This window comes from Schistocerca serialis, chromosome 5 (genome assembly GCF_023864345.2).
Source record: "Schistocerca serialis cubense isolate TAMUIC-IGC-003099 chromosome 5, iqSchSeri2.2, whole genome shotgun sequence".
NCBI classification, from domain to species: Eukaryota; Metazoa; Arthropoda; class Insecta; order Orthoptera; family Acrididae; genus Schistocerca; species Schistocerca serialis.
In genome coordinates this window covers 254,438,335-254,582,513 of record NC_064642.1, presented here as the reverse complement: position 1 = coordinate 254,582,513, position 144,179 = coordinate 254,438,335, and positions in this window count along the sequence as shown.

The window sequence follows — 144,179 nt, the reverse complement described above, 5'->3', positions numbered from 1 at the left end:
TCTCATTTAGGATCTATTTGTTGGGTTTAAATTTAATTCTCGATTGCTATTTTTTTGTTAATCATGTTTTCCTGTTTGCTTTTCCACGAGCACAGCAGTTCTGTCTACTTTGTGAGAAAGCGCGCTACTGGACGAAGATATCTACACTACTGGCCATTAAAGCTGCTGCACCACGAAGATGACGTGCTACAGACGCGAAATTTAACCCACAGGAAGAAGATGCTGTGATACGCAAATGATCAGCATTTCAGAGCATTCACACAAGGTTGGCGCCGGTGGCGGCACCAACAACGTGCTGACATGAGGAAAGTTTCCAACCGATTTCTCATACACAAACAGCAGTTGACCGGCGTTGCCTGGTGAATCGTTATTGTGATGCCTCGTGTAAGGAGGAGAAATGCGTACCATCACGTTTCCGACTTTGATAAAGGTCGGATTGTAGTCTATCGCGATTGCGGTTTATCGTATCGCGACATTGCTGCGCGTTGATCGAGATCCAGTGACTGTTAGCAGAATATGGAATCGGTGGGTTCAGAAGAGTAATACGGAACGCCGTGCTGGATCCCAACGGCCTCGTATCACTAGCAGTCGAGATAACAGGCATCTTATCCGCATGGCTGTAACGGATCGTGCAGCCACGTCTCGATCCCTGAGTCAACAGATGGGGACGTGTGCAAGACAACAACCATCTGCACGAGCAGTTCGACGACGTTTGCAGCAGCATGGACTATCAGCTCGGAGACCATGGCTGCGGTTACCCTTGACGCTGCATCACAGACAGGAGCGCCTCTGATGGTGTACTCAACGACGAACCTGGGTGCACGAATGGCAAAACGTCATTTTTTCGGATGAATCCAGGTTCTGTTTACAGCATCATGATAGTCGCATCCGTGTTTGGCGACATCGCGGAGAACCCACATTGGAAGCGCGTATTCCTCATCGCCATACTGGCGTATCACCCGGCGTGATGGTATGGGGTGCCATAGGTTACACGTCTCGGTCAGCTCTTGTTCGCATTGACGGCACTTTGAACAGTGGACGTTACATTTCATATGTGTTACGACCAGTGGCTCTACCCTTCATTCGATCCCTGCGAAACCCTACATTTCAGCAGTATAATGCACGACCGCATGTTGCAGGTCCTGTACGGGCCTATCTGGATACAGAAAATGTTCGACTGCTGCCCTGGCCAGCACATTCTCCAGATCTCTCACCAACTGCAAACGTCTGGTCAATGGTGGCCGAGCAAGTGGCTCGTCACAATACGCCAGTTACTACTCTTGATGAACCGTGGTATCGTGTTGAAGCTGCATAGGCAGCTGTACCTGTACACTCCATCCAAGCTCTGTTTCACTCAATGCCCAGGCGTATCAAGGCCGTTATTACGGCCAGAGGTTGATTTCTCAGGATCTATGCAACCACGCAAAGTGCGTGAAAATGTAATCACATGTCAGTTTTAGTCTAATATATTTGTCCAATGAATACCCGTTTATCATCTGCATTTCTTCTTGGTGTAGCTGTTTTAATGGCCAGTAGTGTACTTTAACTGCCCGTGACACAACACCGAGAATAATGAGGAAGACATCTGAAGTCTCTCTCAAGTGCTCTTTGATGGAGGATTGTGTGGTCAAGAATGTTCTCCCACAGGCTGCTAGGCCGCCTACTGCTTGTGCTTTACCGGAGACCCTCAAGGATGAGGCGCCATTCTGACTCGTCGTATCCGCCATTGGTTCGCCAGTATACAAGATGACGAAGTACTTGGTCAGTCTCCTCACTCTACATGTGGGAAACTGCAAACATCATATTAAATATTTGGCAGATTTTATCAGCAAACTGAACCGTCTTCGACTTAATCAGGATAACTTTACGGTCAGGTTTGATGTGGTGACGCTGTTTACAAATGTGCTTATCAAAGACTCTTTGGAACTTTGTTTGTAAGTGACGTGGTCAAGCTTGAGCTATTCAGACATACTCTTACGTCTTCTTATTTTCTGTACAACGGCCGGTGTTACACGGATGGCATGTAGCCCGTTAGCTCCAGATGTTGCAAACATCTTCACGTGGAATTTTGAGGATATTGTCTTAGACACGACGACATAAATCCTAGTTATTAGTTTCGATACGTTGACGACAGGTTCGTCATTTGGCCCCACAGACGCGAGGAGGTTGACGAGTTCACGGAACACATCAACAGCATTAACGGTTATGTCCAGTTCACTATGGATGTAGAAAAAGGCAATACATTGCCCTTCCCCGATGTCTTCGCTCGCCGCAAACGAACTGGATGCCTTGACCACAGTGTCTATATAGGGTGTCCGGAAACTCCCTTTACAAACTCCTTGTAGATGGGAGTGAGTACATAATATTTTGAATAGGAACCCTTGTACGGAATAGAAACCTATGTACCGTTTCCGTTCTTCAACGGTTTCAATTCAGATGTCTAACGCGTCTACGTCTGCTGAGGAAAAGAGAAACGTGTCAGAGTAGCTTGTCCTGGTATGCAATAGGATAGACAGGACGACGTGTAATACCTCAGATGTCACTTGATGTTGTAATGCATCATTACTGTCCTGTATTACAGTATGTTGGATTCTTTTTTACTTTGGAATAAAGGAAGCACGTAACGTTTAAGTGTTATTACAAGCAAATGTGCGTAAGTGATAAAGGGGTATTTCGTTATGTTAACTTCATAATTGTTGTCTAATAACTGTACTGCGTCACGCCTAATTCAGTTCCTCAAGCAGATGTGGAAGAGTTAAAAATCTGAATTGAAACTGTCGTAGAACGGAAATGCTACGTTTCCGGGCATGGGTTCCTATTCAAAACATTATATACTCACGCCCCTCTACAAGTCCTAGAAGGTTGTAACGAGAATTTCTGAACACCCTGAATTAAACCCACCCACACCGATCTGTACTTGCACGCTATCAGCCATCATCATCTGGCGCAGAAGCGCACTATCTTACAAACATTGTGCATCGTCCAAGAATGGTGTTGGACGCTGATAACCTGCCCCATGATGGAACTATTTACGCGACGTTTTTAGGATCAACAGCCATAACGTTCATTAAATAAATCAAGTGATTTCAAGCAAGAATCACAATAAGACGAGGAACAAAGTCTTGCTTTCTTAGCGTTCTGTGGCTCCATGACGGGCAAGATAAGCTGTTTGCTGAAAAGATATAAGATCAAATCGATCTTCAGGTCTCCGATAAATATCTGCCAATTACTGAGACCAGTGAAAGACAAAGCAAGTCTCAGAACACCTGGGATCTACAAGATACTTCGGAAGAGTGTGGCCACTCTTACGTCGGACAAGCAGTACGCACTTGGAACAACACAGGAAGGAATATAAGAGTTTTATCTGCTGCGATAATCCGAGAAATCTGCTTTAGCTGAGCATGCTTTAGATAACGGACACCAGATAAAATCTGACGAAAGGTCCATCGTCGTTCGCACTACATTGAGTAATTAACCTTCCGGTGGGCGCACCTGTGAAACTCGCACGAGCGAGCGCGTGAAACGCTGACTGCTGCCTCCAGAAAATTGGCTTCTCCGCTCATGTAGCTGCCCTGTTTTCGATGTAATGTAGGGATAATCATTAGAAACAAATCGCGACATCGAACGGAATTATACAGTATATTTGGTTCTTGAGCATGATTCAAACACCTTCACTACCACTCATCACATAGAAATCAACGTGGCAGCACGGAGTGCTCCCATGCGCCCACAGGAGGGTTAAAGAAACCGTTTAAATAAAAATCACAGATAAAACCCTAAATAGAGACGGCGGCCTGCAGCTCAGCACGGAGTGGGATCCAGTGATCGCGCGGACACATACAACGCCGAGTCAACGTCCACTCACATATGGCGAGGCCACGAACACCCAGTCACAGGCTGTAGCACGTGTCTATAAGAGGCGTACTAGCAGCCCACTGGCAGTCATACCACTTGACAATGGCCAGGGAGAACTTGGCCGAAAACACGTGAATTTTATTCACTTGGCGCTGCTGGAAATACGAGAACTGTTTATTCTCTGTGTACTTCGGTCTGAACTTACATTTCTTTATTGTTTCCTTTATTGGTTTTGTTGTTGGCATATCTCTGTTATCTTTCTGTTTATTTTAACGAGTTTTCTGTTTTGTTAGAAAGCAAATGACTTATTTCGCTAATTTTCTAATCAGCTTTGAATTTATTTCCCACTCTAGGTTCTGTTTCTTTTTATGCTACATCATCATTTCATCAATGTTTCTATCGGATAATCTGTCTATGTTAATGTGGTATACAGTAATTTTATGTCTTGTGCACCCACTGAACAAATCAAATCAAGTATTATAGCACGAAACTAAAATTAACCTGCAAACCATAGTAATATTTATTCTAACGTATGTGATGCGAAACAGAGGAGTAGTTATTCTTACCAACGCGATAAATACTAGTTTATAATGGTTTGTATGTGTAATGTAGGATGTTTGGAAATGATATAAAAATTTGAGGTATTATACACTCCTGGAAATTGAAATAAGAACACCGTGAATTCATTGTCCCAGGAAGGGGAAACTTTATTGACACATTCCTGGGGTCAGATACATCACATGATCACACTGACAGAACCACAGGCACATAGACACAGGCAACAGAGCATGCACAATGTCGGCACTAGTACAGTGTATATCCACCTTTCGCAGCAATGCAGGCTGCTATTCTCCCATGGAGACGATCGTAGAGATGCTGGATGTAGTCCTGTGGAACGGCTTGCCATGCCATTTCCACCTGGCGCCTCAGTTGGACCAGCGTTCGTGCTGGACGTGCAGACCGCGTGAGACGACGCTTCATCCAGTCCCAAACATGCTCAATGGGGGACAGATCCGGAGATCTTGCTGGTCAGGGTAGTTGACTTACACCTTCTAGAGCACGTTGGGTGGCACGGGTTACATGCGGACGTGCATTGTCCTGTTGGAACAGCAAGTTCCCTTGCCGGTCTAGGAATGGTAGAACGATGGGTTCGATGACGGTTTGGATGTACCGTGCACTATTCAGTGTCCCGTCGACGATCACCAGTGGTGTACGGCCAGTGTAGGACATTGCTCCCCACACCATGATGCCGGGTGTTGGCCCTGTGTGCCTCGGTCGTATGCAGTCCTGATTGTGGCGCTCACCTGCACGGCGCCAAACACGCATACGACCATCATTGGCACCAAGGCAGAAGCGACTCTCATCGCTGAAGACGACACGTCTCCATTCGTCCCTCCATTCACGCCTGTCGCGACACCACTGGAGGCGGGTTGCACGATGTTGGGGCGTGAGCGGAAGACGGCCTAACGGTGTGCGGGACCGTAGCCCAGCTTCATGGAGACGGTTGCGAATGGTCCTCGCCGATACCCCAGGAGCAGCAGTGTCCCTAATTTGCTGGGAAGTGGCGGTGCGGTCCCCTACGGCACTGCGTAGGATCCTACGGTCTTGGCGTGCATCCGTGCGTCGCTGCGGTCCGGTCCCAGGTCGACGGGCACGTGCACCTTCCGCCGACCACTGGCGACAACATCGATGTATTGTGGAGACCTCACGCCCCACATTTTGAGCAATTCGGCGGTACGTCCACCCGGCCTCCCGCATGCCCACTATACGCCCTCGCTCAAAGTCCGTCAGCTGCACATACAGTTCACGTCCACGCTGTCGCGGCATGCTACCAGTGTTAAAGACTGCGATGGAGCTCCGTATGCCACGGCAAACTGGCTGACACTGACGGCGGCGGTGCACAAATGCTGCGCAGCTAGCGCCATTCGACGGCCAACACCGCGGTTCCTGGTGTGTCCGCTGTGCCGTGCGTGTGATCATTGCTTGTACAGCCCTCTCGCAGTGTCCGGAGCAAGTATGGTGGATCTGACACACCGGTGTCAATGTGTTCTTTTTTCCATTTCCAGGAGTGTAAATGGTAATAGATGTGGGAAACCAAATATGCTGGCGCTTTATCTCTTACTAGTTAATCCACTAGATTGTGCTTACTAGACTCACAGAAGAGTGCCATTTTCCGAAACGCGGTGGACTCAGATGAAGACATACCTCCCAACATGCATGTAGCTTGTGAAGCAAGATGTTACCGTGTCAGACAATCTTGAGCGACTTCCTCAGTTGATGGTATGCTGCAGGCGGGCGCTTGAGTATAGCTTGGGACACCAAGCTATGCTCTCCAAAAACATACGTTTTTCATATTAAGTGCATTGTGCTGACACCTACTGCCAGGTATTCCGTATCGTCGACCTCAGTAGTCACTAGACATCGTGAGGGAGCAGAATGGAGCGCTTCGCGGGACACACGAACTTCGCAAGTGGTCAGGTGATTGGGTGTCACTTGTGTCATACGTCTGTCCGCGAGATTTCCACCCAAGGTCCACTGTTAACGATATGATAGTCAAGTGGAAACGTGAAGCGACAAGTACAGCACAAAAGCGTACTGGCCGACCTCGTCTATTGCCTGATAGAGACCGCTAACAGTTGAAGAGGGTCTTAATGTGTAATAGGCAGACATCTATCCAGGCCGTGACACAGAAATTCCAAACTGCATCAAGGATCCAGTGCAAGTACTATGACAGTTTGGCGGGGGGTCAGAAAGCCTGAATTTCATGATCGAGCGGCTGCTCATAAGCCACATATCACGCCGGTAAATGCCAAACGACGCCTCGCTTGGCGTGAGGAGCTTAAGCATTGGACGGTTGAACAGTGGAAAAACGTTGTGTGGAGTGAGGAATCACGGTACACAATGTGGCGATGCGATGGCAGGGTGTTGGTATGGCGAATGCCCGATGAACGTCATCTGCCAGCGTGTGTAGTGCCAGCAGTAAAGTTCGGAGGCGGTGGTGTTATGGTGTGGTCGTGTTTTTCATGGAGGGAGCTTGCACCCCTTGTTGTTTTGCGTGACAATATCACAGAACAGGCCTGCATTGATGTTTTAAGCACCTTCTTGTTTCCCACTGCTGAAGAGCAATTGGGGGATGGCGACTGCATCTATCAACACGATCGAGCACCTGTTCATTAATGCACGGCCTGTGGCGGATTGGTTACGCGACATTAACATCCCTGTAATGGACTGGCCTGCACGGAGTCCTGATCAGAATGCTATAGAATACCTTTGCGATGTTTTCGAACGCCGACTTCGTGCCACGTTTCACCGAGTGACATCGATGCCTCACCTCAGTGGAGCACTCCGTGAAGATTGGGCTGCCATTCCCCAAGAAACCTTACAGCACCTGATTGAACGTATGCCTGAGAGAGTGGAAGTTGTCATCTAGGCTAAGGGTGGGCCAACAACATGCTGAATTCCAGCTTTACCGATGGAGGGTCCCAAAAAACTTGTAAGTAATTTTCAGCCAGGTGTCCGGATACTTTTGATCACATAGTTTATTTTCTTTCTGGCACTGTCTACAATACAAAATATTTCAGTAATTTGTTGAAAGACTGAGTGGTGAACAAAAGTTCTTAACAGTACCAGCAGTTGTGGTTTAATAGTAATGCGAACGTTTCAGTATCTTCAGAGAAAGAGATGGCTAAGCTTCATGGACATGTAATAAACACACAGGATACAAAACTAGTCATCCCCTGGAGACATGACGCAAATGTCATGGAACACAACGTCCGGCGTTGATAATGACCTCAGTTTGGCGAGGGAGAGAAGCCACAGGTTTATTCAGGTATGTCACATCCAGATAAAGACATTCAACGACTAGAGCCCAGAGAGCCACCAAATTGCCAGGATGTTATTTGCTACATTTCACCCGCTGTTGCAAGTAGTTTCAGATATTTACTACGAATCTGAGATCGGCTGTGTAGTATCCCATCCTCATCACCACTGTAGGCTGCTCGTCGCCACTGTAGAGTCTTTTATCAAGGAAGCAAGGAAGAGTATGTTATGGGTGGCCGGTATCTTCTTTCTACAACACAAATGCGCACGTGGATAAACACGGTTCTTTATTTACATGAACATTTACTTGACTGAAATAGAGTCCATGTTTTGTGGTACAAGCTCATCTGTAATAGTCCTCTTTCAGACATTATCGGTAATCTTGCTATTACAAAATTTAGTTTCACTGCTAGTCCCGCTTTAGGCACTAATCAGGTCACCTGAAATGTGGACTGAGCCCGCACTGCGAGTGAATGACAAACGCCAACTCGATGAGGGAATCAGTGAGGCCCTCCGGTCAGCGGCGGCGGCGACCTAAATACCTGTTGTCGAGAGGGCGTTGGCAGTGTTTCCTGTCAGTGTGTCTCTGGCCTTTCTCTTGATATGTGTGCTTGATCCAGCGCCTGATATCGATCTTCGCGCTACATCTTTGCCGACCGGTGTGCTAGCGATAGCTTATGCCAGCACAGGCTGACTTAACAGGCCCATCGACATGTGACAGGCTGCTTTAGTTCACTAGAAACATATGTGTGCAGTACTGTGAACGCCGGTGTCGACTTGTTGGAAGATGAGGGTGTCCACAGCATAGCCATCATGAAGAAAGGGCAACCCTTGGCCACCGAGGATTCTGAAATATACACTCCAGTTCGTGCCTACGCTAACCAGAAATAGTTAGCCCGAATTATGCACGAAAAACACCAGCAAAACATCACAGCAGCACCTCTGGTGTGGACTGTTCCCTCGACAAGTCACGTATTAAGCTCCTCGTCGTTGTGCTCAAAACCTGCATAATTTGAATAGAGGCAGAGTCGAGGCACATCAAAACACACCACACGCCTCCACTCAGGTACTATTCAGTGCTTGTGCTGTCTGGCCCATTGAAAAAATGCAGATTCTTGTGATACTGAAAGTGATGGTCTTTTGCAAAGTAGTTAACTGCAAATCCAGCTATCCTTTGTATGCCGTTTCTTTCGCATCGTTCACTCAGAATCTGGTGGAACTGGAGCTGCATTCATCGATATCAGCAATTTTTGTTGGGTTTCAAGAAAACTGGGCTATGTTGCATCTCGTGTTGGTGCCGTTGGTAGTTTGGCGTCGTGTAATAGGGATAGTGACGTTTCATTTTCTTCTTGTGTTTATTGGCGCCACTACGTTGTTAGCGTTCTCTGTCCGCGAGTGGCAGCAGCAGTGGTTATCGATATCTAGTACCGTGGTACTATCTTTGGAAGGACGTCAAGTGTTTTCCGGGTCGGAGTGTGTCGTGGAATTCCGATGGAAAGGAGCAGCTGTGAGGTCTGGCGGCGCGCAGGCTCTCCCAGAACGAAGGGCTGCCGTTCAAATGGTTCAAATGGCTCTAAGCACTGTGGGTCATCAGTCCCCTAGAACTCATCTAACGACATCACACACATTCATGCCCGAGGCAGGATTCGAACCTGCGACCATAGCGGTCACGCGGTTCCAGACTGAAGTGCCTAGAACCGCACGGCCACACTAGCCGGCGGCAGCAGTTGCAAGGGCCACCATACCCAGGACGTTTGAGTTGAGTGAACATTAACCCAGTAGTGAAACCTCCACTATTTTGAGATCACGCCGTTTGTTCGTGCGTTGCTGCTCGCAGGGTCGCTGAGACAAAGAGCAATGAGTGGAGTGTTTGGATGTGGCGAGATTAGTCAACTATCCTCCGCTTCTTATTATTAATCATTGAATTCCTTGTGTAATTGGTGAAGTTCAACCAGCGGTATTTTCCTGCCCAGTGGCCACTAACGCTCCACTTAGCTGCCCTGGAGGTTAGCGTATTTTTGCAGCAGTGTACCTTTCCTCACCTTGCTGCTGCTGTCCGGTAAGGCGTGTAGTTAGACAGTCTCCTTGACTGTGGTTTGGATATGTTGTTTCTGTTGGACTGCTTTGGTCATAGTGGTTCCTTCTGCTTCTGGATGTTCTAAACGCCGGATTCTGAAGACGCAGTACCGTCCACCAGTTACGCCTTGCCTGGGTTATTCCATCGTTGTGTTGGTTATCAGACGTTAGGTAGATTTTGCAAGAGTGTTGGTCTGCGTTTAAACTGTCACTAGTTTGAGTTGCCACCCGGTTAAGTGAATACTAACACTTGACTCCCTGTCTTATCGGTTACAAAGTTGAACGACTTTCCTAGGCCGATGCTTGGAGCACTGTTTGAGGCCCACTTCTCTCTTGGTTTATCAGATTATGATTGTTTTTTTTTTTAATATTTTAATTTTGAGTTATTACTATTGGGACCTTCAGCCGACTTGTAATTTGAATTTCTTGTCAATATGGCCTTCAGCCGTGAATGCAGCTCTTCAGAATGCTTAATTAGATATTGTCTCTTAATAGTGAAACTTCGATGATTTTATTTTTAAAAAAAATAGTAGTTTAGTATGTCTTGGAGAAATTTAGCTGTTATTAAGAATTTGCTATCCAGGCCTTCAGCCGTTAAATTGTTTGGGGCCTTCAGCCAGCAAATAATTTGAATTTCTGGTCAATAAGACCTTCAGCCGTGAATGCAATCTGTGTAAAGAATTTTTAATTAGGTATTGTCTCTTAATAGTGAAATTTTGACGATTGTGTTTTTTTAAGAAAAGTATTTTAGTATCTCTCCGAGAAGTTTAACTGTTCTTAAGAATTTCCTATCCAGGCCTTTAGCCGCCAACTTGCTTTTGAGTTATTACTATTGGGGCCTCCAGCCGACAAATAATTTGAATTTCTGGTCAATAAGGCCTTCAGCCGTGAGTGCAACCTGTTTAAGAATTTTTTATTCGAAATTTTGTCTTAAAAGTCAAATTTGATAATTGCTTCTTATTGTCAACCTCATTTGCAATTGGTTCCAAATAAAGTATACGTGGTTAAAAAAATAAATAAATAAAACAACTGAGCAACCAACGGTAACTGAGTAAGGCCCCGTCCACACCTTTTCCTGGCTTCCTCATGTCACATGTTTCAAATTATCATTGACAAGGGGTGACTCTCGTTGCATTCGGTGAGAATATTTTTAAAACCACTGTTCTTACCCAGTGTTACACAGCTGCGAGTGGTGCAACATTCCTCGTAGACACGATGGACAGTCCTCATTGGTACAGAAATCGGGCAACTTCATTCACAATGTGGTCGTGGTAAGGTCGAAACCTGACACCTCATTCTGCTATTCTGTCACTTTTATCTGTCGGTTCATCTTACTGTGCTGATTGCATGGTAATCGATTGACACATTCACACCTTCGCTGCCATGAATTATGCCACCTGTGGAGGTTCAACGAGTGCCTGGTACGGGTGCCAGTTCTACACCACCTACAGAATTCAGTCTAAAGCTACTGGTGTCCTCTCTTGCGGGTGTGACTGAAGCCGTTGTTACACGACGCGCCTAACGTATAAAAGTTCGGTGTAGACGGCCTGTCACCTAGCAGCAGAACATGTGAAACTACGACTTCAGCAGATGATTTATCCGCTCGGGGGAAACTTGAATCGTTAAATTCGACCGTGAATCCGTGCACGTACGTTAGAGGAGCCGTTTGCGTGCATGCGCAGAACACAGGATTCTGAGTGGCCTTTCTAGTTCTGTTTCCACCTCTGTCAGCAGACGAGTATAAGTGAGCTTTTACGGACACTTTTGGCTACTGTACGAGATATTTTACAAACTTTTCAATGAGTATTTTTTTTTGTTGTAAATACAATAATAAAATGTATGAGATTTTTCTTTTGTATTGCCTTTGAGGAAAGGTGTAAATCAGATGACAGCTTCTTGTTGTAGAAATGGATTGGAACGTAGAAAGTATTAGCGTGTTTATTGAGGCATACAGGAAGCAAATGTGTATGTGATCCTCTACATACCGTGTACCACAATAAAGGTCTGTCTACACATTTTTAACTCTGAGTTTACATGTTTTATGCAAATAGGCATGTAATTTTACTTTCTATGTGTCTACGTATCACCTCAGTTTACTTTGATTGCATCTTTTGTATTGTTTCAGAATACGAGGAAGGATAGTGTTGAGAGAGCAGCGACAAGAAACATAGCAGTTGTGTCGAACGCTACCAGTAAGGAATGAGAAACCGTTTTGCATCTTGTGCCGGCTACATGACATAGCTTCCCTCGTTACTGTGTCAATTGCTCGAATATTGTACAATCGACAGCAGCCTCAATGAACTTGTCATACGTCGCTCGCTTCACGCCTCCTTCGCAGCTATGGACGAACCCAATTCCTACTCCTGACAATACGCCGGCGTTCTGCCCTTCTCCTGACGATTACGGCAGCCAATGTCGCGATAAATGCTGCGTAGATTATTGCATCGTCCATATCCAAAGTACTGTGAAACATAATCATTTGCTCCTATCAGCTTGACATAAAACGAACACTTTAGTTCATAATTCTGTGTAATCATAAGGTAATAAGAGAACAATAAAGCACTCCATCTTCAGGCCACAACTGTACCATTAGGACCACCCGACCGCCGTGTCATCCTCAGTTGAGGATGCGGATAGGAGGGGCGTGGGGTCAGCACACCGCTCTCCCGGTCGTTATGATGGTATTCTTGACCGAAGCCGCTACTATTCGGTCGAGTAGCTCCTCAATTGGCATCACGAGGCGGAGTTCACCCCGAAAAATGGCAACAGCGCATGGCGGCCTGGATGTCACCCATCCAAGTGCCGATCACCCCCGACAGCGCTTAACTTCGGTGATCTCACGGGAACTGGTGTTTCCACTGCGGCAAGGCCGTTGGCGCAAGACAACAATAACTGCTTAATAATTACGAACCTAGACCTCTCAGAAGATTTAATATGTGTAAATAGCAGCTTAACAAAAAGATCGTCTTTCCCACTCAACAACGTTAACGACCTTACAGTTCAGAACATGCAATCCTGAGTCGCTGGTTAGAACTTGTTCAAGTTAGACTGCGTTCACAGTGGCGCCGAGAACGGCCGTCAGACGCCGTCGCCCGGGGTCGCCCGATAACATCGGCCGACAGCGTGGATGCATTATGTCTGATGTCCTTCGTCGGCGGAGTGAAGGAGGTTACGTTAGGCTGAAATCTATTCTATCTGTGAAGTAGGTTAAGTTCTAATCTCCTGGAGTGGCATGGATAGCACGAAGCCTTTTTGCTTGGAAGCGAGCACTGCTTTGCAGATTTTGCTGTTAAAAAGATGCTGAATACATGTGAATGAGTGTGTGCGTGTGGTTTGAGGTTTTCGGGCGCTAAACAGCGTGGTCATCAGCGCCCAAATGCATAGAAACAGGAACACATGCGGTGAAGGGACGAAGACGGACAGCGAACAAGGAGAACGGCTAAAAGACACAGGCCTGACGCAGCTGTATGCCTCGAAAAGAACGTGGCTAGTAGTGAACACTCTGTCCTCAGTTATCGGAATAACCAGAAAAGTTTAACGAATATGTGAGATGATGGGAAAGATGTTCTGTTTCTCGAGACAATACCGGTGACCCTAAAAATGAGCCGGCCGGAGTGGCCGAGGGGTTCTATGCGATACAGTCCAGAACCGCGAGACCGCTACGGTCGCAGGTTCGAATCCTGCCTCGGGCATGGATGTGTGATGTCCTTAGGTTAGTTAGGTTTAATTAGTTCTAAATTCTGGGGGACTGATGACCTGAGAAGTTAAGTCCCATAGTGCTCAGAGCCATTTGAACCATTTTTTGAACCTAAAAATGAAAATTACAAAAAAAAATGTTCAAATGTGTGTGAAATCTTACGGGATTTAACTGCTAAGGTCATCAGTCCCTAAGCTTACACATAACTTAACCTAAATTGTCCTAAGGACAAACACATACACCCATGCCCGAGGGAGGACTCGAACCTCTGCCGGGACCAGCCGCACAGTCCATGACTGCAACGCCTGAGACCGCTCGGCTAATCCCGCACGCCTGAAAATTACAGCATATGTCCCACGTATTTATTTAAATCTGTGTAGACATAAGTCAGTTAACCTTCAATGAATGTCAATCATCATATGTGTCAGAGACAAGCATAAAATTTGGCATAAGATACCCTGAACATTTAAAGCACTGAAAAGTGGAATACATTCTGCACACTACATTGGAAGCCCTCAAAAGCTCTATTACAGTAACTATAAACATATGATACGCCACCCTTCTCACCCGAAAAGTTATTTTTTGAGGTTATAATTTATGCTTAAAATTTCCAATAAAGATTTGGCTATTTGTTTTTTTTTTTCTAATACACCTGGAATTACAGCCCATATATTCCTAACTGTATTCCGATTGTAATTTTTTTATCTTCGGATTATCAAAAACTCACCCTTTCTTGAACTAAGCTTATCAGCTTCTCACACTCAATATTTCGTGTGCGGAACGTCGGTCGATTTGACCAAAGAAAAGGAACTGATCTGAATTTCACCGACTGTCGTCAGAAGTCAGTACGCTCGGGCAGTGCGATCGGCTACAGTGTGATCGCAATCGTAGTGACGAAATGATTTGAAAACATCGGTCGTCTTTGACCGATGTCAGTCGTCGGCGGAATCCTCTGATATCGATGCTACTGCGATCGCAGCCTTAGGTATATCGTGTTATACGGGGAACAAAAAAGTCAGCAGTTCCAGTTTTGTACGCTTGGGGCGCTAGTGTAGACTTGTATAAGGCAGGTGTACAGTGTAACAGCAACTTCATATGTCCGGTGAGCTTATTAAGTGATGCAAGTCTACGAGGACCTACTTGTAAGGCGATAAATGAAGACGAGAACAAATTCCGATACTCATTACGTTCTGAAAAGTATCCATCCATCAGTGAGGCCTACAATTTGCCGAGCGTCTCGGTGCGGGCGGTCATTATTCATTCGTCACTTAGCGATCGAAGTGCTTAGCCAAGCGGAGCTGCCGGCTGCAGGACGCGGCGTTATGCAATTCTGGTTTAGCAGTGGGCGGGGCCGGCCGGCCGGGCAGAGTAACCGCGATCGCCGCCGGCTTTTTTTTCCCCTGCAAAATTTTTTTTTGCTGCACAGCTTTCTTAAGTGGGGACGTTCATGAAACTGACCAATTTTCAATTTATTTTTTATTTATTAGTAGAACTCATGCACAATAAGTTCCCAAAGTTTCAACGAAAAATTCGCGTACGAAGCGCCTTAAAAATACAGATTAATATGTTCTTCATCATTTGTCCCAAATTATCTGGTGTAAATATCTGCCGGCCGGTGTGGCCGTGCGGTTCTAGGAGCTTCAGTCTGGAACCGCGTGACCGCTACGGTCGCAGGTTCGAATCCTGCCTCGGGCATGGATGTGTGTGATGTCCTTAGGTTAGTTAGGTTTAATTAGTTCTAAGTTCTAGGCGACTGATGACCTCAGAAGTTAATTAGCATAGTGTTCAGAGCCATTTTAACCATTTTTTTGTAAATATCTGCAGGGCCAGAGGGATAACAACCCAAACATTCGCAAGGAGAGGTTTCCATATTGTATCTTGGGTATTGTCAAGCCTTCTTACAGATTTCTGGCCGATCCTGAATATCCAAAAACATGTATTCGCGGCAAAACCCTGAATCCATATGAGACTCTAAATTCACTCATATTGAATCGATGCCCTAAAACCATGCTTTCCTCCACGATGGTTGTCAGAATTGCAAATTATGATGAAGTTCTTATATATAATGATGGGAACTTAGGGACGGTGAAGGTGTTAGACATCTACATCTACATTGTTACTCGGCAATTCACACTTAAGTGCCTGGCAGAGGGTTCATCGAACTATTTTCATACTACTTCTCTACCATTCCATTCTCGAGTGGCGCGTGGGAAAAAGGAACATCTAAATCTTTCCATACGAGCTCCGATTTCTCTTATTTTATGACGATGATCATTCCTCCCTACGTAGGTGGGTGTCAACAAGATATTTTCGCATTCGGAAGAGAAAGTTGGTGATTTAAATTTCGTAAATAGATCTCGCCGCAAGGAAAACCGCCTTTGTTTCAGTGACTACCACCCCAACTCGCGTATCATATCAGTGACATTCTCACCCCTCTTGCGCGATAACACGAAACGAGCTGCCCTTCTTTGCACTTTTTCGGTGTCCTCCATCAATTCTACCTGGTAAGGATCCCACACCGCCCAGCAATATTCCAGCAGAGGACGGACAAGTGTAATGTACGCTGTCTCTTTAGTGGGCTTGGGTTTGTCGAATCTTCTAAGTGTTCTGCCAACAAAGCGCAGTCTTTCTTTCGCCTTCCCCACAATATTATCTATGTGGTCTTTCCAATTTAAGTTGCTCGTAGTTGTAATTCCTAGGTATTTAGTCGAAGTGACAGCCCTTAGATTTGGGCGATTTATCGTATACCCAAAAATTATCAGATTTCTTTTAGTACCCATGTGAATGACCTCGCACTTTTCTATGTTTAGTGCCAATTGTCACTTGTCGCTCCGTACAGAGATTCTCTCTAGAACATGTTGTAATTGGAATTGATCGTCTGATGATTTTACTGAATAATAAATTACAGCGTCATCGGCAAACAATCTAAGGGGGCTGCTAAGATTATCACCTAGACCATTTATGTAAATCAGGAACAGCAGAGGACCTATGACACTACCTTGCGGAATGCCAGATATCACTTCTGTTCTACTCGATGATTTACCGTCTATCATTAGGAACTGTGACCTCTCTGAGAGAAAATCACGAATCCAGTCACACAACTGAGACGATACTCCATATGCACGCAATTTGATTAATAGTCGCTTGTGAGGAACGGTACCAAAAGCCTTCTGGAAATCTAGGAATATGGAATCGACCTTATATCGCTCATTACTTCATCGGAATAAAGGGCTAGCTGTGTTTCACAAGAGCGATATTTTCTGAACCCGTGTTGGTTATGTAGCAATAAGTCATTTTCTTCTTTCTTAGAGTGGAAGGACTTTTAAGACAGGAAATTTCACTCAAGATATCTTGACGAAAATAGAGCAGCTGAAAAGTCAGTTGGATGACCTCGTAAGAAAAATGTTGAGTGGATAATCGTACACAGTGGTAAGGAGAGGTGGGCTACAGAGTGCTGTGGCAAGTGTTGCCAACAGTAGGCAAGATGAATATGAGCAGAAATGATAAATGAACAAGTAATACATCAAACAGTAGATTGTGTAATGTAGGCTGTCTCTTTAGTGGGTTTGTCGAATCTCCAAACATATGAAGGACCCATTGCAAATGGTGCAACAACAAGTAGAGTCCAGCTATCACACTCGAACTGGGATGAGGCTCGCTGTACTAGCACGAACTATGGAGTCATCGCTAAGTGGCTCCGAGTGCGGATGGACTGACCGCGGCTGCCAGACAGAGGGCTCTTGAGGTACCGACTTGCTAGAGGTGACCTCGTGATGACTGGGTGTTGTGTGATGTCCTTAGGTTAGTTAGGTTTAAGTAGTTCTAAGTTCTAAGGGACTGATGACCATAGATGTTAAGTCCCATAGTGCTCAGAGCCATTTGAACCATTTTTTTGCTTGAGGTGTGTCCCAGCAGGCCTGCTCCATTGGGGCCGCTAGATCCTGGATGCCCGCTATTGGTGTTGGACGGAGACATGGAAGTCCACTGAGAACTTAACGCCCATGGTGGCGAAAGAATAAACTAGAAGATAAGCCTTGAATGGAAAGAGGACCACGAGCACAAATCTGGGGCCTTCTGAAGAGTTGATGACAATAAACGTTATGTGGAACTTCGAATTGCATTTCCTGAAAATTATGTTTTTCGAAATTTATGTACCCTTTCCTCAGAATCTATGAAGGCTGCAGTTATGAAATTTTGTACGTTTTTTTCCATAGATCTAATAAATGTTGTCTCAAGAGTGAATTTTGAAATTGTAAGCTGAAGTACAAGGCAAAGTGCTCGGTATTTTCCGTGAATTTTATGTTATACATGTGGAATTATAATAAAAAAAATTATTAAAATCGTCCTACTCAGCATATTCTCTAATCCCCCCACTATATATGTATTTTTCTGTATGAAAATTAGCCCAAATTTACCTTCCACTCTATAAATTCTACGTATTACCCGCAACACGTTATCCAACTTAAACTCATATGCTAACCTAATCTGAGTTTAACTGTAATTGGTCTGAATACAGCTTGTCTTTATATTAAATGCGCAACTGAACAGTTATCTGGCCCTAATAAAAATTTCTACTTATCTCGCATCTTGACAACATTGTTGTAGATTTGTTGCAAGCACAAGAGCAAACAGCAGGCAGGCACCGGCTAAGCTAGATTTCTTTTTTTAAATAAAATTTCCAATCAATTTTCAAACTGTTACATACATATAGTGCAATGTGGTAATGCGTAATGATAAATCTTCTTAAAGCCTGGGGAATGGGAGAGAAACAATTCCTATGAAGTGATATCCCAAGAAAACGATTTTTGAGTGAAGTGTGTATTCAAAAAGATGGAGTAAAATTTCGCGTCATCTTCACAGACATCATTAGTCTGAACAATAGCATGCTTGACAAAGTGAACAATGATTTGAAAAGGGTACAATGTTAACTGTGAATTTTTATAAAAACCAAAAACCAAACAGCTTAATCAGTTGATAACGCAAGGCCCAGGGAAGGGGGAAGGTCTTTCTCTCAGCTCTGAGCAAGTGAACAAGGTTAACTAGCTGTACAGTAATTCCGACAAACCAGCTGCACAGTGCTGCAGTCTTACCTCAAACTTCTTCTCTTCAAAAACATTAACATTATTCAAAGTTTATTTTGATTTCACCTTACAGTATGTACATCACATTCATCCTCGCTGTCCTTTACAATAAATCTTTCATCATCAAACAGATACAGTGACAAGTCAACACAGCACTGCTGAATATGTCCATCATCTACCACGCTTCAACTAAGTATGTATCTGACGTCACAGAGGCAAAGATCGTGCCACAACAAAATGAAAGATTATTTAACAGTAACATAACTTGCTCTCTCTCTGACGTGCACATGGATAACTTACAAAATCCGAAATGACACGCCCACCTTAAATATCTACTACCTTCCCCAAGTAGAATTTTGTACGAGGGACATTTCAGATAGGAATGGGACGAGAACAAAATTCTAAGCGTTATGGGTAGGAACATGTTAGAAATACAAAGAGAAAAATAGGTTTACAAGAATATGCATTAAAGAACTATAAGTAAAATATATTTACAAAATTCAAGAACATGTGAATGAATTAATCAACAGGATTCCCTGTGGATAGGTTACCATGGTGCACGATGCTCATGGGAACGTACTACACAGGGGTACTTTGAAAGTTTATGTCACATTTTGCATTGTAGTAAATAGTATTGGTAATCTACATCATTCGTGTTGCGCAAAGGAAGTAGGTTAGAGTGTCTGTATCACACAACCCCCACATTTCTGAAGCACTGTCACATATGGAAGTAGTAACTTGATGAAAGTAGGTAGGAGAGTGTCTTTGTCACAAACGATAAAATTTTCTTTAGCTTGTTGCAGTAATGTCACTGTTGTGGGAAGTTATGTGGAAGCAGACTCAGTGAGACTAAGCACAGTTCTCAGCTGACAACCTCTCACATTCACAAACAGTAAAATACATAGTAGTATCCGCTTGAAGCAGTCTGTAGATCCACTGATGACCCCAAAGTCATCTTGTAGTATCGAAGAGTTCCTTATGAGAGTCAGTTGCAGCTTGTATCCGGAGGTATTCCAACATTTGGCAAAGGATATTTCAGTATATAATCAGTAGACATATTTCTTCTGCCCTGGCAAGTCTCAGTCATTTGTGGCCAATCACTTACAATTCGTTACATTTACAATACACAATTCTCTATATTAGGATAGGCGTAATAAGATTTTACATCGTTGAACATACGGGCTGCACATGTAGTGTAATGATAACAACAGATTCCTACGCCTGTAAAAAATATTACGAAAAAATATCGTCTTGGTTTTACAGTAATGATTCACAGAAACATCAGACAGCAGTAACCTGCCGAGACACAAACAGCAACATGGAACTAACCGATTTTGTGACTTTTACGTTATATAACCAGGAGCGAATCTTATAATATCATCTGTGTGCTTTAATAGTTTATTTTCTTGAGTTTCTGCGTGTTAATTTAATATCTAATAGCCACAGTTCTCGCGTTTTCGTTTGCGTCGGAAAGTAAACCTAGTTTGTGACATCAGTGGATAATCAGCGTCTTTGATCCATAATCAAAACGTCTTCGGTCCCGGGTTCGATCCCCGCCACTGCCTAAATTTTGATAAATGATCAGCATTGGCGGCCGAAGACTTCCGGCATAAGAAGTTAGCCTCATTCTGCCAACGGCCTTGTCAAAGAGGGCGGAGGAGCGGATAGAGGTTCAGGGCACTCTCTTGTCCTAGGGGTGGGAAATTGCCCCTAAAGGCGGAAGAATCAGCAATGATCAACGACATGAGGATGCAGAAGGCAATGGAAACCACTGCATTAAAGACACGTAACATTTATCCACAGGACATGTGGCCTCTAATTGAAAAGGTTTCATGATGATCTCTCCATTGGCAAAAGATTCCGGAATAGCCCCCAATTCGGATCTCCGGGAGGGGACTGCCAAAGGGGAGGTTACCATGAGAAAAAGATTGAATAATCAACGAAAGGATAACGTTCTACGAGTCGGGGCGTGGAATGTCAGAAGCTTGAACGTGGTAGGGAAACTAGAAAATCTGAAAAGGGAAATGCAAAGGCTCAATCTAAATATAGTAGGGGTCAGTGAAGTGAAGTGGAAGGAAGACAAGGATTTCTGGTCAGATGAGTATCGGGTAATATCAATAGCAGCAGAAAATGGTATAACAGGTGTAGGATTCGTTATGAATAGGAAGGTAGGGCAGAGGGTGAGTTACTGTGAACAGTTCAGTGACCGGGTTGTTCTAGTCAGAATCGACAGCAGACCAACACCGACAACGATAGTTCAGGTATACATGCCGACGTCGCAAGTTGAAGATGAACAGATAGAGAAAGTGTATGAGGATATTGAAAGGGTAATGCAGTATGTAAAGGGGGACGAAAATCTAATAGTCATGGGCGACTGGAATGCAGTTGTAGGGGAAGGAGTAGAAGATAAGGTTACAGGAGAATATGGGCTTGGAACAAGGAATGAAAGAGGAGAAAGACTAATTGAGTTCTGTAACAAGTTTCAGCTAGTAATAGCGAATACCCTGTTCAAGAATCACAAGAGGAGGAGGTATACTTGGAAAAGGCCAGGAGATACGGGAAGATTTCAATTAGATTACATCACGGTCAAACAGAGATTCCGAAATCAGATACTGGATTGTAAGGCGTACCCAGGAGCAGATATAGACTCAAATCACAATATAGTAGTGATGAAGAGTAGGCTGAAGTTCAAGACATTAGTCAGGAAGAATCAATACGCAAAGAAGTGGGATACGGAAGTACTAAGGAATGACGAGATACGTTTGAAGTTCTCTATCGCTATAGATACAGCAATAAGGAATAGCGCAGTAGGCGGTAGAGTTGAAGAGGAATGGACATCTCTAAAAAGGGCCATCACCATCTGACTTTCGGAAAAGCATCATCCACACAATTCCGAAGACGGCAAGAGCTGACAAGTGCGAGAATTATCGCACAATCAGTTTAACAGCTCATGCATCGAAGCTGCTTACAAGAATAATATACAGAAGAATGGAAAAGAAAATTGAGAATGCGCTAGGTGACGATCAGTTTGGCTTTAGGAAAAGTAAAGGGACGAGAGAGGTAATTCTGACGTTACGGCTAATAATGAAAGCAAGGCTAAAGAAAAATCAAGACACCTTCACAGGATTTGTCGACATGGAAAGCGTTCGACAATATAAAATGGTGCAAGCTGTTCGAGATTCTGAAACAAATAGGGGTGAGCTATAGGGAGAGACGGGTCATATACAATATGTACAACAACCAAGAGGGAATAATAAGAGTGGACGATCAAGAACGAAGTGCTCGTATTAAGAAGGGTGTAAGACAAGGCTGTAGCCTTTCGCCCCTACTCTTCAATCTGTACATCGAGGAAGCAATGATGGAAATAAAAGAAAGGTTCAGGACTGGAATTAAAATACAAGGTGAAAGGATATCAATGATACGATTAGCTGATGACATTGCTGATGAAAGTGAAGAAGAATTAAATGATCTGCTGAACGGAATGAACAGTCTAATGAGTACACAGTATGGTTTGAGAGTAAATCGGAGGAAGACGAAGGTAATGAGAAGTGGCAGAAATGAGAACAGCGAGAAACTTAACATCAGGTTTGATGGTCACGAAGTCAATGAAGTTAAGGAATTCTGCTACCTAGGCAGTAAAATAACCAATGACGGACGGAGCAAGGAGGACATCAAAAGCAGACTCGCTATGGAAAAAAAGGGATTTCTGGCCAAGAGAAGTCTACTAATATCAAATACCGGCCTTAATTTGAGGAAGAAATTTCTGAGGATGTACGTCTGGAGTACAGCATTGTATGGTAGTGAAACATGGACTGTGGGAAAACCGGAACAGAAGAGAATCGAAGCATTTGAATCGTGGTGCTATAGACGAATGTTGAAAATTAGGTGGACTGATAAGGTAAGGAATGAGGAGGTTCTACGCAGAATCGGAGAGGAAAGGAATATGTGGAAAACACTGATAAGGAGAAGGGACAGGATGATAGGACATCTGCTAAGACATGAGGGAATGTCTTTCATGGTACTAGAGGGAGCTGTAGAGGGCAAAAACTGTAGAGGAAGACAGAGATTGGAATACGTCAAGCAAATAATTGTGGACGTAGGTTGCAAGTGCTGCTCTGAGATGAAGAGGTTAGCACAGGAAAGGAATTCGTGGCGGGCCGCATCAAACCAGTCAGTAGACTGACGACTAAAAAAAAATCTGGGCGAATTATTTTGTTTCACCTGAGTGCTTCGGTAGTTAGGTTTTTGTAATCTTTGAGTATAAATCTAATTTAATACACAGTTCCTGCGTTTTCGTCAGGGTCTACAGTAGAGTTGCACAGCAGGTGCCGATAGTCCGTTTATCTGCATAGTTTAGTTTTCCACGGTCTTTAGTATGGACAGGGACTATGACTGTTGTGTGCGAATGCGAGCCGAGTTGCAGTCACTTCGCTCTCACCTTCAGGCTGCGATGGCTTCTGTTACAAAGCTTGAGACTGAAGTGGATGGGCACCACTGTTACGGGCCGGCAGTGGGTATCCAAGGGACGTCCAGCACGTCCGAGTCCTCCGATCGGTCCTCACCAATGGCCAGCCCACTCGCATTGAGGTTGACCCTTCACCTGTGGTCGAGTGGGAGGTCGCCCCGGGGCATAGCACGCGACGGAAGACTTCCCAGGCGGCAGCACGTAAGGCCTGACCGGTTTGTCTGACAAACCGGTTCCAGGTGCTGTCAGTGGCTGACACTGTCGCTGAGCCAGATGCTGTCCTCTGTCCTGTTTCAGAGGAAACCTCTCAGCCTTCAAGGTCCGGACAATCACAGAGGATGGGATTATTGATAGTTGGGAGGTCCAACGTTACACGCGTTATGGGGCCCTTTAGGGACATGGCTCCCTGTGGATACTGGATGGAGTCATTCCAGATGTGGAACGGGTCCTCATGGATGCCATGAAGAGCACAGGGTGCAGCCAATTGCAGGTGGTTGCTCACGTCGGTACCTGTGACGTGTGTCACTATGGATCAGAAAGGATTCTCTCTGGTTTTGAGCGGCTAACAATCTTGCTGCCAGTCTTGCTTGCAAGATGAAAGCAGAGCTGACTATTTGCAGCTTAGTCGACAAAACCGACTGCGGACCTCTGGTACAGAGCCGGGTGGAGGGTCTGAATCAGAGGTTCTGCGACCGTGTAGGCTGCAGATTCCTCGACTTGCGTCAAAGTGTGGTTCGGTTTCGTGTTCCGCTGTATAGGTCAGGTGTCCACAATACGCAGGAGGGTGTTTGGCTTGGACTGGGCGGTTTTTTTTAGGTTAGAGGGTCTCGGGAAAACACAAGAAGAGCGTCAGTCACAAAGGGTGTAGGCCGAAAACAGGAAGAACGTACATACAGAACCCAATCGATATAACAGTTGTAAATTGTCGTAGCTGTTTTGGGAAAGTAACAGAGTTCCAAGCGCTAATAGAAAGCACAGATGCTCAAATCGTTATAGGCACCGAAAGCTGGCTAAAGTCTGAGATAGCTCAGCGGAAATTTTTTGCGAAGAACCTAACGGTGTTCCGAAAGAATAAGCTAAACATGGTAGGCGATAGCGTGTTTGTTGCTGTTAGAAGTAGTTTAACTTGACTCGAAATTGAAGTAGTTCCTGTGAGTTAGTATGGGCAGAGTTTATTGTTAGCAACCGGAATAAAATAATAACTGGATCCCTTTGCTGACCTCCCAATTCAGATAAAACAGATAGTTGGTGGTGACTTTAACTTGCCCTCGGTATGTTGGCGAAAATGTATGTATAATTCCGGAGGTGCACATAAAACATCATACGAAATTGTGGTAAACGCATTCTCGGAAAATTATTTCGAGCAGTTAGTTCATGAGCGCACACGAATAGTAAACGGTTGTGAAAACACACTTGACCTCTTAGCAACAAATAATCCTGGGTTAATAACGAGCATCAAAACGGATACAGGGATTAGAGAATACGGGGTTGTCGTAGCGAGACTGAATATTGTAACCCCCAAGTCCTCCAAAAATGAAAGAAAAATATACCTACTCGAAAAGACAGATAAAAATTCACTTGAAGCTTTCCTGAGACACAATCTCCATTCCTTTCAAATTAATCATATGGGTGTAAACCACATGTGGCTTGAATTCAGAGAAATAGTATCGGCAGCAACTGAGAGATTTATACTAAATAAAGTAACAAACGACGGTGCTGATCCTCCTTGCTACACAAAACGGGTCAGAACACTGTTGCAGAAACAACGAAACAAACATGCCAAATTTAAACAGACGAAAATCCCCAAGATTTCGATCTTTTACAGAAGCTCGAAGTTTAGCGCAGACTTCAATTCGAAATGCGTGTAACAGTTTCCACAACGCAACTTTGTCTCCAAACCTGGAAAAAATTCCGAAGAGATTCTGGCAGTATGTGAATTATGCTAGCGGCAGGACACAATCAATGCCTTCTCTGCGCGATAGCAATAGAGATACCATCGAAGACAGTGCTGCTAAAGCAGAATTACAAAACACAGCCTTCCGAAACGTCTTCACAAAAGAAGACGAGGTAAATATTCCAGAATTCGAATCAAGAACAGCTGCCAACATAAGTAACGTAGAAGCAAATATCCTCGGAGTAGTGAAGCAACTTAAATCACTTAATAAAAGCAAGTCTTCTGATCCAGACTGTATACAGTTAGGTTCCTTTCAGAGTATGCTGATGCGTTAGCTCCATACTTAACAATCATATACAACCGTTCACTCTACGAAAGATCCGTACCCAAAGACTGGAAAGTTGCACAGGTCACAACAATATTCAAGAAATTTAATAGCAGTAATCTACTTAATCACAGACCCATATCATTAACGTCGATATGCAGCAGGATTTTGGAACATATGTTGTGTTTGAACATTATGAATTACCTCGAAGAAAATGGTATATTAACACATAGTCAACATGGGTTTAGAAAACATCGTTCTTGTGAAACACAACTAGTTCTTTATTCGCATTAAGTGTTAAGTGCTATTGACAAGGGATTTCAGATCGATTCCATATTTATGGATTGCCGGAAGGCTTTTGGCACTGTGAAATTGCGTGCTTATGGAATATCGTCTCAGTTATATGACAGAATTTGTGATTTCATGTCAGAGAGGTCACAGTTCGTAGTAATTGACGGAAAGTCATAGAGTGAAAGTAATAAAGTCATCAGAAGATCAAAACAAACTGTAAAACGATTTAGAAAAGATATCTGTATGGTGCTAAAATTGGCAATTGACTGTAAATAACGAAAAGTGTGAGGTCATCCATATGAGTGCTAAAACGAATCCGTTAAACTTCGGTTACACGATAAATTAGTCAAATCTAAAGGCTGTAAATTCAACTAAATATCTAGGAATTACAAATACGAACAACTTAAATTGGAAAGAACACGTAGAAAATGGTGTGGGGAAGGCTAACCAAAGACTGTGTTTTATTGGCGGGTTACTTAGAAAATGTAACGGATCTGCTCAGGAGACTGCCTACACTATGCTTGTCCGTCCTCTTAGAATACTGTTGCGCAATGTGAAACCTTACCAGACAGGAGTGACGCAGTACATCGAAAAAGTTCAAAGAAGGGCGGCGCGTTTTGTATTATTGCGAAATATGGGAGAGAGTGTCACTGAAATGATACAGGATATGAGTTGGACATCATTAAAAGAAAGGCGTTTTCTGTTGCGACGGAATCTTTTCACGAAATTCTAATCACCAACTTTCTCCTCCGAATGCGAAAATATTTTGTTGACACCGCCCTACATAGGGAGAAACGATCACCGCGATGAAGTAAGGGAAATCAGAGCTTGTATGGAAAGATATAGGTGTTCGTTCTTTCCGCGCGCTATACGAGATTGGAATAACAGTGCATTGTGAAGGTGGTTAGATGAACCTTCTGCCGGCCACTTAGATGTGATTTGCAGATTATCCATGTAGATGTAGATGTGAAACAGAGGACGGTAATAGGCATGACAAGAGAAAATTATTATATGTGTACAGAATAACCTAAAGAAAATTCTAAATCTATTCAATTAAATATGTATGTATAAACTCAGTAAAATGCACAAAAGTGTTGAGAGTAAGGTAGAGAGAGATATGGATAGTGATCACATACAAGAAACAGACACATGAGGATATCGGTCTCTCTCTCTCTCTCTCTCTCTCTCTCTCTCTCTCTCTCTCTCTCTCTCACACACACACACACACACACAGATGAAGGCACAAATATATAATTAGGAAAAACATGAATTGGGGACGCGACCAAGGTTCCATCAAAGAATTAGGGAGTGACCAAGTTTCACATCAAAGAATATTTTATGCAGTCAGTCAAACGACAGTCTGTTATTATAGCTAATATGTTCAGTTATCAGCATGCTACCTAGTTATATTTTATCCTTTACTTTGCACATCTCTCAATCATTTTACCCAAAATTTCATCAAACTTCCAACAAATACAACTGTTTCCTTCATCTCTTTGCTTCTCTGTGTCAGGTATTTCATACTTCTTATAAATTCATATTATTTAGCTCCAGTTCCCTACCTAACCATTTGTTATATTTGCCCTACCTAACCATATTTCATCTGATATTTAACGTACCTAACCTGTTTATCTCAATTTCATCTTTGTAATCATTGTTTTGCTCATACATAAGTTGTACAACATCCTTTCTTACCTTTTCCTCTTTGCTTCCCTCTTACACATCTTTCATAATTTCTTGCACATCTTTCATGATTTATGAGAACTCATTACAGTACTCCACTTAACATATTTGTTATACTAACGGTGCCGCGTCTGCAGTAACAATTTATACAGATAGTGTGCATTATAAAGAAAGTCAGTAAATAATGGCAAGTGTAAGAGGGAAATTCAGCCTGAAAATTCGTTACTCTGAAGCAATGCACGTTATTACGTTACATTATACGTAAATGCAAGAAGACAGTTAGCCTGCAATGTCACACATGTCAATAGAAAAATACGATATATATAAAAGAATCTTATCCTATGCCATTACAAAGGAATACAGCTGAAAAGTAAAAAAAAAAAAAAAAAAAAAAAAAAAATGTCGTCAATAGTATCCCACATATTTCTTGCACCTCTTTTCTGTTATTGTTTCTTTTATTCTAAGTATATTGTCAAAAAAGTTGTAAAATCATCCTACGTTTTGGTCATTCTTGCAAGTGGCCTTCCTCAGGGCTCTGTGCTGTATTGACTGCCTATGTCACTCCTCGCGAATCATGAATTTTATCTTCACTTCGGAAATGTCTCCAACACTTAGACTGATGGACAATATTGTTATTACTACGTTTCATGCATATGTAAAGTTTATCTATTACACAAAGAAAAGACAAACTTAAGTTTGTATGCACGTAACTATATACAAATCAGAAAAAATATCATTGATCAATTTAAACAAGAACATAGACCCTACCGCAAAGACAAATCACAAAATGTTAGTGAGGTACCATATGCTAAAAGAGTGCGTCAAAGTTCAAAGTACCAACCAGTGCTGAGTCACATCTTTGTAAAACATTTTTCGCGCACAAATGGAGATAAAAACTGCAATTCTCAAATTACTGTAAAATTTGGATTACTGTTGTATGTTGGTGTTGTTCCGACGAAAACGTTTAGTAAAACATTGAACAATTTGCATCACATAAACTCCACATCAAGGAAATAATTAGTAATTTCTGAGAATATGTCTTCCTGGAGTACAGCGGGTTATTTATTACTTAAAAATGGATATGAACAGTCATAGCCGAAATAAACTTCTTTTTTATATGAGGTTACCGGTTTTGGTCTGTTTTAGACCATCTTCAGACCTACACCATGATGGTAGATGGTGTTTGTGAACGGACGCCAACTGCGGAAATAATTGTGCTGTCTCAAGTCACGTTACCTCCATTCACTATTGTCGCCTAGCCACATCTTTTCAGAAACATCCTTTTACGCTTATAAACGCGAAATGCATCCAAATGGCATAGAAATTGACTATAACAAGAAACAGTGTCCCTACGCCCTAACCATTAGTCACTTAAAAATTGTCTACATTAATCACCATAATCACTGCCTCATTCTATTACAGTATGTATCATAAATACCATCTCACGCAAATAGCCAACGTCAATCTCATTATCCTATTACAACATTATTCATATTCGCTGTCTTCGTCAAAATATATGTTTCAAAGAACAATTCTCTGCTATGTTTTCGCCCACTTATTTCCACACACTCAGCACCTCATAACTATCATTGTAAATATTTCACTTTAGTAAACACAACTTCACTACCTCACAATAGAGCCTGAAAAACTTCTTATCAAAATACCTATTACTCTTCTTTCCAGACACCACAATTACCGTCCTAACAGCCTGTACATCTCATCAAAAGAAGTAGAAAATGTTATGTGACTCTCTGTTATCATCACTGTGTATAGCCAAAAGTATTTCTCAAATGAACAACACATTGCCATTGTGTATCCTCTCGGGACTGGTTTAAAAAATACTGTAAATTTTCATTTTATTACGCGTTATTAGTTCTTCTTTGGATTCTAGACGAAATTTCGAAGTTTGTAGCAGTTTGTTTAGCGTACGTGTCGTGGCAGCAAACCGCTCAATTTGTTGTACGATAAGTAAAGTTTGTTGGATAAATGCAGTTTGTTGTGCGATGAAAGTCGCGCGATTCTTGTCAAAAATTGCCTGTCCTGCGATGGGAGTCACTCTGGCATGTGATACACTAGCATTGTTTAACGCAAACTGACGCTGTGCACTGTAATGCAAGAAATATTTTCGAAATAGGTGAGTTCTATCATCCGGGCACAACTTTAGTAAATAGAATTATTTTACATATGGTTTGATAAGCGAAGTATGATGAAGTTCCTTGCTCTTGTGTGACCGAATAATTTCAGTTTCCACAACATTGCCGTGTACATTTCTACGAATCCTGTAAGATGTTTTATACACAAGAAAGAATTTTTTACTAAGATTCTTGCATCTACAAGGTAAAGGATGAGCTTTAATCAGAATTTTCTGTCCAAACCGTTGTTTTGTGATACTTATTTGTCCTTGCTCAAATTTCTTTCTTTTTTCTGCAGCCTTCTTGATATTGTTTAGCGTTGTATCTACTACTTCCTTATGACTAATATTTTTTTAAGCTGGAAAAGGTGTTAACTCCCCGATAACGGAGCTGATGATAGAATCGTGTAGTATCTCATTGAGAATCTCTTGGCATGTGTGCATGTGTTTGTCGCAAGTCTGGTGTTGTCGGTGGCAATATATTCTGCACAGTTTGTAAATTTCTCGCATAATGCATCCTAAAGGAATAGCCTCAGGCCAAAACAGTGAAATAAAAACAGGTCTAGTTTTGTGACCTCGTAAAGTACGTAGCTAAATATTTGAACGAGATTGTGGGCCGTTGTCGAAAATGACTTTATCAACGTAACCAACTTCTCGTAGACAATTATTGACAAACGCTTTGGGTACGGTCTTGGCAGTAGCTTTACCTAAAGGAGTGAATGAAATGAGGTTTGCAGTCAGTTCAATAGCAACAAGCGATGAGAATCCACTGAATGTTCTGATTTGAGATCCTAACAGGTCTACTGCAGCCAACTCTTTTAGTGTAGAAGGAATTATAGGAAGGAATGGTGCTCGATACGTAATAGTTGATGGTTTGGATTCCTGACACAATTTTCATTTTGCTAAAACTTCCTGTATTCTTTTGTGCATATTATTAAGGTAACGAGCTGTACAAAGTTTGTGAAAGCATTTTCCCGGACCAAAGTGAGCATAGCTGAGATGTGTATAGTCCGAAAATTGTACTGGCATTGTGTCATTTCAATCTCTGTCTGCACTAGTTGATGAATTTGCCATTTTGACTGTCACATCATCAACTTTTTCTGTAATTGCGCTTGACTTTTATTTTTGTTTTGCAGAATTTAATATCAATATTTGTTCGCTAATTTTTCTCACCGTTGTGTTAAGCTGTTCGTTCTGTTCTTTCATCTGTGTAACTATCGCTCTCGGAACTACAGTGTTGACTTTAGATAACAATTCGTCGTTGTTATGAAGCTGGTTTGTTTTCGTGTTCTATTTCAAGGTCACGTGATCTAGTTGCACAACTGCTAATTGTTGGTTGAAGGTCATTTTTAATTTCTTTCCTAATCTCAACTGATAAATTTTGCATTTTCAGTTTCATTTCTTCCTCTAATTTCTCTATTTTCATTCTGTGAATTTTTTTAATTTCTTCCCTAAGTGATTTGCTATTTTCTTCCTGTGGTTTTCTATTTTGTTCCTTTGATTTGCTGATTTTCTTTCTCTTTTCATATTTTGTCTCGTCGATTTACTTACTCTTTTCATCTTGCGTTTCTTTAAGCATCTGACGAATTGATTCTAGAAAATTTGTCGGATTCGCGCAGTGTGGTTCTGTATAATTGTTCACTGAAGGTGATGTGGCTTATGTTTGTTCAAAACACATTGACGCAATACCTGATTCTGATGTTTGTTACAAGTTGTAAAATTTCACACGACTGGGGCGACTTTTGTAAGCTTTTGCCAGACTGTGGAGACTAATCGCCGACCGACTCAGTTTCAGAATTTGCTCGTTCATCACTCGTCATTTGTTCTGTTTCATTATTGTTCGCCAAATTGGTTAATAACTCTGGATCCGCGCAGTTTCCTGAAGTCTCACGTAAACTATAGGTAGCTACTAAGTCCAGTACGGACTCATTATTTTGTAACACCCTCTGTTGTCTTGCGCCACGACGCATTTTTATATTGTTTTTCGTTGTACCAAATATGATGAAATACTATTTCTTGAACTACTACAATTGCTGCAATGACCAAACGAACAAAAACAAAAATCTTACTATCATGCACGCAAATACTCAACAACGAACGAAATCCACACAGAATCTTTACTATTATGCCAACTATTTTCGCAATAAAGTAATCGATAATCATCACACGACCCACCATTGCACAAACTGAACACAAAATTTTAAATGAATTGGCTGAAAATGAAGTACAACATTAGTAAAATTAGGGCAGCGGTATTGTTTGCTTTCGAGAAATCCAACACTAACTCACTACGTATTAGGAAAAGAACCAACGAACTATCCTGGCAGAAAAGGTCAACGTATGTGCGTTCCCCCACTATATGTTTCTGTATGAAACTTAGCCCAAACTTACCTTCCACTCAACAAAAAATTTACGTATTATCAAAACTATGTATCCACAGAGTGTTATCCAACTTAAACTTGTGTGCTAACTTTTCACTAAACAGAAACTAATTTAAACCGAAATTTAAGTGATCTCAATACAACTTGTCTTCATATTAAAACGCGCAACTGAAATAAAATAATTACCAGACCCTAATCAAAATTTCCGTCTGCCTCGCTTCTTGACAACACTATTGCAGATTTCTCGGAAGCACAACAGCAAACAGCAAGCAAACAGCGGTTAACCTAGACTTCCATTTTTCAGCAAAATTTAAACAATTTTCAAACTGTTGCATATCATACGGTGCGATAACAGAGAATTTCTACAAAAACCAAACAGCTTTATCAGTTGATATCTTAATGCATGGCTATGAAAAGTGAGGTAGTCTTTCTCTCTAGCTGACAATAATCATTCCGACAAACTAGCTGTGATATACATCATATTCATCCTGCTTGTTCTAACACATAGAATCACAGAATTACTGAATACTTGTAAGTCCATCATCTACCACACTTGAACTGAGAATGCATCAGTCTGCTCAGAGGCAAAGATTGTACCACAACAAGTCAAAAGATTGTTTAACAGTAGCATAACGTGCACGTCAATAACTTACAAAAATCAAAACCTCATGCCTACCGTACAATTTCAAAAACTTCATGAGAGAAGCTTATTATATGCGAAAAGATTAAACAGAGAAAATTTTGTATAAAGCTCTTGAATAGTCTCTGAGAAAAAGGTTTTGTAAATTCCATAAAAAGTTAAATTTATATAATACAAGGAACTTAACACAAATGTGTTAATTTCATGTAAAGCATGGTTCAAAATTTCATTGCTGTGACTGCAGATCACAACAACAACAACAACAACAACATCTTCAAAATTGTGGATATGAAAGTTCCCCCATAACGAAGAAAAGTACACGCCTCAAATAATAAGTAAATAATTTTTGCCCAGTAAATTGATGAGCTGCACAAAATGACGGCCACAACAACTCTGCGCCCCCAGAATGCAATGGTGTTTAATTCAAATTGTTTCAAAGGTTATAAATTAGTACGGAATAAAATTTTGTATTATTCTTTCTTGTAAGGTACGACCCAGCGCTCCTAGTCATATGACGTCACACTGTCCACATGGATAGCTTTCGTTCCGCCAGCCAGCTAGTCTCCCTTTGTCGTTCGTACGGGCTGCTTTTGCTTTGGACAGTACCGAGTTGCCCTGCCGTCATATCGGTAAGATTTTTCCACCTGACACATTCCGCATAGTAATTTGCACAGTACCGCTACTAATTATGTTAGCAGTGACGATTTTTTATCGCCAATCCGGTGCCTTTTACAAACTTTTAGCGTGCGCTCACTATACAACATTTTTCTTTTAGCTTTTTAGATGCAGGCATATTTTAAAGAATGGAACACGTCTTTGTTACCTTTCGCTCGCTATGATGCCTGGAATATAAAATAATTTGTGATGAACTTGTTTCTCCACTCCTGTGGCGTCATTAGTGGGTTCACTAGTAGTTTCTGCATCTACATTTATACTCCGCGAGACGTCTTATGGTGTGTAGCGGAGGGTACTTTTTGTACTACTGACACTTCTCTATTTCCTGTTCCCGTCTCGATGGTGCGCAGGAAGAGCACAAAAAACACTCGTGTCAGATCTAATCTTTCTGATTTTGCCTTCATAGGCTTTTCCTGAAATATATGTAGGAGGAAGCAATACTCTGATTGACTTTTCTAGGAACGTACACTCTCGGAATCCTTAGAGTAGACCACCATTTCCTTCGTGGGAGAAAAATTGAGGAGGATTGTTTGAATGAGTTTCCATCCTTACGATTAGTTTTATGGTGCTGCTCTTTCTCTTCGAACCGTCCCGAACGCATACTCCCAAAACTTTTATGGCCGTGTTTCCAGTAACTGTTCAGCGATCGTGTATTCAGTGACGAGTGTCTCCGCCTGTTCACGCGCAACGCGTTTGTTTTTATTGCGGGTCAACTACCAATCGATGCTCCTCTGCAAGTCTCATAGCTACAATTTTAAAGCACTGTGGCTATTAACGGCGTCATTCACTAATAGCCTCATGGAATTTCCTACGCTATTCATTAGATCATTTACGCACACTGTAAACAGTAATGGTGCTATAATACTATTCTGTGACTAATTATAGTAATAGTTAGCGTTGCTGAACTTCTCTTTCATTTGTAATATGTCGAAATTGTCTTACATCTACGGCTGTAATTTCTAAGAATTTCATTACAGCATACCATATGCAACACAAAAAAATATTCAACTAAAAGTATGTGTGACAAGAACTGGAATTTTAGAATGCGTATCAGCCGTCCAGAACGTTGCTAATGCTTGACCTGTTTACCAATATCGTTGTGAAAACAAGAAGCGAAATAAGGATATGTGGGCCACCTATGACACTTTTATCGTATGTTGGACAGGCCCCGGCAGCTGAGGTATTCCGGCACCGAATCGCAATGGCCCAATGGATTAACGATGAGCGGTTGGTGTGCCGGCCAGCTTGGGTGTCGCTTTTAGGCTGTTTCGCACGTCACACTAGGCGAATACCGGGATGGTACGCAAACGTTTAGAACACGGTATCACACAGAGTATACCGTAAATGCAGATAGATTGGGTAAAATGTTTCTGCCCTGGGTGTTGGAATGGGGGGGGGGGGGGGGGGGTAAATATAAGACTGAATACCTTAGCTGTTCGGTGTCCTTAAACACTTGCTCAGCATCAGCATCATATATTAGGTGCACAACATTATACAGGGTGCTACAAAAAGGTACGGCCAAACTTTAAGGAAACATTCCTCACACACAAAGAAAGAAAATATGTTATGTGGACATGTGTCCGGAAACGCTTACTTTCCATGTTAGAGCTCATTTTATTACTTCTCTTCAAATCACATTAATCATGGAATGGAAACACACAGCAACAGAACGTACCAGCGTGACTTCAAACACTTCGTTACAGGAAATGTTCAAAATGTCCTCCGTTAGCGAGGATACATGCATCCACCCTCCGTCGCATGGAATCCCTGATGCACTGACGCAGCCCTGGAGAATGGCGTATTGTATCACAGCCGTCCACAATACGAGCACGAAGAGTCTCTACATTTGGTACCGGGGTTGCGTAGACAAGTGCTTTCAAATGCCCCCATAAATGAAAGTCAAGAGAGTTGAGGTCAAGAGAGCGTGGAGGCCATGGAATTGGTCCGCCTCTACCAATCCATCGGTCACCGAATCTGTTGTTGAGAAGCCTACGAACACTTCGACTGAAATGTGCAGGAACTCCATCGTGCATGAACCACATGTTGTGTCGTACTTGTAAAGGCACATGTTCTAGCAGCACAGGTAGAGTATCCCGTATGAAATCATGGCTCTGAGCACTATGGGACTCAACATCTTAGGTCATAAGTCCCCTAGAACTTAGAACTACTTAAACCTAACTAACCTAAGGACATCACACACACCCATGCTCGAGGCAGGATTCGAACCTGCGACCGTAGCAGTTCCGCGGTTCCGGACTGCAGCGCCTAGAACCGCACGGCCACCGCGGCCGGCTATGAAATCATGATAACGTGCTCCATTGAGCGTAGGTAGAAGAACATGGGGCCCAATCAAGACATCACCAACAATGCCTGCCCAAACGTTCACAGAAAATCTGTGTTGATGACGTGATTGCACAATTGCGTGCGGATTCTCGTCAGTCCACATATGTTGATTGTGAAAATTTGCAATTTGATCACGTTGGAATGAAGCCTCATCCGTAAAAAGAACATTTGCACTGAAATGAGGATTGACACATTGTTGGATGAACCATTCGCAGAAGTGTACCCGTGGAGGCCAATCAGCTGCTGATAGTGCCTACACACGCTGTACACGGTACGGAAACAACTGGTTCTCCCGTAGCACTCTCCATACAGTGACGTGGTCAACGTTACCTTGTACAGCAGCAACTTCTCTGACGCTGACATTAGGGTTATCGTCAACTGCACGAAGAATTGCCTCGTCCATTGCAGGTGTCCTCGTCGTTCTAGGTCTTCCCCAGTCGCGAGTCATAGGCTGGAATGTTCCGTGCACCCTAAGACGCCGATCAATTGCTTCGAACGTCTTTCTGTCAGGACACCTTCGTTCTGGAAATCTGTCTCGATACAAACGTACCGCGCCACGGCTTTTGCCCTGTGCTAATCCATACATCAAATGGGCATCTGCCAACTCCGCATTTGTAAACATTGCACTGACTGCAAAACCACGTTCGTGATGAACACTAACCTGTTGATGCTACGTACTGATGTGCTTGATGCTAGTACTGTATAGCAATGAGTCGCATGTCAACACAAGCGCCGAAGTCAACATTACCTTCTTTCAATTGGGCCAACTGGCGGTGAACCGAGGAAGTACAGTACATACTGACGAAACTAAAATGAGCTCTAACATGGAAATTAAGCGTTTGCGGACACATGTCCGCATAACATCTTTTCTTTATTTGTGTGTGAGGAATGTGGCCGTACCTTTTTGTAACATCCTGTATATCTGCGTGATGCGAGACTTTCATAATTTCCTTCTTTCCCTGTTGTTCCATTTGCGAATTGTGCGTGGGAAGAACAACTAACTATTGGTAAACCTTCCCTGTTAGCTCTAATTTCTCTGATATATTTTTTTGTTTTTTTGGATCGTGAGAATTTCGCGAGACATACACTCCTGGAAATGGAAAAAAGAACACATTGACACCGGTGTGTCAGATCCACCATACTTGCTCCGGACACTGCGAGAGGGCTGTACAAGCAATGATCACACGCACGGCACAGCGGACACACCAGGAACCGCGGTGTTGGCCGTCGAATGGCGCTAGCTGCGCAGCATTTGTGCACCGCCGCCGTCAGTGTCAGCCAGTTTGCCGTGGCATACGGAGCTCCATCGCAGTCTTTAACACTGGTAGCATGCCGCGACAGCGTGGACGTGAACCGTATGTGCAGTTGACGGACTTTGAGCGAGGGCGTATAGTGGGCATGCGGGAGGCCGGGTGGACGTACCGCCGAATTGCTCAACACGTGGGGCGTGAGGTCTCCACAGTACATCGATGTTGTCGCCAGTGGTCGGCGGAAGGTGCACGTGCCCGTCGACCTGGGACCGGACCGCAGCGACGTACGGATGTACGCCAAGACCGTAGGATCCTATGCAGTGCCGTAGGGGACCGCACCGCCACTTCCCAGCAAATTAGGGACACTGTTGCTCCTGGGGTATCGGCGAGGACCATTCGCAACCGTCTCCATGAAGCTGGGCTACGGTCCCGCACACCGTTAGGCCGTCTTCCGCTCACGCCCCAACATCGTGCAGCCCGCCTCCAGTGGTGTCGCGACAGGCGTGAATGGAGGGACGAATGGAGACGTGTCGTCTTCAGCGATGAGAGTCGCTTCTGCCTTGGTGCCAATGATGGTCGTATGCGTGTTTGGCGCCGTGCAGGTGAGCGCCACAATCAGGACTGCATACGACCGAGGCACACAGGGCCAACACCCGGCATCATGGTATGGGGAGCGATCTCCTACACTGGCCGTACACCACTGGTGATCGTCGAGGGGACACTGAATAGTGCACGGTACATCCAAACCGTCATCGAACCCATCGTTCTACCATTCCTAGACCGGCAAGGGAACTTGCTGTTCCAACAGGACAATGCACGTCCGCATGTATCCCGTGCCACCCAACGTGCTCTAGAAGGTGTAAGTCAACTACCCTGGCCAGCAAGATCTCCGGATCTGTCCCCCATTGAGCTTGTTTGGGACTGGATGAAGCGTAGTCTCACGCGGTCTGCACGCCCAGCACGAACGCTGGTCCAACTGAGGCGCCAGGTGGAAATGGCACGGCAAGCCGTTCCACAGGACTACATCCAGCATCTCTACGATCGTCTCCATGGGAGAATAGCAGCCTGCATTGCTGCGAAAGGTGGATATACACTGTACTGGTGCCGACATTGTGCATGCTCTGTTGCCTGTGTCTATGTGCCTGTGGTTCTGTCAGTGTGATCATGTGATGTATATGACCCCAGGAATGTGTCAATAAAGTTTCCCCTTCCTGGGACAATGAATTCACGGTGTTCTTATTTCAATTTCCAGGAGTGTATGTGGGAGGAAGTAATATGTTACCCGCTTGTAGCGTCTGCAATTGCAGTTTGCTGAGAATCTCTGTAAGGCTTCCGTGCCTAGTAAACGATTTGGTGAAGAAGCACATCTCTCTCCGTTGTATCTTATTTGTTAATTCAACATTTTTATATTTCCTGACTTATGAGCAAGACTCACGATTCGATCTTGCAACTGTTTTGTAGAACACTTCTTTTGTGATAGAATTACGTTTGCTTACGAATCTTCCAATGAATCTCAGCCTGGCATCTTCTTTTCCTCTAACCAGTTTTACGTGATCATTCCTCTTTGGTTCACTCTGGACTGTTGCTCTTACGCATTTAGCGGTTGTTACTGTTTCCAGTGAGTTATCGGAAATACCCTAATCGCAAAGTAACGGACCTCTTCGACTGCTTATGAACAATACATTACCCATCAATGTCAACTGCCAGTCCCTGCACCAAGTACCACCCTCTGCGTGTCTTCCTATGCTTTGCTATGGTCGGTCTTCTGCCGTTGCAACAATTCTATAGACAACAGCATCCCTTGGGACACACGAGAAATTACCCTTGTAATTGTCTATTTCGTCCAGTTCATTATTCATTAAGATATGAAACTTCCACGTACTACAGTCTGAACGTTTAGATGCTGAGGTCCTTGTGTTCCTGTGGAAACTTGCTCCATGTCAGTTCTATGCGAGTTTGGTAGTTGGAAGACTGGCCCGAATCAAATGTTCCTGCGGACCCCGGTTCTGAGTCGTATTTTATAATCATGCTTCTCGCAGCGAACAGCAGAATCCAAAAACGTCAACTAACTTCCAGAGCTTCTTAAGAGTGTATTTTTCTTGATGAGCAATAAACAAAACTAGTTACAGACACAGTAATATCTTAAGATGTACTTAATTTGAAATGACGTTGGTGAATTCGGCTGTGAGCTGAGGAATGCTTGTCACTTAGGCCATGGGCGGAATGGTACGTAGCGTGGCCATTGCGGAGTTAATACAAGTGATAGGGGCAAAGCTTTACTGTTTCTCTTCCAATGCTGAAAACTCACGAGCGTGCTCAACTAGCGCCGATCAGCTGCTACGATGTAGCAGTCAAACGGAAGTAACTCGTGGATTCGTGAAAGCGCAGTATAGAGACTGCCATATTCAAATGTAGTATATGCTTGTAGCAAGTAACATGAAATCAAATTAAGGCTGTTCTAATACAATACGATGAGCAAATGGAAAATAGTAATACAATACGATGAGCAAATGGAAAATGAATTTCAAAAAAATTAGTAAACATTTGTGATCGCGTCTCTTATTGGAATTGCTGTTATTAATTAATATAACACTAAGTTATGTACGTCACCAATTAACAGGTAGATCGACAGGGGAAGATGTGGTAAAGTGGCCATGACAAGAAAAGTGACCACTGCGTATTTATGGCCCTGAACAATAATATACTTCGCCAGTTGTCAGTGAAACCGACAGAAGAAGCTTGTTCTGTTGTTTTTTGCTAAATTTTTGTTTTTGAATGGTCTGACATAAGATAAATCTTTTATACTAATCTTGTTACCTCACCTAGATGCACAGCGATAAGTTTTTACAGCATCAATGTTTAAACACCGTCTTTTGGCCTGCGGGTGGGGTTCCTTATTATTTATTTCAGTTTGCTAGTTTATTCTGTGGAGCATTAATGTCAAAATGGCTTCCAATCGGGAAAAGTGGGCTTACTACTCGTCTGGAAAACTGGACCATCTGTTCACCCCTAGAAGAGTTAGTTACTTATAAAAAAAATAGTGCAGAAGATAGAACTGACTTCTAAATCCTTTTATATATTATAGAAACCTATCATCCGCTTACCTGTCCCCTTATGACGATTTTGAATTGATTAAGTTATGCCGCGCGTAGTGGCCGCTCGGTTAGAGGCACCGTGTCACGATTGCACGGCCCCTCCTGCCGGAGGGCATGGGTGTGTGTGTTGTTCTTAGCATAAGTTAGTTTAAGTAGTGTGTAAGTCTAGGGACCGATGACCTCAGCAGTTCGGTCCCTCAGGAATGCACACGCATTTGAACATTTGATTAAGTTGTATTATTTATAACTGGCGTTGTGTCGTTGTACTTGGTGTAGTACAAAAGCAGTCTTGTCCTGCCACTAGGTGTCGTTTCAGATACAGGGGCGTCAAGATGGCTAGAAAATGTGTCGGCTACAGCGCCCGCAAAGGTTTGGAAAACTGGACCCTATGGAAGCCTTCAGAAGAATGCATATAGCTCTAATACATAATTTTATTTTTTACTTGAAAATATGTGATGCCTTAAAATATGTAAATTCAAAATGTGTAAGGGGCAAGCTGTCAATAACCACGATTTGATGAAAACTGAATTTCTCTTTGAGTGGCCGCTTCCCCTCGCCCCCCCCCCCCCCCCCTCCCCCATTTTTATGCAGCCCAAGGTGTCGTCCTAAACTGTCAATATTGGTTCTTCACCAATAAAGTTTGACGACTATTGCCATAGACCATAATAACCCAGACATATTCGTAGGGTGACAAAGTGAGGCTAAAGTGCATGTCAGTTAAACACTTGGTACCCAATTGTTTTGCGGAAAAGGTTCGCAAATTAGTTGTCACATATGGCTGGGTATTGTCCTACGAAATTGTGCCATGAGCAGTTGCTGAAACAAGGCACGAACTCCTCCCAAGTATTGTCATAACTGTTCAGGCTGTTGTCAATACGTAGGAGTCGATACGACACGTTTTATCAATGGCACCCTGATCAGTCACACTTGCAACTGATTTCTGCGCCGCTCAACAACGCAAACTGCCAGATTGTTTTGAGTACGGTACCCTGTAACACTCATATGCCCTTGTCCGTAGTATAGTTAAAAGTGGGGCTTCATTTTCTCAGACAGCACGCCAGCGATAGCGTTTACATGGCTCTTGCAGTCTGAGGCGTTTGTAGTTTGTCGAAAATGGAAACCACGTGTATCACCAATCCAAATGGTGCGTAACTGTTGGCACGATAGATCATTAGCCATTTCAGTGCTCCAGCGTCGATCCAACAATGCAATCGAACTTGTAAGCTCCATTATGGTCATGGTGTGAACATGGCGGTTATCCTACGCTATGGTCGCATCGCATGACCCAGTACCCGACAGTATCTGTAAGTCCATTTTTATACAGGCGGTTGCAGGACCTCGGCGGCTCAATATAAAATGTCTAGGCAAAACACCTTCAGTCGTCTAAATTTCCAGTAGTTATTTTATTTGTGCAACCAATTTCGGCACTACATTACGATCTGTAGGAAGAATCCCACCTTTTGAGATGACTAGAGATGGGATTCTTCCTACACCTCGATCAGGGGGCCTGAGGATGGCATAGTGTAGTGCTGAAACTGTTTGCACAAATAAAATAACTGCTGGAAATTTAGACGGCTGAATGTGTTTTGATTCGACATTTTTTAAATTTCTTTTCATTAACCGATGGTCTCAGCGTACACTCATCACGTCATAGTAGCATGCTGTCCCATTAAAACTGACTCATATGTAATGTTTATGATGCACCATTTAACGTCGGAGAGGCAGTCACTTGATTTCGCGTTACCTCTTCGTTTGAGGATTCCTGTAGTGTGGGCTTGGTGTAACACCCTGCTTCCTGGTCGTCCATGAGAGGACAAAAAAAAAAAATGGTTCAAATGGCTGTGAGCACTATGGGACTTAACTTCTAAGGTCATCAGTCCCCTAGAACTTAGAACTACTTAAACCTAACTAACCTAAGGACATAACACACATCCATGCCCGAGGCAGGATTCAAACCTGCGACCGTAACAGTCGCGCGGTTCCAGACTGTAGCGTCTAGAACCGCTCGACCACCTCGGCCGGCATGAGAGGACATTTTTAGATGTACATGTGCGCTATATTTCTCCTGCCACGTGTTGCTCGTACACTGTTCTATGCACCCCCAGAGCTTGGATATACAGGGTGATTCTAAAGGCGCTATACACTTTGCACATAAACAAATTTTATTAACCAATATGTAATGGCACTGTAACTTGTGTTAGAATAGGACATATGTTCAGTACATTTCAATGTGACCACCTCGCATGTCTAGGCACACCCCCCAGCGCTCCACTGCAGACCGAAAAACCTGCCCAAGCATATCTGGTGTAATCTCAGCAGCTGCGGCTCGAATCCGCTGTGTAAAGTGTTCAGTGCTGCGGATCTTCACCTGGTATACCTTAGACTTGATAAACGCCCATGCAAAAAACTCTAAGGGTGTCAAGTCAGGAGAGCGGGCTGCCCACATTCGTGGAGAGGCACGACCAATCCGTCTGCCGGGAAAAGCTTGATTCAGATAAACCCGAACAACGAGGGCAAAATGGGGTGGTGCACCATCCTGTTGAAAAACAACAGTATCCGTAATCCCATCAGATATCAACTGGGGCTCCGAAAACTGTTCCGACATATCTAGAGATGTCGTTCCAGTAACGGTTTGTTCTCAGAAGAAGAAGGGCCCGTACATAGTTGACCTCGTTATGCCTAACCACACATATACTTTTGCTGTGTCCCGTTGCCACTGCTGCAGCACACTTGGTCTGCCCTGATCCTGCAGTTGTGTCTGTTCACATGTCCACATGTATGAAATGTAGCTTCATCACTGAACAAGACATTTGGCATCAAATTATCATTTTGCACAGCTTGCATAAGGTCATGACACATAGCTTGTCTGGCTTCGTAGTCCTCCACTTCAAGCTTATGTACAACCTGGATATGGTACGCACGTTTGGCAACTTGTAACGAAGAACTCCACATACAGTGGTTTGAGGAATACCAAGCTCCCTATTAAGTCTCCTGGTAGATGCGGAAGGGCTACGTGTGATCGCGTCCTGCGCACTTTGCACGGTGTCTGGCGCTATGGACGGCCTCCCTGGAACTTCTTCATCTGCAACACTACCAGTACGCTGGAATTCATGGACTAGGGTCTTGATAGCAAGCCTGGTGGGGCTTGTTTTCCGGAAGCGACGGGCTAAGTCTGTCCGCGCCTGTTCATACGTCATTCCACGAAGACGAGCGGAAACAACAGCGATTCGTTCTTCTTTGGTTAGCATTCTGCCGTAGTACCTGCACGAAACAAATACTCCGTTACTACATCACTGAAACGTACAGAGACTTACTATATCACTGAAATAGTGACTTACTATATCACTGAAATGTATAGTGACTTTAGAATCACCCTGTATTTAGAATATTATTCCTTGGCGTACAGTTTTCGTACATATGTGTGTATGTATGTGACAGTTGTCATCTTATGCAGCTGTATGAGGCTGGTGTTCCTAACACTGTGGGTCGTGGATTTGCGTCGCCCTGCTTACTCACCAGGCGCCCTCATACTGTGGGGAGTGCGGCTGTACTCTGTCAACAGGGGTCGCGCTCGAGCGGTGAGCAATCAATCTCTCTCTCACACTGGGCGGCGCAGCGGTGTGGCGGTTTACTAACCTTTGGCCTCCACAAAAACGCATCAGGATGACGCAGATGGTGACGATTCAACACAATGGCGAGATGAGAACAAAAGGAATATGGTTCGATGAGTCATTTTTCACTTCCTTTCTAAACTGTCGGCTTTTCGAATGTCCGACAGCCAACTAGCCTTTTACGTCCGTCCATTTTGTTAGTTCCTGTCACTCATCAAAGTAGCTTTGGACGTAGTAGGAGTTCGCAGATTTTCCCGGTGAATTTAGAGATAAAATTATTCTCAGGGTTACTGCCAGGTTGACGCGTTGGTTTCTCGCAAATATTCTGCAACAAAACTTGCTGCCGTCTTTAAGCAAGTGTTGAAGAAATGATCTGCTGGTTGAGCGGGGTGTCCTTTATCATACCAATCGATACTGGACGATGTTAAAACTTTGGCTTCTCATCTGTCCGTAGTATTTCTGAGGTCGGTCACTTGAACTTACGCATTCGCTGTGCTACAATGGTTTCGGGAGCAAAATTGATTTTTTTAACTGTGGAAGAGAACAAAAGCTTTTGAAATGTGATCGTACAGAGGAATGTTGAAAGATGTGTAGATTCAATAACTAACGGAGAAGTACTGGATCGAAAGTTTTTGAGACAATTTGGCTAAAAGAAGTGATCTTCAGGCATCAAGGAATCGTCAAAGTGTAAAGGGAGATCAAGGTTTGCAATAAGCAAATCCAAATGAGTGTAAGTTACTATAGTTGTGCAGAGACGAAGGACATTGGAAATTTCCAGAGAAGCATTAACATCATATAACCACAAAATGCACGTGTGGCTAAACATGCAACTGTTGGACAACTAGTCTGAGGAGGGAATAATATGCATAATTGCAGCTTATGATAGCAAGGAGAGCTGCATCAAACCAGTCTTCAGACAGAAGACCACAACAACAATAACAAGTCTTCTGTCTTCATCGGCCGGCCGCGGTGGTCTCGCGGTTAAGGCGCTCAGTCCGGAACCGCGCGACTGCTACGGTCGCAGGTTCGAATCCTGCCTCGGGCATGGATGTGTGTGATGTCCTTAGGTTAGTTAGGTTTAAGTAGTTCTAAGTTCTAGGGGACTGATGACCACAGAAGTTAAGTCCCATAGTGCTCAGAGCCATTTGAACCATTTTTTTCGTCTTCATCCTATACTGCGCCTAGCTTTTCATCTCTGCGTAACTGCTGCAGCTTTATTATGAGTTTGTACATTCTAGCTTCTCTATGCTCCTACTATTTTCTCTTCTACTGTTCCTTCCAGGGCAGAATTAACTATTCCTGGGACCCGTAGCAGACGTCCAGCTGACTTGTTCTGTAGTAAAGGTTTCCCTTAGCTTCTCTTTTTCTTTTTTTTTCTTTTTGAAGTATCCCCTTTAATATTTCTTCAGATAGTAAGTTTAGTGTTCTTCGACAGCACTCATTTCAAACGCTTTCAATTTCTTTTTCTCTGGGTTATCAATACTCCACGGTTCTCTTCCATACTACGCTGTGCTCCTGAAGTATGATTTCAGTAATTCCTTCCTCATATCAGTTTACGATGAATATGTACTACTGAAAAGTTTTCTTGTCCTGTGCCAACCTACCTCTGACATTTTCTTTAGTTCGTTTATCCTCCTTACCACGTAGGTGAATTTTTCACTCCTTCATTCCAAAGTCTGATATAAAGCAAGTAGTTATTCTCCTCTCTACTACTCTTCCTCGCCTTCGTTTTAAATTCGTTCATTTTGAACAAGCCTTGGTCTTTCTTATTTCTGGTCCGAACGTCCGAGTTGCCTGAGAACCGTAATTCAGTTATCTACACTCCTGGAAATGGAAAAAAGAACACATTGACACCGGTGTGGCAGACCCACCATACTTGCTCCGGACACTGCGAGAGGGCTGTACAAGCAATGATCACACGCACGGCACAGCGGACACACCAGGAACCGCGGTGTTGGCCGTCGAATGGCGCTAGCTGCGCAGCATTTGTGCACCGCCGCCGTCAGTGTCAGCCAGTTTGCCGTGGCATACGGAGCTCCATCGCAGTCTTTAACACTGGTAGCATGCCGCGACAGCGTGGACGTGAACCGTATGTGCAATTGACGGACTTTGAGCGAGGGCGTATAGTGGGCATGCGGGAGACCGGGTGGACGTACCGCCGAATTGCTCAACACGTGGGGCGTGAGGTCTCCACAGTACATCGATGTTGTCGCCAGTGGTCGGCGGAAGTTGCACGTGCCCGTCGACCTGGGACCGGACCGCAGCGACGCACGGATGCACGCCAAGACCGTAGGATCCTACGCAGTGCCGTAGGGGACCGCACCGCCACTTCCCAGCAAATTAGGGACACTGTTGCTCCTGGGGTATCGGCGAGGACCATTCGCAACCGTCTCCATGAAGCTGGGCTACGGTCCCGCACACCGTTAGGCCGTCTTCCGCTCACGCCCCAACATCGTGCAGCCCGCCTCCAGTGGTGTCGCGACAGGCGTGAATGGAGGGACGAATGGAGACGTGTCGTCTTCAGCGATGAGAGTCGCTTCTGCCTTGGTGCCAATGATGGTCGTATGCGTGTTTGGCGCCGTGCAGGTGAGCGCCACAATCAGGACTGCATACGACCGAGGCACACAGGGCCAACACCCGGCATCATGGTGTGGGGAGCGATCTCCTACACTGGCTGTACACCACTGGTGATCGTCGAGGGGACACTGAATAGTGCACGGTACATCCAAACCGTCATCGAACCCATCGTTCTACCATTCCTAGACCGGCAAGGGAACTTGCTGTTCCAACAGGACAATGCACGTCCGCATGTAGCCCGTGCCACCCAACGTGCTCTAGAAGGTTTAAGTCAACTACCCTGGCCAGCAAGATCTCCGGATCTGTCCCCCATTGAGCATGTTTGGGACTGGATGAAGCGTCGTCTCACGCGGTCTGCACGTCCAGCACGAACGCTGGTCCAACTGAGGCGCCAGGTGGAAATGGCATGGCAAGCCGTTCCACAAGACTACATCCAGCATCTCTACGATCGTCTCCATGGGAGAATAGCAGCCTGCATTGCTGCGAAAGGTGGATATACACTGTACTAGTGCCGACATTGTGCATGCTCTGTTGCCTGTGTCTATGTGCCTGTGGTTCTGTCAATGTGATCATGTGATTTATCTGACCCCAGGAATGTGTCAATAAAGTTTCCCCTTCCTGGGACAATGAATTCACGGTGTTCTTATTTCAATTTCCAGGAGTGTATTCTCGTGGCACTTTTATTCGTCTTATACAATTTTCCAACACGTCCTTCATAGTTTAGTGGCTTACGTACTTTCAACAACAGCTCACTTTCCACTTCTTCACGCCCACTTGCATCTTGCAGATGTTGTATAGTAATTGTTTCTAATTAGAATATCCAATTTTCTAGCTGGCCGAAGTGGCCGTGCGGTTAAAGGCGCTGCAGTCTGGAACCGCAAGACCGCTACGGTCGGAGGTTCGAATCCTGCCTCGGGCATGGATGTTTGTGATGTCCTTAGGTTAGTTAGGTTTAACTAGTTCTAAGTTCTAGGGGACTAATAACCTCAGCAGTTGAGTCCCATAGTGCTCAGAGCCATTTGAACCAATTTTCTAAGGATCGTGAAAATCTAGCTACACTTTATGTTATCCAAGCCTTTATCTACGTCTACAAATACTAGTAAAGTACCCTTACTAGAAAAGTATCCTGATTTTCTTTCACTCTCCCTCGGGAGGACGACGGTTCAAATCCACTTTCGGCCATCCATATTTCGATTTTCCGTGCTTTCCCTAAATCGCTTCAGGCATCTGGTGGGATGGCTACTTTGAAAGGGCAGGGCCGAATTCCTTTCCCATCCGTGAAACAATTCAGGCTTGTGCTCCGTCTCTAATGACCTTGATGTTAACGAGAAGTTAAACTTTAATCTAACTTCTTTAAAATTGCCTGCCATTACTAAGCGTAATGTCGAAGTTAGTTCCATAATACCTTTTCCCCTTCTGAAACCAAGTTGATCTTTGTCTAATACATGTTAAATTTTTCTTCGTATTCTTCTGCATAATATTACCGCCTGTAGTTTATAAACATAAAATATAGGGTTGATGTCTAATACATTAAACATTTACGTGCACATGCAGTGGTCACGTGATGTTAATGTTTTTCTGGAAATTTTGTGGTAAGCCTAACGTTTCACAGATTTTTGACACAGTCTCAAATAACATTCTAGTTCAATGCTGTCGATATGCAGGGTGACAGTTATTGAACTACATGAAATAAAATCGTCATAACTTCTGAGCGGTTTGCGTTAGAACGTTCAAATCACACTGTTGGCTTAGGGGTATGATAGGAATTAGTAAACACATGAGCGTATAGGAAGGCCTACTATGCGAGTAATATCAGCCCAACTGCGGCTGATAGGAAGTTTACGACCGAGTTCAAGATGAGGACGATAGGTCCAAGTGCACTAACAATTGAGAATTTGATTCGCAAGTCTGAGAGAATGGATAGTGTTCGTGATGACAGCGTTGGCAATGTCGGTCGTCCAAAATTCGTGAAACACCTGAAAACATAGAGAAGACACGCGTTGTGTTTCAAACCAGCCCCAGAAAATCGATCAGACGAGCAGCACAACAGCTGTAAATCAAGCGGAAGACACTGCGACAAATTGTTCTTGAAGAACTGCATTTCTTCCCATACAAATTCAAAACAATCAGCCACTAAGCTCCAGGGCCATGGAACAGTGGTTGTGTTCCGCCAACACTATTGTCCACAGAATCGACGAACAGGACTTTGATGTGGAAATGGTTTCGTTTAACGACGAAGCTCAATTTAATTTGGCTGGGTTTCGTCAATAAGCAAAACTGGTGTGTTTGGGAAGCTGAGAATTCGCCTTTGGCAATCGAGAAGTCTCTTCACCCTCAACGGATGACTGTGTGGTGTGTAATGCCTAGTCACAGAAAAATCGGTGCGATATTCCTTGATGGCGCAATGACTACCAAATGGTACGTGAAGATTATGGATGATGGCTTCATCCTCATTATCCAGATTGACCCTGATTTCGACAAGATGTGGTTCATGCTAGACGGAGCTCGATCCCGTCGGGGGAGGAGAGTGTTTGATGCACTTTTGGAGCACTCTGGCGACCGCATTCTGGCTCTGGGGTACCCAGAGGCCAATGGCATGGACCGTCATATTCTCCGGATCTGACCACATGCGACTGCTTTTTGTGGGGCTGTATTAAAGTCAAGGTGTAAAGCAATAAGCCAAAAACCATTGCTGAACTGAAAACAGCCTTTCAGGAGGTCATCGTCAGCATCGATGTTCAGACACTTCAGCAGGTCATGCGGAATTTCGCTATTCGTCTGCGCCACGTAATCACCAATGATGGCAGGCATATCGAACATATCATAACCTAAATCCAAATATCTGTAGTGATGTTTTTGTAACTAATTTACGCTTTTTTCATATTGTTCAATAATTGCCACCCTGTATTTAAGGCACTGTGAAGGCATAGCAGCAATTATTGTTGACGTTCTTGACCTCAGATCACTCAGTCCTTGTCGTACTTTAACCTCTCTATTGGATTACCTATTTCTGCTGCATCAACTACAGTTTTCGGACAGTTCCTTTTCATAGTACAGGCGCATTATGTGCTCCGGCCACATGACTGCCCTTTCTTTTGAATTTAATAGAGGTTTTCCAACTGCTATTCCTAGATAAACAGGTTTAAATTCAACTTCTCTGACATTACGTTAAGTTTCCCGTATATGGTGTCGATTTTTTCTCTACTGTGACTCAGCTACCCCGACCGACTCATTTTATTCAATTTGTGCTACATCTGTATCAGAACGGTATCCAGACAGGCGATAATCACGTAATCGATACAAGTTCCCTCTCAGAGCCTTGAGCGACCGCTACCAAACGGAATCAACTGAGGATTGGCCATGAGTTACACGGCATTTTCGGACCGAGATGTGCCTTACTTTTGTCATACTCTTCCAAGAGTCTCCAATCTTTCTTTATGTAATTAGTGGCGTAGCCATACATGTTTCGGATATCTCTATAAGCTTATTCCGTTTATAGTAATTAATGTTTCGTAAGTGTTTCAAAGGTTGTATAGCGGAAAGTTGTTACTTCCACGCCTCTCGCTTTTATATCTCCTGTTAATTTCTTTGGTTCCGATAGTGAAACACACTATATATGCCAAAGTTCCTGTATGGTTTACGAAAGTACGAAAGATTAAATACTATGAACGGAATGGACTTACACAGAAATCCAAAACCTGTAGGGCTACACAAAGAAATATTGAAGACTCTTGGATGAATATGGCAGAAGTAAGGTATATCTTGGTTCAAAAATGCCGTGTAACTCATGGGCAATCCGCACTTGTACTTTTTACAGTATGATTCCGCTTGCTAACTTTCACCCGAATCTCTGAGAGGGAATATATATCTATTACGTGGCTGTCGCCAGTCTGGATATCGTTCCTGATTCTTACAGAGTAAGGATTACATAAAAAGAAACTGTGGGGGCAGCTGAATCACCCTGTACCTTGTATTTCTCAATGTCTATGTATATTTTCACTCATCCACTCTGATTCAGCCTGTTTGAAATGTCTTTCAAATTTCATTCCTAGGGACTTGTTCTTAAGATTCGTATTCTCGTCCTCTGTCCACAAGCTGCAGTATTTCCTGAGTCATGCATGACATCTTCGCTTGTGATATCGATATATATACCATATACTGCGTTATTTAATAATTTATTTATTATTTCTAGCCTACTTCTACTGAACCACAGTCAGTGCTTTTACTTAGTCTATTATCACTGCTTCAGAGAATTTCTGTGTCAGCTTGTTCTATCCTAAACGGCAGTATTCTATTTTATTGTGTACCCCTTTTTCATTATATTCTTGAATTTCACTCAGCTGTCCATCACTACTAGGTTCTGGCCTAACTCTGTGTTCGCATTTGGGTATTCTTTAGTTCCAATATTCTGATTTCAACTTGATTTTTCAATTTGAAATTGAAAAATTTGAATAATTATTTCGGTAACGTTATTAATCGTGCATATTTCCACTGATGTGGAAGAGACCCTTTTTATTTCTAAAAGTCCGTCTTGATCACATAAACATAAAATTCACAGTTACTGGCTTCTGCCATTACCATCTTCAAATCTGTTACGCATAGAAAAACAGTGGTGTAACCGTCTAGGTTCAGTTGGCGGAAGCAAACTCTACAAAAGGCGTAGACAAAAAAATGTTAACACGATTGACAGCCATGCATGCCATCCATACAGACCAGAAATAGTTTCTAATGTGTGTATCGACATCAAAACGTATGTACCTAGATACATAGGAAGGCTGGTGATGACCTGGGTACCTAGGGTAAATGAGTAACCCGTAGTGTAAATTCAATAGCTAAAATGCAGTGTGCATGGTCATTGATTAAAATTACTTCATATAGTAAAAGGAGCACCTGACAATAAAACATCAACTGACATAAAAATTTGGAAATAAAATACATACTTAAAATCTAACAGTGATATTAGTATTATGGCTTTAAAACAAATGTGTGTTATTTACTTTGCCATGCAAGCAGCTTTCTGCTCTTTACGCAAGTAATGTGGGTTTTTAATACGGTTTCTATTTTTACATATTTTATGTTAATTAACTTTTTATTGTCTGACTCTCAGTTTGTCATATGAAGTAATTTCAATTAATGTCCACGCATACTGCATTTACATCACTGGTTACTCATGACCTTAACATTAGAGCCCTCTGCTGGCTTAAGCTATTTGCATAAACACTGCACGTATCCAGGTCATCGCCAGCCTTCCTATTTACCTAGATATATATAGATTTTGACGTTGATACTTACATCAAAATATATTTATGATATGTATGGCTGGTATGCATGGATGGCAATCATGTTAACATTTTTATGTTTAGACCTTTTGTTGAGCCGGCCGGGGTGGCCGAGCGGTTCTAGGCGCTGCAGTCTGGAACCGCGCCACCGCTACGGTCGCAGGTTCGAATCCTGCCCCGGGCATGGTTGTGTGTGATGTCCTTAGGTTAGTTAGGTTTAAGTAGTTCTAAGTTCTAGGGGACTTATGACCTCAGAAATTGAGTCTCATAGTGCTCACAGCCATTTTGAACCTTTTGTTGAGTTTGCTTCAGTTAATTGAACTTCGTTGGTTACACGCCTGTTTTTCTGTTTGTAACAGATCTGAAGATGACAATGGCAGAAATCAGTAATTGTGAATTTTACGTTTTATGTGATCAAGATGGGCCCGCATCTCGTGGTCGTGCGGTAGCGTTCTCGCTTCCCACGCCCGGGTTCCCGGGTTCGATTCCTGGCGGGGTCAGGGATTTTCTCTGCCTCGTGATGGCTGGGTGTTGTGTGCTGTCCTTAGGTTAGTTAGGTTTAAGTAGTTCTAAGTTCTAGGGGACTTATGACCACAGCAGTTGAGTCCCATAGTGCTCAGAGCCATTTGAACCATTTTGATCAAGATGGTCCTTTACAAATGTGGTGCCATAACATGATTGCAGTCTCATTTATAGACTTTATGTCTTCAGTTGATAGATGAAATCCACATGGTAGGTTTCACTTCTGTGACTTAGACACACGATTCAAGAAACACGCGTTAGCACAGAAGATACTTTGTGGTTTTTGTGACAGATAATTCGTAGCAGCTTGAGAACTATTTGGTGCCAAGAAAACGACGTTTAGCTCGTCCGCTTATTCTACAAATAATGTACCAATAATGTGGCAAAGAGTAAATGGCATGTGACTTCTGAAATTTTCTCGGCGTATTTCTTCTTCCAGTAATTTTCGGGTTTGCAGCCAGATTCCACCCACATTCTGCCACGATATTTCGGCCCTGGTGAGTAGACAAAGTACTGAAGAGACCTGTTTCTTCTTTTCCTTTATTGTAATTTCATTCCCCTGCCCCATATGGGCAGGGGAGGGCTGGCAGCAGCACAGTCCACCGCTCTTCAGCCAATTGGCTTTACAAAAATACAGAAGGGTGATTACATAAAAAGGGGGATAAAAAGGGGGACATAAAAACACAGTAAATGGAGATGATGGGAATAAAATATACAATAAGATGGGGACATGCACTGGGGGACAGTTACAAAGTCGACATTAAGTTAAAAGAACACAGCTGGTAAATAAAAGTCCACTTAAAAAAAACACTGTATGTGAACAAGTTAAAAGTCGGCCATAGGATAAAAAATCACACAGAGCATAGCACTTAAAAAAACACTGGAAACGACAGAGCACTCATGAAGATTAAAAGACCGCTGATAGGGATCTGCTGAGGGACTGGAGGCTGGAGAGGAGGGAAAAAGATGGGGGAAGGTGCGGTGGGGGGAGGGGGCTTGGGGGGTTGAAGGGAGAGGAAAAGGGGGACAGGAGGCGCACCAAGGGGCAGGAGACGGGCAGGGAAGGAGATGAAGAGGGAACACAAGGCAGGAGGGAGTGCAGAGACACTGAAGGGTAGTGCGGGAGAGGGAGGGGGTGTAGGAGGGGGAAAGCCACTCAGGAGAAGGAAGGGGGAGAAGACGGAGCTGTGAGGATGAGGAAGGAGGAAGGTGGGGTTAGAGTTGGTAGGAGGGGTAGACGTCAGGGCAAAGTTCATCATCCAGGAGGGGTAGGTGCTGGAAATTGTGTTGAGAAAGGAGATGGAGGCTGTGGAGATGGAGAAAGGGTGGGAAACAATAGTAAAGGTGTGGCAACAGGTTGCAGATGGAGAGGAAGGGGGACACCAGGGGGTGGGGGGGTGGATCGAGTCGGTGGGCAATATACAGGGTACAGATGTGTTCAAGGAAGTGGAGAAGGTGGGGGAAGGAGATGAGGTGGTAGAGGATGCATATGGGGGATGGTTCAAATGGCTCTAAGCACTATGGGACTTAACATCTGAGGTCATCAGTCCCCTAGAACTTAGAGCTACTTAAGCCTAACTAACCTAAGGACATCACATACATCCATGCCCAAGGCAGGATTCGAACCTGAGACCGTAGCGGCCACGCGGTTCCAGACTGAAGCGCCTAGAACCGCTCGGCCACTCCAGCCAGCCATGTGGGGGATGGAAGGTGATTACGGAAGGCGAGGCAGAGTGCTTTGGAGTGCATGGTACTCGAGGGTTTGAAGGGCTTTATAGGACCTGGGAGGGGCATGCAAGCAATGCTGTCATAACAAAGGATTGGGTGTATCAAGGATTTTGTAGGTGTAAAGGATGGTGGAAGGATGCAGTCCCCATGTTCGGCCAAACAGGAGTTTCAGAAGGCAGAGTCTGTTGTGAGCTTTGTGTTGTATTTTAAGGAGATGGGGAGTTCAGGTAAGGCGGTGGTTGAGGGCAAGGCCAAGGCATTTGACGGTAGGAGTGAGGTGGATACGATGGCCACAAATGGTTAGGTAGAAATCATGGAAGGAGTGGGTGGTGTGGCCTATGATGACTGCCTGGATCTTGGAGGGATTGATACAAAGGAACCTTTGGTTGCACCAAGTAGTGAACTGGTCAAAGTGAGTTTGAAGGGTATGTTGGGACCGTTGAAGGTTAGGATAAAGGGCTAGTAAGACGGTGTCATCAGCAAATTGGAGGAGATGAACAGGTGGGGAATGTTTGGGCATATTAGCAGTGTACAGGAGATAGAGGAGAGGGGAAAGGACGGAGCCTTGGGGCACGCCGGCGGAGGGATAGAAGGTACAGGAGTTGGAATTGTTGGTAGTGACATAGGAGGGACGACGGGCGAGGAAGGAAGTAACGAGATGGACGATATTGATAGGGAGAGCATAGGTCTGGAGTTTGAAGAGGAGTCTGGGACACCAAACATGGTCATAGGCGTTCTGGGGGTCAAGAGAAACAAAGATATCAGAGCGATGGTAGTTAAGTTGTGGGGTAAGAATATAGGTAAGGTTAAGGAGCTGTTGGAGCGCTGCATCAAACCAGTCTCAGGACTGAAGACCACAACAACAACAAGGAGCTGGTCGTCAGCTGAGAAGGAAGGCCAGAAGCCACGCTGGGTAAGTGGAAGGAGGTGGTGCTGGTTAAGGTGGCAGTGAATACAGCTGGAGAGGAGTGTCTCGAAGACCTTACTGAACATGAAGGTAAGGCAGATGGGACGATAGGAAGAGGTATCAGAGGGGCATTGTTGGGTTTAGGGAACAGCAGGACATGGGAAGTCTTCACAGGTCGGGGTAAAAGCCAGTGGAAAGGAGGACATTGTACATTGTAGCAAGGACAGCCAGGAAGGAAAGGGGGGATTCCTTGAGGTGGCGGTAGGTGACGCCATCATGACCAGGGGCGGTGTTGGGTTTGGAGCAGAGGACGAGTGTGATGTCGTGTGCGGAGACGGGAGTGTTGATATCTGAGGAGGGTAACTGATCCAAGTACCAGAAGCTAGGAGCTAGCGGTGGGACAGAGTTATCAGTGCGGTTAAGGATGGTGGTAAAGAGGGAGTTATCTAAATGGGGATCGTCAGGAATGGGAGAAGAGCTCGGAGAGGTGGGAAGCAAAATGGTTAGCTTTACTGAGGTTGTCATGGAAGGGGAGATCGTCGTGCAGGATAGAGTAATGCGGGGTGGGACGAAGAGGCCTGATGCGGTGACGGTATGTATAGCGAATTCCGCGCATGCGAGTTGTACTTGCGGTTTACGGCGCATGCGAGGAAGCCAAGTGGTGTGTGCTGCCCTCAGTGGTGAAATAAGAACAGTCTAATGGCTGAGTATCGACTGAGTATGTCGATTCCACTGTAACCGCATAATTTTAATAATTGGATTCCAATTTTTACCCAGCTGAAGGCCGTTAGCACGATTCATTAAATTATCAGCAAGACGTATTTTCACGGATTCTTTAATGACAGAGTCCCAGAAGCTGGGAACCGGGGCTAAAATTTTTTGGTGTTATTGTATTCCAATGAATGTCCCATGGAAGTGAAATGTTCTGCTACTGCTGATTTTAAAGGTTGCCGCAGACGGGTGTGTCTTTCGTGTTCTACACAGCGTTCCTGGACCGTTCGTGTCGTCTGACCTATATAAGCCGCGCCACACTCACAGGGAATTTTATAAGCACCCGCCCTCGTCAACCGTAAATCGTCTTTAACGGATCCGACTAAGGTCCTGCTCTTTGCTGGTGGACGGAAGATGACATTGATATTATTCTTCAAGCAGTCTGCCTATTTTAGAAGATTCGTTCCCGGCATATGGAAGGAACGCTGTTGATTTATAGTCATCACTCTCCTCAGAGCGTTGCTTCTTGTTATTATAATTGTGCATGGCCTTCCGTATTTGACGCGAAAACCTTCTCCAGATGCACTAAACTTTCGTGAAGGCTATCAGCATCCGATGTTACATGCACCCGATGAATTAAAGTACCGAGAACACGGGCGGTTTGTGCGTGGTGATGGCAGCTGGACACCTGAAGATATAGATCTGTACGTGGGGGTTTTCTGTACACCGTATGTCCCAAAGACCCATCATTCTTACGGCGTACTAACACGTCTAAAAATGGTTAAGGCCCATCTTTCTCAATCTCCATCATGTTTATTACTTGGCTGCCTCGCTCATATCAGCTCTTAAGGCATGCGCCGTAAACCGCCAGTACGATATGCATGCGTGGAATTCGCTATAAACACCATGACTGCATTAGGTCCCTTCAGTACTTCGTCTGCTCACCTGAGGATGGCCGGACGTCTCTGGGTGGAAATATCGTGGCAGAATGTTGATGCAATCCGGCTGCAGATCCGAAAATTGTTGAAAGAGTATATGGCATGTGAATTTAATGGTACATATGATAGGTATGGCGAAATGATAAAAAGCGAAAGTTACGATTACTTTGAATTTCATCATCAGAAACTATATTTTTAAAAAAAGCGTCCAGATTGGTTGAGCCGTTCTGAAGCTTGTATGGTAGGTTTTAGAGAAAGGCTTGTTTCAAGACGAATCTTAGTTGCGCGACAGACTAAACGGGTACCAATGTCATCTATGACACATTCGCTATACTCCTCCATATTTTGGTACTTACCTAGCCCATTACATCAGGTGCATCTAATGCAGTGCTCCATCCCCCTTAACTCGACGCCAATTGAACATCTAGTTGGCTCAAATCCGGAAGTCTGGAGTTTTTCAAATAAATTAAGAAATATTGAGAGGAACACATACTTCTTCCAGTGCTTTCGTTGTTTTTAAACATTTCTGTGAAATCAGCACTTGGCTCTTAATATGCTTCCGTAACGAATTCTTTCAAATGAACTGAGGGCCGTTAACACATTCATCACTTCTGCTTACATGTCTCTAAGTCGTTTCGTTATCGGGCACTGCTTATGTGAGGAGTATGTCTGCAATCTCCGGAAAGTTTGCGTGTTTCTCTGTTGTTTACATGGTCGTCGACACCTCCACGACGATCTTTAACGATTTTTACTTATTTATTCTGCGTCATTGATGATGCGACTTAGCTTAAATTATTTTATGTGTACTGAAGAGACCTCTAGTTATGAATGATGTACTTTGCTTATAACCCGAGCTCTAGATTACAGTTAAGAATGACATTGCGAAGTCTTGAGGTGGCAGATTTACCCAGCCGCGCAACACGTGTAACGTGTTGGCAGTTGAGGTGAGAACATAGCCTGACGTATCGCAACAGCTTGGCAGCGAGTTCACAGGTGCACGCGGAAGCTCTCCTGACAGAGCCCGTCGTCTGCATGATTTATTTCAGTGTCGGGTCTTCCTCGTTTCTTAGCCGGGAGAGGAGCTGCAGTTGAGAGAAGACGTCGTCCAGCTCCACAGAACCGATAAACAACTCGACTTCAGTGATGGGGATAGAGAGAGAGAGAGAGAGGGAGAGAGAGAGAGAGAGAGAGAGAGAGGAGGGGGGGGGGGACGGAGGGATCGAGTGAGAGAGAGAGAGAGAGAGAGTGAGAGAGGTGGAGGCACCGAGGAGCGGAGGAATATGACTATAGCTCGAGTTTTTTGCTGTCGTCTAACTGCACACGCAAGGGGGGCTTGCTTATACACTGAAGCGTCAAAGGAAACTGGCATAGGCGTGGTATTCATCTACAGAGATATGTAAACAGCCAGAATACGGCGCTGCGATCGGCAGCGCCTATGTAAGACGAGTGTCCTGTGCAGTTGTTATATCGGTTACTGCTGCTACAATGGCAGGTAATCATGATTTAAGTGAATTTGAACGTGGTGTTATACTCGGCACACGAGCGATGCAACACAGTACCTCCGAGGTAGCGATGAAGTGGGGATTTTCGCATACGACCATTTCATAAGTGTACCGTGAATATCACGATTCTGACATCGCTGCGGTCGGGAAAAGGTCCTGCAAGAATTGGACCAACGACGACTGAAGAGAACCGTCCGATGTGACAGAAGTGCAACCCTTCCGAAAATTGCTGCATATTTCAGTGCTGCGGCATCAACAAGTGTCAGCGTGCGAACCTTTCAACGAAACATCATCGATATGGGATTTTGGATCCGAAGGACCACTCGTGTACCTTTGATGTCTGCGCGACACAAAGCCGGGCCCGTAAACACCGGCATTGGACTGTCGATGACTGGAAACATATTCCCTGGTCAGACGAATCTCGTTCCAAATTGTATGGAGCGGATGGACATGTAAGGGTATGGAGACAACCTCATGAATTCATGGACACTGGATGTCAGCAGCGGACTATTCAAGCTGGTGGAGGCTCTGTAATGGTGTGGGGCGTATGCCGCTGGAATGATATGGGACCCCTGATACGTCTATGTACGATGCTGACAAGTGACACGGACGTAAGCATCCTGTCTGACCACATGAATCTATTCATGTTCATTGTGCTATCTGACGGACTTGGGTAATTACAGCAGGGCAACGCGACAGCCCACACGTCCAGAATTGCTACACAACGGCTCCAGGAACACTCTTCTCAGTTTAAACACTTCCGCTTGCCACCAACTCCCCAATCATGAACATTATTGAGCATGTCTGGGATGCCTTGCAACGTGCTGTTTAGAAGAGGTCTCCGCCCCTCGTGCTCTTACGGATTTATGGGTAGTCCTGCAGGATTCATGGTGTCAGTTCCCTCCTTCTTCAGACATTAGTTGAGTCCATACGATGTCACGTTGCGGCATCTCTGCGTGCTCGCGGGGAGGCTATACGATATTAGACAGGTGTACCAGCTCTTTGGCTCTTTAGTGTATGAGGGAAAGAATTCCTTTTTCCTCTCTTGAATGGTACGTTGGTAGACTGTGTAGATCCAACGTTTTTACACGCACCTCACCAACATAGACGTTAAACTTGTGGCAGGGTGACGATGACGACAGCTTAACGGGTTGAAGCGGCATTAAGGTCTCAGTCATACTGCCGCATTTGGGAACACTTCAGCAGATGGCGTCTTGAACGCAGCTATAAAAGCATGTTTTTCAGCAAATAATAAGGCAGCGAGAATACAGAGTACAGCATATCGTCGCTTCAGAGTCGTCTGGGGCTTGAAAAAGCTCTGTACTTCTGCAATAGAAGATGCTACAGGCGTATCTTTCTGCAGACGTATCTTTTATAAAGTTTTTATTTCAATATATTTGATAAAAGCTTACTGTTTCTACATGAAGTAAATGTCCTAAAAGTTTCGTTTTCCTTTTGTCAGTAGTTGCTATGGTGTTTCTTTCCCCAGAATCTCTTTCAAATAATCTTCATCTGACTTTTTTTATTTTCCAGCTGGTTCTCATTAGTCTTCTCCAGTGTCTCATTTCCATTGCATCCAAGAGTTTTCTGTCTGTCTACAATAGTACCCAGCTATCATGCTCTTATAGAATGAGACACATCCTGACAAACTGTTAACCTTTCTACATTTAGCAACTTTTCCACTAATAGTCTTCTTCCTTCATTAAAATTATATTTGAGTGTTGCTGCAGTGGATACTCGATTAATCTAACTGTTGCTGTAAATCATTTGGATAATCGAAAATCCGGATGTGTGACGAAAAGCGTTTTTTGTACTATTAGCTCTAGAAAGATGAGCTGCATCGCCCGCTTGTGGTTATCTTTTAGGTACGTATTCACATGGTTTGTAATATTTCTGTCTTTACAGCCGTCATATTCAGGTACAAGAAGCTCTTCTTAGAGCAGTTGAGAAGGCAGCAGTGGGAAGACGACGTAACACGGTGTAAGGTAGTGATAGACAGATAGACGAGTATCGTGAGAAAGACCGCCTAAATTGTGGTCCTTCTCCGCGATTGGCTGCTGCGTTCGGTAGTTGGGCGCCAAAATTATAATCTTCTGTTATTAAAATTAGACAAACTAAACAGCGTATTTACCTCAAACTAAAGCATCTGTCAGTAGCGTGCTACCATTCCATTATGTCACATGTATTAATAACGAGCAGAATAATAAACAACTGCTAAACGAAAAGGCAGACGAAGCACTTCGGAGATCTTCGGATTGCGCCTAACTTGGATGGCTGGCGAAGTGATTCGGCGTTCGGCTGTGAGACCAAAGCCGGTCGGCAGTCTCGGAGGACGGACATGTTTTCTGCCGGCGTCGGTATCAGTTAAGACTTTATTAGCAATCTCTAGTTTGTAAATCTGAGAGCTGGTTGGGTAGCCACAGAGGACAGTCATGTCGTCTGCCGCAGTCGGTATTAAGACGTCATTAGCACACTCAGGTTACTTGAAAATATAGTTGAGAACGGGGTGATAGTAATTACGGAAATACGTAGTCCGTTATTTTGTCAACGAATGGAAATTATTTGTCTCTAAAGCTGAATGTAATTGTGCAGCTTCTGGTATTCTGCTAATAAAAAGCGAGTGCCATCTCGTACAAACAAATTGGAAATTTAATTATTTCTAAAATATTTGTTCCTCGCTAGGAGTTTATTACAGCCTCGAGATAAGGCCTACGTGCTGTTTTCTGCGCAGGGGACAACAGCTATAGAAGACTGCAGGTTGGTGAACCTTTACTAGAACTTATGCATTCCACTCAGGGCGGTGGAAGCAAAAAGGCACCTCGCGTGTACTGCAATCTGAGTACAAATGAGATCAGTGACACGTCATCTGTGGTAACACGGAGAAAGTATAAAGGAGAGAAGAGGTTTATCATACGCAAGGCTATATCTCCCTTTCTCTCTCACACTTTGTTTTTCAACTTGCCATAGGATTTCTTTCTAGGATTAATACATAATGTTAGGTATTTATGCAAAACAACAAAAATAAATTAAACGTAATAAAATCAACAGAAGTCAATGTTTATTAAGAGATTGAAAACGTATCTTCGTACAGAGGGTCATACTTTCTTAAAAATACTAAAATATTGCAGAGTTAATGATGAAAAACCTAAATAAAGTCGCATAGGATTGTCACTGTAGTTTAATTTTATTTAAAATATTTGGTAACTGTCGTTGGAACGTAAATAATTCTGCTCTTCATTGCTGCTACAAACGAATTCGTTTTAACTGTAGTGAAGTGAACGTATCGCACTCTTGTCTGTTTTTCGAAACATTTGAAAGCTGTTTCCTGAAAACCCTCGGCATGAGTTGGTCCTGCATCATGTTCTGGCTCTACGTTTTCTCCTGTTTCATCTTCTTGTATATACTACTGTTCGTTTCCCAGCAAATATATTTTCAACAATTTCGTCATGCGAAGTGATCCCAAAAGCTTGATCATTACTGTCAAAAGTGACCTCCTCTTTCACATCATGCCATCATATTCATGGCATCTTTGTACGTTTGTCATTAGCTCATCTGCATCCTCCAAAACAAAATCGTTCCTGTCGGTTATTGAATTTGTGAGCTTCAATTTCAGTTTTCTGTCCATGCTTTGTTCAAGGTCTTCCTCTCAGTCAAATCCCAAGCATCTACAACCATGTAACAACACTCTTTTAATTTAATTTGCTTGAAAAATGACAAAACGACTTCTACGTCCTCTTCATCAAAAGATAACAATCTTTGTAGAAATTGTTTTGTATAAATGTATTTCACTGTTTCAATAACACTATGATCGATTGGTTGGGTCAAAGATATCACATTTAGAAGCAAAAAATTTACTGTAATCACTCCACTTTCTCTAACAGTTCAGCGAAGGGATGGGTTGGCGCATTATCCATTAATTGAGGGTGTAAGGTACAGTGAAGCGACTCTAACAGCCTCTCCTGTACAAATGTCAACCTCACCTACCCGAGTTGCAGCTAAGGATTGCTGCACGGTACACCCTGTTATTGCTAACGAGGCTCTGACGACCGAGTGTTTCCCGGGATAAGGAAACGCCCCCTATCAAGTGCCAACGGTCTCAAAGAGAGCGGATGAGCGGATAGAGGCAGGGCACTCTCTTGTCCTTGGAGTGAGAAATTGCTCCTAAAGGCGGAAGAACTTCACAGTCAACGGCATAGGATGGAGAAGGCAACGGGAAACCACTCCATTAAAGATCACTCAAGATATCCCAAGAATCAGTAGCGCACCATGCCAGAATCTTCTGTTAAACATAAATCCGGAGTAATAGTCCCCCAATCGGATCTCCGGGTGGGGACAATGGAAGGTCAGGCAAAGTTGAAGAATACACTAAAAATAGCAACATGGAATGTAAGAACACTCCTCCAATGCGGGAAATTAGAGAACCTCAAACTAGAGATGGACAGAATGAGAACAGACATAATAGGAATATCTGAGATGCGATGGCCTGAACCAGGAGACTTCAGATCAGGAAATTATCGTATCATTCATACAGGTACTAACCAAGGAACAACTGGAATCGGTGGAGTTGGAATAATTCTAAAAGGAAAACTCGGGAATCTAGTCACAGGATATGTGCAATTTAACTCTAGGATAATACTAGTCAAAATTGGAACCAAACCAAAGAACACGGTAATAGTACAAGTCTATATGCCGACATCGGCAGAAGAAGACGATGTAATAGAAACAGTGTATGAAGACATCAACAAAGTTATAAATTATGTTAAAGGTGAAGAGAACTTAATTATAATGGGAGATTGGAATGCTAGTGTTGGAGAAGAGAAAGTTGACGGAATTGTAGGGAAATATGGTCTAGGAGATAGAAACGAAAGAGGAAGCCGGCTAATTGAATTTTGTGCCAAAAACAAGTTGGTCATAGCGAACTCCCTTTTCAACCACCATAAAAGAAGAAGGTACACGTGGAAAGCCCCAGGAGATACTAGAAGACACCAAATCGACTATATATTAGTAAAATCGCGTTTTAAAAACCAAATCAAGGATTGCAGAAGCTACCCGTCTGCGGATATTAATAGTGATCACAACCTTGTAATGATGAAATGCTTACTCAAACTCAAGCGATTAGAGAGAAAAACGAACAAAGTATGGAACAGAGATAACCTAAAGTCTGAAGAACTAGTGATCCCTTATGCACGGAAAACTGATGAGATGGCATCAAACATTATTCCCGGGAGTACTAACGAGGAGTGGAAACAAATCAAAGAAGGCATACATAAAGCAGCAGAAGAATTTATTGGGAAAGCCAAACCTGTAAACAGGAAAGAGTGGATAACACCTGAAATAATTTGTCTAATGGAAGAAAGAAGACTATACAAAAATGCCTCTGACGAGCAAAGCGAAAACAAATATAGAAAGCTTAGAAACCAAATAAACAGAGAATCTAGGAAAGCAAAAGAAAATTACCTCAACAGCATTTGTAAAGAGGTGGAGGAAAACATGGTTAAAGGAAAAACTGACTTGGCCTACAGAACAATAAAACAAAACTTTGCTAAACGGAAAGTAAAATCTTCAGGAACTATAAAGAACAAAGAGGGCAAGGTACTATTTGGATATGACACGCTGAAGAGATGGCAAGAATACATTGAAGAGCTATATCAAGGAGACCCTCTAACAGATAATATGATAGAATTAAGCGAAGAAGTAGAGAAAGAAGAACTAGGGGACACAATTCTGAAAGATGAATTTGAAAAAGCACTAAAAGAACTACCAGATAAGAAAGCGGCAGGTGTTGATGATATACCTTCTGAACTAATTAAGAAATCAGGAGACAAAATGAAAGCTACATTACTGCAACTCATACAGAAAATATACAAAACAGGTGAAGTTCCTGAAGACTATCAGAAATGCATCATATTCCCCATACCTAAGAAAGCATCTACTATGGACTGTGAAAACCATCGAACACTCAGTCTTCTTTCACACGCATCAAAAATTCTAATAAGAATAATTTTGAAAAGAGTTGAAAACCAATTGAATAGCACTCTAAGTGAAGACCAATTCGGTTTTAGAAGCGGTGTAGGGACGAGGGAAGCAATCTTATCTTTAAGACTAATAATTGAGAAACAAATTTCCAAAAACAAACAAGTATTTATAGCCTTCGTAGACCTCGAAAAGGCATTTGACAATGTTGTATGGCCAGAAATGTTTAGAATTCTGAAGAAGGCTGGTCTGAAATATAATGATAGAAGGATAATCTTTAAAATATACCAAAATGAAACAGCCTTAGTTAAGAAGGAAAACAAAGAAGAAACAGCAAGAATAAGGAAAGGAGTGAGACAGGGATGCCCACTATCTCCAGTAATTTTCAACGCATATATCCAAGAAGCAATAGACAAAATAAGAGAGAATATTGAAGTAGGAATAAAACTTAACGGAATGAAAATAGATATGTTGCGATATGCAGATGATATCGCCATAATTACAGAAAGGAAAGAAGATTTAGAAGCCGCACTCAATGAAATGGAAAACACCTTAAAAGAACAGTATGGAATGAAAATAAATAAGAAAAAGACTAAAGTGATGGTGAGTGGCGCCCTGAACTACAATGAACCCATACGAATAACAATAAAGGGAGAGAAACTAGGGCAGGTTACAGAATTTAACTACTTAGGTAGCAAAATAACAGCAGATGGAAGGAGCAAAAGTGACATTAAAAACAGAATACAACTTGCCAAAATAGCATTCAATGGAAAAAGAAACTTACTGACGAGTAGAAATGTTAGTTTAGACGTAAGAAAGAGAGTCATGAAAACCTATGTGTGGAGTACAGCCCTTTACGGATGTGAAACTTGGACTAGTGGAAAAGAAGAAAAGAGAAGATTAGAGGCATTCGAAATGTGGTGCTACCGGAGAATGGAAAAAATCAGCTGGCGAGACAAGGCTACAAACGAAGATGTCCTCAGAAGAGTGAAAGAAAACAGATCTCTTTGGCGAAATATACAGAAAAGAAGAATAACCTTCATAGGTCACATTTTACGGCATAACAATTTCATTAAGAGAATATTAGAAGGAATCATTGAAGGAAGAACTCGCCGAGGACGACCTAGATTAAGCTACATTCAACAAGTAATAAATGACATCGGGTGCCAGACCTATGCAGATATGAAGAAGAAAGTTGACAAAAGAACGGAATGGCGTGCTGCTGCCAACCAACCTGTGGGTTGATAACCGAAGAAGAAGAAGAGTAGGACTTTTCCTTGTTTACCAGTTTCCTTCTGAAACCTTTTTAGTTCAGGCATAAAAGTGTTGTCATATCAATCAATGAATATTTCTGTTTTCATCCATACGTTTTTATGGTTTTCATAAATTGAGGTAATCCTATATTTTTCTGGGTTTTTCGAATTTTCGGCGAGGAGCATAGACATTTTGTGGGGCCTGGCAGTGCGTGTGCAAACTAATTTCGTTAATCGCTCTTTACTAGCTTCTAGTCGAGAAGCTAAAGAGTTCGATGGTAAATATTTCGAGTTTAATCTGGTTTCATCAGCGATCTGAACAAACTTCAAGTCGTACTCATTTTCATCCAGTTCTTTTTTAAAACCATCTTTAAAAGAATTAGCTGCGTCTACACCAACTGACATTTTCTCACCTTGTACTTTCAATTCCCGAATTATATGAAGAAATTTAAATCTGTACAGCTATCAGTTACTTGGTACAAACGATTCATCGCATGCGCTTAAATTTTTAAGCACAGACGTGACATGATGCAGTGATGTAGCGACTGGGAGCTGTCTAACTCCGATAACAATGGAACACACTGAAACGTCCCCTTTGAACAATTATATAAGACTGTGCTTAAACTGACACACAATATTTTTAGCGCAACGCAATCTGACTTTCAAAAGTCCCTACAAAAGAATGGCCCTGATTAACATTAACCTATATGTTTACAAATCACTTACCTCACAAAAATCTTCGTTACTCGAACTACTGCAATACAGCGAGCGCCACTACTGCCAGCTAAATAAAAGATTCAAACTACTGAAGGCACTAACTACTGATAGGCACAGTTAGCAAAGAAAGATTTTGATAGAGAACAAACAATGTATTTACCTCAATAGTGTTCAAAAGTCATAATATATATATATATATATATATATATATATATATATATATATATATATATATATATATATATATATCAGTTCATGGCATCCAGTCTTACAAATTTAGTCTGTCCAAAACTCTGCCATCTCACTCCCCACATCCACCACTGCTGGCGGCTCACCAACTGCACAACGCTACGCGCTGTTAACATCCAGCTGCCCAACACTACAATGGCGAGTATCACAACAATGCAAAGCAGCCACAGACTGCACACAGCACAGCCAGTGATTTTCATACAGAGCGCTACGTGGCGTTACCAATAAGAAAACGTTAACAGCCTACTTACATAGCCCCCATGCTCCTCACAAAAAAATTTACAAATTGTTTTGGGCAGTAACCAATACAGATTTGAAAAAATTTTTCATAATTACAATAACAAAGAAATCAAATGCACACACTTATCGATACAATGTTGGTCAAAAGCTAAAATTTTCTCACAGTCCATATAGACAGTCCTGATCGTTCATCACAGTAAAATAGCAGTGCTTTTCTCAAAGTAAGAAAGTGCACATGGAAGTAGTGGATTTCCATGCAGTCTTGAAGAAGTAGTGTTGTCCTTCCAACGGAAAGACAATGCTGACTCTCGACATGCAGACAGGTAATGGGCCACAACTGAGCACACCCACAGCAGATTCAGTCGAAGTTTTGAAGAATATTGGTAGGTAGGTCATCACAGAGCAGACCACGGTAGTCCTGTTGAGATTATGTTTTTGGTGGGCCACCAGAGGTGCAGACCCATTGCAGTCCTTGTAGAAATAATGGTATTGGTGAGTCATCAAAGGTGTAGACCCACTGTAGTCCTTGTAGAGATGGCCAGCAGCCATCTGTTGTGACTGTGCAGGTGCACAATCACCATTGAAGAGTCTTGCGGATAATATAGCAAGTCCATAACCACCACTTGTGCACTCACAAAGTTTTTGGAATTGTCCTTAGAACCAGCAATGCTGTTATCCAGTCCCTTGCTGAATTATTAACACACGTGCAAACACAAACAGTCCCTACTTCTCACATATTGTCCATATACTATGACCAACAGAAACGTGTGCAGTGAAATGGAACTTACAAGTTAATAATATGATGAACTGGTGTCAATTACAATTTTATAACATAAGAATACAATTACAAAGGTACAAAATACATCATTAAAGAACATAACAATACAGATAACATTTGTAGTACAGGCTTTACAAAAGAATCGAAATAACATATACATCAGTGTTACAGGAATTATGACATGAGTACATACGTAAAAGATCAGAAAAACTTTTGAAACATCACCTTCGAATATGAGCAACAAAACAGAATAAATAATGTCTAAACGTCTTTACAAAGAAAATGACATATTATTAATGCAAATTATATTTGAGGATAACAATATTCCTCGTCATAGTGAATGTAACTGAGTATTAGAAAAATTCTACAACATAAGTCTTATCAGATAAACACATAAAGACAGGAAGAACACAAATACACAAGGGTACACAAACTCATAGTGGGATAACACAAGGAAAGGACAGGGTTTGTTTTACTGCAGTATTTTGCAAACAAAACATACTTTACTTCTTGGAGATCTCCCTTTGTTCTTCATTATTTCCAAAAAGTCCTATCTATACCTGCTTTCTGTACTTTTTTCGTATGGCTTCTCAATGCATTTCTTCCAATTCATCGCAACTCATTCTCTTATATAGTCTACCCCCTCTTAAGCTAACTTAAATCTACTGAGCTCAGATGCTAAACTAAGGGACGAGGCAATGCAGCAGCACAGAACAATTAACACAAACAGCAATGACAAAAAAAAATGGAAATTGGCAAAGCAAGCAGCAGCAAATGCAATAACTTATATCTAAATATGACAAAGCTCAAGCAGAAAAAATATTACAGTAAAAATGGCCATGTTTAATACCTATGTCACATCTTAACACTAGAGTGATGCATCACTAGAACTTACACTAGCAGATAAATTACCAAATTGTAAAAAAATTATTTATGGAATTCCTGTGAAGGGAAGTGTCTGTTTATGTGCCCTCGTTTTCTTGGAAGTAGATCATAAATTTCTTATTGACTGGATCTGTAGGCATAAAATAACTATATTAGTACATCTATTAAATTTTATTTTAACCAATGCTGCAGTGCAGCTAGAAACTAGATATTAAACAAAATGAGCAAATATGTACAAAGGAAGGCATGAAACATCATTCAATAGCAATATGGCATTTCATAAGGTAGTAAAAAAATCTCTCAACTAGAAAGACAGTAGTCATAATCAGGTGTATGGACATAAAAATATTTCTCGTCATTTCATTAGGCATTTCAGTAAATATCATAAATTGAGAGCTCTACAGTGTAATCATATGTTTTCAAGTTTGAGCGTGTCATATTTGCGATGCTTTCTACAAAGGAATGTCAATAGCGAGGATAATGGCCCCTTTTTTTTCCACCTGTGCCTCTGAAAGGCACACACTAATGATTTTTTCCAGGCGAGTGTCCCGCAGCTGGGTGCCCACGACGCATTACGTGCAGGTGGTCACTTAACTTTATTACTGAAATATTTACGACACCAGTTTGCATTACAGTGACAGTCTCATATAAAAAATTTCACAGGTCGAGAATTTGCGTTGCAAATGTGTATAAACAAAAAATCCTATGAATATAACAGTGTTCAAAAAGTTTTCGTCGGGATTGTAATACATTCACGCATTTACACACATTTCATAACTCTTAAAGTACGATTCTTGGTATCCAACATCCTTTTCCACAAATCAGAGTCCCTAACCACTACTCATTATTCATATACGTATTCGTCGACACTTCTTCAATATTTCATCATAATAAATACGTAGCATAATCAAATTCCTCATATAGCATCAGCATACCTCAACAGTATAATAAACATCGTCATCATAATAATAACATCATAAAACCTCAGCCAAATCTCAAAAAAGTCATAGCTTTCTGCAATAATTTCAAAACCTAAAAAAAATTCTCTGTTCATTTCAATAGTGTCATCTACCTCAAACATACTTTAAAATCATGATCCCATACCAAATATATCATTCAAAGCTCTCATAGTATCACAATGATTTCGAAAAAAAATTCGAACTGTTCACAAAGTACAGACAAAATACAATTTCATAAGTGTGAAGTTATCCAACTGTGTAATAACGTAAACATCTCTCACTGACGTAGTAAAAAAATGTTTGTTTCTCTCAGTTAAATGATCAGATAGCTGTGTTATTCTGTGTTGCAGAAATATGGTACCGATGTGTAAAGTTGTATAAGCAAATACCATATTAGCTATGGTTCCTTGTGCTTGCCAAAGACATGGTACACAAAGTAAGCGTGTACCCCCCTGAGGATTAATGTAATTATACACTCAGGTGTTACAGATTACAGCAATGGAATGAAATGTATCACAGAAAACTTTCTTTGTAATTCAAAAATCTTTAAAAATAAATGTTTTAAGTATAAAATTAATCACTCAAATACGTGTACTGTAGCGCTAAACTGTGCGTCTTGTTGTAAGATAATCTCTGTGGAAGTGTCGTAGTTATCGTCCTCCGAAAGCTAAGTTCTGCAGAAGTCAATGTACTTACCTCATGATACACAAAAGTGAAATGCTTTGCGTGTAGATATCTTAGTTATTAGGCTTATTGCCATGATGAAGAAAGTACTGTGCTGTAACGTATTGTTGTGCTACGGAAAAGGCTGTCTCCTTGTAGCTATACCACAAAAGTTACTACTAAAACATGTTTTACTTTCCAGAAGAATTCAGAAAAACTGTGCAGATATAAAACAGATACATCGCAAAAGCAACATTGTAAATTGTCACTCATTAGTAGCGTCGTGATATAATCATGTAGCTGTCAAAGAAACCAAATACTAAGTCATCTTTAATATCACAAAAACTACTTCAAATAAGGAATGTCTTTTCAAGTAAACCAAAATGTTGCGTTAAAATCTCATTAGCAGTACTGGTAAATGTTTTAAGTATGTGAGCCTTGTAGTCGCTACGTAATCGTGCAACTAACAAGCAAGAATGTACAAATAACAACACTGTGTCGTCTGTTCACTATAACAATGCATTCGTATTTTCTGTTGAAATAAGTTCTCTTGGTTCTTGACTGGATATTTAACTTCAAACATTTTTGCATGTTAACAGATTCTAAGTCTGACAAAGCATACTAGTAATGTAAAGTGAAAAGTTATATGGCAAAGTTAAAAAGCAGATTATCTCTCAGTAATTGGTTTTACACGTGAAATATGGTGTAAATCTCTACTCTTCCTAGTACGCAGAGTTTCAGTTTCAACGCAATTATCATGTGGTATACGTCGGTAAGAAATACTGGAATTTATCTCAAGGTTAGCTTATGTTATTTTTCTCAAGCCCAGCCGGCGCACGTGGCTGCCTGCCGGTGCGAGTCACTGTCTGTTTCTTTGTTGGCGCACGTCGTTATTAGGATTAGGAGACCTAACTTGTACAAATTCACCTTGTCGAGAGTGCCCTGCTCTGTTTGAATCCCGCCGGTTCTGATGGAATTCAGGTCTGTCATTTTGTCGGTAGTTTACATAGGTTCTTGTTTGTCGGTCATGTGGTGGAGAATTTCTCCCGGAATCGTAACTGTGCGCTGAACTGTTGCGTCTGAAGTTATTCTGTCTCCCTTGATAATAATTGTTTTTGTTCCCATATTGTCTGTTTCTATGGTAATCTCTGTCATATTCATTACTACGGAAATGCTATCTTTCTCTGTAACTATTATTACTCTGCCAGTGGTTGTCATATGGGTGATGTCTGTTTTGGTCACGATTTGCGTTGTAAGAATAGACTTGTCGTGTCCAGTTATTGTTTCTGTCGTCACGGAATTGTGACGGATGTGACCTGTAGTGATTGTTTTCCTGTTTTCGCATCCTGCGACTGTCTGTGTCAATTTCTAATTCTTGTAAGAGTCCCTGAAAAGCTTCAATGTCGTCTTTGCAACGTCCTGCCAAAATAATATTTCTTAAATGTTCAGGCAATGTCATTAAGCAACTGCGGATGAGTTCTGAAGGGCTGTACGGGTTTGAAAGGTATTGATTCTTATGCTACATGTCTTCAAAATATTTGACAAGACTGGAAAATTCAGATTGTTCAAAGTGTTTCATCATCATGATGCTATGTTTTACTCGGTCTTGTGTAGCTTGAGACCAATATGCTGAGAGGAAGGCATGGTAAAATTCTCCTTCACTGTGACAATCGTGAATGACCGATCGCATTCTTTCAGCTGGTTCATTCTCTAAGTAGCCACACATAAATTCTAATCTGTGCTCTAATGACCAGTTGGGAGGAAAACAATGAGAGAATTGATGGAGCCACGCTTGTGGATGAATGTCATTGCCAGAATTCTCAAATGTTTTGAATTTACGTGTAGTAATGAACACCTTACAGTCAAAATCATCGTGTCGGCGAGTCGCACATCGCTCATTGTTACTTCGTTTCAGCGGTTCCATCTCAAAATCCAATGCGCCTTGCCAATTTCTTTCATAATTTCCGAAGTGTCCTATGTTATTATTTTGTGGTTGTTCCGTATTTCTATGTCCCTCTTCCTGTACTGGTGCGCGAGTGTCCTCTGAAATATGTAATTCTTGTATTACCTGCGTCAACTGATCTTGTACTTCCCGGATTTCTCTTTTGTACTGATATTGATTTGATTTTGATTTTGTTTGAATTTTCTAATTTGTTCATACTCTTCAGTGTCCGTGAAGGCTACGGGTCTTGTGTCATTCAGATCATCATCTACCTTTCTAGATAAGTTAGTGAACGGATACGAAAGTTCGGCTACTTTATCCGATAGTGAAATTATTTCCTCTGTGTGTTTTTCTGAACCAAGTTTCAGAGTGTCCATTTGTGTTGAAATCGTATCTACTGTGTCCTTTAAGTTTTCCTGAGTTTTTGCAAGTTGCGTAACCGAATCGGTAAATGCAACTGAGTCAATTTTAGCTTGCAAGGTGTTGTGATTTTCATGAACAATAGTTTGCATTTCTTTTATGGCTGCTTCGTGATTCTGCATTTTCATGACGCGAAAAAATAGGTTGGAAATGCTCACAAATTTGTGTTTTTACGTCATTACAGACTTTTTGACATTTCGACTCAATGTTATGTAACGCAGTAGTTAAATCTTCACGTGTTTGTCCAAGTGTGGTGTCTAACTTTTGAAGCTTTTGCTGTGTTTGTCTCTGATTTTGTTCCATTGTGTCTAACTGTTGCTGTGTTTGTCTCTGGTGTTGTTTCATTTTGTCCCATTTGTTTCTGATTTTGTTCAAGCGTTGTGTCTAACTTTTGTAGCCTTTGTCCCATTTGTTGCATTAACTGCAATAACAATGCATTGGTGTCTGAAACATGTTCCTCGGTGCTTTTCGGCAGTGAAGTTGCACCGGCAACATTCACATTTTGACAAGCAGAAAATGTGCCTTGACTTATTTGAGAAAACTGTGAGAACCCAAAACCTGAATCTACAGTATTTGCAAGATTGTGTCCTGTCATTTCGGATTCCTGAGGCGAACTGTTGCTGACTGATCGATCGATAATGCTTCCCTATTCACTAATTGTTTCACTGTCTACACCATTATTTGCCGCCCGCTCCATTTCCCTATGCACAATTACTACTTTGAACATTAGTTAATTCACTACTCGGTGGCGCTAACACACTGCTTTCGTCTTCACTGTCATTTCTCAGTTTACTTTGGAGCCTAGTCTTACGTTTTTCACACGCCATTATTGTCACAATAACACAGAAAAGCACAATTGGAAGAGTAAAATCAGAAAACACATTAACATAGCACTGAAAATAATATCTAGTTAATTGCAAGCGCAGCTGCGAAATACTTGGTGCAAATTTACATGCGTGCCACACCTGTTTTACTGTACAATAATGAAAGACTGCAACTATAAAGGAAATTCTCTCTACAATTACGCGTTAGAAATAAACAAAGGCTGCACTTATTACACAAACTACAAGCAAAAATCAGAAGATTCCAGTGAGGTATCCTTGGCAAAGGGTCAACATATGAAACATCCCCTTTGAACAATTATATAAGACTGTGCTTAAACTGACACACAATATTTTTAGCGCAATGCAATCTGACTTTCAAAAGTCCCTACAAAAGAATGGCCCTGATTAACATTAACCTATATGTTTCACAAATCACTTACCTCACAAAAATCTTCGTTACTCGGACTACTGCAATACAGCGAGCGCCACTACTGCCAGCTAAATAAAAGATTCAAACTACTGAAGGCACTAACTACTGATAGGCACAGTTAGCAAAGAAAGATTTTGATAGAGAACAAACAATGTATTTACCTCAATAGTGTTCAAAAGTCATAATATATATATATATATATATATATATATATATATATATATATATATATATATATATATATATATCAGTTCATGGCATCCAGTCTTACAAATTTACTGTCTCTGTCCAAAACTCCGCCATCTCACTCCCCACATCCACCACTGCTGGCGGCTCACCTTCAACTGCACAACGCTACGCGCTATTAACATCCAGCTGCCCAACACTACAATGGCGAGTATTACAACAATGCAAAGCAGCCACAGACTGCACACAGCACAGCCAGTGATTTTCATACAGAGCGCTACGTGGCGTTACCAACAAGAAAACATAAACAGCCTACTTACAACACGTCTGAGTGTGATGATAAAGAGTAAACTTGTCTCATCCCATTACTATTACATTGCTCTCCATTGATTTCCATCATCACACTTCGATTTTTGTACATGTTTAATATTGTTCTTTCACGTCCAAGTGCGTATCTTTTAAGATCATGACGACTTTCTTTCTGTTAATGTTTGCCAAACGCCTTTTCTAGCCCAATAAAGGCTGTCTGACTATCTCTAATTCCAATTTTCTCTCTAGCAAGTTCTTAAGCGCAGTGATCGTTTCTTTGCCCCCTTGATACTTTAGAAGCCCTAGCTCTACTTCGTATTTTATTCTATTTGTGAGTAAAAGTGTTATTGCCGTATGTGAATTTAGGTTTCTTTTTGTCCCAGCCTTCAGTTCGAAGATTGTTTCGTTCCTCACGCTTTTATATACTACGAAGTCTCTTCATCTGTACAGAACTGTTGCAGTCTGTATCCATTTGAACCTGTCTTCTATTCCACCCTGTCACACTTCCTTCCGTTACGAAACAGATGATTCATTGAAGCCTCGAGATGTGTCCTATCAACCAGTCCTTCCCTTCAGTCAGGTTTTGAGATAAATTTCTTTTTATCAATCCGATTAAGTACCTTGTCATTAGTTATTCCATCTACCCATCTAATTTTCGACATTATTCTGTAGCACCACCTTTCAGAAGCTTCAGTTCTTTTCTTGTCTCACGTGTTTATTGTCCACGTTCCATTTCTGTACTCCAGGCAAAGTCTTAACATTTAAATTTATGTTCCATGTCAACCAAATCCTCTTTTTCAGAAGTGCTTTTCTTGCTATTGACAGTCTGTATTTTATATCTTCTCTTCTTCGACTGTCATCAGTTTTCTGCCCAAACAGCAAATAAAACTCATGTACTGCTGTTAATGTCTCATTTCCTCATCTAAGTTCCTCAGCATCACGTGATTTAATGTCTGAGACGCTAATCTCATTCCCGTAGCATCACATAATTGTATTACCATTGGTTTGCTTTAGTAGATTTTCGTTTCATAACTTCTTTTCAAGACACTATCCACTGCATTCAATTGCTCTTCGAAGTCTTTTCCCATCTCTGTTAGAATTACAATGTCAAAGGCAAACCTCAAAGTTTATATTTTTTTCTTCCTGAACTGTAACTTCCATTCCAATTCTCTCTTCGGTGTCTTTGACAGCTTCCTCAACGTTCAGACTGAATAACGTTGTTGACAGCCTCAACCCTGCCTCACTTCCTTCTCAAGGACTGGCCTTATAAGTAACTTACGCTTATCGCTCTGTAATTGAAGCAGTCTGTTGTACTCCTTATTTATAAATGAGCTCTAATCATAATGATGCTTTACAATTTAGGAAAAATTATATTTAATTTTTCCACCAGACGTATGCAAGAGGTCAGGTGGCAGGCTGCACTTGTATTCAAATTCCATTTTCATAATTAGAGAATCAATATGATATATTTATGAAGATAGTAACTGTTCCGAAAGAACAGATACCAATGATGACCATGCAGCTTCTCTAGAAGGAAGTGATGATTAATCGAAACCCTCAACCGCCAACAGGTGTTGTTGATATACCGCAATGAGGACAGCTGAAAATGTGTGCCCCGACCGGGACTCGAAGCCGGAATCTCCTGTTTACATGGACGGCGCTCCATCCATCTGAGTGAGCCACCGAGGGCACGGAGGAGAGTGCGACTGCAGGGACTAATCCCTTGCACGCTTCTTGTGAGACCCACATTCCCAACTGTTCACAACTTACATTCGTAATGTTCCTAAAGGATATTTGTCCATTCACTCATTATTCGCGCCAACTAAGGTGACGATTCCCGTAAGAGTTCGGGCAAAGTATGCGCATTCGCACAGCTGTTGCCAGCTGAGGATTTCGATTAATTATCATTTTATACGTTTATCCTTACTCTGTTTCTTCGACGTATTCTTCTTCTGTTGTGCTGTCTTTTCCTTTGTAGTAACGATACGAAGTCGACTTTTTCTTATACACTCCTGGAAATTGAAATAAGAACACCGTGAATTCATTGTCCCAGGAAGGGGAAACTTTATTGACACATTCCTGGGATCAGATACATCACATGATCACACTGACAGAACCACAGCCACATAGACACAGGCAACAGAGCATGCACAATGTCGGCACTAGTACAGTGTATATCCACCTTTCGCAGCAATGCAGGCTGCTATTCTCCCATGGAGACGATCGTAGAGATGCTGGATGTAGTCCTGTGGAACGGCTTGCCATGCCATTTCCACCTGGCGCCTCAGTTGGACCAGCGTTCGTGCTGGACGTGCAGACCGCGTGAGACGACGCTTCATCCAGTCCCAAACATGCTCAATGGGGGACAGATCCGGAGATCTTGCTGGCCAGGGTAGTTGACTTACACCTTCTAGAGCACGTTGGGTGGCACGGGATACATGCGGACGTGCATTGTCCTGTTGGAACAGCAAGTTCCCTTGCCGGTCTAAGAATGGTAGAACGATGGGTTCGATGACAGTTTGGATGTACCGTGCACTATTCAGTGTCCCCTCGACGATCGCCAGTGGTGTACGGCCAGTGTAGGAAATCGCTCCCCACACCATGATGACGGGTGTTGGCCCTGTGTGCCTCGGTCGTATGCAGTCCTGATTGTGGCGCTCACCTGCACGGCGCCAAACACGCATACGACCATCATTGGCACCAAGGCAGAAGCGACTCTCATCGCTGAAGACGACACGTCTCCATTCGTCCCTCCATTCACGCCTGTCGCGACACCACTGGATGCGGGCTGCACGATGTTGGGGCGCGAGCGGTAGACGGCCTAACGGTGTGCGGGACCGTAGCCCAGCTTCATGGAGACGGTTGCGAATGGTCCTCGCCGATACCCCAGGAGCAACAGTGTCCCTAATTTGCTGGGAAGTGGCGGTGCGGTCCCCTACGGCACTGCGTAGGATCCTACGGTCTTGGCGTGCATCCGTGCGTCGCTGCGGTCCGGTCCCAGGTCGACGGGCACGTGCACCTTCCGCCGACCACTGGCGACAACATCGATGTACTGTGGAGACCTCACGCCCCACGTGTTGAGCAATTCGGCGGTACGTCCACCCGGCCTCCCGCATGCCCACTATACGCCCTCGGTCAAAGTCCGTCAACTGCACATACGGTTCACGTCCACGCTGTCGCGGCATGCTACCAGTGTTAAAGACTGCGATGGAGCTCCGTATGCCACGGCAAACTGGCTGACACTGACGGCGGCGGTGCACAAATGCTGCGCAGCTAGCGCCATTCGACGGCCAACACCGCGGTTCCTGGTGTGTCCGCTGTGCCGTGCGTGTGATCATTGCTTGTACAGCCCTCTCGCAGTGTCCGGAGCAAGTATGGTGGGTCTGACACACCGGTGTCAATGTGTTCTTTTTTCCATTTCCAGTAGTGTATTAAGAAAGAAGAAGCACTTGCAAAATTATGTAACGTTTTACTTTTCATAGAACGACTGATGCGATGCCCACATTAATCACTTTGCCTTGTTATATTGGTGCCGTATGAATCTCTTATATGGTTGTTGTTGTTGTTGTTGTGGTCTTCAGTCCTGAGACTGGTTTGATGCAGCTCTCCATGCTACTCTATCCTGTGCAAGCTTCTTCATCTCCCAGTACCTACTGCAACCTACATCCTTCTGAGTCTGCTTAGTGTATTCATCTCTTGGTCTCCTTATATGGTATTAGCAATTAATTTAGCTTTTTTCCCTCCCCGTTTCGCAAATGTCAAACATGTAGCTAAAGAATGGGCGGCCAAGATTTCGGCTCGCGGGCCATGCCGAGGCAAAAGTACCATGGCGATTAACCTAGGGGCACATTTCCCCAACCACCACTCCACACTGGCTTACCGCATGGAGGGGGAAGGCAGGAAACTGCGAACGTGCCGATTTAAATGGCAGTACAGAAGCACTGCATACGACTTGGTTTTATATTTCACATTTCGCAGCAATACAGCTCACAAAAAAATTCAGTACTGTTTAATTATTTTTAATGCTCAGTGCGTTCAATAATTTTCATCTGATGCAAGCTGTTGGCATATGGACAGAAGCAGAAAATTCCACAGTTTTCGCACTCATATTGCCACATAATCGTGACATATTTAGTTTCACAATCAAAAAATGGTCTTTCACACAAATATGTCGCTAGAAGTATTGTAGCACTTCTGCAACCTCATTGTGGAGACGTGGAAACTGTACTTCAGGAAGGTAATGTACATGTCCTGGACAGTTTTAACTTAAAAGGGTTTGTCATTAATACAGGAATTACCTTGAAGGTCACTCAGATATATCTGCACATGCACAGGGTGCTTTCAGCCAGAATGGCAAACAGTCTCGCAAACAGCTCGAAAACACATATGAGGAAGACAGTGTCCTCAAAACATTTAGGAGGCTATCCTTGAAATTCTTTCTAGGTCACAATGAATTCTTCAAATCTCGAGTTTTCTTTGATGGCACTGAGTTTAGGGAACTGCATTGTGTTTGTTAGAATGTGTCCCTTCTATAACATAGTTTTTTTTAATGCATCCCTATCAAATCAGAAAGAAGTTGTTTTTCACATTCCTATGTCTTACAATGGGCATTGTGCAGTCAAGTACACTTAGAATGCGAGGTCTGCAGTCCATTTCCAGTCTAATTTTCTTTCCTGCAGTCCTTCTTCTTTCATAAATTCAACAGTAACGAGTAATACGTAAAGTCTCCATACTCTTCGTTCAGTTCCATCGCAAACTATTTCAACTGACACTGGAATAATGCACGCAGAAATTTTGCTATACATACCTCCAATTTCTTCACTGTATGCCTGCAAAATTAGCACAAAGTGCTTCGTGTCGTACTGAACAATGAATCCCATCTGTCGATCGTTGTAATTTTTTGCTCTGTCATGTTCAACTAAATCATTAAATTCTTCCTGTATGTTATTGTAATATCGTTTCAAAGCAAATTCGCAGTGCCGGTCGTTCATGCACCTGCATAATGGATGCCGAGAATTCTCATCCCTCTCTTCTGCCATTCCCATTCATTTTTAAACTCATGTGATGATAGGTTGCTAGCCTGTCTCTTTTTTTGCAAACGTACACTGAACCTTTGAATGTCCTTCACACGAAGAACAAATAGTGAATCGTAAACAACGCTGACACCACGATTTTGCCGAACTGAAAAGAGTTATGCCGACCGAAAACTGCCACACCACAGTACTAAATCAAATGTGCCGCCGCACCGGGTACTTCCAAGAAGGAGCGAGCAAACCCGAGACACCCTGAGCCATCGCCCGCACACGATGCCCGGGTGATGTTTGGCACCCCCTGGCGCGACCTGATCTGAAATATGGCCAATTTTAGGCAACCGACGGCAGACTCATCGTAGGTTGCTGTAAACTAAAAGATTTTTTCTAATCTGTACCATAAACAAATCTGAAGAAGCAACTGAGGAAGAGCTTTCGAATATTAACCATGATACAAGACTGCTTTTTGTGAGGACTGTTGGGTGCTACAGGTGTCGCCACTGCCCATGGGAGACCGTCATGCGTCGCCACTGTCTTGTCAGCAAGCAGCGAAGAGAAACTGCCGAGCCTCGCGAGGGGGGGGGGGGGGGGGGGGGGGGGGGGGAACTGCTGTTAGCAGACGGAATCCGCGGACATTCAGCAGAAGAAAGGCTGTCTCGCGTCCGTTCTCCATATCTGGACCGACTACAGGATGGAACTGTTCCCGGAAACTCGCAAACATGTTCAGCTGGGAAATACGTTCCTGTTGTGCGGTTGTCATTTTGCGCATGCGTCAATCAAGACTTGTTTTTGCTACAATATTAAGAAATTCACTGCGGGGATGACTGAGCCACACGACTGGGAATTGCGGTGATGGTAAATGTAAGTGGACAGTAACACGATAAAATGGCACGCTGCCAACGAAAAACTTCTGGCGGTGAAAACGACAGAAACCAACGAGCAAAGTTCTTATTGTGGACTTTCGACCTTTAAGCTGATGCAATGAGCAGATAGAATCAATGTACGACTGAAATGGAAGTTTTACAAAGGTAACTCTCACAAAGATAACGTGATTATGAATCATGACCACAGTATCAGCTTCACACGTCAAAAAAAGTTTTGCATCACCTCGATTCCGATAGTTCCGAAAACCGTACAGAAAATTGTAATAGAGATCAACATAAACATCATTTCCGCCCTTTTTATTGCTCATGAAAACCACACATTGCGTGTTGTACCACCATACAGCGAGACCCTCAGAAGTGTCGGTCCATATTGCTGTACGCACCGGTATCTCTAATACCCAGTAGCACGTCCTCTTGCACTGATGCATGCCTGTATTCGTCGTGGCATACTATCCACAAGTTCATCAACGCACTGTTGGTCCAGATTGTCCCCTCCTCAGCCGCGATTCGTCACAGATCCCTCAGAGTGGTTGGTGGGTCACGTCGTTCAAGTTCGATAGGGTTCGTGTCTGAAGAACATGGTGGCCACTCTCGTCGACCGATGTCGTTACCCTGAAGGAAGTCAAAGAAGTTAACGATGGGAGCGCGAATGCCTCGCCAATATGCTGCCAATATGGTTGGACTATCGGTCGGAGGATGGCATTCACGTATCGCACAGTTGTAACGGCGCCTTCCATGACCACCAGCGGCGTACGTCGGCGCCACATAATGCCACTCCAAAAGAGCAGGGAACCTCCACCTTGCTGCACTCGATGGACAGTGTGTCTACGGAGTTCCGCTTGACCGGGTTGCCTCCAAACATGTCTCCGACGATTGTCTGGTTGAAGGCATATGCGACACTCATCGGTGAAGAGGACGTGATGCCAATCCTGTCGGTCCATTCGGCATGTTGTTGGGCCCACCTGTGCCAGGCTGCATGGTGTCGTGTGTGTAAAGATGGACCCCGACATGGACGTAGTGAGTGAAGTTGCGGATCATGTAGCCTACTGTGCGCTGTTTGAGTCGTAACACGACGTCCTGTGGCTGCACAAAAAGCATTATTCAGCATGGTGGCGTCGCTGTCAGGGTTCCTCCGAGCCATAATCCGTAGGTAGACGTCATCCACTGCAGTAGTAGCCGTTGGGCAGCCTGACCGAGGCATGCCATCGACAGTTCCTGTTTTTCTGTACCTCCTCCATGTCCGAACATCGCTTTGGTTCACTCCGAGACGCCTAGACACTTCCCATGCTGAGAGTCCTTCCTGGCACAAAATAACAATGCGGATACGATCGAACCGCGGTATTGTCCGTCTAGGCATAGTTGAACTACAGTCATTCCTGGTGGAATGACTGTAACTGATCGGCTGTCGTATCCCCTCCGTCTAATACGCGCTGCTCATCTTCGGTTGTTTATATTTTTGGGCGGGTTTAGTGACATCTCTGAACAGTCAAAGGGACTGTGTCTGTGATACAATATGCACAGTCAACGTTTATTTTCAGGAGTTCTGTTAACTGGGGTGATGCAAAACTTTCTTTGATGTGTGTATGTGTACATAATACTGGGTGGTAGAAATTGCGTATCGATTTTGTTGAAATAATTACTGCATTCGTATTATTTATAGTGGTATATTTTTATCACATGTTTTCTTCAACATGAGCACCATTCATATTCCGAACAAAATAAGAGCATATGGACTATCAGACCAATTGTGTGATTGGATTGAAGAGTTCCTAGATAACAGAACGCAGCATGTCATTCTCAATGGAGAGAAGTCTTCCGAAGCAAGAGTGATTTCAGGTGAGCCGCAGGGGAGTGTCATAGGACCGTTGCTATTCACAATATACATAAACGACCTGGTGGATGACATCGGAAGTTCACTGAGGCTTTTTGCAGATGATGCTGTGGTGTATCGAGAGGTTGTAACAATGGAAAATTGTACTGAAATGCAGGAGGATCTGCAGTGAATTGACGCATGGTGCAGGGAATGGCAATTGAATCTCAATGTAGACAAGTGTAATGTGCTGCGAATACATAGAAAGATAGATCCCTTATCATTTAGCTACAAAATAGCAAGAAAGCAACTGGAAGCAGTTAATTCCATAAATTATCTGGGAGTACGCATTAGGAGTGATTTAAAATGGAATGATCATATAAAGTTGATCGTCGGTAAAGCAGATGCCAGACTGAGATTCATTGGAAGAATCCTAAGGAAATGCAATCCGAAAACAAAGGAAGTAGGTTACAGTACGCTTGTTCGCCCACTGCTTGAATACTGCTCAGCAGTGTGGGATCCGTACCAGATAGGGTTGATAGAGGAGATAGAGAGAACGGAGAGCAGCATGCTTCGTTACAGGATCATTTAGAAATCGCGAAAGCGTTACGGAGATGATAGATAAACTCCAGTGGAAGACTGTGCAGGAGAGACGCTCAGTAGCTCGGTACGGGCTTTTGTTAAAGTTTCGAGAACATACCTTCACCGAAGAGTCAAGCAGTATATTGCTCCCTCCTACGTATATCTCGCGAAGAGACCATGAGGATAAAATCAGAGAGATTAGAGCCCACACAGAAGCATACCGACAATCCTTCTTTCCACGAACAATACGAGACTGGAATAGAAGGGAGAACCGATAGAGGTACTCAGGGTACCCTCCGCCACACACCATCAGGTGGCTTGCGGAGTATGGAGGTAGATGTAGATGTAGATATATTGTCTGCGAATCATTGTGAAGTGCATGGCAGCATTGCACTCTACCACATGTCAGGATTTCTTCCCGTTCCAATCATGTATGGTTTGTGAGGTGAATGACTGCTATAATGCCTCTGTACGCGCTGCAGTTAGTCCAGTCTCGTCTTGGTGGTCCCTACCGGAGCCACGCGCAGGGGGTTCCAGTAAATTTCTAGATTGTTCAGTTGTCACTGGTTCTTCAAAACTTTGTAGCATAATTAGGATATCGTGGGATACTTGGCATCTATCTTCAGACGTCTGCCGACTCAAGTTTTTCAGCATTTCAATGATACTCTCCCGTGAATAATAAAAACTTCCTGTTAAGAGAAGATCTCATCCTGTCTTAAATTTTTTTCAAAAAATTTTAAGGGTTATTTCACATCTTTCGGATGTTCAGTCTTAGATTCCAAAACGATTTGGCTGTATTCGGCTTACAAGTACGTCTGAAAAATATTTGAAATATGGACTGAGCAAGGGACCGTGGCACACTGGCAGGTGCCAAGGTGGTCGAAATAGTAACTGTTTATCAGGGACCTACCTCTGATGGACCACCGGCAAGATACATAGAAGTACTGATGGCAAAACACAAAATGCAAATGAAAGTTTGTACCGTGTAATTTGGTCCAAGCGTACACTCCCCCTCCATCAGCCTCCCCCCCCCCCCCCCCCCGGCAAAAAAAAATCCTTTAGGGTCTTGTAGAATCTGTTTCTCAGTTCAGTATGGGACATTTGAAGACTGAAGAAAGCAGGAGTTTCGGCACTCCTTTATCACCCTCCGAGAGTAAGATACGTTAATCTAGAGATCAACGACAGATGAAGCAGTCCACAAAATGCTGCCTTGAGAAGGAAAAATTCAAGAATGCCTTACAGGAGCAAGAAGGGAAATAGTATGGTGATGGTGAATTTTAATGGGTATGGGTCTTGTTCACTGCGAACTTTTTTATCCTACATATTTAAGCAGTCCCAATGATATTTTTGCAGAAAGTGGTCATTAGGTATTTGCTTACTTCTACACATTAATACTGTAGAAAATGTAGTTTGTATATTTTATTGTCACATTTATGTATTGATATTTAAAGAAACTTGAAAAAAGTGCTGAAAGTAAATTAAGAACATTTCTAATAAAATGAACAGTGTCTTGTGAATGTACTCAAAAAAATCTGAAATGTGAAAGCTGAACTCTGCGTACCAAAAGCTGGTTTCCAAGAATACCATTAAAGTCATATTAAAAATCCAAAACTCAAAAACCAATAAAGTTCTGGACTTTAAAGTTTGGATGTTGCTTCATCCTTAGGTGATAGGCATGACTTTAAAATTAGGTTGAAATCGGTAAAGTAAAACAAAAGCAAAATTTTTGGGCAGAGTCTTCCCTTAATCGTATTTGCTGTAAGTACCAACCAGTGACCAATATTCTAAGATAGAAAGCACGACTGTTAATAAGCCGTCGCCTGACCAGCCTGGTGACGTATTCTCAGTTTCCTGCTAATGAGCGGAACCAGCGTTACCCACGACTCAACCTATGTCATCACTCCATTTCCATTCCATACAAATATTACATTCGGCTGTTTGTATGAGTTGACTGATTCTGAGTGTCACTCACCGATATGTAGTCACAGTGCGGTACTCAACTGTGTTTTGCAAAGTCTGCACTTTTAAGTTTCTGTACACTTAAAGCAAGTGACGAATCTTTGCTCCATCTGGAAATCTTGTCAAAATTTGTCTAGTAAATTGCACAGATTTTTTCAGACAGTACTGCGTCCTCCCCACCAAGAAATACTCAGTTCAGATACACATATTATTTGATTTCCAACTTGATCGAATTTTTGTTAATTAGCGTTGCCGTAGTACCAAGTCAAGTGCTTTTTGGCAGTCAAGAATACCGCATCCCCCTTGTCCCCTTGATCAGTGGCTTCCAGGATGTAAGAAAACCACAAGCTGAGTTTCATATGAACGATGGCCTTGGAATCCATATGAGGATTGGCAAGGCGGAGGTCGGCACAGTTATCTTAGCAGGTATTAGACAACTGTAGAGGAAAGGTGTTTATTTCTGCGTTCTATGATATATCTAATGAGCAATGAAGGCTCAGAGAGCGACACATAATATATTAGACATTGAGACAGAGTATAAATAACAGATTCAAAAGAAGGAACACAATGGATTTCGATGAAATAGTAAACGAATTTCTGACTTGCTGTCAGTGAGAACAATGCAAAATAAAGAAATGTTCAGTATTCCGTGTTAGAGGCTAGGCAAGCCAGAACTAGAATAAATGGATATTCACTAAAGAAGAGTGTTAGGCTAGAAAGACGGGATTGACCTGGAAAAGAGGACATAGTGGCAGCAGGAACACGAGAAAACCTACATATTTTTTTGAATAATTGAAGAAAATAGGACGAATAAATTTTAGAGACTCTAAAATCATAACAAATTTTATGATTTATAGGCTTCTTCATGTATTGATTTATTTAAACAAATTACCGCTTTCAGCTTTAACGCTATCAACAGATCATAGAAAGAGCAGCGAGGCACAGGATTCTTAGAGCTTACCTCATTTCATGAGGTAGTCAACAGTGGAAAAGCGTAAAATTATAAACAATACTGAAAGATAAACGAGATAACAGACTAACTGCCAATGGAGAAGCATGTGAACATTAAAAAAGAGCGCACAGAATCTTGTTATAATGAAACGTAAAAGACATAAATATAGGCCTACATAACAACGAAGTACATTCACATAAGGTAAATTTGCGCAACATTAACGAGAACTTGTCAGTTGTTAATTTCTGAAAAACTGCAGTGATTGTAAACTCATTATATCGGTATACACTTTTGAAAAAAAGAAAGAATTCTCTGAAGTTATCAGTAGGAATAAAACAATTACCTTGTTCCATAACGAAAATGCCGTGAAACGTAACACGCACACAAAAATTTGCTCTCATACCTCACACGATGTAGGAGAAAACACGTACATGCAAGGGGAATTTAAAGCAAAGAAATGGAAATTAACTGTTACTGATACGGAAAAGCAATTACGTGGCGATTTGTAACTGGATGTTTCATTGTATATGGCAACGGCTGGAAAAACAAGAGACCGATATGCACATTAAACGGGTAAGAGTCAGATATATACAAATAGGTGTTAATCGATGTGAGCAAACAAAAAAATAAATAAAGAATGATTTATGGTGGCGGATATTAGCACCTTTGGTGAACATATTTATTGAAGAATGAACTATGAGAAACAAAAAGTGGCTAATTCCGCATCCTCATACACATATACGTATGTGCTCCACAAGTTTCGCGCATTCAGGACAGGAACAGGTTGCAGCCTCTGCACGCAGCCTATAATCTATTTTCTTTCGTCTCATTGTCATGATTCCTACAAGAGATGCACAATGGAGCAGTCTAACTATTGTACGGTCTTCCCTCGAATAAAGGATATCTAAATTTACCCAAGAGGTTTTTGCTAGAAAAGCGTTACCTTCCTTCCAAAGTTTCCCGTTTAAATTCCGTGGGTACTTCTGATTTATTTCCGTTGAGGCTGTACTGCCACTTTACGCTCCTAACAGCGCATATCTGAATTTCTTCTGTAACTGTTATCGCGCCCTCTGATTAAGACGCTAAAGGTGAAGCACTACTCAAGAAACAGTCATTCCATCATTATGTGTGTGCTTTCCTTTATTAGCTGCAAAGCACTACCACAGAACTATCCACACATTCTAACCTTATTTACAGATTTCCCGTAGTACTGATTTGACGAGACCGTCGCATGTCACACTGCTTTGTAGTACTGCACTCAGATACTTAAACGTTGAGACCAGTTGAAGGAGTTAACCACTTATAATCGAATACTATCCGGTGTACCTAGCATTTATCTACATTCAAAAAGAGCTGTCACTCAGTGCACTATGTAGACATACTGTTTCTTCACGATCATCCGACGACGATGATTACCTAAACGAGCAAAACAGAGTGCAAAGCCAATAATTAGGACAGCAGAAGAAACAGAAATGAGTATAAATACGACGCTGATAGTCGTACAACAAAATAGAAATTCAGTGACGTCTTTGAATGAGAGGAACGGCGCGACGTCTTTTTAAGCTCATTTCTGTAAAGAAAGCAATGAAGCTCGTGAGGCAAGTTTCCATAGAGGCACATGGTGCTGTACAGGAGTTGAAATTGAACATTTGGAAAGGAACTGCTTTTTGTGGGCATGACGGCAATTATAAAATGTCGTTATGCTGGAAGAACATACATACCTATTCTTGTAGCCATAGAAACAAAATAAAGAGGCCGTGTAAAGCGATTCGCTAGCACAACAGGTCCAATTATACTGTAAGGTGTCAGGCAAATCCAACACCTTCCATGAAAACCCTGACATGATAAGCAAATCCAGTAGTATGTCACATAGCCCCGAATAAATCGTGACATCAAATTAACCAAAGTAATACGAGTAACGAGTGAGTAAATGGAATACCACAGACTAACACAAGAATGCCTAAATGCATGTCATACCTTCCCACCGTGAGACAGACGCAGTTCCGAGGGGAGAAACGAGAACAGAAGCCGAGAGCAGAACCGTGTTAAGCTGGAAGGCCCTACGATAAGGGACGGACACCTACGTCGCCAGCTAACAGCTAGGACCACCCCCCATCCCATGTTAAAAGCTAGAGCCCTTCAGAAGAACAGTATAGATCTTACGATAGCGCTAAAAGGACCACACCAGCTGCAAGTTTTAGCGTGAGACTTTTTCGCGTCTCTGTTACGTTGCAAACTTTAAAAACATTGCCCCACCACGAAAAGTATAACGTTTCTCATTGGATAGACAGAATTTTTGTAGGTGGAGCTTAAGGTTAACATTGAGACCCTGATTGGTCAGATGAAAACACAGCCAGATAGTTTTTTTAAACCAACTTCGGTAAATTGTAGTTAGGAGAAGTTAGGAGAGAGAGTTGCTTCCGAGACGGCGAGGTGAGCGGAGCTGTGCTGTCCGCCACCCCCTGACGAACACCGACAAGGTAATGAACGCACGCGATGCCACGTAACAGCGCATAAAGCTTCACTCAGAACTGCAGAAGTCTCATCTGTTACACCCCCTTTTTGCGTAGTACTAGTGTCGATCGTCAATTAAAGCTCATGGTGTTCACATTTGCTACTTGAAGTAAAAATCTGAAACGTGATGATTTTTCTGTTATATAGTTATTGAGAAGCCACATCAGCCACTGTAATTTACGACAAGTTAGATAAGTAATTAAAGATAATTGAGGGTCACTGTAGACCATTTTGATAGTTTTCTCTATTGTGAAACATAATTTAAACCTAGATTACAGATGTGATATGGCATTTCGATCCATTGTAGAACTTGTAAACCCATTGAGGGAATATTTGTCCACATTTTTGTTGAATGCAGTTGGTTTTTTTACCATCCTGTACTAAAACATTTCCTTTTATCAATAGTGCAATTTATAAACAATGTTTTGTGAGTAGAATAAAATTTCCAATGGTAAACTTAACTGCTTTTTCGACGTTATTTTACCAGCAAACTAAAAATAGGAAAGCCTTGAACCCCTTCCACTAAATTTAGTTAGCATGAAGATTCTTTTACAGGGAGTGCAGTGGAGCTGACGCTGAAATCATTAAGTATTTGGTTATATCATCGCTAGTCTCACTGAACTCTTCTGAATTCTACATGTCATGTGTGGTCTAGCGTCTCCTTACCAGCAACAGGTCCCAGGTTCAAACTAGTCAATTCCCTAAAAAACACGCTCAGAGCGTCGTTGCGCGAAAGTGGTAGGGAGACACGATGTAGATCAAACAGACACCACGCATTATGTTAGAACACCACATCACAAATTTACAGTGAAGTGTTCCTCAAAACGTGTCTCCAAAGAGGCAAACGGATTTTCGTCGGACCACTGGTGAGTTACAAGTGTTACTGACACCATCACAAGTGAAAGTGACTTTATCAGTAAAAAGTAAAAATGTGATTATTCAGAGACCTGCAATCAAATAGCGACAAAATTCGAATCGTCTACCTTCATCTCGTTCTCGAAGAAGTTGAACCCCACTGTAAATGATAAGGATAGAGAGTGTGCATACGTAATTTACGCCATATTCTTACTGAATGTCTTCAACTTCGTCCGCACGCTGTTCATTTGCGTGTTCAGATGAAATACGAGAGCTGCTCCCTGAACCAGTCTCACGCAATTTAATGAAAACGCGACATTCTTGAAGCTTGTAGTAAAGGCGATTTTACAGTGTTTGTAAAATATGAGATTGTTGAAATTAGCAGAATTTGTTAAAGCTTGTTGCCTTGTGGCTCAAACGTCTGAGGTATGACTAAGATAAAACGCAGATGCTATTTCATCGACCTGTGTAATATTTGCAAAGTGTAAAAACAGCAGAAAGTATGAATTTAGCAAAATTGTGATAAAATACTGACAACAGGGCTCCGACTAGAAACAGGCGTGCGATGGTCTAAAGCTCAGACCAGAAATCAGGGGGTGAAGAGGACAGCAGTGCTGTTTTTTTTCAGTCCAAGACGTAGAAGCAGTTATGCTATCTTGAATTATTCCCCACTATTTCAACTAAGTGCAGATGAGCTATTTGCCTCATCTTAATTTTCTTTCATAAATCTGGAAAAACAGTATTGAGGTGGACGGAGGACATCGTGACCGGATTATTTAAAAGGAAAGGGGAGGCGTTAGCTTCTTATGAGCCAGCATCGGCATTGTACTGCTTCTTACGCAATGTATCTGTAATTTTAATTCGTTAGTGCGTATAGATCATCCAAGTTTGTTCTCGTTAGGGACCTCGGACGTGAAGAAATTTCTGCAAGGCAAGGCGCACTGTATCTAATCGTCTCATTCAGTGTTGTTATGATGAAATATTGCTGTTTGACCTGAGAACAACAACTGGGTCAGCACGCTATGAAGGCGTAGTACGTTAGCTGCTTTTCGAGACGTCGTATGGAGCCACTTAGGATAACATACCGTGGAGATTTCAGATAGTGGCAACACTGCGCGATTAAGATGCCGCAGAAACAAGAAAATAACAAAGACAGTTTCTGAACAGGATCTTCCCAAGGTATGTTACGGCGAGCAACTAGTGAGAAGATGAAGAACACATCAGATAATGCGCAACGCGCCGAAGAGTGGAATTCCGTTTCGCGTCTCAGTACACCGTACAGTTTTGACTCGCTATAAGCAAACGCTGTAGTTTGCAGTAAAAGGGTGGAAAAATATAACCGAAATTCCTCTATCTTTTCTGATGATCCTTTCTGAGAGTTATTTCATGAACGATTCCCATCTTACGAATGGTGGAAATTAGCTGAATTCAAAGGAAAGCAAGATATCTGTTGATATTGAAGCAACTAAAGGACCATCCGTATACAGTGTTGTGATGTCTGGTAACATGGAAAATGGCATATGAGAATAAGTGTAATTATAAACAATGCTGACAACTATCTCAGTAAAACTGTCTGTAATTTTTCAAGGCGAAATCATTAATGTGGCATGAGACACCAGCACTTCAACAAATACACAAGAAAACGAATGAAGCGTACATACCTGTAATATGCCAAGAACTGAAATTACACAATTCGTGAAGGTATACCCAAAACAACGCGTAGCAAAAGAAATAAATCAGAAGTTGTATTCAGCAGTGAGAAAGCAAAAACAAGTGGAGGTGTAGTAATCAGCCTAGATGAGAAGTTGAGAGGTTCTTTGATCATATCAGGAAGAAGAGGAATAAATGGATACGTGTTGTAATTACTCGTAGGAGATTGAAAGTCACTGCGAGAATGATTACTACACTGTCTTAGAGCGTAACACCATATAGAAATTGCCCCGTCACAGTCGATGCCTCTATCTGTACCCGCCGACGTATGAAAGACAAAACCAAAGGCCGGCGTAATAAAACGAATTCTCCATTGGATACGAAAGAGAGGAAGAGAGAGAGATGGAGAGGGAGAGACAGAGAGAACGAGAGAGAGAAAGAGAACTCGTTTTCGAGAACACGAGCCATTAAGCAAGTCTCATTAGAACTTTCGAGGATTTGCTGAATTGCCGGCGCTCTCGCGTAAGGAGGTTTTCACTCGGTTAACAGTTCTTCCTCGCTTAACGGCAGCTCCCCGGTAAGCATGTGGACACTGGCAATAGAATTTCGGACCGCAGCTAACCGTGTTAACAGGGCGGATAGCACCGGCGTACGTCTTTCTCGAGACCAGGGACTGGGCTGAAACAACCGGTTCTCGGTTATATCGTCTTTTTTTTCACCGGTTTCTGAAATAACTAATTTTCGTTTTTTATTCACTTTGTTCCTTCCTGCGCAGATCGAAGAGAGATTGAAAGATTTTTACTCTCTTAATTTCAAGATAAATTAGAATAATCACCAGTATTCTCCTATTGATTCTAAGTTTTGGAAACTCTGCTCAAGAATCATGTAATTACCGATCATTCCACTGTTTGGGCATTGCGAATAGTTGGTGCTAAAAGGTGAAAACTGAGGTTGAAGACCCATACCATATGGCTCTGAGCACCATGGGACTTAACATCTATGGTCATCAGTCCCCTAGAACTTAGAACTACTTAAACCTAACTAACCTAAGGACATCACACAACACCCAGCCATCACGAGGCAGAGAAAATCCCTGACCCCGCCGGGAATCGAACCCGGGAACCCGGGACGGAGGTTGGAGAACTCTGTTTTTCATGTTAATCTGTACGTCTTCAAGGGCTACAAGCAGATAAAGGCACCTTATGTACACCCAGGCGGCAGACCAGCTACTTTCTATTTTTATTGTATACTATGAATGAGCTGTTGTAAAGTTTTTGATTTATTACTTTTATCATGATTTCCTTCCTCTTATTATTTCATAAAAATAGCAGTCAAATATTTTAAAGCAAATGGAGCATTGTAGTTCATTGTTACGTCGCTTCCTAAAAATATTTCCAGACTAGGGTTGGTGCTATTCTGCAATACAATGCATATCCTGCTACGAAAACGAGAAACTACCGTGTAGACAAGCTGAGGGCAATCTAAGTCTTGCACACTGCACGTACATGCGTACCTTAAACCACGATAGGCGCAACAGGAACGTTATTCCCTCAGCAGTGCTGTTCCAGTTGTTATGCCACGTGTTTGTTGCTCGTTTCTGTCGCCATTGTTATTAAAATAGCCCTGATCGCTTCTCCCAATTTCTATAAAACACAATATTTCAGGGACTGATGACCCTGTAGTTTGGTCCCATTATCTATCAAACCAACCAACCAACGCAATATTTCGAACCAACGCAAATTGTACAAATAAAAATTACCACTTTTTCTAAAAAAAACGGTTTATTTGGAGACAAAAAATTTTAGCACTGCTGCTGCGGCTAAATGATATTTAGTTTTTTCGCTCAGTTACTAGTAAAAAGTAAGAAAAGAATTGTTATAACCGAGGTCAAAGAAATACCGAAAAATTCCGGTTATTCAGAATTAAGATACCGATATCGGTCTTCACCAGTCGGTTTTTCCCATCCCGACTGTCACAAACCGTAGGACGCTCCTTACTCCTTTCCAATTTCCACGGCGGTGATTTCATAATTCTCTTGATGGATTGGCGTGAGAAGGATTTACAGCTACATTTATACCCTACAAGCGGCTTTACGAAGCGTGGCAGAGGGAACGTTTGGTACCACAAACAGTTCGCCCTTCGCGGTTCCATTCGTCAATGGAAAATTGGAAAAGCCGTGTGGCTAGGGCCTCCCGCCGGGTAGACCGTTCGCCACTGTGGCGACTTGCGTGTCGATGGGGATAAAATGGTGATGATAAGAACAACACAACACCCAGCCCCTGAGCGACGAAAATCTTCGATCCAGCCGGGAAACGAACCCAGGCCGTTAGGTACGACATTCCGTCCATTTTTTTAATTTTTTTTATCTCGTTTTGTCGTATAGTGTTCGTTAAATTTGTTCGTGGCGGACGTCCGATGACACCCGGTCAGGTTGTTTGTTGATCCGTCCACTCAGTTTTTTTTATTGCAGATGATAGTTAAACCCTCTGAGCGAACACGCTGAGCTATCGTGCCAGCTAACCATTCACTTACCAATGGCAGATCATTCGTAAATAGTTGATTGTAACACAGACTGTCCAAAAGCAACTAATTTGGGCATTTTATGACACGGATGTGGGGAGAAGTAACATACTGAATGTTTCGTCTTGGAACAGAAAACTTCTCCTTGATGCACGAGTGAAAGTCAATAAATGTCTGCAATTTTTCGGTCATCGTCGGTAGGTTGGGCCAACGGCTTTGTGTGCTCACCAGCCGCTAGATGGCACAGTTACCTCCGCCTGTGGCAGGTTGCAACCTTATCCTACTAGTCTGCTTTGCGTTGTTGCGACCTAAGGATTCCCACTACTCCTCGTTTGCGCCATTAAGGAATAGCGTTCCGTAACCCAGTTTTTGTGGTCTGGAGGCGCACCAGTAGCGGCGATTCATAGAATACTCCCAGCACAAAGCGGGGACTATGTTTTGTCGGAGCGAAGTGTTTACCAGTGGATTGAACAGTTCAGAAGTGGCCAAACGAGATGAGGAAAGAGCGTGGTGTGCAGAAACAGCCGCAACTGATGCTAACATTGAACAAGTTCGTGCCTTGATTCTGAATAACAGGCGAGTGACTGTTGATGATATGGCAAACATATGGACATTGGGCATGATTCTGCATGTAAAATCAAACATAATAGGTTCAATTTTCACAAAGTACGTGCGACATGAGTTCCAAAACAACTCGATGAATAGCCAAGCGTAACTTTGTGACAATCTGTCACCACTTTCTGCACCGTTATCCTAACAAAAGTGAGGCTTTTCTCAAACGATGTGTCACTGGAGGTGAAAACGGCAGTCACCAATTCGAACTAGGGCTGCTGGTGGAAATATCGATATATCGGTTTTTTTTTTTTACAAAGATTATCAATGTACATCGGCATTTCTCGAAGTGACATATCGATATACCGATATAGAAACAAAATATCGAGTGCCGATATTTTTATTTTAAGTCACAGTTTTTTCACAATTTTCGGTAAATGTTTCAAACTGTTCTTTTGAAATTGTAGTACAACATAGTTTTATTTTCATTATGTGAAGGAGTCCTACTACTTTTTGAGCTTTCACCAGGTCTAGTCTTTCTCTTTGACTGTGTGAAGCATGTGTAGGTGGCACGAAGAAGTCTGATTGCACTGAGCGGTGGCGGTGTGAATGGAATAACATTTCCGATGTGAAAAAACAGCACACCAGTTGTGTTGAGAAACAATTTTAATGCCACTAGAGTGCTGTTTCTTCACATCGGCATTGTTCAAAAACAGTTGCTGAAAGTGATGAACAAAAATCTACATGACAAGACTGGTCTCTGCGGAGACGTGTTAGGGGAATTGCTGATGATATCGGCGTTCAGCGCTATCAGCAGCAATTGAAATGTTTAACGTCTTCACGCAATTTTGACACTACAACTGCTAACTGGCTAGCGTTTTCAGAAATGAAAACCAGGGAGTCGACTTGAAGTGTTCCGGACAAATTCGATACGTGACGAAAGCGAATGTCGGACCCTGCCGACACCTTTTACTGAGCCACTTACATGTAGTTACCATTGTTAGTAAAGTGGTTATCGCCAAGGGTGAGCGTGCATCTTTTTCCCTTCAATTCTTGCTCTAAGGGGGATAAGCAGGGTGCTAGTTTGTTGATGTACAAAATATCTAATAATAAAACAATGTGTAAATATACAGCTCAAAAACTGGCACTATATTTACAGTGTCCAGGCTATGTTTTTATAGGACGGTATGTCGATATTTCTTTCGTCAATTTATCGATACATCGATACTTGTCTAGATGTATGAAGGACCGATACTGATATTCTTGTTAATATCGACATAGCGGATTGTAAGGTGTCAGGCAAATCCAACACCTTCCATGAAAACCCTGACATGATAAGCAAATCCAGTAGTATGTCACATAGCTCCGAATAAATCGTGACATTAAATTAACCAAAGTAATACGAATAACGAGTGAGCAAATGGAATACCACAGACTAAGAAAAGAATGCCTAAATGCATGTCATACCTTCCCACCGTGAGACAGACGCAGTTCCGAGGGGAGGAACGAGAGCAGAAGCCAAGAGCAGAACCGTGTTAAGCGAGAAGGCCCTACGATAAGGGACGGACACCCACGTCGCCAGCTAACTGCTAGGACCACACCACCCGCAAGTTTTTAGCGTGAGACTTTTTCGCGTCTCTGTTACATTAGGACCACCCCCCAGCCCATGTTAAAAGCTAGAGCCCTCCAGAAGAACAGTATAGATCTTACGATAACGCAAAAAGGACCACGCCAGCCGCAAGTTTTAGCGTGAGACTTTTTCGCGTCTCTGCTACGTTGCAAACATTAAAAACATTGTCCCACCACGAAAAGTATAACATTTCTCATTGGATAGACAGAATTTTTGTAGGCGGAGCTTAAGGTTAACATTGAGACCCTGATTGGTCAGATGAAAACAAAGCCAGATAGTTTTTTTTTTTTAACCAACTTCGGTAATTTGTAGTAAGGAGAAGTTAGAGAAGAGTTGCTTCCGAGAGGGCGAGCTGGACGGAGCTGCGCCGGCCGCCGCCCCCTAACGAACACCGACAAGGTAATCAACGCACGATATGCCGCATTCTTGAGGGCATAAGGCTTCACTCAGAACTGCGGAAGTCTCATCTGTTACATCCCCTTTTCGCGTAATACTAGTGTCGATCGTCAATTAAATGCTCATGGTATTCACATTTGCTACGTAAGTTAAAATCTGAAATGCAATGATTTTTCTGTTATATAATTATTGAGAAGCCACATCAGCCACTGTAATTCACGACAAGTTAGATAAGTAATTAAAGATAATTGAGGGTCACTGTAGACCATTTTGAAAGTTTTCTCTTTTGTGAAACTTAATTTAAACCTAGATTATAGATGTGATATGGCATAGGTCATCCTTCGATCAATTGCAGAACTTGGAAACCCATTCAGGGAATATTCGTTCACATTTTTGTTGAACACAGTTGGTTTTTACCATCCTGTATTAAAACATTTCCTTTTATCAATAGTGCAATTTATAAACGATGTTTTGTGAGTAGAATAAAATTTCCAATGGTAAACTTAACTGCTTTTTCGACGTTATTTTACCAGCTAACTAAAAATAGGAATGCCTTGAACCCCTTCCACTAAATTTAGTTAGTATTAAGATTCTTTTACAGGGAGTGCAGTGGAGCTGACGCTGAAATCATTAAGTATTTGGTTATATCATCTCTAGTCTCACTGAACTCTTCTGAATTCTACATGTCATGTGTGGTCTGACGTCTCCTTACCAGCAACACCTCCCAGGGTCAAACTAGTCAATTCCCGAAAAAACACGCTCAGAGCATCGTTGCGCGAAAGTGGTAGGGAGACACGATATAGAACAAACAGACACCACGCAGAATGTTTAGAGAATTACAGATATTTTTAAAAATATCAACAATTCTACTTCGAACCAGGAAGGAAACGCCGGGTACTGGATGTCAGCACCCCGTATCTCCCGTCAAAACGAAATTCAAGAGTCGATCTTCTGCAGGAAAAATGATGTTAACCGTTGTTTGGGACTCACAAGGGCCAATCCCGGAACATTACCACGAAAACGGGTCGACAGTAAACAGTGAACGTTTCAGTGATATGCTATTAAACAAGCTGAAGCCTGCAATTGGCAATAAACGCGTAGGTCGATCGTCAGAAGGCGTTCTCTTGTTGCATGACAATGCGTGTCCACATCGTCGCCGCCAAGACCGGTCAATCTCTTTTTATGCTACGTCTCGATGTCGGCTCATCGAATTAACATCTGTTCGGTCCACTGAACTGTCAGTTCAGTTCCGATCAACTGGTGAAGGAAGGTGAGCAACAAAAAACAGCTTTTTTCAGTGGGTATCGGAAAGCTCTTGCAACGGTGGCCTAAGCGCATTGAAAAGCAGGTGACTACGTTGAAAAACGATATCAATAAAAATAATGTACTCTTCTTGTAACCAATTATGAAAATTATTGACGTACCCTCGTCGAATGCCTCGCTCGTAATGTGTGCGTCTAGAGTTTGCTGGGATCTCTGTAATGGTCTCGCTCCAACTAAACGATCTCGTGACCGAACGCGCTGCTCTTCCTTGAATCTTCTCTCTCTTTCTCTCTCTTCTGTTAATCCAACCTGGCAAAGGTCCCAAACTAATGAGCAGTACTCAAGATTCGGTCGGACGAGTGTTTAGTAAGCCATTTCGTTCGTGAATGAATTACATTTCCTTAAGGTTTTCACAGTGAATCTCCGGCTGGGCCGGCCGCTGTGGCCGAGCGGTTCTAGGCCCTTCAGTCCGGAACCGCGCTGCTGCTATGGTCGCAGGCTCGAATTCCGCCTCGGGCATGGATGTGTGTGATGGCCTTAGGTTAGTTAGGTTTAAGTAGTTCTAAGTCTAGAGGACTGATGACCTCAGATGTTAACTCCCATAGTGCTTAGAACCATTTTCTCAGCCTGGCATTTACTTTTCCTGCAACAACTTTTATTTGATGTACTCACTTTATGTCGCTTCACGCCGTTATCCCTAGGTATTTAACAACTTTCGCTGTTTACACTGATTACCGCTAATAGTGTAATCGAACAGTACGGAATCTCTTTGTCGTCCGCTGCAACCAGGGAGCCAAAAACAATGGAAGAGGCAGAAACAGCCATAACGTCCTCCACAGCATCTAATGAACCGGCAGGGCGTGACTATTGACTGGGAAGCGGTGTAGTGCGTTATGAAATCATGTAACAGTCAAAAACTGACGTTATTATACCGTAACAGTCGTAGGCATAGTTGGATCTGATACTAGGTATAGTCTTTATTCAGAGTAGACATAATTTTTTTTTCTAATCCTGATTATTATTAATAATAGAAATAGTCATGGTGATGGAAGGTAGTATTGTGTAGGAGGGAATAATGTATAATGCATAATTTGCGTAAGGGTCTTTGTAATAAACAATACAGCATGCTTTTGAATAATAGGTATCAGGCTACAATGAAATAAATAAATAAATACTGCATGCAGTGACACAGTATAACACTCACTTGTGACACTCCTGGAATCACCTTGCATTCTTATATTTCGTCCTTTTATGAACGACATGTAGAATTCTGTCTGTTGTGGATGTCGTGAATCCGTCACAGACCTAGACCGATGTTCAGTAATCTTGTATTTTAGCCATCCCTTCTCTAAGCGGCTCTGGATTTCATGTACAAACAAGGTGAGCTGAATTTCGCAAAATCCCTGAGTAATCCATGTTGATTTTTGTAGAGGAGATTTTCATTCTCCAAAAACATCATAATTTTCCAGCATAAAAGATGTTCCACCGTTCTACAATAGATGGATGTGAGCAGTATAGCCGTATAATAACACTCATCTACCCTGTGGTCCTTCTTGGAAGTGGGATTAATCTTTTTTTTCCAACCACTGGGTATCCTTTGATGCTCCAGAGACGTAGATAAAGCACTGCTAGAACAGGAGCAAGTTCTTTCGCACATTCTCTGTAAAATCTTAAAGATATCTAATCAGAGTTAGTTGCTTCACTGTTCTTGGATCACTTACGTAAAAAATGGTTCAAATGGCCCTGAGCACTATGGGACTTAACTTCTGAGGTCATCAGTCCCCTGAAACTTAGAGCTACTTAAACCTAACTAACCTAAGGACATCACACACATCCATGGCCGAGGCAGGATTCGAACCTGCGGCCGTAGCGGTCGCGCGGTTCCAGACTGTAGACTTACATCAGTATCTGCTATTTTGGTGTTCGTGAGGCGACTCGATGGTAGAACTCACTGCAATGAGAGAATTTTGCAACGCTGCATGTGGTATTTCTGCCTTCTATCATCTTCCGTTCCGGTTCCAGTAGGGGTATCGAACTATTCAATAGATAATTTCAACCTTCTTCCTGACGTCACACATACGCATTTCCTTTTTTTACGATTTTGGATCAAATTAGCTGGTAAAATTTTACCTTAGAATTCACTGAACATTTGTGCCATTATTTTCCTCAATTTCAGTTCGGCTTTCTCTAGTTCGAGGCTTGATGTATCTAAAGCCTGAGATGTAACATTCGTAGCATCTTTCTAACACTGCTTTCCCATTCCTCACAACACTGCTTGGCACATACTGTTCTAAGGCGTATCGTACAATACTACTTAATTTTATCCATTTGTGCTTCATATCTCAGATCCCAGAGCTGAATATTTGATGTTGAATGGTCAGATACTCTGCAATTTGTTTCCCCTCATTCATGCCGACCACAAATAGTTTCGTACCTTTCTTAACATTTATCGTAAGACCTGTACTCATCAGTACTGTTACAGGGTTATGGTTACTGATACCCTACTCTACGTCACTGACCAGAAAGGCTGTGGTCTGTTGGTTAGTAGGGGTTGTAAGACGTATCCTTCACTTGTTGATTTTCTAACTGACTGCTCAAAGTATTCTTAGAAAAAAAATTCAGAACTAGTCCACACAAATCCTGTCTCCGGCACTAGTTTTAATCGAACGATTCTCTTACTCTATAGCTTAAAATGAAGTCTCCTTCATCTAGAGCTTTGTGTACCTTGCTATTAGTCTAATTTCAGAGTCACTACGGAAGCCACGTGTTGCAAACTTTAGAATTTTTGTAGATTCCGCCCTGGAAAGCAGCTATTGAAATACTTGAGTAGTTTTTCGTACCTTGTTGGGTATATTTTCTTAAGCGCTGCCAATTCATACTATCCAGTGTCCCTATTATACTCTTTCACGTTTCATCGAAGGCTGCGACCTTCACGTTGCCTTTTTTATGAACCCATATTGTGGCTTGTTAGTCCGGGTTGAGATATGTACTAAACGCCTGAACGGTGATCGGATGTATGTCTTACAGCTGTTTGGTACGCTGTCTCTTTCTAGTTTCCCTACAGCTGGGATTATGTGACAGTTGTTTACTTTATTTTCCCATATATTTTTACTCCAAGTTTTTTAAATAGCTGGTTCTACCAATGAGTCGATCCCGTGTTCAAAGACTAATACGTTTTTATATTTATTGAAGTGCACAAGTTTACATCTACGCGTATTAAATCATTATTGCGCTGGTGATTCCACTCCACATTCTGTCAACATGCGGCCGAACATTAGCACTTTTTCTTGGGTAGCACATCCTCGCAGGCAATTTTGCGATCTTTGAAAAGTTTGTGTTTGTCATTAAAACATCCACTAAGTCATTAATGCATTAATGATAATTAAATGGCCCTGTAACTCTCTGCGATTTACCAAAAATTACTGTGGCTTCTGTGGATGACTATCTATTCAGAATAACGCACACTCTTCCGCTTGCCAAAAAAAGGAGGCACATGGTGTCACTTTCTTCCTTACTCATGCTAGTGCATTTTACAAGATAATTGTTATATTTCCTGTGCGGTTGTCATGAACGTTTCGTGCTTTGGTTCTGTATCATCAATGGACAGAAGCTAGCTTCCTTCTTTACTCACAAGCGTGTGTATCTGATCGTTCCACTTTCACATTCACACGCGATGTGCGTCGCTGACTAATGTACTGCAATATACTGCGTGATGGGAGACTAAAAGAGCGATAAGATTTATGTAACTGAACTACGTGTATCTTTCAAGTGTGCTCTTTTGATTTTCGGTATGCTGTACTCATGCTCATTACGCTAGGAGATGACATTCGTAAGGCGTGGTGACGCGTGGTGTCTGTTTGTTCTATATCGTGTCTCCCTACCACTTTCGCGCAACGACGCTCTGAGCGTTTTTTTTTTTTTTAGGGAATTGACTAGTTTGAACCTGGGACCTGTTGCTGGTAATGAGACGCCAGACCACACATGACATGTAGCGTTCAGAAGAGTTCAGTGAGACTAGCGATGATATAACCAAATACTTAATGATTTCAGCGTCAGCTCCACTGCACTCCCTGTAAAAGAATCTTAATACTAACTAAATTTGGTGGAAGGGGTTCAAGGCTTTCCTATTTTTAGTTAGCTGGTAAAATAACGTCGAAAAAGCAGTTAAGTTTACCATTGGAAATTTTATTCTAATCACAAAACATTGTTTATAAATTGCACTGTTGATAAAAGGAAATGTTTTAATGCAGGATGATAAAAACCAACTGCGTTCAACAAAAATGTGAACGAATATTCCCTGAATGGGTTTCCAAGTTCTACAATGGATCGAAGGATGACCTATGCCATATCAAATCTATAATCTAGGTTTAAATTAAGCTTCACAAAAGAGAAAGCTATCAAAATGGTCTACAGTGACCCTCAATTATCTTTAATTACTTATCTAACTTGTCGTAAATTACAGTGGCTGTTGTGGCTTCTCAATAATTATATAACAGAAAAATCATCGCGTTTCAGATTTTAACTTACATAGCAAATGTGAATACCATGAGCTTCAATTGACGATCGACACTAGTATTACGTAAAAAGGGGATGTAACAGATGAGACTTCTGCAGTTCTGAGTGAAGCCTTATGCGCTCAAAAATGCGGCGTCACGTGCGTTGATTACCTTGTCGGTGTTCGTTAGGGGGCGGCAGCCGGCGCAGCTCCATGCATCTCGCCGTCTCGGAAACAACTCCTTCCTAACTTCTCCTTACTACAATTTACCGAAGGTGGTTTTAAAAAAAACTATCTGACTTTGTTTCATCTGACCAATCAGGGTCTCAATGTGAACCTCAAGCTCCACCTACAAAAATTCTGTCTATCCAATGAGAAACGTTATACTTTTCGTGGTGGGGCAATGTTTTCGAAGTTTGCAACGTAACAGAGACGCGAAAAAGTCTCACGCTAAAACTTGCGGCTGGTGTGGCCCTTTTTGCGTTATCGTAAGATCTATACTGTTCTTCTGGAGGGCTCTAGCTTTTAACATGGGATGGGGGGTGGTCCTGGTGGTTAGCTGGAAACGTGGGTGTCCGTCCCTTATCGTAGGGCCTTCTAGCTTAACACGTTTCTGCTCTCGGCTTCTGTTCTCGTTTCTCTCCTCGGAACTGCATCTGTCTCACGGTGGGAAGGTATGACATGCATTTAGGCATTCTTGTGTTAGTCTGTGGTATTCCATTTGCTCACTCGTTGATCGTATTACTCTGGTTAATTTAATGTCACGATTTATTCGGAGCTATGTGACATACTCCCGGATTTGCTTATCATGTCAGGGTTTTCATGGAAGGTGTTGGATTTGCCTGACACCTTGTAGCGTCGGTTACTCTAGTAAGGAGGACACACACCGCGGATGCACAGGCTTTTCCCAAACTTGTTTCGCATCGTCGCTTTCTACGTTCTCCTTCAGCAGCACAGTATTCAAACAATGTAGCACAAAAAGATGGAACACTTTTCCTGTAGCAGACGTAAAAATAATGTAACTATGTGTTGAATTTACCTCCCCCGCCCCCCAAAGATGTTACTGCTTTTATAGAACCGTTATGGTACGAAGAATCGTTACCAACACCTGATGTGAGATTTTACCCATTAATTGTCAAATTAGGATCATCAGTGTCGAGCAGTAAAATACATATTTCTATAGTTCCTGCAGAATGGCAAATCTATTATCTGCAGCACCAAATTGCTACATTGTTGTCGCCTCTATCTCATTCGATTTATGATCGTGTCGTGTAGTCCCTCCTGACTGCTCAGAAACTTTTCTGTGAGATGATGTACCGATTCACGGACTCGTAAAAAGAATGAAACATTCCTACCACGACACATTACCGCATATGACTACGTAATTCAGTCAGTTGTTCCCTACATGAAGTTCCATCTGAAGGGCTGCGTTGGACAAACTACGAGAATAAATCCTGACATCCTGCACTTGGTGGTTCGCTGATTGTTGGAAGAGAAGCTTTCTTACCTCATGTCTTCTGTAGATGTCTCAGTAGGTCGCGGCCTCTAACATACAGAGGATGGTCAAAAATATGAACACACCGCAAAAAATGCGTGGTTGAACGTAAATGCAGATGGTAGCCAAGCCTGCAATTTTCGCTGCTTCATTTGACCACGAACGGCACCTGTGAAATATCCTTAATACAGTGGTCCGAATAGTGTTCTGCATAGTCGTGAATACATTATGTCTGAACTAAATGAGCTCTGACGTAGGCAAATTGTTGAGACTCGTATGGTGGGTGCTTTCGTAGCCAAGGGAGCCGAAGTTTTTGCTGTTTCAAGAGGCAACGTATCGATGATTTATACCTCATGAAGGGAAAGCGGAGAAACATCATCTGCTAAATCACAACGCTGACAAAAACGTGTGTTGAGTGATCGTGACGGACGGTCATAGAAGAGGACTATGGCGAAAACTAAGAGGACGATAGCTCCAAAAGTCACTGACGAACTGAATACCGCATTCGCGAACATTGTCAGCACCAAAACAACACGGAGTGTGCTTCATAGTTGGGAAATATAGGGCGAGCTGAAATTCCAAAACCGTACATCAGTGATGCGAATGCCCATAACAGTAAAACGTGGTGTCAGAGCCGTAAAACCTGGACTATGGGCCAGTGGAAGACACCCATGTGGTCGAATGAGTGTTGTTTCACACCGTTCCCAACTTCTCGCCGATTTTACGTCCCAGGAGTGAAATATGATGGGGATTCGTTGAAGATTGAGGCAGCCATATCGTGGTATTCAATGGGGCCTCTTGTTACTCCTCAAGATCGCCGTACTGACTATTTTGGCTGATCAGTTCCATCCCATCGAAGACTGGCTTTTTGAGCACGAGGGTGAATTTTCGCATTTCCCCCGGATACCACAGTTAGCAAATCTCAATATTATTGAGCCTTTGTCGTGTACTTTGAAGAGAAAGGTGCGTGATCGGTATCTACCACCATTATCGTTACCTAAATTTGCCAATATTTTTCAGGAAGAGAGGTGTAAGATTCCCTCAAAAACGGCACAGGAAATGTACCGGGTGATCAAAAAGTCAGTATAAATTTGAAAACTGAATAAATCACGGAATAATGTAGATAGAGAGGTACAAATTGACACACATGTTTGGAATGACGCGGGGTTGTATTAGAACCAAAAAAATACAAAAGTTCAAAAGTGTCCGACAGATGGCGCTTCATCTGATCAGAATAGCAATAATTAGCATAACAAAGTAAGGCAAAGCAAATATGATGTTCTTTACAGGAAATGCTCAATATGTCCACCATCACTCCTCAACAATAGCTGTAGTCGAGGAATAATGTTGTGAACAGCACTGTAAAGCATGCCCGGAGTTGTGATGCGGCATTGGCGTCGGATGTTGTCTTTCAGCATCCCTAGAGATGTCGGTCGATCACGATACACTTGCGACTTCAGGTAACCCCAAAGCCAATAATCGCACGAACTGAGGTCTGGGGACCTGGGAGGCCAAGCATGACGAAAGTGGCGGCTGAGCACACGATCATCATCAAACGACGCGCGCAGTATGGGGTGGAGCGCCATCCTGCATAAACATCGTACGTTCGAGCAGGTGTTTATCAGCCAGGCCGGGGATGATGCGATTCTGTAAGATATCGGCGTACCTCTCATCCGTCACGGTAGCAGTTACTGACTTTTTGCTGTGCAGCGCCATCTGTCGAACATTTTGTGAACTTTGTTGTTTTTTTTTTTTTGTTGGTTCTAATAAAACCCCATGTCATTCCAAGCATGCGTGTCAATTTTTACCTCTCTATCTGCATTATTCCGTGGTTTATTAAGTTTTAAAATATATAATGACTTTTTGATCACCCTGTATATTTCCATTATTAGGAAACTGGATGTTGTTTCGAATGCTAACGGTTTTCCTACATTTTATAAGGCATAGTAATTTATTTTTTATGTTTCCATGTTTTTCTCCAGCCCCTGTAGCTTTTTTGAACAGCGAAAGTGGGTCACTGGAACCGCTAAAATTCTCGCTACAGTGATGTTCAAAGTCTTTGATTTAAGAAAAACGTATTCCACCTTATTTATTTGTACAAATGTGTTAAGGAAAAACATATCTCGCGATACGGTATCATCAGTGCCGTAAGAGAGACAGTAAAAGGGTCTGTCGGTGACCGGGGTGGCGGAAGCTGGGGTTAGGACACTGGACGGGCATCCGGGAGGACGACGGTTCAAATCCTCCGGCCAGCCATCCAGGTTTTAGGTTTATCCTGAATTCCCTAAAGCCATTAAGGCAAATGCTGGGATGGTTCCCTTGAAAAGGTACGAGCACTTTCCTTCCTCGTTCTTCCCCATATCGAACTTGTGCTCCGTGACTAATGACCTCGTTTTTACTTTCTGCTTCGTAACTCAGTGTAAAATGGGAATGCCGTGTGGCTAGGGCCTCCCGTCGGGTAGACCGTTCGCCTAGTGCAAGTCTTTCGAGTTGACGCCACTTCGGCGACTTGCGTGTCGATGGGGATGAAATGACGATGATAAGGACAACACAACACCCAGTCGCTGAAGCGGAGAAAATCTCCGACCCAGCCGGGAATCGAACCCAGGCCATTATGTGTGACATTCCGTCGTGCTGACCACTCAGCTACGAGGGGCGGACGTAAGTCAGTGTGAAGCTCGCGATGTCTAATCATAATGTCGAGCGCCGCAACTATTATATCTGATATCATTGTCTTTCCACGAGTGTCATTTAATATCGTATCAGAAGTTCACCGAGCCATTCTTAATTACAAAAATATAGCTTGTTCGTGAGATAACGAGTTCCTGATAACATCACCGAGCACCTGCCTGATGACCATACTTAACAGTTTCGCTCACGCACGGGAATTTCCGGCAGACATTCGTCGTAGTAATTTGATTCATTTGTTTATCTCTCGCGCACTGCAGGTAAAAGTATGTTCACATCCGTCACAGCAAAGTATGTAACCTCCTAAGCCGTCTGACGCCCATAGCCATAGCACTGAAATTACATCGACGCGCAACGTGGCATAAACGCCACAATCTTACATTAGCATATTAAAGTCTGGTAGCATATTTAATTTCACAAGAAATAATAAACATTTATCAAAATTTTTTGATAGAAATGCAGGTAGATTAAGGAGAATGTCAACGTTAATTTACTGTATAGTGTACAGTTTGTTCAGCAGAAGCATATTCCGCTAGTGATCAACAGCAAAGTTCCGACAGTTCGATACCATCGAGAAAAATCACTCCCAGAACACAATATACCTATTGAAGTACAGATGTAACAACTGTGTTAAAGAAGTGGCCGTTTATAAAGAGAGAAGAAACAGTCTGAAAATACACTCCTGGAAATGGAAAAAAGAACACATTGACACCGGTGTGTCAGACCCACCATACTTGCTCCGGACACTGCGAGAGGGCTGTACAAGCAATGATCACACGCACGGCACAGCGGACACACCAGGAACCGCGGTGTTGGCCGTCGAATGGCGCTAGCTGCGCAGCATTTGTGCACCGCCGCCGTCAGTGTCAGCCAGTTTGCCGTGGCATACGGAGCTCCATCGCAGTCTTTAACACTGGTAGCATGCCGCGACAGCGTGGACGTGAACCGTATGTGCAGTTGACGGACTTTGAGCGAGGGCGTATAGTGGGCATGCGGGAGGCCGGGTGGACGTACCGCCGAATTGCTCAACACGTGGGGGGTGAGGTCTCCACAGTACATCGATGTTGTCGCCAGTGGTCGGCGGAAGGTGCACGTGCCCGTCGACCTGGGACCGGACCGCAGCGACGCACGGATGCACGCCAAGACCGTAGGATCCTACGCAGTGCCGTAGGGGACCGCATCGCCACTTCCCAGCAAATTAGGGACACTGTTGCTCCTGGGGTATCGGCGAGGACCATTCGCAACCGTCTCCATGAAGCTGGGCTACGGTCCCGCACACCGTTAGGCCGTCTTCCGCTCACGCCCCAACATCGTGCAGCCCGCCTCCAGTGCTGTCGCGACAGGCGTGAATGGATGGACGAATGGAGACGTGTCGTCTTCAGCGATGAGAGTCGCTTCTGCCTTGGTGCCAATGATGGTCGTATGCGTGTTTGGCGCCGTGCAGGTGAGCGCCACAATCAGGACTGCATACGACCGAGGCACACAGGGCCAACACCCGGCATCATGGTGTGGGGAGCGATCTCCTACACTGGCCGTACACCACTGGTGATCGTCGAGGGGACACTGAATAGTGCACGGTACATCCAAACCTTCATCGAACCCATCGTTCTACCATTCCTAGACCGGCAAGGGAACTTGCTGTTCCAACAGGACAATGCACGCCCGCATGTATCCCGTGCCACCCAACGTGCTCTAGAAGGTGTAAGTCAACTACCCTGGCCAGCAAGATCTCCGGATCTGTCCCCCATTGAGCATGTTTGGGACTGGATGAAGCGTCGTCTTACGTGGTCTGCACGTCCAGCACGAACGCTGGTCCAACTGAGGCGCCAGGTGGAAATGGCATGGCAAGCCGTTCCACAGGACTACATCCAGCATCTCTACGATCGTCTCCATGGGAGAATAGCAGCCTGCATTGCTGCGAAAGGTGGATATACACTGTACTAGTGCCGACATTGTGCATGCTCTGTTGCCTGTGTCTATGTGCCTGTGGTTCTGTCAGTGTGATCATATGATGTATCTGACCCCAGGAATGTGTCAATAAAGTTTCCCCTTCCTGGGACAATGAATTCACGGTGTTCTTATTTCAATTTCCAGGAGTGTACATTCACGCTGATGCATCCACCAACATCTATGTTTCACTTCGGACAAGATACTAAGCAAAAACTGATTCTCATGTATGCCAGACATATCTTACTGGTTATAAAAGCTGTGTTCCCAATCTGCGTAAGCTCTAAACGCAAGACCTGCCCTGCTCTTCCTCCCACTATGTGAGCGCCGCCACGAAAACGCCACTCGGAGCCTTGTAAGTCTGCTACAGTTCCCTTCCAATGCTAACGTCACTCTCACTCCTTCAGTCTGAATCTCACAAATTTAACAGTCTAAGCTGCCAGGTAGAAAAGAAAATGAATTCTGGCGTTATTACTTTAATCGTAATTATCTTACAGTTCAGTTAGACGAACAATATTCTCAAGGTCTGCTAACATATATCTGTAGAGTCATCGTTGATGAAAGACTGACTGCAAGCATATTTCGGTCAACCATCCCAATTTTAGAAATTTACACACAATGGAAATAATTCCAGATGAGTACTATCATGCAGTCCGTGGTATGAGAAAAGAAATGAATTGACGTGGATTATATGGTGTTTCAACTGAAATTATGAAAAGCAAAGGAAAAGAAGTACAAGAAGAGCTGTGAAGAAAGATGGATCTCTACAGTTGGAACAGTGTAGCATTTCTAGATTGAATGTTTCACTAATACATACCTTCCTGGAGGATTCAAACAGTATGCCGGACTGGGGCTTGAACTTAGTATCTTAACATTCGTGGCCAGTGCTCTTACCAGCTGAGTTATCCAGCCACGAATCAACTACAGCCCTTACAGAGTACTTTCAGCCAGCAATTGCTACCCCTCATAAGAAAGGAAGCAGGTTACCAACCACTTAAAAAAACATACATTTTCTGTTTAAATCAAGAAAAGAAATAACCTGGCTATAGATATGTATGTAGCACAACGGGCCATATGCAAATCCTAACTGAACTTACAAAATGAAGAAATCACTGTTAGTTACTACTCTGTCCGAAATTCATACGCTAATGAGCCAAAGACACTGGTGAGCCAAAACGTTATGTCCACAGTTCATGGAGAAACTGAACGGCATCTGGTGGTGTGGGCATTTTTTTATCTGTGTTTAACAGTCTTCCCACAAACACATCTTCAGTCCGAAGACCACAACGACAGGGGTATAAGTGCACGTATTTTTATTGGTGGCTGAGCTGTACTAAATAACATTACCTCAGCATTTACTTCATCTGGAGACTAATGATTATAGAGTCGTATACTTTTAGGCTGGGTAGTATCTGCAAGTATCCGTGGTAAGAGCAAGATGGACGTAGTCCATTTAGTGGTGCAAGAAACATCAGATAGTAAATTATGTACGCGTTTATGGGAAGACTGTTAGACACAGAGAAAAAATAACCAACGCACTTAAGTGTGTACATATTAGGATACCAATGATCACAGTATCTGCACTTATACCTCTACAGCCTGTATAAGTAGAGCAGAGACAAATGGGGATCAATCTAGAGATTATATGGGACATAAATTGGAAGATCCGCTGGCATAAACTACTTGGACAACGGACAGATTGTTATGGCTCGGAGCCTGGGAAAGAACATCTCGGAGCCGCGAGACTGGTCGGCTGCTGGCGTGCTACTGTCGTGAGCTTCTATGGGTAGTGGTTGGGCGGCGAAACCATGAGAACGGATAAGTAGTTGGGCGTCCACGCCTCATCAAGTTCGGAGTTCGGAGGCTTGTCCACTCTGTAAAGCAGGATGGACGGCAATCTGTGGAAGATGTGGTGGCAGGGTACAATACTGGTGCAGGAACAAATGATTTGGGTCACACTGCTCAGTGCAGTTCCCACATTGATACGACGATGCCGTCAGTTACAATTGGAGTGGGCATGGGGTCATCGAGATTGGACCGTGGATCAATGGAAACGTGTCACCTAGTCGGATGAATCACGTTTCTTATTACACCAAGTCGATGTTAGTGTTCACACATGTTGTCATCCAGAAAAAAGGCTGCTGAAACGTACACTATGCCACTGACTCAGGACAATGGTGGCAGTACTACGCTGTGGGGACCAATCACTTGGTCTTCAATGGACCTGGGTAACATCGAAGGCACCACGACACTTGTGGACTACGTGAACGTTATTGTGGACGATGTGCATCCTTTCTTGTTTGATATCTTCCCCGACAGCGATGGGATCTTCTAGCAGAATAACTGTCCTTACCACAAAGCAAGAATTGCGCTACAGAGGTTTGAGAAGCATGACAGTGAACTTACTTTGAAGTCTTGACCGCCAAATTCCAGTGATCTACCCTCGATGGAACAGATGTAGTACACTATCGGGCGCCAGGTCCGGGCTTATAAACTTCCGGCCCGTTGTTTACGGGGAATTGCACGGCCTGTGCGTAGATATCTGCTGTCACACACCTCTAGAAACCTGCCAAGTACTTATCGAATCCATGTCAAGCAGAGTCGCTGCCATATTCGACCAACACACTATTAAACATGTGGTCATTATGTTTTGGCTAATCTACCTATATCCTTAGAAAACCTTTGACTCAGTTTCGAGAAAATATGTAGTAACAGTCGTTCATAAAAAGGTTATTAATTCAATGTACATTACAGCTACAGCCTCCGTTAAATTTCACCAGGTTGGTGGAAAATTCAAAATTGGAACAGGGTTCCTTAGTGCACGTTCTGATCTAACAGCCAATCTGGACACCATGATCACATCGGAGCTTTAGACTGAAAACGGTCTATCTACAAAATGCGTGTTTAGGCATAAAGGGGAAATAATTTTTGCAACTATGGAAACACTCTCACTGTTACCAGGTAGGTTCAAGTTGCTGATAATCTAGATACCTCATAGTACTTAGAGAGGGTTTACATTCATTCATCAGTTTCCCCGTTTTACACGAAGACATTGGTGGACCAGACATGTCAAAAAGGCGAATTTTGCTGATACGTCGACATTACTCTAAACCCCCGACAGCATAGTGTATGGTAGACTTGATTATCGGTTTGCACCATTATATTATGCTTCAAACCAAACTTGGCGTAGGAAGTTACCACTCAGGGGTAGCTGGCATCACAAGGATTAGAACATTAAAATAGGGCCTCCAAGAACCTTACCCATGGCTTGCTATTCCACGAGCCCCAAACATTTTGGAGAGACACGTGTGCAGTGCTAAATGCCGGCACAGCGGAGACTACAGCGGGTTTAGACCGCCTTCGACTGCTTCTGTATGTCAGAGCTGGGCATCTACATAACCCTACATAACACGTGCCGGGAAAGGATCGTCTTGTTATGGCTGGCCGTCAGCAGTCAGTGATTTGTCTTCTGTAGAAGGTTAGGCGATCTCGAAGGTTGCAATTTCCTCCATTAACTTTTCAGTTAAATCATCCGTACACAGATGTCTACCGATTGACTGTCATATATAGGAACTGATGTAACGGCCCACTTTGTAAGTAGATAAATGTTAACGAGAAGATCACTTTGACATTAAATTCTTCTTTCTTCCTACGTTGTCCCCCTAGTTTTTACTCTCGGGCGTCATTATGCTCAAAGCCAAAATCAGCAGCTTAAATATCTAATCAACATAATTCAACGTCACATACCTTTTTGAAAGACAGACAATAACTTGTTTTCAGTCCCATCGTTTTAACGATCTAGTACCGTGATGTACATTTGCTTATCTTCGTCGGTGAACGAAAAGAGTCAACCTGTGTGCTTCGCGTTTGAGGCTTTCATATCCGCCATTCACCGCTCCTCCCCCACACCCTCCCGGCACACATACTTAACAGTATTACTGGAAATGGTGTGAAGCAAACTCACGTATGGTTGCATGTATGATTGCAAAACAACAGAAATATGATTTCTTCTGTACAATGATGAACAGTGCTGAAAAAAAAAGAAAAAGATAAAGAAAACTGGGAACTTCTGTACGTTTCATGCATCCATCTGAAATCTTATTACAAATTAAGAGGCCTGCGCAATGCAATATTCTGGCGCCGTATATGAAGTGTCACAAAAGTACTATCAGAAGAAAGAGCGTTCCAACATTTCTGCTGTCTGAACACTAGAGAACAGTTGCCTGCAGCCACTAGCGACGTCTGATGCAGGTGCCCTTGTTACCTAAAGTCTTTCGTCTCACGTTTAAAGAGCTCAAAGGCAACGAACAATGCACAGAAAGCTAATGACTGGGAAACCGAAAATTACCAAACGAACACTCAGTATCACAACCAAGCCAGTGGCATCTGAACAGTTCCTGAGTTTGTACCTCTTTGTTAAAACGCTAGTGGACAAACAACGGTAACACGAATGAAATGTAATATTTTTCTTGTGACACTCCGGATAGCAAATCATTGGGCGTAATTCATCATTTTGCGAAAACATCTGGAGGCGCTTCAGAAGGGAATTCGTCTATAAGAAATCAGAATGCGGTCGCATAAAATAGTTTTGTGTACTAGTAAGTAGACGCACGGGGCCTACGAGCTACAACGCACTCGGAGCATCTCAGGCTACTTTGACTGGACTATCGGGGCGCATGCCACTTCGTTTCATGGAAAGAAACAAACACATCTACATCTATATCCACTACACACTCCGCAATCCACCATACGGTGCGTGGCGGAGGGTACCTCGTTCCACAACTAGAATCTTCTCTCCCTGTTGCACTTCCAAACTGAAAGTGGAAAAAATGACCGCCTACCTGTATATGCCTCTGTACGAGCCCTAATCTCTCTTATCTTACCTTTGTGGTCTTTCCGCGAAATGTAAGTTGGCGGCAGTAAAATTGTACTGCAGTCAGCCTAAAATGCTCGTTCTCTAAATTTCCTCAGTAGCGATTCACGAAAAGAACGCCTCCTTTCCTCTAGAGACTCCCACCCGAGTTCCTGAAGCATTACCGTTAACACTCGCGTCATGATCAAACCTACCGGTAACAAATCTAGCAGCCCGCCTCTGAATTACCTCTATGTCCTCCCTCAATCCGACCTGATAGGGATCCCAAACGCTCGAACAGTACTCAAGAATAGGTCGTATTAGTGTCTTATAAGCGGTCTCCTTTACAGATGAACCACATCTTCCCAAAATTCTACCAGTGAACCGAAGACGACTATCCGCCTTCCCCACAACTGCCTTACATGCTTGTCCCACTTCATATCGCTTTGCAATGTTACGCCCAAATATTTAATCGACGTGACTGTGTCAAGCGCTACACTACTAATGGAGTATTCAAATATTACAGGATTCTTTTTCCTATTCATCTGCATTAATTTACTTTTATCTATATTTAAAGTTAGCTGCCATTCTTTACACCAATCACAAGTCCAAGCCATCTTGTATCCTCCCACAGCCACTCAACGACGACACCTTCCCGTACACCACAGCATCATCAACAAACAGCCGCACATTGCTATCCACCCTATCCAAAAGATCATTTATGTAGATAGAAAACACCAGCGGGCCTACCACACTTCCCTGGGGCACTCCATTTGATACCCTCACCTCCGATGAACACTCACCATCGAGGACAACGTACTGGGTTCTATTACTTCGAGCTACTCACATACTTGGGAACCAATCCCATATGCTCGTACCTTAGTTAGGAGTCTGAAGTGGGGCACCGAGTCAAACGCTTTCCGGAAGTCAAGGAATATGGCATCCTTCTGATACCCTTCATCCATGGTTCGCAAGATATCATGTGGAAAAAGGGCGAGTTGCGTTTCGCAGGAGCGATGCTTTGTAAAGCCGTGCTGATGCATGGACAGCAACTTCTCTGTCTCGAGGAAGTTCTTTATATTCGAACTGAGAATATGTTCGAGAATCCTGCAAAAAACCGATGTTAAGGATATTGGTCTGTAATTTTGAGGATCTGTCCTTCCACCCTGCTTATATACAGGCGTCACCTGCGCTTTTTTCCAGTCGCTCGGGACTTTACGTTGGGCAAGAGATTCGCGATAAACGCAAGCTAAGTAAAAAGCCAATGCAATAGAGTACTCTCTGTAAAACCGAACTGGAATCCCATCAGGACCTGGCGATTTATTTATTTTCAACCCATTCAGCTGCTTCACAACCCCAGGGATGTCTATCACTATGTCCTCCCTACGGGAATCTGTACGAGACTCAAACGGCGGTATGTTTGTACGATCCTCCTGCGTGAAAGATTTCTCAAATGCTAAATTTAAAATTTCAGCTTTCGTTTTGCTGTCTTCCGTTGCCAGGCCAGATTGATCAGTGAGTGACTGGATGGAAGCCTTCGACCCGCTTACCGATTTTACGTAAGACGAGAATTTCCTTGGATTTTCAGCAAGATCTTTTGCTAAGGTATGACGGGGGTAGTGGTTGAATGCTTCGCGCATCGCTCTTTTTACAACAGCACGAACCTCTACTAACTTTTGCCTGTCCTCATTCTCCCGATCTTTCTTGTACCGCGAGTGCAACTGCCTTTGCTTCCTGAGCATTCTCCGAATTGCGCTGTTAAACCACGGTGGGTCTTTTCCGTCCGTAACCCACTTTTTCGGCACATATTTGTCCAATGCGTGATTTACAATGTGTTTAAAATGTGCCCATAATTCTTCCACGTCCATCGTACCGGAAGTAAATGAAGTCGATTCATTTACTAAGTGGGATGCCAACAACTGCTTATCTGCTCTTTCTAGTAAGAATACTCTGCTAGCCTTCTTGACCGACTTTTTTACATTCGTAACCATTGTCGTAATGGCAAAATCATGATCACTAATCCCTGTCTCAACACTGACACCGTCGATGAGGTCTGGTCTGTTCGTGGCTACCAGATCTAAAATATTTCCACTTCGCATTGGCTGTCGATTTAGCAGTTCAAGATAGTTTTCGGATAATGCATTCAAAAGTAATTCACACGACGGCTGGTCTGTACCACCTGTAATGAATCCATAGACATCCCAGTCTATACTAGGCAGGTTGAAGTCGCCTCCGACTAATATAGCATGATCCGGGTACTTCTGCGATACAGAATGTAGACTCCCTTTGAATGATTCTAGAACTGTCACGGTGGAACCTGGTGGCTGGTAATAACACCCCACAATTAACTTTATTTGCCCTAGCCCTGTTAAACGTGTCCAGATAACTTCACAATTACACTCTACTTCGACCTCAGTAGACACAATATTTTTGTCAAGTGCAATGAAGACAATACTTCCTGCGGTGTCTAATCTGTCTTTACGATACACGTTCCAACCCTCACTAAATATTTTAGAACTTCCTATATCAGGGTTCAGCCAGGTCTCAGTCACGAGAATAATTTGCCCGCCACACGCTTCCTGGAGGGCAGTAAATTCAGGAACTTTATTCCGAACACTCTGAAAATTTACTGCTAATAGCTGAAGTGTCTTTACACTGAGCGCGTCCTGATTTCCCTGCCTGCACGTCGACTGGTGAGTGTTCATCAGGACACCTCGCACTACTGCCTAGCCTAAAAAAACCCCATGTGCACGCCACAGGTACTCTGCTACCCGAGTAGCCGCTTCCTTTGTGTAGTGCACCCCACCCAATAGCGCAAGTCTAGAAATCTGCAGCCAAGACCGTCACAGAGTCGACGAAGCCTCTGGTTGAGACCCTCCACTCGGCTCCAAACCAAAGGACCGCGACCACTCTGGGAACGATGCTGCAAATAGAGAGCTCTGCTTGCACCCTGCGTGCGAGGCCAGCGGTCTTCACCAAATCCGCCAGCCGCCTGCACGAACTGAGGATCGCCTCATAACCCAAGCGACAGGCATCACTGGTACCGACGTAAGCAACCACTTGCAGACGACTGCACCCCGTACGCTCGATAGCCGCAGGCAAGGCCGCCTCCACATCTTGGATGAGGCCTCCCGGCAGACAAACCGAGTGCGCGTTGGATTTCTTTCCAGCCCTGTACACTGTTTCCCTAAGGGGCTCCATCACCCGCCTAACGTTGGGGCTCCCAATAACCAGCAAGCCTTTGCCCCTGTGTGCCTGCTCGGGCCCTGCTGAAGGAGCGGCCACCTGCCCACTGGCAGGTTGAACGGGCGAGGCCAGCCGGCCAGCCTCCACATTGGCCCTCCGCCTCGAGCGACGCGAACGCGTTGCAGTCTGCCACTCACCCTGAGGTGACTGGCGGACGTGCCGGGTACACTAGAAGGTGCCTCGGCGACTAAGTCAGCGGACGCAGCAAGCGGCACCTGGATATCTCAAGCGACGCGCCAGACCCTCCGCCGTCGCTGCACCTCGAGGCAGCAGCCTGAAGGCGGTTGACCGTGGCCAACAGCACGCTAAGCTGCTTCCGAACCGCGGCCAGTTCTTCCTGCACCCGCACACAGCACGCACACACCCTATCCATCCTACTGCTAGTATCTAACGACTCCGCGAATTTATACTCTACAGCTATCAATAAGCAATATTACTCCTCTCAAATACCAGAATAAGCAAGGATTTAATGTAATTACATATGCAAGTGCACAAACACTCGGAAAGAAATTAAGAATCAAACTACAAAACAAATATGAAAGCTAAATATGCGACTCGCTACTGCACTGCTGCTGCACTGATACTTCACCAGCGGCTTACACTTATAAGGACTCAGAAACAGAATACGACAGTAGCACGTTCCCATCCCAATATAAACAGCACATTTTCCCCAAAGCTCGGTCTCGAAGATTTTGGACCCTCTTTATCTGCGCGACCATCCTTAGGCCTAAAAGGAGTAACAGTATTACAAGTATCTGGAAACTAATCGTTGTACTGTATATAAGGTAACAAAGCAATCTCCTTCGACTGTTGACGTTACGTGTAGGTAGTGACTGTTATTGTATTCACAATTGTGTTATTTTATGCTACAGGACAGGCACCGTTTTTTCTTAACTACAGAATAAAATTCAGTCTTCAGCAATGTGTGTAAACGTGGAAAGAACATCATCAACAAACATTGGAATTTGGCACAGTTCCGATGCAAATTTCAAATTCTCAATTATCCGTTAGAGGAAGAGTATATCTTGGCAAAAGGAATGGTTTGACCGAATCTATAATATTGTGCGGCATTGTATCACGTTGGGGAAGAAGCTGCAAATTTCGAGTTATCTAGGAAATCCTAGAGTGGGCCGAAAGTTGCAGTGTAACGTGAATTTGCATCTAGGATTCTTTTTCTTTTGTGCGAGATAGAAGACAGAGGCCTTGGAAGTTGCAAATACCTTAAAAGTACCGGAGAGTTCCATGGGAGCAACAGTTGATGCTGTACGTTTATTTGCAGAAGTGGCCTACCCATCCGAAGAAGTACTTAACTAGCACATAGTGTGCCAGAAGATTTGGATGAGACACTCGTCAACTTCCAGAGACATGTAATCCAAATCGGGCAGCGACACTCCAGGCGGAGGAGGAATGATGGGGGGGGGGGGGGGGGGGGGGGGGGGGGGCGCACTGCCTGCGCAGAACAGAGATTTTTCACCATCGTTCTGCGCAATACGTCAGCGTTGAGAAATTCTGCTCAGTTCGTGCGCCCTCTCATGTGTTGAAGCGAATAAGTTTTGTGTTGTTGTTTATTTTCGTGTTCTATCGAGTTTATTCTTTCTGTTTGACGTTAACAATGCTGAACTGTGCTGTGGCAGTGTGTCGAAACTACAATCAAAAGACTAAATGTAGTAGTAGTGTTGCCTATCATAAGTTCCCCAGAGATCCTGAAACATGTTCTCGGTGGGTTTAGCTCTGTAGAAGAAGTGACAGTATTAACATTATAATGCTGCTATCTGCAGCATACGTTTCAAAGAAGACGATTATTTCCGTGATCTCCAAGCAGAATTCTTGAAACTTCAGCCAAAGAAGATCTTAACGGCGACTGCAGTTCCTTCATTGCATCTTACTAAAGCCACTTTTGCTGCTGCTTCATCCTCTGTCGAACAGGGAAGCGACAGAAGAAAATATTGTGAAACACGCACGCGTGCACTTAACACGCTAGCCTCTTTGTCACCGAAGAAAAAGAAAGCAGATCAAAGCACAGAAATAGAAAAAGGCCGTATCTAGGATGAAATGAAGAGACTTGAAAAAGAATTATCACTACTGAGAGAAAACAACCAGCGTTTAATAGCTGAAAACAATACGGTGAGGACGAAAAGCAGATTACTGTCTCATGCATTAAGCAGACAGAGGAAGCATTGCCAAAGCCTTCAGTGTCGACAAAGTTCTCAAGTGGTAACTAAAGTACAGCATGTTTTACAAAAAGTATTTACGGACACGCAGACTAAACGTCTCATGAAGTCCAAGGAGAGTACACGTTGGAGTCAGAAGGATGTAAGCAAAGTCTTGATTCTGCACCCTCCGTCCGGAATATATTACATTTATTTGAGGTACGTAATGGGTATATCATTACCGGGATTTTCTACGTTAAAAAGATGCATTTCTAATTCTTTTCGCTGCCTTCCAGGCATTTTGCCAGATGTGTTGTACTTAATGAGTAAGCAAGCAACAAGCTTAAGTGAAGCAGAGAGGCTGTATTTGTTAAGTTTTGATGAAATAAATGGGGACACTCGCATACGCTACGACCAAGAAACCAGCACCATATATGGGCTACATATGGCACGTGGTTTATGTGGAACCAGGAATCAGCCTTTGTACTATAATTGTGATACTAAGATCAATCGGGATTTGCTGGTCAGTATCATCAATGAGACGCAGAAAGTGGGATTTGCTGTACTTGGTATTGTATCTGATTTGGGAGGTAAAATTGGGGAAGTGTGGTAGGAATTCTACATCGACTATACAAACATGTGCTACATCAACGCTATCGATGAAACAAAACGCGATTGGGATGGAGAAACGATGACAAAACGCGTAATCGAGCAACTGTTGTTGAAAGGTAACAGGCGAGTTAAAACTGTGCCCTAAACTTACTGCTCATCAACTGACAGTTTCCGGAAAGGATCGACAGCGTGTTCATCTTTCCTGGCAGCTCTTTTCCAACACTGTGTCAGAGGCAATTTCTTTCGTAATGCCTGAAGAAAAAGATACTCCTGAATTTTTTAACTTGGTAAACGATACATTTGACGTCATGAATTCGAGAGTACCTGTTGGCAAGCGACCAATTTCAAGTGCTTTTGGAATGTGTATGGAGACACAAGAGGAAGTTCTTCGCAGATTCTACTCCATCTGCGAAACACTGAGAGTAGGAAATCATAAAATTTTGATTCCTTTCTAAAACAGGCTACTCAGTTCGATACGGCTACGATTAGGTTGTTTTGAAAGGGTACAGTACCGCACGACATTGAAAATAGGTACAACATACTTCATTATTCTTGTCAGAACAACACATTTTTTGTAAAAATAACTCAATTTCAATTAATACAGCGAAGCCGGATACCAGTGTGGGAAAGAATGGCAATTTATTTATTTAATTGATCACATGTGCACTCCCACAAAATAAATCCCTACATCCAGTTTGGTGAGATCTGTGAAGTGAATGAGTGTATGGTCGTCTGCTAACCGCAGATAGTGAATGTGAATATATGATCACCTTTGAGACGACCCTTTGGTCACCTTTGGTAGAACCAAAGAGATTAAATTTACCGGAGCTTTGAGCGCCTGAAATGTGGCTGACCAATACGGTAGCAAGGTGCTCCCCCACTTCGGCAGAGGACTTCAACAACGGCCATGTTTCGGCACTCTGCCACTGGATCTAGTGTTGGTAAGACCTGTCTTAGGCATGCTCTGTAAGGGCAAAAGAGTGGAGACATGGTATGCATGTGAAATACTTAAGAGTAGTTCAGAATAATAATTTCTCTATTTCAAGAACTTTTGTGGGGAGAATTAAATGTCAGGCAGGTAATATTAAGGGGATCATAGTAATCTTCGGAAGTGACCAATGGTCACAATGAAACCACATGTAGCAATAAGTTGAAATACTTCCGAGTGCTTAAGTTAAGCTGAATTACTAGTGTGTGTACTATAAGTTGGAAATATTTAAGAAATGGCGTGTGCAGGACTTGAAATTAGAGACGAGTACTTCCACATGGTGAGTACTGTGTGAGTCTCAATCTGTGTATGAGACAAAGGATAAAGAGAAGTATTCGTCCATGGTATCAGTTGAGGAACCGCGTGTGTGATGAATATGTTCCTAATATTACTTTGTGTGTTATGTTTCCGTGTGACGCTTGATTCAAACTATAATACTCTGAGAGAGAAGCAAGGTGAGTCAGCCATCTATCCAGCAACGCCACTTGGCTTGCATTGCACAGGAAGATGTGCATATATCCTCCAGAGTTCGTAGTAGGAAAGAAAAGTTATGAAGTGAGGCAGTGTCATGTGAAACTGGGATGAATACGAATTGAAGTGGGAAAGCTGAAAGTGATAATGTTGTGACTGTTCCTTATGTCGTATTCCATGTTGCAGTGTGGTGTATGTCATGCAATTTAAGTATGTGTGGTTTGCATGGGAGAGTAGCAAGGTAGTTTCATAGGTAGTGGGTTATGCATGTTCCTTTTTACCGCTCGGTGTGGAGGAAAGTTTCGTGATGATGGTTGTGAGAGTCAAAGTGTGAGATATAATTAAAAAAAAAAAGGATCCACCATCCTATCCAGAAAGTGCACTGTAGCATTAAATAATTACGAGACCATAAGATAGAGAATCACGAATGTAAAGCCATGCCCACTGGGCGGAATTTCTCATGTGTTATTGTTGTAGGTTATAGAATTTGTGTGTTTAGGTTATAGAATTTATCGGAATAAATAAGATAGTGAAAAGAAAAAGATTGGTGGCCTTTTCCTTCGAATTTTATGCTGTCATGATATCCAGAATTTATAATGTGTGCGCCATTCATATTCAGTGCGATGGCCACGTGTTGATAAAAGCCGTTAAATACAAAAAAAAGAAAATGTGGTATTGCCAGTGCGTAGTGAACAGTCAGAGTAGTGTAAATTATTAATAGTCAGATGTGCATTTCCGTTGCGTAATATTCATACAGGAGAATAATTTGTAACTTAATTGTGAGTACTAGAGTTCTTATTACTCGACAAATAAGAATGAATCCACTCACTTGGCAGACCACTCATCTTGCAGGCCTGACTGCTTGATACCACAGTATGAGCAAGGCATGTGGGTGCCTCTCATAATTTCGACCCTGCCAGGATTCTGCTGTTAGGGTTTGCTGTTAAGATTTTTTTTGATGGAATATATTGTGATAGCGCTAAGAAGTAAAATTTTTTTGTTTGCAATTTCTTTCTGGATTGGTGAGGATCTTTTATTTTTTTATGTTATTAATTGCTATATCATCCAAGGCTGGAAGATCGTTGCATAATTTTTTTTGCGTAATGTCCATAGTAACTAGGTCACAGTCGAAAAGTGTAGTCACCATGGAGAATAGTGATTCTGGGGTGAGCGTAGCAGTGCAGGAGGAAGTAGGTGTCGACCTTGGGTTAATGAGCGAGAACAGCAAACACTCGGAAGGGGCTGAATTGGTCAGCGGACCGCGGCTAGGTGATCCTTTAAGGGGCGGGCTTTGTCCACAATCAGGGGCTTTTCCCGACGACGCGGGCGAGCCGGGACTAGGTCAGGTATGCAGTGAACGTGTAGTTACCCTTAGGGAAGCTACGGTTTCTCAGGCGAACGAGGTGAGCGCACCGAAAGTAGCAAACGATGATGTGCTACTGCAGTTTTTACAGAGGATGGATAGAGATAATAAGGAAAGATTGGCAGCAATGGATAGAGATAATAAGGAGAGAGATAGGGAGACTAAGGAAAGATTGGAAGCAAATAAGGAAAGATTGGGGGCAATGGATAAGGGAAATAAAGAGGCAATGAGGAAGCTACACACAGTTATCGATGAGTGTCTGTCCGCAGTTAATAATCGGTTAGATGAGGGGGAGAAGAATCTGGATGCGTTGAAGCAAGTATGTGATGCCGTGAAAGAAAAAGCCAATAATTTAGAGGTACGAATAAGTGCACTAGGGAGTGATATTACAGAATGTAGGGACGTGTTGCCGGATGAGCGAATCAAAGAGATAGTGGAGGACTTACTTGCAGATAAACAAGGGACATTAGACAGCGTGGAAACTCAAGTCACCCGGCAGAAAGTGGCGCTAAATAAATACAGGGATGAAGTTGCGGAGGTAGTGGTCAGAATGAATACGATTAGCGCAGATATAGAAAAGATCAGTATAAGAGGCGAAACAGGCTCAGACAGTACGCAGGGAGAGGTTTATGCTGACCAGGAGGAGATACAATCATTATTACAGTTTAAAGAGGCACAATTAGAAATAAATAGGAAACATAGGTAAGAACTAGCACAGTTGCAATTAGCGTGCAGTAGCGAAGGTGAAACACCACCAGGTAGATAGCAGAGGGCGAGCGAGATAAATTCAAAAAACGAAAATAGGCAGAAAGAGGAAGACGAACTCAGAGAGTTAGGAGAACGGTTGTGTCGGATAAAACAGGTGGCAAACCCAACTGGGTATAATTCAAGGTCGGAGAACATAAATGAGGAAGAAGAATGTAGGAGGCACTTCATGTCGGTACAAACGTACACTTGTTTTCCGGATCCAGATCACTACCAACATCCATGCCTGTGGCTGTCTCAATTTCAAGATTCATTACCTTCATCGTGGGGACCGCTCCTCAAAATGAAGTTTGTGTGTAAGCATTTGAGGGACGAGGCTAGAGCAAAAATGCAGGAAGTTATTAAAGACTGTAGTAGCTACAAGATATTTTGTGACAAGTTTTTAAATGAATTCTGGTCGAAAAGTAAGCAGGGCTAGGTTAAGCAAAGCATATTGATGATCCCAGAATGAGATTTTCACTCTTCAGCGGAGTGTGCGCTGATATGAAACTTCCTGGCAGATTAAAACTGTGTGCCCGACCGAGACTCGAACTCGGGACCTTTGCCTTTCGCGGGCAAGTGCTCTACCATCTGAGCTACCGAAGCACGACTCACGCCCGGTACTCACAGCTTTACCTCTGCCAGTATCTCGTCTCCTACCTTCCAAACTTTACAGAAGCTCTCCTGCGAACCTGCGAAGCTGTGAGTACCGGGCGTGAGTCGTGCTTCGGTAGCTCAGATGGTAGAGCACTTGCCCGCGAAAGGCAAAGGTCCCGAGTTCGAGTCTCGGTCGGGCACACAGTTTTAGTCTGCCAGGAAGTTTCATATCAGCGCACACTCCGCTGCAGAGTGAAAATCTCATTCTGGAAACATCCCCCAGGCTGTGGCTAAGCCATGTCTCCACTATATCCTTTCTTTCAGGAGTGCTAGTTCTGCAAGGTTCGCAGAAGAGCTTCTGTAAAGTTTGGAAGGTAGGAGACGAGATACTGGCAGAGGTAGAGCTGTGAGTACCGGGCGTGAGTCGTGCTTCGGTAGCTCAGATGGTAGAGCACTTGCCCGTGAAAGGCAAAGGTCCCGAGTTCGAGTCTCGGTCGGGCACACAGTTTTAATCTGCCAGGAAGTTTCATATTGATGATGCCAAATTGTAACGAAGGTGGTATAAGAGGTCCAGTGGCGTGCTATCAGGAAATGCTGAGACGAAATAGGTATTTGGGTGTGCCATATGAAACTGGGGAGCTCATTAGGATCTGTATAACGAAGTTGCCAGTGAGATTGCGCAGAGATATAGTGATAGCAGGCAGAGTCTTAGACGATTCTTCGTCATTTCAGCACTTGTTACAGGAACTTGGTAATGAGAGCAACATCGTAAATGGAGATACGACTCATAGGTCAGACAGAGTCGAGGATAAGAACAGCAGAAACTATCAGAATGACAGGAGAGCATGGAATCCTGGCATTTCTTTCTTTTCGTAATAGATTGATGGATCCAACATATCAACATATCAGCCCTTAGCATATTGCCTTAAAACACTTGCCACTGGCACTGAAAATTGTCTATGAAGCAGACATACTCTACTGATAAGTAGGAGTGCAAATACCATACTTCTGATCACAGAATAAAACACCAGTAATGGAATCTGTTAGGCTGGTCTCTCAGAGCAAAATTTGAAAATTTTGATTTGGAACACTGAAGTAAAAGGACTGTTTCCTCAAAAAAAACCAGTTGCTAAAAATGTTATGTAATAATGCCAATGAGTCCAGTTTAATTAGTGCGATTTGACTATTGCAGGTACTTAACACATAATGTAAAAAGTCAACATTGTGACCGAAGTTTTTAGATTAGCTGCCATCTGATCGGTAGTATGTCATTGTCATAGTGACAGTTATGAGGTGCTGCGTATGGTTGTTCGGAATCTGGTGTTAGGGAAAGAGGCCACTAGCAATAAAGTTTCTAACACTTGGGCTGTCCCATTTCTCCCAGCTTGTATATTCTCTGCACACATTTATTTTCATGTAAGCACAGATTCCTAACTAGCAAATTCTTTACTGTGTACAGTGGACCATTCAGAGTGAGGCGTATTGTCCATGAAAATGCTGTACTGATTGAGATGATCAAGGGAAAACAATCGCGTGGGCTTCATCACATTTCTAACATCAAATTATGGAAAAGTTAAGGATAGATCGAAAGTAGGCAATTTATGGTAGATAGTCAGTGTATTTATTTGTGGTGTGTAACGTTGCGCAGGGTCTGATCGAACATAATAATTTTCAGGCGGGATGTCAGGAAGTATGACGGAATAGACTGGTCGAATGAGTCATGAACAGGAGTCGACAGAGTGGTGTATGTACGTATTTTTTGTTATATGAATAAGGATCAAGCAGAAACGACGTGATGAGTAATGAGAGGATAAAGATGGTGGATAGTGAGAGAAGCGACGTGATAAATAGTAGTTGATAAAGGTGATATTTAATGAGAGAAACGACGTCAAGCAGTGTGATTAATAAAGAGAGATTCGACGTGATGAAACAGTGGTAAATAAAGGTGAGTAGAATTAATAATGTGGAGATGTCTTAGATGTATGTTACAGAGAGGCCTGTGTATGCAGCAATAGAGATTGATGCCAATGGCGAAGGAAGACCAGGAAATGATGAAGTAGTGGACAAACGGAGAGCCGAAACACGAATGACGAGATGAGGACAACTGCACAACGTGAAAGGACATAAACGGAGTATGAGATCCAGATGGTGAACGTTGTGGAATACTGACGTAAGATGTAATATAAGTGTAAATCTAATTCTTACCATAACATTTGCAATACGAAAAAAAATTTTGTTGTTGTTGAAGCCTGGTACCAGTATAACTAATCAAAACGGTACTAAGAATGTGTACAGTTATTTTGCAGGATGAATAATTTGTGTATTTTTTGTTCTTAGATGAAATGTCGCAATTCTAAGTTGATATTTAGCAGGATGAATAATCGGTAAAGTGAATGCAGAGGCAAGCCGATGGAGAGAGGTGCCAAAGTGAAAGGACGAATTTAGAGACTGGAATGCTATCTCCGAAACAACTTCATGTGTTACGTGGTTGAGTATAAGGGAGCAAAGGTATGGTATGTTGTCGTGATTGTGGTGGTGTTAGGAATATAAGGGAGCAAATGTATGGTATGTTGTCGTGAGTGTGGTGGTGTTAAGGTTAGCTGACTTCTAGACCTATTCTGTTAGTGTATTAATGGACTGAATGAGAAGGAAAATGTGATGTCTGGTGAGTGAGAGTCGTAGAGTAGTGTGATCAATGCGCACAGTCCTGTAAAGGGGATGCTACCGATACATAACTAAAACATTATTGTGCTTTATTGTTTGATTTGGATGAACCTCGATGGCAGGTCAGGATCTGACACCATGTGGATGGTACATATATGTCCTAGAAATATTGTTATATATAACTAGCTGACCCGACAGACTTCGTCCTGTCAAAAAGATTTGTAATATGGCAGTTTTTTTGCCTACGTATTTAAAAAAATTCTCCTGAACAGAACCGTCACCCTGGTGATAGGGCGTCGTGAATAAAAAATAATTAAATAAAACATATATAAGGATTTAAAAGTAAGTAATCGCTTTATTGTTAATCATGTGAATCATAATTATTATTATTATCATTGTAGTGCTTTGTGGTATACGATGTTTTTTGTTTGATTACCTGGCGCATAGATAAACAAATCTGATGTTTTTCCAACACGGGAACAGGCAACATACAATTGACCATGTGAGAAACATGGGTTTTCTAGATTAATACCACAAACACTTAATGATTGCCCCTGGGACTTGTTTATAGTCATAGCAAAAGCAAGCCGCACTGGAAACTGTAGTCGTTTAAACTCAAATGGCACATCAGTCGGAATCATTGGGATGCGCGGTATGAGAACATCTTCTCCTTTATACTTTCCTTTGAGTATAGTTGCTTCTATCACATTGTTTAGTAATTTTTTTATCGCTAACCGTGTACCGTTGCAAAGACGCGGTTGGTTGATATTTCGCAACATTATAACCACCGATCCAACCTTTAATTGAAGATTGTGAGGTGGCAATCCTGGCAAATCCAGCGAGTTTAAAAATTCCGGTGGATAGTTGACTACATCATCTTGATTAGTAGCCGAATCAACTGATTTATATATCCTCAATTCGCCTGTAATTTGTTCTTGAATTTTGAAATTTAATTCATTTACATCTATGTTTTTTGCAGCCAGTATAGCTCGTTCGCTCAACCAATCATGGTTTCTGTAATTTTGAGAAACATCTGGAAACACCTTCTGAATAAGTTCATCTTTTGATCGAGTTAACTGACAAAAACTTTGAGGAAAGTTAATGCAGCCAGTCAACATGTCTATAGGAAATTTGCCATTACCAATGTCAATGAGTTGTTTAGAGAATATGTTTCCAGATTGGTCATTTCGCAACTCGACACGCATATTCTTGCTTAAATGAAGTACTTTGACATGTTTCCACAAATTGGAGGACTTTAGACATGCATTGAGTTCATCAGCTGGCGTTGATCGTGGAATCACTGGCAATGTTTGACGAAAATCTCCTGCTAATAAAATCATTGCACCACCAAATCGGTTATTATTGCTCCGTAGATCTTTTAAGGTTCTGTCTAAAGCCTCCAAAGACTTTTTATGTGCCATCGTGCATTCATCCCAAACAATCAATTTACATTGCTGCAAAACCTTTGCCATTGCAGAGTTCTTCGAAACGTTGCAGGTTGGAGTTTCATTGCTTTGCATATTTAATGGCAATTTTAGTGCTGAATGGGCTGTTCGACCACCTTCAAGCAAAGTTGCTGCGATTCCCGACGAAGCGAGTGCAAGTGCAATTTTATTTTGTGAGCGAATTGTTGCTAATATTAATGAAATCAAAAAAGTTTTTCCTGTACCACCAGGTGCATCTAAGAAGTAAATCCCTCCAGTTTCATCATTTGTTACTTTCATAAGAGTTTCAAATACATACTTCTGTTGTTCAGTTAACAGTGGAAGATTTGTTTGAATTAATTCTTTCAAAGCGTTGAGATCATACAGTTTTTCTCGATGCAACTCTTGGTTAAAAGCGTCATGCATTGGACGATTGGGCGCGGTCAGGCCTAATTGAATTAATAGTTTGTTTGACATTATCAAGCACATGTCCTCAATTGAAATCAATGCTTCATTGTAAATTTCTTCACTGATTTGTATATTTGGATTTCCCATTCTATTCCGTATTTGATACAAAATATCATCACACATATAATCTTTGTACTTGATCCACAAATCAATTGGGTTTGATGGGAAGCATGTAGATATGATTATAGAAAACAATGTTCGTATTTGATGAGCGTGTGATGATATTACAGCATCATTGAGAGTTTGCTCCCAATGAGCGTCATTTTCAAGCAATTGCAAACGTTGACAGGCTTCTCTGTAGGATCCACACAATTCACCATGAACAGTTCGTAACTGTTGGAATGATGTTGGGCCACGTACATTGACTAATAGCAGTCGTAAATAAAAACATTCATCATTGCTTGGATGTACTGAATGAATCCGGCCAATCGCATCGGTGGAATATACATCTGTATATCCTGGAACTGGTTTTCCTTGTTTCCGTCGTATAAATCTCCTTGAGGATTCATTCCAGGTATAATATTTTGGCATTTCAGAATATAGCAATGTTTGTGCGAAATGATCGTTTTGGCATGTCTCAAAAAAACTGGTTAATGTAGTAGATGGTGGCTGAGCAGCTCTTTGTACTGCGTTCTGTGCTGTAGAATACACTCTTTGTCCATTTTCTAAATGCACAGCTAAGTGAACAACAGAAGGGTGTCTCTCATGAATAGGAAAAGAAAATATTCGCCAAACTGCTTCATTACTACTGACATAGCGGCCCATTTGGTATTGGGTAACTTCATCATTGGAATTCTCTGCACCAATTCCAATCACAGCCATATCACTCCCTTTGGTTACATATTTGCAAATGTATTTAATAGATTTCACTGAATGGCAAGATTCAACGTTGATGTGTGCTTTGAATGTCTTTGATAAAATGGGTGAATATGGAACAATCCAACGATTATCTATTTCAATATCTTGTTGATTTAATTTGACAATTGTTGATTTTCCATTGTCTGCTGTCGATCTGCGACGATACAATGGATAACCGTCATTACCAGTAATTGTTTCCGAGATTAATGTCCGTGGATATCGTTTTGAACATTTACCATCCATCATACACGGTGAATTTTGATTAAGAGTTCCACAGGGACCATGTATCATGTTTTTGATAACTACCTCATGCAATCCAGGATCTACTTGTACATTAGGGATTTCAGCTGATATCACTGCATCAACTTCATTTGGCCTTATCTTTTCAACCAACCAAATCAAAATGTGTGCATGTGGCAATCCTCGTTTCTGCCACTCCACAGAATACATCCAGCAGCGTGTCTCACCAAACACATTATGTTTTACGATGAAATCCATTAAAGATTTCAACTTTTGTCTAAAGACTCTGGCTGTAATATCATGACGATCAATGGGTGATTGCCCAGGGAATAACTCCTGCTTGATTTCTATCCATTGCGGATTGCATGTAAATGTGATGAACAAATCTGCTGTACCATAATGACGAACATACGACATGGCATCTTGAGCATATTCGTGCATATGCCGAGGGCTTCCGATGTATGTTGCTGGAAGAATAGTCATCCGACCGACATTCTGTGCATTTCCATCAGTATTAATCGCATCTCGAAGGTGAATATACTCTTCAGATCGGAGTTTGGTTTGATTCAACCTGATGAATGTTAATCTCTCCGTTTCAATTTTTACATACATGTCAACAACATATTTGTGATATAATCGCCGACATTTCAATATGTGATTTTCTTCATTTTCCCGAATCATTAGGCAGTATGAATAATAGTTCATTGAACTGACTTTTTTGTTGGTTTCAGAACCTGTAAATAGATTTTCTTTTAATAACATTCAAATATAAAATTAAAATACATAATATAATGACTGAGATATTATCGCCATAGCTAAATTAATATTTTAGTTACCTGTAATGGGATTTATCATTTTTATTGAGAAATCGTAGCCATCTTCACCTTGCCAAAATATAATGGGATATTGCAGTGCATCATATGAGCGGTGTGTTTCCTTTATACGTTGTAATTGATCATTCCGACGATGTAAAACAATATCACGGGATTCCAAGTTTTCTCCAACTACAACGATAGCAACTTCATCAATAGTTGGTGCATTAAAACGTCTTGTATGTTGACCTGCAGGTGTTTTATCAGCTCTGATTACAATTTTGTGATTATCGGATGGCATCAGATCCAGGGCAGTTTTAAACAATATAATCAATTGATTGTGTTGATGAAATAAAGTTTGTAATTGTTCTACAATAGACCTCTTTACTAAATTGTTATGTGCACAACGCAGATCAATTTCTTGTGGTGAATTGCCCATAAAATAAATTTGCAGGAATTTGTTGTCGCTATCTGACACTGGTAACAGTGAACCTGCTCTGTGATATATTTGCCCTTGTATCTGTAAATAAAATAAAATATTATGGTGTGGTATAAAATAATGGATTGTCAGTGATCAAACTTAAATAATATTTGATCTTAAAAAGTATATATTTAGTTTGAACTAATATCTATCAAATATAAAATATAATAAAAGTGTCACTGAAACTGAATCACCATATAATATGATGACTAAGTGATATATAAGTGATTAAGAAATTGAAGATTAGTGACACATCTTAACTTTTGTGACAGAAAATTTTGTTCGCTAAAATAATTATGAGTAACTGCTATAATACATACCTTGAAAGTTGGCATAAAATTTTCCCGAACTACATTTGTTGCCCCAAATGAAGTCATTTGAAAGCAATTGTTATCTTGTTGGATATGTGTCAAAAAGTGTATAGAATCTGTTCCTATTCCTGAAACCAATGAGTACAATGGTTCTGGTGGTGGGTCCAGTGGTATCAATTTCACTTTACCATTTGCGCAACACAATCCATTGGCTTCGTTTTTGTATTTTAATGCCTTACAGTGTGAGCAAACCGAGTTCATAGAACCAATAACAACACATTGGTAGTTACTGTAGTCAATTGACACATCGTAACTGAAAGCAGCTCGATTCAAACTTGCGCGATTATTAGTTGAATGTCGCGCTCGCGCTTCACGCGTTTGTGATATCCGAATTCTTTCACGTTCATTTCCGTCGTCACGTTCTTGTGCCGTACGATTAGATCGGTAATTAGCTTGGTTTGTAGCATTTCTGGTTCTTCTACCTAAATTGCTTCGTCTTATAGGAGGCATATCAAATATAAATTAGTTTTTCACTAATCACGAACTAAACAAACACTAACTAAGTAAACACTCTGCACAAAACACGAATTTGTTTCGTGTATCAGTTGACAAAAGCAAACTCAGTAGATTAGGTCACAGACAACTTTTTTTTTTTTTTAATTTTATATGACTTGAAGTCAAATCCTTTTAAGCCGTACGAATTGTAATTTGGATATTATAAAAATAATAAAACACTGTTGGTAACGCGATTTTTGTTTGACTGATGTAATGACGTGGAAACTGATGCATTTTATCTCGCGTGCCGAAACTAATACAAAAGAAACGCGAGTTTCGGAACGCGAAATTAAACTTCTCCAACTATGTATTCTGTGCTCCAACGCACACACGCACATTGTTTTGATAGATATGATCTTTGACGTTAGGAACACACCTACATTGCTTAGACAACAGTGAGTGCTTGTAATTTAATATGAACTTTATACCATAGCAATAAAGCTCAAATTGACTACGTTTTAGTTACAAATCATTTGTATAGGAAAAAGAAAAGGGCTATTTTTAGGGTTTTTCCAGCAATAATTCTAATTTTTCTCGCCGTAAAAACCATCCTTGAACTTCAACGAACATTTTAAAAAAAGATTTGGCCAAATTGGTCGAGGCGTTGTTGAGTTATGCGCTTACCAACACATTTTGCGATTCATTTTTATATTATAGATAAAAGGTAAAATATATAAAGAGATATTAATTTCAGTCTGTCACAAGCACAAAGGTGCATTGTATGTTGTAGATTTAGAGTTATCAGTTTCTAAAATGTTTATTGTGTTAGGATGTTAAAGTAGTCTACTATTTGATACTGTAATTGTGAGCTGTATAGATTGTTTCTCATTCCTTTTTTTTTTTTGACACTTTCATGTTTTGTATGAGGGACGACAGGTACAATCAATAGCTCAAGTGTGGGCTGTATATAGAAAACGGATAAATGTTGATGTTGTATGTGTAGAAAACTAGGGTGTATGATTTTATGTTTTTTAGAACAAAGATTCTTTTATTACCAATGTATCTAATAGATCATACATGTAATCAATGAGTATTTAAATACTGTAAGAATATCCTTTTGTCTGTAATGTTGCGAGATGCACGGAAGGGTCTGGCTGATTGGGTGTCGTAGCGCTGAGATGCTACGCAGAACGTGCCCATACCGCTAGCGGGAGGTCAAGCTGACGTCGCCATGGGAGAGGCGACAGAGCTGTGGAGCTGTCGGTGGGGTACACTCCACGCGCCCACTACAGCAGGTCAACGACCTGGAGCGACACGCACGTACCACTGGCCATTCCCAAGTTCCGCCACCCTTACGACTGGAGAAGAGACAGTATCACGCGGAGGCAACAGTAGGTGGTTTTTTCTACTCAACGGCTCGGCTCGCGCGGCGGCGGAGCGACGGCCGAATGAACGACGCGCGGCAGAGTCCGGCGGGCATTTTTTTACAGCAACTATTAACTAGTACTGGACTGTGGAGCCGTGAAACAAGATGACTGCTCGTATGTCGCAATAAGGTGGAAAGTGAAGGACTGGTGTTTTCACATTGTGAATGGTGGAAAAGATTTTGTCTTTAGCAGACAGTACGATTGTTTTGTTTTGTCTTGACCACTGAACGGTGGGATCCATAAACTTTTGGCAGTGACTTGTTAAGTGTGCTTTGTAAATTGGATGTGGAGTGCTTGGTATACTTAAAGAGGACAGTTGTCGTTTGGTGACTAATTATTATATGAATGCAAGAAACTAAAGTGGGACATTGACATTTACATTTGTAGTAGGAGACATTTCTTTAATTGGTGTGGGAATAAGTGCTGTTTGTTGGAACTTACGACTTTTAATTACACCATGAACTGAAAGGACAGAACCGTGGGTAACATTAGTTGTAGGGCCATTTCTGGACGAACAGATTCGTGTGGATGGTAATCTGAGAGTGACTATGACACTTGTGTTTGATGTGAGATACAGTTTACTGTTCAGTGCGTGTTCAAAATGCCGATTTGAGTTACCTACAGACTTTCGTCCGGGTAACCATGGGAGAGCTTTGACACCGAGACAGTGTTTCTAGGAAAACAATCAGCAACTTTATGACCCCCAAGAAAATCACAGAATGAAATGATTCCGTGTGACTCGCAAGACAGGGAATAATGTATTTGTATTTGTAACAGTGTACATTTTTTTATATGTTTTATTCCTGAAGGGACAGCAAGTGTAATTGTATTTTATTAACATATGTGTTTAGAATAGTTAGTGTGTTTTTTTTTTTTGTTGTACCTGTTTATCAAGTTCACGTGGCATGTTTATTAGAATATTTGGTACAATGATGCTTTAATTATTAGCCAGTGGCGTAATACTAACGTAGCAGCTCTTGCTGCATTGGCCAGTAAGGTTGTCACAGGGGACAAGGGTTTGCATTGCACAACAAATATCGGAATTAACTGATGCATTTTGATGTCGTGGACAGCAATGAATGATCTTGTTGGTGTGTTGACTGAAGCCACTTATTTGCATTATCACAGTGGTGATATTTCACATTAAAGTGTAACGAAGGCTAGTCGAAATGCAAGTTCTTGTCATCTAAATGTGTAACAACAGAGAAATGAGCAGTAGAGTAAGATACGAGAGCTACTGGTGGATTCAAGCACTTATTTCGAACTATTTACTCTGTGTATTGATCAAAGTTGATGGACTGACTAGCTCAGCAGTAGGTATTTGTACTGGTGGACAAGGATAAGGTTAACCTCACAGTCGGGTATTGGTGCCAGTTGCTTAAATGATGATAGTTAATGAGGTATGACATGATGTCTTAGACAGACTATATTACATAACCAGTATGTAACTTGTGGTATATTTCATTGTTTTTCTTCTCAGTTTTATTTCTCTGTAGGTTTGATGTATATTTTAGAGTAATGGTATGGAGCCTGACATTCTACATGTAACTAGTGTACACAATGTTTTTCTTTTGTTGATTTTGTTTTGTATTTAGACTTTGCTGTGTAAAGGTTTTTACCCCGCAATTTATGAATGTCAGATTACTTGCTCTGTGTTTGGACGGTGAGCCATTTAAAATTTCATGAGTACAATTAGTATTTTTTAAATTTGTTATAGAATTAGGGACGCTTGGGTTACTCATAAAAATAACGAAGATCCCAGTAACTAAGCAAATTTTTATCTCAACATTATTTTTTATTTGTATGATGTAATGTTTTATTTGTCATGTGGATTGTTTTAAATTTGTATGTGTACGTTACTCTAGATTGTGTAGAGTACAATAATCCAATAACTGGGTCAATAATTTGGTAAATTAACAGCATTTGGTCGTCTATTTGAGGTCACCAGGGGCTAAGGTCTCCTCCTGGTTATTATGATGACTTGCTACGTTTGTTCTAATACAGCTTTCTTAAAAAAATGTTCGGAAATACCCTCGCATTGCAAGGATAGTACCGTGCCATTTTTTTCTGCATGGATAGCCGGTGGTGAAAGGGTACAGTACCGCCCGACATTGAAAATAGGTACAACATACTTCATTATTCTTATCAGAACAACACATTTTTTGTAAAAAAACTCAATTTCAATTAATACAGTGAAGCCGGATACCAGTGTGGGAAAGAATGGCAATTTATTTATTTAATTGATCACATGTGCACTCCCACAAAATAAATCCCTACATCCAGTTTGGTGAGATCTGTGAAATGAATGAATGTGTGGTCGTTTGCTAACCGCAGATAGTGAATGTGAATGTATGATCACCTTTGAGACGACCCTTTGGTCACCTTTGGTAGAACCAAAGAGATAAAATTTACCGGAGCTTTGAGCGCCTGAAATGTGGCTGACCAATACGGTAGCAAGGTGCTCCCCCACTTCGGCAGAGGACTTCAACAACGGCCATGTTTCGGCACTCTGCCACTGGATCTAGTGTTGGTAAGACCTGTCTTAGGCATGCTCCGTAAGGGCAAAAGAGTGGAGACATGGTATGCATGTGAAATACTTAAGAGTAGTTCAGAATAATAATTTCTCTATTTCAAGAACTTTTGTGGGGAGAATTAAATGTCAGGCAGGTAATATTAAGGGGATCGTAGTAATCTTCGAAAGTGACCAACGGTCACAATGAAACCACGTGTAGCAATAAGTTGAAATACTTCTGAGTGCTTAAGTTAAGTTGAATTACTAGCGTGTGTACTATAAGTTGGAAATATTTAAGAAATGGCGTGAGCAGGATTTGAAATTAGAGACGAGTACTTCCACGTGGTGAGTACTGTGTGAGTCTCAATCTGTGTATGAGACAAAGGATAAAGAGAAGTACTCGTTCATGGTATCAGTTGAGGACTCGCGTGTGTGATGAATATGTTCTTAATATTACTTTGCGTGTTATGTTTCCGTGTGACGCTTGATTCAAACTATAATACTCTGAGAGAGAAGCAAGGTGAGTCAGCCGTCTATCCAGCAACGCTACTTGGCTTGCATTGCACAGGAAGACGTTCATATATCCTCCAGAGTTCGTGGTAGGAAAGAAAAGTTACGAAGTGGGGCAGTGTCGTGTGAAACTGGGATGAATACGAATTGAAGTGGGAAAGCTGAAAGTGATAATGTTGTGACTATTCCTTGTGTTGTATTCCATGTTGCAGTGTGGTGTATGTCATGTAATTTAAGTATGTGTGTTTTGCATGGTAGAGTAGCAAGGTAGTTTCATAGGTAGTGGGTTATGCATGTTCCTTTTTGCCGCTCGGTCTGGAGGAAAGTTTCGTGATGATGGTTGTGAGAGTCGAAGTGTGAGGTATAATAAAAAAAAGGATCCACCATCCTATCCAGAAAGTGCACTGTAGCATTAAATAATTACGAGACCATAAGATAGAGAATCACGAATGTAAAGCCATGCCCACTGGGCGGAATTACTCATGTGTTATTGGTGTAGGTCATAGAATTTGTGTGTTTAGGTTATAGGATTTATCGGAATAAATAAGATAGTGAAAAGAAAAAGATTGATGGCCTTTTCCTTCGAATTTTATGTTGTCATGATATCCAGAATTTATAATGTGTGCGCCATTCATATTCAGTGCGATGGCCACGTGTTGATAAAAGCCGTTAAATAAAAAAAAAAAAAAAAAAAAAAAAAAAGAAAATGTGGTATTGCCAGTGCGTAGTGAACAGTCAGAGTAGTGTAAATTAAGGCATGTCAGATGTGCGTTTCCGTTGCGTAATATTCATACAGGAGAATAATTTGTAACTTAATTGTGAGTACTAGAGTTCATGTTACTCGACAGATAAGAATGAATCCACTCGCTTGGCAGACCACTCATCTTGCAGGCCTGACTGCTTGATGCCACAGTATGAGCAAGGCATGTGGGTGGCTCTCAGTTTGTCTAATTTGAAACATAGCTATGATTTGAAGCATGTATTGGCTTCAAGGTTCAACCAAGACTGCCTGGAAATCTTATTTTCCAAGATAAGATCAATTAGCAGGGCCTATGATAATCCCTTCCCAGTGGAGTTCAAACGCCGTTTGCATATGTTAATTATGAACAAAAGTATTGCTGACATTCAGTTACGTAATTCTTCACCAGTCATAGCGGAAATCGGTACAAACTATCTGACTTCCAAGTTGTTTACAGGACTTGTGCTGGGCATTGAGGAAGTGTTGTCAATGATAGAAGGTGAGCAACAAATAACAGACAATACAATACACTAGGTGATTTAATTGTTAACCGTTGATAGAAACTTCAGAGTGTTCCCTAAAATGTCTGTGCTAAGTCACTGGATATATTTCTTCTAGATGCGCCTCCGTATACAAATCACTTGGCCATCCTAGCGGCAAGATAATGGAAGTGTCAGAAGAAGCTGCAACTTCTGGGTGGATTGAGAAACTCTCTCGTGGTAGCCTAATCGTCCCTTCAGATGAGTGGTTTGAAATTGTTAAGCAGTAAGAGATGCTATTTTTAAATTTTCATGGCAGCAGTCTGTGTAAAGACGCCAATGTGATCAGAAACCTTACGAAACTTTTAATTAGAAGGTTTTTTGGAAATTTGTTGTAAGATCTAATGATACCAAACTGCTTAGGTCATCGGTCCCTAAGCTTACACACTACTTAATCTAACTTAAACTCACTTACGCTACGGACAACACATACACACCCATGCTCGAGGGAGGACTCGAACATCCGACGGAAGGAGCCGCGCGAACCGTGACAGGACGCCAGGAGCGCGCGGCTGCCCTGTGCGGCTGGAAAGTTTCCAGCTATTCCTCAAGAGGTCATCACAGTGTATGCTAAGACCAGAACCTTTATCCGAATAATACTCAACACATCAATAAAGGCACCGAGGGCCGAACAGCAGCAGCAGAAAAGAGCACCCAGGTGGCAAGCTTCTGCGGTTCACTCCAGACCGGATTAAGGTGTTTAAACTCTTCTTCAAATTGATGAAAATGATGCGATTAATCGACTAGCTTCTGTATCATCAGGCGTAGTAATGTTTCAAGTAACTGAACTTATAGCGTTTTCTTACCATTTAATATGTGCATGAGAAAAGTACTATACAATATTTCCGACTGTGACTAAAGAAAATATGTTTACTAAACTAAAAGCTCTAGTGATTGTTGCGTTTACGTACGATTAAAATTGTATAATATTTGAAAACGGACTTAAGGACTCCTAGTTATAAATTATCTGATGGAAAATTTGAATAATAGAATATATGCGTTAAGGGGGCCACAATCCATAGTTTTGTCATTGCTAGAAAGGTAAAGTAAGAATTTCATAGTTGTAGTAAATAGTAACATTCAGTTCCTGTATAGGTAAATTTCTATCAACCCACGACAGGTTACACTGCCCTTCAGTTTTTGTAAAATAATGTTTGTATGAGCGAAATATAGTGTTACTTAAACATCGATATTTGGAATATCCGATATTATCGACAGCATTTTTAAAAACTATGTATCGATTAACTATCGATTGTTTGTGCAGGTATTACAAATGAAAAATAGCTTTCTAAGAATTCTTGTTACTTAAAATACAATAATACATGATACGCAAATTTTGTTTTATAAAAAGTGAGGTATTTAAATTCTTGAGGTATTTAAATTCTTGTCCTTTAGTCTGCTGTTTAAAATACAACATTAAAAGATACAAGTAAGATAGTTAAATTCATCTCCTTTAGTCTGTTGTCTTTCTCAGTAATTATGTATTCTGCCGTGGAGAAAACCCTCTCTGCAAGAACTGAAGTCGCTGGACAATCACATCAATTTAATGACCATTACACGCAACATACTATTAGATTTTGCGCAATACTCTAATACACAAGCACGCTTGTCTGTAACAGGTTCTTCGAACGATAGATTGAGGCCAATTATGGACTCACTGACTGGTGTAATGACATCGACGTTACGCTGTTGCTAATTGGGCAAAAAACGTAGATCATCCGATTTCAAACTGGCAGACGTATCATGAGACGTATTAGCACAGTTCACGGGTGCTTCTGTTTCAGGTATTATTCTTCTAGTTGACTCGATGATAGCAACATACTCTTTCTGAAGAACTTGTGCAGCCTTCTCTGCCTCTTAAAATGTCCTGAAACACGTTTTTTAAACCTAGGATCTAATAATGTCACAAGCATATTAACAGTCAATGTGTTAAATGGTTTCACTCTTTCATTAACTGATTTAATCAAGGACACTTCATCCTTCATTAGTTGTTAAGGTGCTTTCCAAGACTGAAAATTTTGCAGCAGTAACGCGGATAAGTGGTATAATTAAGGAAGCGGTGATGTACAACTCCCCAGAGATTGTTGTTGTTGCCACTTCAAAAGGTTCAAGAAGATTTATTTTCTCTTGTATAGCGAAGTAATTTTCTGCTTTGAGGGTAGACAGTAGAAATTGTTGTTGTTGCCACTTCAAAAGGTTCAAGAAGAATTATTGTTTCTTGTATAGCGAAGTAATTTTTTTCTGTGAGGGTAGGCAGTGCTTTTGAACTTTCATTATCGCAATCTCAAGCTCACTTTGTATTTCCAAAATTCTTTTGAGCATGTGGGATGAGCTGCTCCATCGGATCGGCACCTCTTGTATCAGTCTCAGTTCTTTTTTGTTTGCTCTTTTTTGAGCATTGCGTAGTTCGTCACTGGCTAGTGTACAGTTATGAAAGAAAGTCACAATAGCCTTTGTTTTCAATAAAACTTTGGAAAATGTTTCTTCTTTGAAACAATCCGACTGAATACAATGTTTGGAAACAGCAAGAATCTTGCGACATGTAATGGAACGGGGTGATTGTGCTGGATGCTAGCTAAGTCGATGGAGCTCCACATCTCAGCTCTCGATCTTGCCGGATGCAGCAAACAGACTAGAATACTTGGACGGTTAGGCGTTCCGGGAAACATGCGACCAAAGGTTTTCTAGCCGCATTGGGACTTCCAACAGTCAAAGACGTTACGACGAATCTGGTCGATATCTGCCTTACCCCAGACAGAGGCAACGAGACTAAAAATTTGTATCTGTGTTACAAAAAGAAGTTAACCACAATGAAAAAAGTCTACAAGATGAAGGGACCCAAACGAAACACAAAATGGACTTCGTTTCTCTTTTTCTAGTACACATGGCAGATACCTACGCTAAAGTTGAATGAGTGACTAGTATGCCTTTTCATTGTGCTTCAATTTGTTTACTGTCAGCTCCAGCAGGCGGACGAATTACAGTACCCTGAGTACTGCACTGTCTGTTAATGTAGTGATTTTTTTCTGAATGTCACACTCCGATACAGCTTTGAACAGGTCTTGGGAATAGGAAGCGGATTACCAAATAAAACGTATGGGGTATAATTTAAAAAAAGACTCACTGCTGGTCATGTCTTCGTTATGAACAAAGTTTTGAGAAAGGCAATCATGCTGGTTAATGTCCCCCTAGTAGCTGAAAATATTTACTTGCTACTTGTTTTATTTTTCTTGTGGACAAAATGTTATTTGGCCTGTTTAGGGTAAATGAGGGACCCTGTATGTTATACGAGAGGCACTGACCAATTTCTGTTGAAAAAAATGTGGCGTTTTTTGTGGAACATCGTGGAATATTCCCGCTTCAGCACCTGTAGTTTCATGAAGTTCCGATAGGTGACGACGCTATACGCAGTCTCGAAAATGGCGTCTGTGGTGGAGGTGCGTTCCAAGCATAGAGCGTCATTGAGTTACTTTTGGCGGAAGACCAGAGCTTCGCAGATATTCATAGGCGTTTCAAGAACGTCTACGGAGACTGACGGTGAACAAAAGTACGGTGAGTCGTTGGGCGAAGCGTCTGTCATCATCTCAACAAGGACCCGCAAACCTATCCGATGTCGTGGGCGCCAGTCGGCCGCACACAGCTGCGACTCTTGGAACGTCGGAATGTGCGCACACTCTCATTTGAGGTGGACGACGAATCACAGTCAAACATCTCGCTGGACGACTGGACGTCTCTGTTGGTAGTGCTGCAAACCCGTACACAAGCTGCGGTAGTCGAAGGTGTGTTCCTGCTAGGTGTCTCACGCCTAGCAGAAGACCATAAAGAGGAATTTCTTGCGAAATTTCTGTGCGGAATTTCTTTCGCGTTACGTGAATGGTGGGGACGTTGGCTCTGACGTCTACCTGTGGAGTGGTTCCATGTGGGCATACAGGCCCTGCCAGCAAGGCACCGTAAGACTGTCGCATTGAACAGAAATTGCGTAGGAAAATAGAGTTTTGCAGCCAAAATAGAGGGGAATAATATGGTGTATTAGAATCCCAAATAAAACCGACCTGCATTTACGAAAACAAAAAACAAAAAAATGTGTTGCTTTACTTGCTGAACGCCCCTTTTATCTTCGTTTCATTTCTGATGTGTTTTTGCTCACTATTACGCCTCGTATGGAGGATGCTGAACCATTGCCGGTATCGACTGCTCGCTCCATGTCTTCTGGAACACAGTGTTTGGCGCAAAGGGGGCATGGCACGTTCGCTGTGATTGCCGTTGAGGCCGTTTCCGGAGGTAGGCAGTCAGTGAAGCAGCACCGACAGTGCCGGTCTGCGAACAAGGGCCGCCTCTTTGTTTCGCCGCCCGTGTGACTTGCAACTTGGCTGAGCATCTTCCGCACACAAGCGACCTGCACGGGAAACGACACATTATTCCTTTGGCCGACCACGTCTGGGGGCGAACGGTGGGTCGCCCTCATCCACACATCTCCTGGTGGGTCCAAGTTTTTCCCCTGCTTGTCAACGCACGGCAGCTTTGTATGCTCAAAACGTTGAAATGTATGTGAAATCTTATGGGACTTAACTGCTAAGGTCATCAGTCCCTAAGCTTACACACTACTTAACCTAAATTATCCTAAGGACAAACACACACACCCATGCCCGAGGGAGGACTCGAACCTCCGCCAGGACCAGCCGCACAGTCCATGACTGCAGCGCCTGAGGCCGCTCGGCTAATCCCGCGCGGCTTTATATGCTCGGTGAGTTACTTCTGTTTCGTTGCTTCGGTGCCGAGAATAGGCGGCATTCGTAAAGACTGATCTTCGTCCCCACTGTGAGAGTGATAATTGTGACTGGTTCGCTTCCCGTGCGTGTTTGTGCCCTGCTGCTTCTATATCAGACTCAGTTCAGCCTCCAGTTGTCGTTATTCCCTGTTGCTGAGCCTGGTCTGGGGATCTGAGGAGTGTGTCGCAGGTAAGAGAACATAATAATTTCCATTTGATACTGTCATAAGCACCCGTGCTCTAGGACAGATAGTGCTGGCTAAATCACTCGTGCAAAGCAAATATAACTGGTCCTTAATGACTGCTTATGAATTCACCACCTATGGAAAAAGACGACTGTCTTGTAACCATATTTGCCGAAAGAAAAAGTGGCAGTGTCTTTGATTAGCAATCAAAAAGCCCTAGGTCCCGGGGTCGAAACCCGCCACTGCTTAAATTTTGATTAATAATCAACATTGGCGGAAGGCTTCCGCCATGAGAAGTCAGCCTCATTCTGCCATCGGTCTTGTCAAGAGGACGGAGGAGCGGTCAGAGGGTCAGGGCACTTTTTGTACTTGGGATAGGACACTGTCCCTACAGGCGCAAGAATCTGCAATGATCGACGGCGTGTGGATGCAGAAGTCAATGGAACCACTGTGTTAAAGAGACATGACGTGCATCCACAGGACATGTGGCCTGTAATTGAAAAGGTTTCATGATGATCTCTCCATTGGAAAAAGATTCCGGAATAGTCCCCCATTCGGATTTCCGGGAGGGGACTGTCGAAGGGGAGGTGATCATGAGAAAAAAGTTGAATAAGCAACGGAAGGATGACGTTCTACGAGTCGGGGCGTGGAATGTCAGAAGCTAGAACATGGTATAGAAGGTAGAAAATCTGAAAAGAGAAATGCAAAGGCTCAGTCTAAATATAGTAGGGGTCAGTGAAGTGAAATGGAAAGAAGACAAGGATTTCTGGTCAGACGAATACAGGGTAATATCAACAGAAGCAGAAAATGATACAACGGGAGTAGGATTCGTTATGAATAGGAAGGTAGGGCACAGAGTATGTTACTGTGAACAGTACAGTAATCGACAGCAAACCAACACCGACAACGACAGTTCAGGTATAGATGCCGACGTCGCAAGCTGAAGATGAAGAGATAGAAAAAGTGCATGAAGATACTGGAAAGGTAATACGGTACGTAAAGGGAGATGAAAATCTAATAGGGGGGGGACTGGAGTGCAGTTGTAGGGAAAGGAGCAGAAGAAATTGTTAGAGAAGAGTATGGGCTTGGGACAAAGAATGAGAGAGGTGAAAGACTAATTGAGCTCCGCAATAAATTTCATCTAGTAATAGCAAACACTCTGTTCAAGAACCACAAGAGGAGAAGGTATAATTCGAAAAGGTGGGGTGATACAGGAAGATTACAGTTAGATTACATCATGGTAAGACAGAGATTCCGAAGTCGATACTGGGTTGTACTCAGGAGCAGAGATGAGCAGTAGGCTAAAGTTTAAGAGTTTGGTCAGGAAGAATCAATAAGCAAAGAAGTGAGATGCAGGAACACTAAGGAATGAAGAGATACGCTTGAAGTTCTCTAAGATATAGATACAGCAATAAGGGATAGTTCAGTGGGCAGTACAGTTGAAGAGGAATGGACAAATCTACAAAGGACAGTCGCGGAAGTTGGAAAGAGAAACATAGGTACACAGAAGGTAACTGCGAGGAAACAATGGGTAACAAAAGAAATGCTTCGGTTGATCGATGAAAGAAGGAAGTACAAAAATGTTCTGGGAAATTCAGGAATACAGACATACCAGTCACTGAGGAATGAAATAAGTAGCAAGAGTAGGGAAGCTATGAAGAAATAGTTGCATGAAAAATGTGAAGAAATCCAAAAAGAAATGATTGTTGGAAGGACTGAGTCAGCATATAGGAAATTCAAAACAAACTTCGGTGAAATTAAAAGCAAGCGTTGTAACATCAAGAGTACAACGAGAATTCCACTGTTAAATGCAGACGAGAGATCGGATAGGTGGAAACAGTACAGGGGGAAGATTTGTCTGAAGTGATAAAACAAGAAGTAGGAGTCGATTTATAAGAGATGGGATATCCAGTATTAGAATCAGAATGTAAAAGAGCTTTGGAAGACTTAAAATCAAATAAGGCAGAAGGGACAGATAACATTCCGTCAGAATCATTGAAATCATTGGGGAAAGTGGCAACAAAACGACTATTCACGTTGATGTGCAGAATGCATGAGTCTGGCGACATACCATTGAGTAATTCGAAGAAAGACAAACGTAATGTTTGAAGTAGCATAAATGAGAACTGCGAGGAGCTTACCATCAGGATTGATGGTCACGAAGTAGATCAAAAGGAATTCTACTAAGTAGGCAGTAAAACAACCAATGACGGACGGAGCAAGGAGGACATCAAAAGCAGACTAGCAATGACAGAAAGGGCATTCCTAGCCAAGAGAAGTATACTAATATCAAATATCGGCCTTAATTTGAGGAAGAAATTTCTGAGAATGTACTTCTGGAGTACAGCATTGTATGGTAGTGCAACATGGACTGTGGGGAAACCCGAACAGCAGAGAATCGAAGCATTTGAGAAGTGGTGCTACAGACGAATGTTGAAAATTAGATGGACAGATAAGGTAGGGAATGAGGCGGTTGGGCGCAGAATCTGAGAGGAAAGGAATATGGGGAAGATGCTGACAAGAAAAATGGACAGGACGGTAGGACATCTGCTAAGACATGAGGGAATAACTTCCATGATATTAGAGGGAACTGTAGAGGGTTAAAACTGTAGAGGAAGGCAGAGGTTGGAATACACCCAACAAATAGTTGAGGACTTAGGTTGCAAGTGCTACTCTGAGATGGAGAGGTTGGCACAGGAGAGGAATTCCTAGCGGGCCGCATCAAACCAGTCAGAAGACTGGAAAAGAAGACTGCTATATATTTATAATTCAGTTGTGTATTTTATATTATTGGGATTTTGTAAATTTCTTTCATGTTCAATGTCGTTAATCATGACGCATAAAACATTTTTTTTTTTTTTTTTGCGTAGTGCCTCCTATCTTGTGTACTTAATCGCCAGGTCGCTTTCTTTAATTATTTGGAGACCGCAAGCCTTGGGGGCCTCAGTGGGGCGAATATTGTTGCTTGTATTTTGGCGGGTTATACTTACACAGCTGAGGTTCATCAGCCAACTGTTCCCGTCTTCCTTACACCTATGTTTTTCATCCCGCACGATGGTTAAATACTCCGTCTTCAGGCCACGAGTGGGTTACCAGGACCATCCGACCGCCGTGTCATCCTCAGTGGAGGATGCGGATAGGAGGGGCATGGGGTCAGCACATCGCTCTCCCGGTCGTTGTGATGGTAGTCTTGACCGAAGCCGCCACTATTCGGTCGAGTAGCTCCTCAATTGGCATCACGAGGCTGAGTGCACGCCGAAAAATGGCAACAGCGCATGGCAGCCTGGATGGTTGCCCATCCAAGTGCCGACCACACCCGACAGCGCTTAACTTCGGTGATCTCACGGGAACCGGTGTATCCACTGCAGCAAGGCCGTTGCCGATGTTTAAATATACACATCAAAAAAAGTTTTGCATCTCCCCGGTTCCCAGATCTCCTAAAGACAGAAGTTTGTGGATATTGTATCACAGACACAGTCCCTTTGACTGTTCAGAGATGTCACTAAACCCCCCGAAAGATGTAAACAATCATGCATGAGCAGCGCCTATTAGACGGAGGGGGTCCGGCAGCCGATCAGTTCCAATCAGTCCACCAGGAAGGAGATACACGGCTCGTGTTGTCTGTTGTTCAACCATGCCTAGACGGTCAATACCGCGGTTCGACCGTGTCTGCATTGTTACTTTGTGCCAGGAAGGCTCTGAACAAGGGACGTTGTAAGGTGCCAGGACATGGGCACTTACACGTTAGCTTACCAACATTAGTATTAATAATAAAGGGACTGGCAAGGGCATCAGATCATGACTCTATTGAATTACGATAAATATGATGCACTCTCGAGCAATAATAACTGCTTGTCTGCACGACTGAGCCACTAACTTAAAGCGTTGGTGAAAAGCCTCGGAAGTTGAGAATTGTGGAATGTAAAGTCTGCAGATGGCCGTAGCTCGCCGGGCCGCCGTGGGCGGCAGGTAGCGGTTACCGGGAACGCGGGACAATACGGCGCTTTTGGGGATAGCCCGGCATCCGGAGCCACCTGTGCTGGGCAACACGCGGCGAAGACGGGAATTTCGTTTGCCTAGGGGCGTTATGACCTACTCGATCACTGGGTAGATCTCAGAAATACCGTTGGAGGATTTCGGCGATCATAGAGCGTTCGACATTGGCCGAAACAGAGTATTCTTCCGCCGCGTTTTCGT